The 122,766-nt window shown below is 40.6% G+C and overlaps 1 protein-coding gene across 1 annotated transcript; it reads right to left on the bottom strand.

The window, feature by feature from the left end:
* Nucleotides 1-14,756: 14,756 nt before the first annotated feature.
* On the bottom strand, nt 14,757-111,420 carry LOC126215273 (uncharacterized). The gene is made up of 10 exons (XM_049941960.1): nt 111,359-111,420; nt 111,147-111,214; nt 109,166-109,484; nt 98,028-98,282; nt 89,588-89,732; nt 81,415-81,573; nt 64,652-64,771; nt 49,131-49,315; nt 39,476-39,625; nt 14,757-14,925 (listed from the first exon to the last, which is right to left on the bottom strand). Exons 1-9 carry the CDS (start codon nt 111,379-111,381, stop codon nt 39,478-39,480), a joined length of 1,422 nt encoding a protein of 473 aa, XP_049797917.1. The 5' UTR covers nt 111,382-111,420; the 3' UTR covers nt 14,757-14,925; nt 39,476-39,477.
* Nucleotides 111,421-122,766: the final 11,346 nt, after the last annotated feature.

Below are 122,766 nucleotides of genomic sequence, written 5' to 3'. Positions count from 1 at the left end.
ATGAGGATCACCCTGTGGCTAAACATGCCTTGGTGCACGGCCAGCACATCTTGGCACAGTGTTACACCGTCCGGGTTATCTGGATACTTCCCACTAACACCAACCTATCCGAACTCCGGAGATGGGAACTTGCTCTTCAATATATCCTCTCTTCCCGTTATCCACCAGGCCTCAATCTCCGCTAATTTCAAGTTGCCGCCACTCATAGCTCACCTGTCATTCAACAACATCTTTGCCTCTGCACTCCTGCCTCGACTGACATCTCTGCCCAAACTCTTTGTCTTTAAATATGTCTGCTTGTGAGATGTCTGCTTGTGTCTGTATATGTGTGGATGAACGTACGTACGTACGTGTGTGTGTGTGTGTGTGTGTGTGTGTGTGTGTGTGTGTGTGTGTGTGTGTGTGTGTGTGTGTGTGTGCGTGCGCGCGCGTGCGAGCGATCGAGTGTATACCCGTCCTTTTTTCCCCCTAAGGTAAGTCTTTCCACTCCCGGGATTGGAATGACTCCTTACCTTCTCCCTTAAAACCCACATCCTTTCGTCTTTCCCTCTCCTTCCCTCTTTCCTGATGAGGCAACAGTTTGTTGCGAAAGCTTGAATTTTGTGTGTATGTTTGTGTTCGTTTGTGTGTGTGTCGACCTGCCAGCACTTTCATTTGGTAAGTCACATCATCTTATATATATATATATACACAACAGTACTGTACAGTGTTATAATAATAATAATAATAATAATAATAATAATAATAATAATAATAATTCAACACAAACCAAAAGACATTTTACCAGACAATAGATAACACACACATTAAAATAAACAATCCACCAAACATAACAGACATGGAACACTTCTGGAGCAACATATGGTCAAACCCGGTACAACATAACAGCCATGCACGGTGGATACAACCAGAAACAGGCACATACAAGATGATACCACAAATGCCTGAAGTGATAATTTTGCAACATGAAGTCACCCAAGCAATTAATTCTGCTTATAATTGGAAAGCCCCTGGAAATGATAAAATAGCAAATTTCTGGTTGAAGAAGTTCCCCTCAACACATTCACATCTAACTAAATTATTTGACAGTTACATTGCAGACCCATACACATTCCCTGATACACTTACACGTGGAATAACTTATCTGAAACCTAAAGATCAAGCAGACACAGCGAACCCAGCTAAATATTGCCCCATAACATGCCTACCAACAATATACAAAATATTAACTTCAGTCATTAAACAGAAATTAATGAGACATACAACACAGAACAAAATTATAAATGAAGAACAAAAAGGCTGTTGCAAAGGAGCACGGGGATGTAAAGAGCAACTGATAATAGATGCAGAGGTGACATATCAAGCTATAACTAAACAAAGGTCACTACACTACGCATACACTGATTACCAAAAAGCTTTTGATAGTGTACCCCACTCATGGTTACTACAAATATTGGAAATATACAAAGTAGATCCTAAATTGATACAGTTCCTAAACATAGTAATGAAAAATTGGAAAACCACACTTAATATCCAAACAAATTCAAATAATATCACATCACAGCCAATACAGATTAAGCGTGGAATATACCAAGGAGACTCATTAAGTCCTTTATGGTTCTGCCTTGCTCTGAACCCACTATCCAACATGCTAAATAATACAAATTATGGATACAATATTACTGGAACATACCCACACAAAATCACACATTTGCTATACATGGATGATCTAAAACTACTGGCAGCAACAAAACAACAACTCAACCAATAACTAAAGATAACAGAAGGATTCAGCAATTATATAAATATGGCTTTTGGAACAGACAAATGTAAGAAAAATAGCATAGTCAAGGGAAAACACACTAAACAGGAAGATTACATATTGGATAACCACAGCGACTGCATAGAAGCGGTGGAAAAAATGAATGCCTATAAATATCTAGGATACAGACAAAAAATAGGAATAGATAATACAAATATTAAAGAAGAACTAAAAGAAAAATATAGACAAAGACTAACAAAAATACTGAAAACAGAATTGACAGCAAGAAACAAGACAAAAGCTATAAATACTTATGCCATACCAATATTGACCTACTCATTTGGAGTAGTGAAATGGAGTAACACAGACCTAGAAGCACTCAATACACTTACACGATCACAATGCCACAAATATAGAATACATCACATACATTCAGCAACAGAAAGATTCACATTAAGCAGAAAGGAAGGAGGAAGGGGATTTATCGACATAAAAAACCTACATTATGGACAGGTAGACAATTTAAGAAAATTCTTTCTAGAACGAGCAGAAACTAGCAAAATACACAAGGCAATCACTCATATAAATACATCGGCTACACCACTGCAATTTCATAACCACTTCTACAACCCTTTAGATCACATAACATCAACAGATACGAAGAAAGTAAATTGGAAAAAGAAAACACTTCATGGCAAGCACCCGTATCATCTAACACAGCCACACATCGATCAAGACGCATCCAACACATGGCTAAGAAAAGGCAATATATACAGTGAGACAGAAGGATTCATGATTGCAATACAGGATCAAACAAACACCAGGTATTACAGCAAGCATATTATTAAAGATCCCAATACCACAACAGATAAATGCAGACTTTGTAAACAACAAATAGAAACAGTAGATCACATCACAAGCGGATGTACAATACTAGCAAATACAGAATACCCCAGAAGACATGACAATGTCGCAAAAATAATACATCAACAGCTTGCCTTACAACATAAACTTTTAAAACAACAAGTTCCTACGTACAAGTATGCACCACAAAATGTACTGGAGAATGATGAATACAAATTATACTGGAACAGAACCATTATAACAGATAAAACAACGCCACATAACAAACCTGACATCATACTCACCAATAAAAAGAAGAAATTAACACAACTAATCGAAATATCCATACCCAATACAACAAATATACAAAATAAAACAGGAGAAAAAATTGAAAAATACATCCAACTGGCTGAGGAAGTCAAAGACATGTGGCATCAGGATAAAGTTGACATCATACCAATTATACTATCAACTACAGGAGTCATACCACACAATATCCACCAGTACATCAATGCAATACAGCTACATCCAAACATATGTATACAACTACAGAAATCCGTAATTATTGATACATGTTCAATTACCCGAAAGTTCCTAAATGCAATATAACACATACCATACAGTTAATAGGAAGTGACGCTTGATCAAGGTCCGCGTCACTTTCCATTCTTAACCAGACTTAACGTCTGAGAAAGTAAGGAAATAATAATAATAATAATAATAATAAACACATACAACACATAATTGTTTTTTTTATTTGAGTGTCATGAAGAAAATGTAAATGCTTATATATTACTGTCACGCACGTACATAGGCATACTTCATAATGAAGGCATTAACTGCTTATTGCATATCTCATGTGTGTCACAGTTTAGAAACTAATCAATTAAGTATTATGGCATAAATTTGAATCACACTTTTACGATAAGCTTAAAACTAGTCATTGGTAGATCGCTCACTATTGTTACAGAATTTCAAACATAGGTACTTATGGCTCTTGTGTGTTAATGTCAGTCTTGAGCATGGAAGATGTCTGTTACTATCATTTCGAATATTATGGACATGAACTTGGGATCAAGTTAAAATTTCTTATGTTTTCTTTAGTATATATTAAAGAGATTTAGGTATAAATACTAGGCAGTGTTTTAGGTTCATTAACGGGATTTTTTTCAGGTTTGTCTTGCTACTCAACCTAATGCACAACTAATTGCTTTCTTCTGCCACTTGGAGATGGTACTTGAATCTCATGGGTTACCCCAAAGCAGTACTTCATACTGCAATTGTGACAGAAAATAAAGCGAGGTATGAGGAAATTAATTTAATAATTTTTTATTAATAATGTGTCTCACCTTGTGCAGTGGTAAGAGAGTATGAGTAAATTTGCTGCATAAATAATTTGTATTCTTATCCCGTGTAAGTTTTTGATCTAAATGCAATCCCAGCAATTTGACATTTTTGTTTCTTGTTTGAATGTCTAGGGTGAAGCAAATTTCCTCAATTTTTATTTTATTTGCAGATAAAAGATTGGCCCTGCACCAGTCATTGCTCTGCTTTGTTGTATTCTAAGAAATCCTACAGATTTTCTCATCTGTAATCAGCGTAACGTCATCGGCGTATAGTACACCATCACGAGGCACGCAATTTGAGTAGTCACTGATGTACACAATGAACAAGAAAGGTCCAAATACTGAGCCTTGTGGGATTCCCCCATTTTCATCAGTGTTCACACCTGGCTGTTTGCATTTAGTAACTGTATCCTGTTGCTTAAGTATGACTTAAACAATTGTAATGGCTTATCTACAACACCACAATGTTCTAGCTTTTTAATCATTATATTGTGTGTGACAGAATCAAAGGGTTTGTTTCCATCTAATGGTGACGCACACATGAATTTATTGTTCTCAGATCCTTCACATATATTATTGAAGACACACTACCGTTTTTCTTGTTGATAGTAGAGACTGAAAGCCAACGTGTCTACAATTTGGTAATTAGTTACTTTCAAAATAGTAAATTTGCATACATGTACTGTTTTCTATGACTTGATATAATGGGAACTATTAGTATGGGTCCATAATTGTTTGGCTTTTCTTTCACCTTTCTTTTAAATTGGGAATGTAACCACCATTTTCAGATGGTCTAAACTGCGCAATAGGATTCACGATTTCCTCTCAGAAAGACAACACTGCATATTATCTGACAAAGTCATTGATTAAAACAGAAGTGATATTTAACATCCCCAAGTAAGTGTTCAAAGCCTTCTGCTTTTCTTAATCTATATAAATGATTTAAGAGAATCTGACAAGCAGACTCAGATTTTTTGTACACAATTGTGTCATTTACCACCTACTAAATTCATCACAATATCAAAACTAATGAAAATGGAAAGATACTGTTGTTTTAGGGAGCAAAAACAACTAGTATCATATTCACCCATGTCAGAACTGTAGAACACGGAGACAAAGAGGTGTTCAAAAGAACTACACATGAATCTCAATCGGTGGAAACTAAGACACCTAACAACAGGGATTTGGAGAAAGATCTATAAAACGCGCCATAGAGAAACTGAGGCCCTGAACTAAAAATTAAATGTCCTTCACCATATTGCTATGACAGATAAAAAGTAAAATACAGCCGACAGCCTGTGTGTCGTTCGCTAAAACGGCCAATAATTCACACGGCAAACACAAACGAGAACATAAGTGGCTAAAAATAGGGCATTCCGCCAGGAAATGGTGGACTGTCAAAATTTAAGTGCAATAAGCACAAAGTGATGGGGGAGCACCACTTAACAAATGGTGATGGTTAAGAAGAATGTGCCTGATATGCAACTGCCCATTCAAGTAAAAATAGTAATGTGAATAAATTAATGTAAATTAATAGCATTTTATGTTGTGGAACATGGCTCTTCACTAAAAAGCAGTGAAATATTTCATGTCAGGCTGTGTTGCCACAAGCTGCAGAGTCTCATCAGTGACATCATGAAGCAGGGAGCTACCTGAGTTTTTGTTCTTTCATGGGAGGGAAACACTGTTCACAAATAAATGTTGACATTAACAGAATGTCAGCTGAACTTTGTGTACCTTGGAAATACTTCTACACATAACATTGCAGTAAGTTGTGCTACTGAAATAGCTGCCCTTGAGCAGAATGAAATCTCAAACTGACCACTTACAATTTTACTTCACAATACCAGAGTCACTTCACAATATAGGCTATGGAAGACCTGAAACTTTGCCTCAGAACTGTGGCAAATGTGTAGAATGTTTTGGCAATACACCACAAAATGTGGTCAGAGGTAATTGTGGTGATTTAAGTCCTGTAACACACAAACTGCCATTCAAATAGGAGGAGCCTGTTCGTGAATGCATGTACTGTCACATCTTAGTAATCAGTAGATCCTTTCCTTGTAATGTCATTTAAGCTATTTAAATGTGTCACTATATAAGGGGAAAGGCTGTGGGCACGTAACAGAACAAGGCTCAAATGTAGAGGAACAGGGCCGATCAGCACATAGCATGTGCCGCACAATGCAATCACAACAGCCTTTCTACAGAAAATTTGTGAAATACCAATGAGATAGCTTCACGTAACACGTTTTTAACAAATCACAACACAGGGACACACTGTTGCAATTACTGTCTGTGACTGACAAAATCTTTTGTACATCCATATCTGCTGGCAGATCCAGAATGACATTCTTATGGTATGGGTACTCTCCACGAAATTTCTATTATAAATGAAACATTACACAAAGCACAAATCAAAAATACCATACAATGGAGTGAGAAATAAAATATTCACTAATCCCTGTCACTTTCTTTAAAAAAATATTTCATTATTCCAGAAGATCAATGTACTTTCAAATAAATGGAGATGATTATTTCAGAGATAAAAAAGTGGAAGTGTCCACCCTATGATGGCATCTTTAGGATCAAGTGTATTATATGACCAATTTAAGCCTTTCATCCATGAATAAGAGCACTGCAGCTGAGAGGCAGATACATTGTTGTAATGAACTAAAGCCCATCTCTGTAGTACATGTCTACAGCCATGTCTGTTAATAACTAGTTAAGAACTTCCTCACCATCTCTCTATTGTAGTGCCGACACAGCGTGCAGGTGTATCGAGGGCAATTTGTGATGTTCAATTAGGAGGAGGAATGTGGTTTGAACAATATAAGGTGATTTTTGAGTGACATTATGAAGATTAATTATTGTAAGTGTAATAAGTATCTTGTGTGGTTGTGTGTGCATGAATTTTGGGTAAGTGAGCACACCATAACTGATTAGTATTTGTTTTGTCAAGATGTCTGCAGGGAGTATTTAAAGTATAGGGAGTGTCTAGGCATGTTATTGTAGAAACTGATTAGTCTGCTTTTGGGAAAGCAAGTACTGTAGGGGGGGGGGGGGGGGGGGGAGCCTGCATTGAAATTATGGGTTTACAGGGCTGTTATTTTGGGGACAGGAAGTTCTTAAGTTGTTTTCAGGTTAGTTTATAAACAAACAAGGAAAGTGTTGGTCAAATTCAGGAGCATATTACTAAGAGGTCTATCATTACATTTGATGGGTTTTTATCATATAGGGATTTGGGAGAGGTAGTTTCTTCATTTAGTTGTTATTACTGGTCAGTAATACTACTATCGTGTTCTTCAGTTCACCTATATACCAATGTCTGGTTGGTCACTTTTCCTTCATGAGTAACATTGGTATCCTCTTTGTAAATTGAAGAACAGGATACCAATGTTCTGTTGTCATATTTTTCATGTTGCTTAATACGTTTTCATGATATTTTAGTGAGTTTTTTTTCTTTTGTGGTAATGCTTGTAGCTCCATTTCAGGTTGCAACTGCCAAAAGCCCCATAAGACCAGCATCTGTCTTGTTAATTTTTTTTACAGACTGATAAATCAGATTTTTTTTAAACACATTATTCCTTTACAGTTATAGGTTAATGTACAATCTCTGTTCTCTGAGCTACATTTCTTTATTTCATTACATTATAACAATGTTGCAAGTATGGGTTTACGAGATGTATATCTACAATCTCCAATCATTGTGCTACATTTCTTTGCTTCTAAAGGTTCACTTATGCTTTCAAATGTATGTCACGTATCCTCTGTGGTTTACTTATGATGTAATTGCTTGTTGGCTTTGAGCAATTACATCAAAAGGAAGACACAGAGGATATCTCCCTTAGTGTCTCAGAATGTGTCATATCAACTAATCCCTTCTTTTGGTCAAGTTATCTCAAAATTTTTTGTCACCTCAGTTCTATTCAATACCTCCTCATTAGTTATGTGATCTACTCAATCCGGGTATATAAGCAGACAAGAAAAAATCCTGGATTTCCCCGTTAAAGATACACTTTCTCCCAGACGAACACACACTTTTTCCGTGTTATTAAGTGACGGTATATTTTCCCTTGGAACTGTAAAACTTATCAACCCTTTGAATGGTTATGTTTTTATACACGGGCATAGAATTTCCCGGCACTTTAGAAAACGAAACTCAGGGAAAAAAACTCCTTTTGGAAAGATTTTTGATGTGCAGAAACATGTACGCTGCAAATTTTTGTATTACGAAAGTATAAATTCGAAATCCACCAAACACCGCATGTTACTTTCCGAACCATTGTAATCGAGACTGCATTGCGCTTTTGTAAGCGTTCTAGCTCATGTCACGTGATCCCGTCAGCTGATGACTGCGGATATTCGGACCACAGGACACGTGCTGTAGTCAGAAAATAGCAACATCACTGTTAAGTGTGCGGATACACAAACAGGAAAAGTTAATGAAACTTCCTGGCAGATTAAAACTGTGTGCCCGACCGAGACTCGAACTCAGGACCTTTGCCTTTCGCGGGCAAGTGCTCTACCAACTGAGCTACCGAAGCACGACTCACGCCCGGTACTCACAGCTTTACTTCTGCCAGTATCTCGTCTCCTACCTTCCAAACTTTGGAGAAGTTAATGTTTTAAATTAGTACACATCATCTTGTTACAAGAAAAACAAAGCTTACACATAGAATATTGTTCTCTAAGGTTAATAAGCTGCAAGTTTTCACATATAAACATATAATGTTTATATTTTTTGCACGTGTTACACGAAGATGTATCAAACAAATGTGCCAGTAAAATTTTTAGCTCAGTCCTGTGACTTGTCCTCAAAGTTTTCCACAAATTAGCTACCGCAGAGGAGAGCGAGCTTCCCATAGCACTACATCAATTTGCTCATAATGACATGAATGTCTGATCTTATGGGCTCTAAATACTTCTAAATGGCTCATCATCAAACACTATGTGATTTAAGAAATTCATCGTACATTCTCGCACATAGTTCAACTCGCATAAAAGGAAATTTACTTTGAAAGTAACACTTTTCAAACCACCATTCGCAATATTTTCCCTCTGACTGTTAGAAATAGTTTCGTTTCAGTAGTAGTCAGAGAGCGCCAGATAACAGGCGCCACCGCACTTTGGCAGCTGCTATGACGCAGCCCGTATGTTCGTACGTGTAAAATATTAAAGATCTTACATTATGTCATAAAAGAAAACAGACATCAGAGGATACTCCAAGAGCATCAGAATTCCGTGAACCATACTAAAATGGCACATTTAAAGTGCATACTTAAAGAGCACATTCTTATGTCTAGATTCCCAATGAAGTAGGCATCGACCTGATATAAAGTTTTTCAGTGTGGGTTTCGGAATGTAAGTTTTCTTGGAGTAACAGTACTGTATTAACTCATTTCTGATTCATTATTATGGTATAATGCCATATGTGCTAGAAGATGAAAACGTGCACACGAAATGCAGTGAGCAGTTGAAATTAGCCAATTGTGTGGAAGTAAACACTGCTTCAAACACATTGACTGCCTCAGCGTAAAAGATTAATTAAAGCCAAATTTCTTTAGCAAACTGACAAAAATAACTTAATTGTTCTACAAGGCAACTAATGCATGGCTATCAGAAAAGTGGAAATTAAATAAAATCTGAAACTAATAACGTATATTAGCCTTCCATAATTAAGTTAGTGTATTTTAATTCACTTGGTAGCTCCAGGCCACAGAAACCCATTTTGTTTTCATTTGACGTGAGAGCAGTAAACGAAAAGAAAACAGCAAAATCACTAAATGTAAACACGTGTCACGTGGGGACTACACACTTCGCCACTACAACTCTGACTGCTCTGCGCATCAGCCTCCGATCTATGACTTTTCCAAACCTGGGCAATATTAAGGTACTGGCACCCTCCACCCCCCCTCCCTCGAGCGTTTGAGATACATCAAAAATTAAAAAATCGAATTTTCAAAAAATATATTCATTTTGTAGCGCACATCTCTCTGAAGAGTCTGATACATAAAACATATGTTTGAGGAAATGCAAGACATGTTATTTGGTCTTAAGTGTGCCAGAGTGCAGTGCCACCCTTCTTCACACAGCATTCTTCTATTGCACGTCACTGTATTTCGCTTCGTGGGATTGAAACGTTTTGTACTGGATGCCGTCAAACTATAAACTATATTCAGGACAGTGGAAATTAAAATGTCCTGTAGTGCCTGCTCCCAGTCGCCCGGTTTGACATCCTGATCCTCTTTAAAAACAATCTTGTAATTAATACTGGATGGGATTATTTGCAATTGGGAGAGCAAGAACTCTTCAGAAAATTTGCACTCTTTATTGCCTGTTACCTAATCACTTTCTGTTTTGGGTGACATAAAATTAAATATAGGATACATAAAACCAGTAAAGGCAAGAGACAAGCAATACAGTACACATTTCTTCAATCCTTAGCTCCTAGCATTGTTTTCTCTCTAATCTTGCTACAGCTTTAAAAGGCGTGCTTTCCTTTCTGCGACAGAATGTATTACCTCGTCAAAGTTTGTCAAACGTTTTGCTACATGAAAAATTGAAATATCGTCCTCTAATACTGCATAAGCTGTTAATACAAATAGTACCCAAGACTGGTGTGGTTTCTCGATCTGATTACGTGTATTTTGTCATTGCCTGCTAAATAAAACAAAATAGGCCTTTCTAACACTGTAGAAATTGTAGCATGAGATTCTAGTTCATGAACCATCATAAAATGCCTATTAGGCCTACTACAAGCAAAAAGATTTATGTTAGAAAATAGTTTTTCACATTTCATTCATACGCTCCAGTTTCTCGAGCATGAAATCTAAAAGTAGTAGTACGTGATTTTTATATAAATTTGGAATCGTCATATTCTTCCCTAATTTGTGTGATGTCCCCGTTTCTTTTCCTTCCTCATTCTAACAAACAATTTTGTCATGACTAATTCTGGAACTATTTCCGCCTTTGTCAAAACTCCTTCGCCAGTTAACTTCACTAACTCTGCCAGAATCACCGGTTTAGCTACCCCTGATTATTCTCCGGTTAGGCATTGTTATGGTCGTACAAACCATTTTCCGCGCTACTTACAGAACAGAACTTAAGCGGCTGCTAGACTGGGACTGTACAACTGGCCCTTACTAGTGTAGCAATCTGGCCAAAAATTTTCTGACAAAATTTCATTTTCCTCGACACACCGAGAAATTATAAATAAACATTCTAATCTGCTATTCCTGTTAGTCGTTTATTTCCACTCTGGTAGTCTGAATCTATGGATTTCCCTAGTAATTATAATAATGCTGATCATTCGCAAACCCAATCGACCACATAATCAGACACCGATTGGAGTTCACTCATTTGGCTTTACTCCGCTCAGCTTGTATAGCCCGGTCCCCTTTTGCCTGCAGGAAACTATTTCTAAACGCGACGAGGATTCCCCAGACACACATCACGGACACTATGTACGCATTCAAAAATCAACTTTTTACCTTGTGACCAAACTGCTGCTGTCATCAGTTCTTAGGCTTACACACTGCTTAATCTAACTTACACTAAGGACACCACATACACCCACGTCCGAGGGAGGATTCAAACCTCGGACAGGGGGAGCCGCCCGAACCATGGCAAGTTGCCCTAGACCGCACAGCTACCCCGTGCGGCTTATGATTCATTCAGAAATCAACTTACAGAGTGTGTTCAAAAAACCAACACGGATGCGCATCAAAATCGTACGAGTAATCGATAGACCATCGTGCGCTGGATGCTAGGCGCTTTGTGAAACAAAGTTTTTTTCTCCATAAGAATATCCCGTCTGGTTGCTGTACAAGTTGTAAATAGCCTTTTGATCCGTGTATTTTACTTCTGCTACCGCCCCCCACCCCCATCTCAATATCAAATGAGTTCCAGTCAACATTGTCAAAAGCTTGATGTAAATCTACAAATGTTGTAAACAGAGGTTTGCCTTTCCTTAACTTACCTTCTATGAAAGTACCACATCTCGTGTTCCTACGCTTCTCTGGAATCCAAATTGGCCTTCGCTGAGGTTAGCTTCTACCAGTTTTTCCATTCTTCTGTACAGATTTCGTGTTCGTATTTTGCGACCACAACTTATTAAACTGACAGTGCGGTAATATTCACACCTGTCGGCACAAGCTTTCTTTGTAATTGGAATTATTACAGTCTTCCTGCAGTCTAAGGGTATTCCACCTGGCTCATACATCTTGCACACCAGTTGGAATAGTTTTGTCATGGCTGGCTCTGAGTAGTTCTGACAGAATGTTGTCTACTCACAGGCCCTTGTTTCAACTTAGGTCCCTCAGTGCTCTGTCACAGTATCATATCCCCCATCTCATCTTCACCTGCATCTACATGCTCCTCCCTTTTTATAATATTGCCTTCAAGTTTACCTCCCTTGTATATACAGGATGGAGACAAACTGTCAAAGTTTTAATCCTCAATTGCCGATGCCAGTAGGAACCAAAATTACTAATGTTGTGTAGGTCGACAACACAACTTTTAAACTACGGTAACTCGGTGCCACGCACTCCGATTTGCCGTGGCATTGCCCCGTTTCCATTCGGCGGTTGACGAGCAGCGCTACGGTTGTCAGTTCACGGAGCGTGCGCGCTGCGTTGGCTACATTGCAATCTCTGGCAGGCAAAGCATTCGCACTCACGCGCTGTCCAGAGCATACGGCAACAGGACAATCGGCCAGTCGGAGCGCGTGGTGCCAAGTTTCCACAGTTTAAACATAGTACGTTGAGCTACATAACATTAGTAATTTTGGTTCCTACTGGCATCAGCTATCCAGGGTTAAAATTTCGTGACAATTTTTCTCAACCCTGTATACTCCTTCCACCTTTCCCTTCTTTACTTAGTACTGATGTTCCACCTGAGCTCTTGATATTCATAAAGCTGTGTGTCTTCTCCAAATGCCTCCTCAGTTTTATGTAGGCATATTTTGGTTTGGGAGTTCATAACTGAGTGCTTGAAGTACCAATGTGCTTGTGGTTTATTGGGAATTTTTTCAGAAAAGTAGCTGAAGTATGAAGTAACACATGGTAGTTGGTAGACCACAGGCGAGCAACCAGGTGCCTGGGTCTGGGCCTGGCACTCAGTTGGTTTCAATTTGGCCCACATAAGAAATTTGTGGTGGTGGTGGTGGTGGAGGAGGCACTTGCACTGTATCTTTTTTACCAAAACAAAACATGACCACATGATCAGTCATCGTAAGTGTCTTTTGACAAATACTTAAAAATGCTTGCTAATATTGTTTGTGAATTAACATACTAAATTTCAGACACTCAAATGAGCTGTCTGTAGCCAAAAAGTGTGTAGTTACTTGATTGCTTGTCAACTGGAACTGTCTGTATCTTCACTGTAATTCACTTTTCTATCTTTCTTACATTAACATCAATAAATAATTCTCATTCACTGTGGAAACATTAGAAAAATTCATTTGTTGAAACTGAAGATAATTTATAATGAATTAGCTGCAACCAAGTGCTTTTACGGGTTGCTTTTTCTACGATAGTTCAAGACGCCTGGCATCCTATCTTCATATGATTACATTTATTTGTGTGTCATGAACAACATTTCTTTACTAATAGTTTTGCAGAAGTGTAAAGCATAGCAAGTAAAGAAACAGTGTTCATGACTTCAAAATAAATCACAATGTTTGAAGATAGGGTGGATATGAGCTATATGTACTCTCCAAAAAATAGAGTTTTGAGGCATAATTTGTAAGAGTGGCATGTCGGGAAAAGGGTGCCACTCCCATCGGTGTTACACGATGCACTTTAACATCGTGGACATTGTAGTTCTGATCTTAGCCCCTAGGAGTGGTGATGTCATTTCACATGACAAGGCAGCCCATGAGCAAAAGAAAGTATGTAAATCACCACAGTTTGCCAATGCCTGTGGTAGACAATAAAACTAAAGAGAACCTCTCTCTTTTATAAAAAAAACTCAGGCATTATACTCAATTATGACCAGCTCTTGCATCTACTGATTTCCAAAAATTTTCTTTTTCAAAAATGCATTTGCAAATTTATACACAGTGTCCAAAAAACTAAACTGTAACACATCATGGCACCTGTATTTCATATGGCTGCTGCATAAAATGTGTGCAATATGCAACATAAAACATGAATTTATAAAAAGAATTAATCTATATAGTATCACCACAAGATGACTATATTCACATACATTTCACATTAATTAAAAAAGGGTAGTTTTACATTTGTGACTTGCAAACAATTAAATCTCTTCCAATCACTGTCTGCAACAACAGTTCACAACTCCTTTGCACAGGAACCACAATACATAAAAATTCATCAGAGAACACTGCAGAATGTGTAGAAACCACAAAATACACTATCTTATAATCATAAATAATAATTATACAAAAAGAAAAACAATGTCATAAATCTCTTAACTTTACAAAAGAATGCCACGATAGGTGGATTACACTTAACAGCAAAAGGCAGAAAGAAGTGCCAGTTTAAAGCGTTCAGTTCACACGGTGCTAGTCATTTCACATTCCTGTGAAAGTACTCTCATTTAAATGTACCTATCTATTCCAATACATTATAGCTGTCAGCACAACAACAAACTACAATCCTTCATTCCTGAAACTGGAATGATTTTGTCTACAGTTCACAGATAAAAATATTAAAAATGCCTTAGTGTGTTGTGACCAGAACTCTAGTTCCAAAAACTCAAGTGAACTGTCGTTACTTTACCATTTCGCTGGCTCAGTCTTCGTTACGGCAGTGGACAGCAGGAAGGCTTCCGTCTTATTTGTACATTTTCTTGCGATATATGTATAAAAATGTGTTCTGGCGTGCACATTAGTTCTTTTAAAAGCGGATCACTGTAGCGAATTTTATGCAATAGTGTTACAGTTTTCTGAATAAAATGAAAACAACATTTACAGTTAACTTGAGGACTCAGATGCATCTTCAGTATCTGGAAAGAAATAAAACATTTTTCAAGGATTACAAAAGTCTTACAAGTGCAGTCAATTTAAACTTTACACATGTTAACAACTTTCAAACCAGATTCAAGCAGTCATTCTTCAGTTCTTATAAACTGAATGAATATTGTTAAATTTATGCTTTGGCAACATATATTTTCTTTTGTCGGAGTAACCAGTACCACTGCCTTTTTTGTATGCACAATTCCCTTTATGCAGCACCTGATTTCTCCTTTTTAAGCAAAAATATTAAATCTATGAGTAACAATGACAAACAATAATATGACAGTCTTAAGATAGCCTTTTTTCATAACACTCAAAGCAACAATGGGCTCCCTCCAATTTGTTAAGTGGGGTCATTCCATGCGAAGTGGTCTAGAGGCTCCCACATGACCCTCATGGATTTTGATGAAATTTTGTATGAACATTCACACATGTTCTCAATGAACGCTGGTAAAGTTTCAGAAATTCAATACTTTCAGAGATACAGTCACTTGTTTAAGACCACAGCACAGCTTTCTATAGTGTGTCCTTGAATTTTCAGCAACTTTGAGATGAGATATCTCTGTTTGTATTTGCATGAAAGAAACAAAACTTTGCCATCTTATACAACTTTTAGAGCTCTGTAAAGTAAAATATTAAGAAAAGGATTTCTGAGCAATTTTCATATAGATAATTTGAAGCAAAGTTGGGCAAAAAAATAGCTGTTTAAAAAAAAATGCGAACTTTAGTTTTTTATATCTCCAAAAGTAATTGTGGGATGTACATGAAACTTTACACACCATAACTCACCAACACAAGTTCTTAGAATATAAAATTTCATTCTCCTATTGCTTTCCATTATTTCACAAATCTAGGGTGAAGTTGATTTTTCGAAAAGTGCTAAAAATGGGTATTTTTAGTCAAATTTTTCAAAAGTGTTTTCTCCAAACGCTTCTAAACCATGGTCATTAGAAAGAGCATATTCTAAAATATCTAGAAAAGTGGATTTGGTTTTGCAATGCAAGCATACAAGGCCCTAAAAAGTAGCATCATCAAAGAGGCACACTATAAGTTCGAACACATTTTTTTGGCACTCAAATTATACCTGAAATCTTTTATTTTGCCTTATACATGTTTATTAATGTGCTGGGATAAGTGAAATAAGAAGTCCTGATGAATAGGACCTAGCTTAAGTCCGAATAGCAAAAGAATAAAAATAGAAACAATGTTATTTCTTAATTGTCACCTCACCTCACGTCCCCCCCCCCCCTCCTCTCTCTCTCTCTCTCTCTCTCTCTCTCTCTCTCTCTCTCTCTCTCTCTCTCTCTCTCTCTCACACACACACACACACACACACACACACACACACACACACACACACACACACACACACACACAATTATTATTAAGAATTAATGTAAATCGTAAAATTTATTTGCATAATCATCTAATTATTAGTTGCCTGTTTAATGAATAACACCAGCTTACTGATGGGAAAGAAGTGTATAAATGAGTTGCTATGGTCCATGGTGGCTTAACCACTGCTAGTTTCATTTCACCTGAGAAAACCAGCATTCCCATTTACATAGGGGCCACGCCCAATAGCTTAGCAACAACAGCCACGGGTGGGTTTCTTTACGCAGGTTCCCAAGCCTGATAGTAAAATTATTTAAGTGCCCTGTGTAAAATTAGAAGGCACTCTTGGGTTCCTTAGGTTGTTTCCTCTAACCTATTTCAATTTTTGATATGCTACATTAATTTTCTGATGAATATAAAGAGGAATGGTGTATTGCCGGCCAGACGAATTTACTGATGGAGCTGGAATAACTGCAATAATGTGGTGTTCCGGAACCCAGCACTTGTCACTTCTTGGTGGCCAATAAAATGAATTTGCTGGACCATGTGGGTGCATAAAGTCTAATGCATCCCTTTGCTCTGTGGAGGTCTCTCAGATATTCCCAATCCACCACACGTTTTCATAGATGCATACAACATATTGTCCTGGTTGGAGAGCGGACATTAATATGCCTCCTCTATTACTGTGACCCATTTTAGCTAGAAAAGATGAACAATCATTTGAAACTCTGCTGACCTGAATTGTTGTTTCATCAATAGGTAAAAAGTGATGATTTTCTCTAGTGCCTGCTACAGTTTGTCCAAGTTTAAACCTCTTTCCTTGTGACAATATTTTTTTCAATTTCATCTTTACTGATGAAAACAAATTTAAATCCATTAATGTTTTCAGAGCAGACGTGAAACAGATCTAGGGGAGTAAGAATTTGTCCATTAAGTGGCCGTTGCAAGCTTGCTCTTGCTGCTAACCACTTTGTTGTACCTCCAATCCAATCACAACGTGATTTCCCGTGTCTAGTAGCAAAAAAATTCCATTCGGCTGTCATTCCAAAATCACTATTATGATAGCACAAATTTAGGAAATTCTTGAAATTTTTATATTGAGCACTGGAGCCATCACTGAAATAATGAATGTGGGATATCTGTGCAAACCGTGCTTTTATATATTTGATGAGCTCCTTGATAAAAACGTGAACTGTAATAGTGTCATGCCGCAAACAGTCACTGATAATGCAAAAGCTTAAAGATTCTACTTTCTCATTTTGACGAAAGTAGATAACAAATGGATGAATTGTTGCTTGACTATTGTCCCAGTGGAAGCCTTGCACAGCATCCTGAATGATAAAAATAATTTTCTGCAAAATCCATTAGGACAACAAGCTCTTCGTCTTTCAGATGACATTTAAGGCCTTTAAGATGCAAGCTTTGATGCTTGGCAATGTAATGATGGCATGACGGACTCCATAATTTATTTTTTACATCTTCAATAAATTCATCCACCACCATTTGCTTCGTGTCCAGTGTGGCCCGATCGGTATGTATCCATTGCTTAAACACAATGACTTCCTGTGGCTCACGATCTAGGAAATAGCTGGCAATTTCAGATGCTATAGCTTTGGGCCCAGGACACCTTTCACAGCGATGTAGCATGCACTGTCTAAGAGTTCAAACTGCAAACTGCCTTGCTGAGAATCTCCTTATAATTTTCATGTATACAAGCTCCGCAAAGCATAAGCTTAACATTTTGGTGAATTGCACAGACGCAAACTGCATGCATTCCAGCTGATCCTACTGTTATACCCCATTTGGGTCTAAGTTCTCAAAACTTTGGGAACCCTATTTCTGGACCATTTATATTCTTATAGATAACATACATTTCCCGTAAATTGCAAAGTAACAATCTTTTCTGCATGCATGTCTTTCTATCTAAAAGTCTAACTGAAATACTATCTTTTTTTTCAGAGCACACCCTACTATACTCATCTTCTCCAAAAAAATTTCGCAGTCTACTAGCAACTTCTGCTGGTAATTTCCTGCTTTGCCTATTTTCGGGAAGTGCCAGAATGCCCTTCTCTGCCTTCAGCTGCCGAGCATTCTTCACCATTCTTTCAGACACACTGAACTGAGCTGCTGTTTGTCTTGACTGTCCAACTTACAGGTGCCAAGGTTAAAATTTGCATCTGTTCTTTATGAATTGCATTCTGCATCTTGGCTTTCAGTTCAGTCAGCAAATGTGCATAGTCGGCACAGTTTCCACATTCCTTAATTTCAATTTGTCAGTTTACTCCCATTGCATTTACAATTCTGTTTTTAATCACATTTTGAGCCTTTTGAATTTCCTTCTTCACATATTGGGGCTTATCTCTGTAGGTTACTGTTCTCTTCAGGGGTGAAATACCGATAGAAAATAAGCTACTATTTAATTCTTCTTTTGGTGTAAAGTCCTCATCAGAATGTGATGAGGAGGCTGATAAAGCTTCATCCAAGTGTTTATTTAAGGTAGTCCTGAAAGCCGGACAAATTTTCTGACCTGGCTTTATGTTATTAACAAGCTGCTTCAACATATCAGAAGCCTTATTAGCTGTTTCAGCATGAAGAGTGTGAATTCCTGCCTTAACATTATGGTTCACCTTCCCAAAGGGATTGAAGCATTTTTTTTGTAACCTCTCATATTGTGTCAATAACAGGGCTTCATGGTGTAGGCAAACTTGAGAGGTATTGTCCAGCTTTGCTTCAGAGCGTCAGACCAACAACTCTTTTTCCTCATCACTAAAATCCGCAAACCATTTTAAAGCAGCTTTTTTGACAAAGAAAGTGACATGACACTTTGTTCCACTGTCTCCTTGCCCAATTGAGCAGGAAGGTATGCTGTTCCCTTCTGCATCCATCTCTAATCAGTAACTAAATAATGTATTTGGCCTCTAAGTGCAAATTATAATCTGCTTAAATTTCAGACAAATTGCTACTGAATGAAATTATACACAATGTATAATACTAATGAAAAAATCTAGTAAGAGATATATGCTATAAAAGACACAATCAAAACAATTTTTTGTAAATTACATTATAAACTTTGATGGTCTTGCGAATCACTTAACAAGCCACACTCAGTCAAGAGAACCCACCCACTATGCTGCAAACACACCACTGAAATACTGATTGTTCAAACAAGGCTCACAATAATGAAACAATCTGATTGTTAAGGTAATTGTTGCCATTATATTTTCTATAAACAGTGAATCTTGTGAATATTTTCTGTGAAACTAGTGGTTACATATTTACCAAGGTAGTAGGCTACATTTAGGTGTGATTAAATACAAAATCTTAGGTGTTTAACCAACTAATTTCACATGTTTCCCTAATAACTTTAAGACAAAAATTCACAGGTATTAAAATCTCTGCAATATTGATTGGAAAATTTACATCACTTGCTGCATGATTCAAGCAAACCGATTCCTTTTTGGAAAAATGTTTTATACAATTGAATCCAAAAATTAGGTCTTCATTTTCCACTTGTAAATATTTACAATTTTGAGAAGTACAAAAAATATGAAGCTATTATTCATTGAATTCTTTATGATCTCTCTCTCTCTCTCTCTCTCTCTCTCTCTCTCTCTCTCTCTCTCTCTCTCTTTTTTTTTTTGCAAATGAGAAGAGTTTTATGCAGATGAACACTTACGATAAAAGCAGAAGGGCTATTTCTCATAGTTTTCACGTTTTTCTGACAGTCTCATTGCCTATTTACCAGATCTTTTTATTTAAATTATTCAAGGCACTAATGTACATTTATTAGGCATAATAAAAGGTTTCAGGTATAATTTGAGTGCCAGAAAAATGTGTTCAAACTTCCAGTGCGCCTCTTTGATGATGCTACTTTTTAGGGCCTTATATGCCTGAATTGCAAAACCAAATCCATTTTTTCTAGATATTTTAGAATATGCTCTTTCAAATGACCATGGTTTAGAAGAGTTTAGAGAAAACACTTTTTTGAAAAATTTGACTAAAAATACCCATTTTTAGCACTTTTGAAAAATCGTCAACTTCACCCTAGATTTGTGAAATAATGGAAAGCAATAGGAGAATGAAATTTTATATTCTAAGAACTTGTGTTGGTGAGTTATGATGTGCAAAGTTTCATGTACATCCCACAATTACTTTTGGAGATATAAAAAAACTAAAGTACGCATTTTTTTTTAAACAGCTATTTTTTCTCCCAACTTTGCTTCAAATTATCTATATGAAAATTGCTCAGAAATCCTTTTCTTAATATTTTACTATACAGAGCTCTAAAAGTTGTATAAGATGGCCAAGTTTTGTTTCTTTCGTGCAAATACTTACAGAGAGATCTCATCTCAAAGTTGCTGAAAATTCAAGGATGCTGTATTGGAAGCTGTGCTATGGTTTCAAACAAGTGACTATATCTCTGCAAGTATTTAATTTCTGAAACTGAAGCTTTACCAGCGTTCATTGAGAACATGTGTGAATGTTCATACAAAATTTCATCAAAATCCATGATGGTCATGTGGGAACATTTCTCGATATTAGACCACTTAGCACGGAATGGCCCAGTGTGGAGGACGTCTTTAAACTGATTATTAAATGTTTTAGGTTATTCTACCAACGAACACATGACAGAAGTTTTCATGCACACATCTTGCAGCCACACCCATGATGATTATTATTATTATTATTATTATTATTATTATTATTATTATTTATTTATTTTTTTTTACACTGAATTCCATTTTTTAGACTTACAAAATGAATTGTACCAATTGTGAGCCATTTTTAAGATACATTCTTCAACATTCAGTAGAAACCTACAGTATGCACTCTGGCCAGACAAGAGCAAAGCTATAAAAGAGGTGACTGGTACCCGCGAAAAGCATACTCCCATGTGGATACAATTTTAAATTTTCATGTAAACATGCTATAAATGTGTGCTATTCAGGTGATGTTGATCATATCAACATGGAGATAAATTACCCGTAGTGTTTTGTGTGCCACACACACACACACACACACACACACACACACACAAAACGTTATGACTTTTTATGGGCGAACAAACTGCATTGGCAAATGCAATACAATGTTTTTAAGCTCATATTCACAAAGGATAGTTCAGATGTGCATGAAATGAAGAGTCACTTTCTTCCAACTACTGATTCACTAGGCCCCACTCTAAAAACTGTTACAAATGTTGGGCAACAAGAATATCAGCAGGCTACTACATTCATTCTCCAAACAAACCTAGGATTTCACTCGCAGTGTAACAAACATGTTACCAAATACCCTGACTCACTATTGGTATTTGTACCAGCTAAAAATGATCACGTCGGCAGACATTTGTTAATTAGTGCATAAGGAAGTAGCAGATACAGAGTAGGAGCACGAAGAGGAACTCTGGCTCCAGTTTAAGTGGATAACTGATCATGCACTGGATAGATATGTACCCAGTAGAATGGCTCATAATGGGAGGGACCCTCCATGGTATACAGTCACTGTAAAAAAAAACTTGTAAAGTAACAGAATGGGCGCAGAGGAAGAGGACACGCAAGATCGAAACACCTGGAGAAATATTTTGAGAGTATAGTTTAAGAACGTTTATTGTTTGTATTGTAATTTCCAAGTAAATTATTATGTTGGAGATAAGCCTCTGTAATGAGGAAAAGCTCAAAAATAATAATAAAGTAACAGACTACTGCATAACAGGTATAAAACAAAGGACAGGGCTATATATATAGGAGTCCTGAATGAAATGTGTTTTGCTGTCAAGAGAATAATGCGTAAAGCCTTCAATGACTACCATAGTACAATACTGTCAAATGATTGTTCACAAAACCTAAAGAAATTCTGGTCATTTGGAAAGGCTTTCAGTGGCACCAAAGTTAATGTCCAGTCCCTGGCAAATGAGACATGAAATGAAATTGAGGGTAGCAAAGCAAATGCTGAAATGCGTAACTCCACTTTAAAATGTTCTTTTACCAAGATAAACCCAGGAGGATTGCCACAACTTAATCCTCGTACCACTGAAGTAAGCATTAGTGTCAGTGGCATTGAGAAATAGCTGAAATCATTAAAATTGAACAAAGCTCCAGATTCTATACTAAATTTGCAGCTGAGTTAGTCCCTCTCTTACACATAATCTATCATAGATCCCTCTAACAAAATACCATGCCCAGTTCTTGGAGAAAAGCACAGGTCACACCCACCTACACGAAGGTAGTAGAAGTGATCCACAAAGCTACCATCCAATATCCTTGACATCGATTTGTTGTAGAATCTAAGAACGTCTTCTGATCCCAAACATAATGAGGAATCTACCAGAATGGCCTCCTCCATGCCAACCGGCATGGATTCAAAGCTTTGGATCAAGGCAGGCAGGTAGACAGTGTTTCCTGATTTCTGAAAAGCATTTGACTCAGTACCACACCTACACTTATTATCAAGTACAATCATACGTAGTATCAAGTTAAATTTGTGATCAGATTGAGGTCTTTTTGGTAGGAAGGGCACAGTATGTTATCTTGGATGGTGAGTCATCGTCAGTTGAAGTAACTTCGGGTGTGCTCAAGGGAAGTGTGTTGGGACCCTTGCTGTTCATGTTGTGTATTAATGACCTTGCACACAATATTAATAGTAAAATCGGGATTTTTACAGTTGATGCAGTTATCTATAGTGAAAAACTATCTGAATGAAGCAGCATAAATATTCAGTCAGGTCTTGATAAGATTTCATAGTGGTGCAGAGATTGGCAACTTGCTCTATATGTTCAGAAATGTAAAATTTTGCACTTCGCAAGATGGAAAGACATAGTATCCTATTACTGTAATACCAATGAGTCACTGTTGGAACCAACCAACTCGTACAAATACCTGAGTAACACTTTATAGGGTATGAAATGGAATTATCATGTAGGTTCAGTCGCAGGTAAAGCAGGTGGTAGACTTCGGTTTATTGGTAGAATACTGGGAGAGTGCAGTCAGTCTACAAAGGAGACTGCTTACAAGCCACTTATGAGACCAGTTCTAGAATACCGCTCAAGTGTGTGGGACATGTACCAAATATTATTGTTAAGGGATATTTAACAAATACAGAGAACAGCAACACGAATGGACACTGTTTGACCTGTGAGAAAATGTCACAAAGATCCTTAAGAAATTGAACTGGCAAAGTCTTTAAGATAGACGTAAACTATCCCCAGAAAGTCTGCTAACAAAGTTTCAAGAATCTGCTTTAAATGATAACTCTAGGAATACACAACAACTCCATACATATCACTCACACAGGGATTGTGAGGATAAGATCAGAATTACGGCATGCACAGAGGCATTTAAATAATCTTTCTTTCCATATTCCATACATGAATGAAATAGGAAGAAACCCCAATAACTGGTGCAATGGGACATACGCTCTGTCATGCACTTAATGGTGGTTTGCGGAGTATAGATGTAGATACTATACATCCCGGTCTGTGTTGGTACACAGGGTGTGTGCCATAGCAACAATGACAGCTGCGAGCAGCCGTGTGATTTGTGGTATTTACTTGTTGTGCGAGGCTATATGTACGCTTTGCGACTACAAGTTGGTGGTGTCATGGACAGTTCACAGTAAGAGGGTCGCAGACAATGTGAACAGAGACCCAAAACAAATGCATTACTTTTACTTTTAAGAGAACGTATGTACGGCCTATGGTCAGACGTTGTGTGTCAGTAGGAGTAAACATTTGATGTTTGCTGTAACTACTTTGAGTTCTAATTATTGGGAACTGTCAATGTGGACTTGAAAACTTTAAATACAGATAAGTTCAAATGAGAGTTTGAAGCTTATTTAGCAGCTCCATTTAAAGTAGTAGTCGGGATCTACCATTTCAGTATCAAAGATCGAAGTCCACAAGAAAAGGAAGAAAAGCAGCTGTGGGGCAAAGTAGTTGGACCACCAAAACTATTCCCAAAGGCGGCCATTAATCAGTAAGGTTTATAACAGGTAGCTGACAGATCTGACACAGTGAAAACATTTTCACTGTACACTATGCCATTTCTCCCCAATACCCTTTCTTCCAGAAGTGTAACTACAGCAACATCCTGAGAAAAGCTTTTCTGAACTAAGGAGAGGGGTCCTGGAAGAAGAAGAAGAAGAAGAAGAAGAAGAAGAAGAAGAAGAAAAGTTATGAGAGCAGTAAACCTGAAGCCTGTTTTAAGGCCCATGAAGTTCCTGTAATAATTGTGCGTATTACATACTAATGATGAATGCAAAATCTGAACTACGCTATTTGCCTATTGTGCTGCTAGACACTTTTGCTGTGAAGTGCACATTACCTTAATACACACACATATATTTACAACTGCAGTTACAGTTTTAGTATGATGGTCCTGGTTGGATACAATGAATTGAGATATACCACATCCTAGTAGCCCAACTGATGCTTCGCATACTTTTGAAACACGGATTACACTGGTGGTATTTTGAACAAGTTGTGCAGTATGAAATCATCAACACTTGTAAAACACAGTAGCATATTTAGTGGGGAATAGTCCAGATTGAAAATTATCTTGTAAACAAACACATTTGTAATTACATGACACTGTCAGGAGGACAGCAATCTCTATACCAGAGCAGAAAAGCTTCAAAAATAGAAGTTTTATTGCCCAGATGGCAGTTGATGCATATCCTGATTACTAGTTTCAACAAAGTTCTATTGTCATCTCCAGATCATCAAATACATGGATTATACGGCCCGTATGTGTGGCATATTGTCATCTGGCCATTGAAAACATGGAGGTAAACTCACAGAAAAGACACTCCCATACAACACTGAGAACACTTATAAAAACGTTGACTGTATCAGCTGGTTCTTTAATATTTTCTACTTCTTTTGGAAGATGCTTTTACAGTTTGATTCCCATACATTCAATAGTGTTAAATGTATAGAAATCAAACTGTACAATCATCTTCAAAGATAAATAGAAAATATTAAAAATCTGCAAAATTCAAAAGAACTTTCAGAGCACTCCTAATGAAGCATTGCTTCTACAGCATACAAGACTGTCTTGAATTGATCTATCATAAATTATATTATATATTTTGATTACCTTTCAAAACTAAACTGTTTTATGAGAAATAATCTATTGTCCATTAATGACCACCTGCTGTTCAAGTATGACCAGCATTATTATTCGATCTCACATTATTATGAACACATACATAATGTATCTTCAATGTGATGTACATTATGAGAAACAATGTGTTTATACACGTTCTCTGACTTCTCCCACGTCATGTTGTACACTTCTGTACACTGAATGATAGAGTGGATCAATAAAGCAAGGCACAAAGGGGTCAAATACATCAGGCAGAGCACATCCCCTACTGTCAGATGTGCGTATGTTGATAACCATCTCTGGTGCCAGCTATCAACAAACACATGTCTAGAACTGGTTATCAATATACACACATCTGACAGTAGTGGTTGTGCTCTATGTGATGTATTTGAGACCTTTGTGCCTTGCTGATACTGTTACGGCTTTAATTTTAGTGTACTTAGTGTTGCATGGGAGTGTCTTTTCAGTGAGAACCTCCACACTTGCAGTGGCCAGATAGCAATGTGCCACACACAAGGGCTTTATAAATTCATGTATCCGATGATCTGAAGATGGCAATATAAATTTGCTGGAACTAGTAATCACGATACGTATGAACTGCAATCTGGGCAGTAAAACATGTATTTTGGAATCTTTTTACCTACATTAGTGTTTTTGTTTATTTCATATTGAGCTACAAAGAAATAAAATCAACTACACAGTTTACTTACACTCTGGAGTAGCAAATTTTATAAGGCTTACAAGGGAACCTCCCCATCGCACCCCCGTCAGATTTAGTTATAAGTTGGCACAGTGGATAGGCCTTGATAAACTGAACACAGATCAATCGAGAAAACAGGAAGAAGTTGTGTGGAACTATGAAAAAAAAAGCAAAATATAAAAACTGAGTAGTCCATGTGCAGGATAGGCAACATCAAGTAATGAGTGAGCTCAGGAGAGCTGTGGTCCCGTGGTTAGCGTGAGCACTTGCGGAACGCGAGGTCCTTGGTTCAAGTCTACCCTCGAGGGAAAAGTTTAATTTTTTATTTTCACACAATTATCAAAGTTCAGGCACTCACACATAATCAACTTCACTCTCCAAAATTCCAGGACATGTTCAGATTTGCTTGGACATATGCAGGCTTTGACGGTCTACACACGGAAAAATTTGAAAACGTTAAAAACACATGTTTTGACAGAGCACAGGGAAAACTGAGACTGTGAAACTGTTGCATTCATTTGTTGCAGTTTATGTGACAAACTCTCATGTTTTCATCACTTTTTTGGGAGGGATTATCACATCCACAAGAAAACCTAAATCGGGAAAGGTAGAAGAATCTTTTTACCCATTCGCCAAGTGTACAAGTTAGGTGGGTCGACAACATATTCCTGTCATGTGGAGCACATGCCGTCACCAGTGTCGTATAGAATATATCAGACGTGTTTTCCTGTGGAGGAATAGGTTGACCTATGACCTTGCGATCAAAAGTTTTCGGTTCCCATTGGAGAGGCACGTCCTTTCGTCTACTACTCGCACGGTTTTGCGGTGCGGTCGCAAAACACAGACACTAAACTTATTACAGTGAACAGAGACGTCAATAAATGAACGGACAGATCATAACTTTGCGAAAATAAAAAAAATTAAAATTTTCACTTGAGGGAAGACTTGAACCAAGGACCTCTCGTTCCACAGGTGCTCACGCTAACCACAGGACTAGGGCGCTCCTTAGCTCACAATATCCTTGATGTTGGCTATCCTGCACATGGACTACTCAGTTTGTATATTTTTCTTATTTTTTCATAGTTCCACATAACTTCTTCCTGTTTTCTCGATTGATCTGTGTTCAGTTTATCAAGGCCTATCCACTGTGCCAACTTATAACTAAATCTGACGGGGGTGCGATGGGGAGGTTCCCTTGTTAGTAACAAAATTTTCTCTGGAATTAGCCAAATAATTAACCAACAATTTTATGTATTGTTAAACAACTTGTAAAAATCTGAACTCTCACAAGAAACCTACACTTCACAATTAAAAACAGTACATAAAATATTGCACACGTATCTGCAGACAAATGATATGAATAAAGTATTGAAAAATTATAATTTGTAACTGTAATTTACTTATTCAATGAATCGAACAACAGCTCTTAACTTTTGCAATTTTTGTAAATTATATAGGTGAGAGATGCAGAGTGAGTCTGGCAGTGGTTGCATATACTTCAGAATTTGGTTAGGCTCCGTGCCTGTAAACTGATCGTTTGTTTATTTTCAAAGTTACTCGTATGTGAAATTGCATTGTGTTTTGCGTCAAATGTAATAAATGTCAGAAAAGAAACTGCAAGCCTGGTGTCACATATATTATTTAGAGAACAAAACTCCATTCACAGGATTATTGCAGGCAGTGAACAGCAGATGGGACATCCCAAGCCTCGTGGAAGATGACACCAAAAACCAGATAAGTATTTATGACCTTAGGTCAGAGTTAGAATAGCTGACTTAGCAGAGCGAGTACTTCATCATACTGAGGATAAGAGTGGCAGCTGTACCAAAGAAATAGAACTGACAAAGTGAATCAGGTGACAGGGTGGGAAGTGTTATGAGAGCAACTCCTTTATCCATACTACGTTCAGAGATTGCAAGGTTTTACTGAAACAGATTTTCAGTCCAGGAAAGCTTTATGTACCAGGTTACTGGGGATTTGTGGAAAGGACAAATACTTTGTCTACCATACTATTTACTTACAAAGAACAGTTTACCACAAATGTAGAGAAGTATTTTCATGACACTCTTGTCTGGGCAGACAAGATTCCTCTAGCCATTTTGGACAGATGATAACAGTTTAGAATTAATGTATGGGCTGGCTTAATTAAAGAGAAATCAGAATTTCCCAAACAAATGGACAGGTCATGAGGCAGCAACATCTTGGCCTGCTCAATTTCCTGATCTCTGTCCAGTGGATTTTTATTTTTGGGAGCGTCTACGAGACATAATATACTCAAGACCCATTGTGAATGTTGAGCTTCAGCAGTGTGTTCAAGCAACATTTCAGCAGAGACAGCGTACACCTGGAATACGGGAGCAAGTAAGATTCTCCAATGTGGCATTTACGATCTCATGTCAGAGATAATGGCAGAAATTTTGAGCATTTCATTTAGCCATCGAAAGACAATACTCAAAAAGAAAAAAAGTACCTGCAGAACTAAGCAAATTTGAAAATGTAAAGACAGAAACAAAGCAAACATATAACAACAGTGTCTGTTGCTAAGAAAATAAGAAAAAAATTTACCATATACACATTTTTGTTCCTTTTTAAGATGTCTATGCATACCCCAGATGTTTCTCATTTATCTGTTAAAATGACACAGCCCTCGTCTCGCACTTCCTGATTTCCATTTGTCTGGCCCACCCTGTGGGAAGCAGTACATAAGACGATAGGGATGTTAATTACGCAGAGAGACGTTTGCTCCAATGTCCATGCGGGCATATGAGCCTTCCCAGTAAGGTGGCTTAAGGCCACGGCATCGAACAGAGGTTACCATATTTTACGAATTATGAGATGCTACATACTAGAAGAAGCACCACAAGTTATTTTTTAAACATTTTTATTATTAAATTGTAAAGCTAGATTAAAAAATTCTTAGTTTATAAAGCTGATCTGACCTTTAAAATACCTAAAAAAAATTTCTCCTCCTCCTCCTCCTCCTCCTCCCCCCCCCCCTTCATCATACTTATGCCACACTTACTGAAAGACTCAACAATAATGTCTTCTCTCACTCTAGACCATGACCATTTTATCCATTGACACACTTCGTTGCTTGTAGATCGTTTGAAAGATCCCGTCAGTGTAAATTCATCTTTGGTTTCACGCATCATCCATTCGCTCCATTCCTCTCTCATATATATTTTAAATGGACTATTTATTGACACACCATAGATTGCAATTGTGACCTAAATCATCCCGGAATAACAGCAAGCTGTATTTCCCTGTCTCAATTTTTCTTTCACAGAATTTTTCAAGTGACTACTAAACTGATCTAGCACAGGAAGAAAATTCTTCAGCAAGGCACCTTTCCTTCTCTCCCACTCTGTTAACCCATAATTTCATATCAGCCTCATCTATCCAACCATTGTCATTACATAAACACCAATCAGGTTTTGGCATTGCTTTGCACTTGAAAATCATTAATGGATAAGTTTAATACTATCAGCACAACATGAAAAAACAACAGTGTAGCGCATTTTTTCATGTCCCCACGTTTTTATACAATTGTAGCACCTTTCATGGCAACAGTTCTTTTACTCAGCACATCAAATGTCAGAGGAGTTTCATCCATAGTCATTATTTGGCTTAGTTCCACACTGGTCTTCGTTCAGTGTTTAATAATAAAGCAATGGAAAGATAAAATTTTCTACTCATACTCTTCCTAAGCCTTTAGTACCAACCAACTCGACCCTTACAGTTTGTTAAGTTCCACTGTAGAGCTAGCTTATGAGCATGTATTTGAATCATTTTTGTATTAATCCCAGTGGCATTTTGACAGTGTCCTTGAATACATTATAATGTGCCATTGTCTAGTTTTGGCCATTTTACATTCAGTCCTCTATTTGGACATTCATTCTTCATTTGTTTCAGTTGTTCTTTACTAGCCTGCCAATCAAACATGGTTTTTTCTGTTGGTGGATGGCCTAAATGCTGCTCAGCTGCTCTGTTTCCATGTTGTTCCGCATATGCTGTTACTTTTAATTTACTGTGTAGCCAGCATCATATTAATACCTTTTTTTACATTATAAAACTAACAACTAACAAAAAACTTTACTTTTATTAGCAACACAAATCACTTTCAATTCAGTTCACTGGCACCCTAGACTGACTGCAATGACGGATCATGGGCTAGAAAGTGTTCAGGGTTTGTGAGGGAGGGATGGTAGGGAGACAGTGTTAGCAAGCTGCTCAAAGAGCCAGTACACAGGAGAAATGACTCACCAGGGCATGAGCGGATGTACTCAAGAGCACGAGATATGGCCGCCAAGCTCTACAGTGAAAACACTGCAGCCATCGGGCAAGGAGCGCTGTTCAATATGTTCTCCATCGACGTACGCAAAGCCGACGTGAGCATCGGCCATCGAGCCATCGGTGTAAACCACTTTGTGGCCTCGGTACTTGTCAAGAAGCAAGAGGAAATGGCAGCAGAGAGCCGCGGGGTTAACCGAGTCCTTGGGCCATGTGAAAGGCCCAGGCGAAGCTGTGGCCGAGGTGTACACCATGGAGGTGTACATGAATGGACCTCACATATACATGGTAAAGTCAAGGACTCCAGTTCCGACACGGACTGCAATTGGAAGCCCTGACCTGGGCTGCCTATGCGGGAGATGAACTGCCGTGGGTGGGAAAATGAGACGGTGATTCAGATGCGCAGGAGAACTATGAACGTGTGTTGCGTAACTGGCCAGCAGTTGTGCAGACCTAACCTGCAATGGAGGCACTCCGGCTTCCACAAGGACGCTGGTCACCGGACCCGTCCTAAAAGCTCCTGTCGCTAGGCGAACACCACAGTGGTGCACTGGGTTGAGTAAACACAACACTGAGGGCACCACCCATAGTCAAGATGGGATTGAATAAGGGACCTGTACAGCTGCAGCAGCATAGAACGATCTGCACCCCAGTTGGTGTTGTTCAGGCAGCGGAGCGTATCGAGGTGCTGCCAGCACTTCCGCTTAAGCTGACGAAGGTGAGGACGCCAAGTCAATCGGGCACGAAAAACCAGTCCTAAGAATCAATGTCTCCACTACAGTGAGTGGATGGTCATTAAGGTAAAGTTCTGGTTCCAGATGAACAGTATGACACCAACAGAAACGCATAACACACAACTTTGCGGTGGAAAAATGAAAACTGTGGGCTAGAGCTCATGACCGTGCCTTATGGATAGCTCCCTGAAGGCGCTGCTCAGCAACACCAGTAATGGAGCAGCAGTACAAAATGCAGAAGTTACCTGCATACAGAGAAGTTGAGAGGGCCCTACAGCTGCTGCTAGACCATTAATGGCCACTAAAAATAGAGAGACTCAATACAGAGCCCTGTGGGGCCCCATTCTCCTGGATATTGGGGGGGGGGGGGACTGTGGGAAGCACCAACTTGGACACGGAAAGTATGAAGCAAATGGAAATTCTGAATAAAAATCTGGAGTGGGCCTAGGAAACCCCACTCGTATAATGTGGTAAGGATATGATTTCAACAGGTCAAGACATACGCTTTTCGTAAATCGAAACAGACGGCAACCAGGTGTTGGCGTCTGGAAAAGGCTGTTCGGATGGCAGACTAAGGACACAAGATTATCAGTGGTAGAGTGAACCTGGCAGAAGCTGCCCCGACATGGAGCCAGTAGGCCACAAGACCCCAGGACCCAGACCAACGGCTGATACTCCATACGTTCCAGCAGCTTACAAAGAACTTTGGTGAGACTGATGGGCCGATAGCTATCCCCATCACGTGGGTTTTTTATGTCTGAGCACCAGAATGATGGTGCTCTCCTGTCATTGTGATGGAAAGATACCATCGCACCAGATCCAGTTGAAGATGACGAGGAGATGTCGCTTGTAGTCAGATGAGAGATGTTTAATGATCTGACTGTGGATCCGATCTGGTCCAGGAGCTGTGTCGGGGCAATGTGCAAGGGCACTGAGGAGCTCCCACTCTTTAAATGGGGCGTTATAGGATTCACTGTGGCATTTTGTAAACAAGGGGATTTCTTCCAGCTGCTCTTTGAGAGAGAGCGAAAGGCTGGGGGGTAATTCACTGACACAGGGGCTCGAGCATAGTGCTCAGCAAAGTGCTGGACAATCGCATTTGCGTTGGTAGGTAACACGCCATTTATGTTAACACTAGGAACACCTGTTGGGGTCTGGTACCTGAAAACACGTTTGATCTTTGCCCAGACTTGGGAAGGTGACATATGGCATCCAATGGTCGAGACCTATCTCTCCCAACATTCCTGTTTCCATCGTTTGGTAAGTTGGTGAAGGCAAGCACGGAGGTGCTCCAGGGAAGGGTGCCACTTATGCCACCGTAGAGCTCACCGATGCTCCTCAATTGCTTCAGCGACTTCAGACGACCACCAAGGGACTGCCTTATTCCGGGGCCATCCTAAAGAGCGAGGGATTGTGTTTTCTCCCACAGAAACGATAGTTTTAGTCACCTGCTCAACCATCACATCGATGTTCCCATGCGGGGGAGATTCAATGGTGACACCAGAGGTGAAAGTTTCCCAGTCTGAATTGTTTAAAGTCCATCTGGGCAGGCATCCGTAGGCTTGACATCAGGGCAGTGATGAAGACGGGGAAATGGTCACTACCATACAGGTTCGTCATGTGCTCTCCAGTGGATAGATGGGAGAAGTCCTGGGCTGCAAATTGAGAAATCAATGGCCATGTAACTAGCTTGAGCCACACTGAAATGTGCCCTAGTATTTAAGAGGCAGACATCAAATTGAGACAGTAAAGTTTCAACATCTCTGCCTCGGCCAGCAAGCACGGTGCCACCCTGCAAGGAGTTATGGGCATTTTTATCTCACAAAAGTAGGAAAGGTTTAGGGAGTTGATCATTTAGTGCAGTTAATACATTCAGGGGTATTACACCATCTGGAGGAAGATACACATTGCAGACAGTTATTTCCTGCATCGTCATTCTCACAGCCACAGTTTCAATAGGGGTTTGGAGGGGGCACAGTTTCACTACAGACTGAGTTTAGGACATAAGCACAAACTCCACCTGACACTTTGTTACAGTCACTACGGTTCCTGTAGTATCCCTTATAGCCGTGGAGACCAGGGATCCGCATTGCCCGGAACCAGGTTTCCAGGAGGGTAATGCAGAAAGCAGGTGTAAAGCTTAACAGCTGCTATCTCTCAACCAAGCGGTAGAAAAAACCACAGCAGTTCCACTGGAGATGACATCATCGTGAGACTGGGAAGGCATGGAACATTCAATGAGGCAGTTTACACTTCCACGTCACCTGCTGCCACCGACTTTTTGCCTCAGCAGTCTATATCTATTTCGTCTGAGGGTCCAGCGAGATCTAGGTCCTCAGCGGATGCCAGAATCACTACCTCATCCACAGACGCAGAGCTTGGAAAAAATGGTGGTGTGGGTGCCACCACAATTCCCTTGGTCTTGCAGACCTTGTTTTTGGATTTCTCTCGCTGTTCCTTGGGTTTCCCTGGCAGGGAGGACTTCACTGATTCAGTCTCGGGGACTGAGGATGAGCGTGAAGCCCTGTGACCAGCTGCTTTTGGGCTCTTCAGCCACTGGCGGGTGTCATCTTTCCCACTAGAAGAAACCTGGGAAGGGAGTGACAAGGGACCCCTTCCTAGCGAGAGCAGCCAAAGAAGTTGTATACTTCTCCGGCTTAGAAATGGGTACAGCCGTCCCCGATGAATGGGGAGGGGGGTTGCTACTGAAGTAGGTGGTGCAGGAGTAACAGGGTTGGAAGTGCTGGAAGTGCCCCCCACCATCAAAGGGGCAGGTGCAGTCTTCTGGCTCTGAGAAGTGACTGGGGATGGCAGAGCTGATGGGGCTAGAACTGTTGTAGCAGCAACGTAAGACAATGTCATGCATACAGGATGTAGGTGTTCAAATTTCCTCTTAACCTCAGTGTAGGTCAGTCGGTCCAGGGTCTTGTACTCCGTGATTCTCCTTTCTTTATGGAGAATCCTGCAGTCTGGCGAGCAAGGTGAATGGCGCTCTCCGCAGCTGACAAAGATGGGAGGCGGAGTATTGGGAAGTGATGGGCGTCCACAATCCTGACAGGTGAAGCTGGAACTTCCAACATTTAAAGCACCGCATCGGGGAAGGGATATAGGGTTTAACATCACAGTGGTAGACCATCACCTTGACTTTCTCGGGTAATGTATCACCCTCAAAGGTCAAGATGAAGGCATCGGTGGCAACCTGATTATCCCTTGGACCCCAGTGGACACGCCAAACGAAATGTACACCCCGCCACTCTAAATTGGCATGCAGCTCATCGTTGGACTGCAAAAGAAGGGCCCTGTGAAATATGATACGCTGGACCATATTTAAGCTTTTATGGGGTGTGATGGTTACATAAACATCCCCCAGCTTGTCACAAGTGAGTAATGCCCTTGACTGGCATTTGGTTTGATTTTGATAAAGACTGACTCAGATCTCATTTTGGACAAGCCCTCCACCTCCCCAAACTTGTCCTCTAAATGCTCAACAAAAACTGAGGCTCCATCATCATGAGAGATTCTCCATCAGCTCTCAAACATTCAAACTTCCGCTGCCATCCTTATCCTGACGTTCCTCCCATGGTGTCGCCAGGGAGGGGAACAATTTTGGGTCATACTTCTGTGTGTTGAATTGAGCTCGTGATCACAGAGACTGCTGGTGCTTCACCACCAGCAAGAGATGATGGACTACGCTTCATCACGTGTCGTCTGCACTGATGCCACCCACTCCAACCAGGGGCCCTCCCCACAGGCACCACCCAGATGCAGCGAAGGTCACATGGCAGGATGGCCATTGCCGGGAGTCCCGATACCCCAGAGGGATGGGAATCTACCCCTTGGCATACGGGGGGAGTTAACGGTGCAGGCATCAGCAGAACGATCCCTGTGTGATCGTGGGGCTACAACCAACAAGGTACATGGCGGCCCCACCGCAATGAACTGGCTACCGTACTGGATATCAGGTGCAACCAAGCAAACTAGTCCATTATCATCTGTGTAGAAAACGATACTGCACAGTTGATGGACAAATATGCACCCAGGAGGGTGACCTCGCCCAACAGTTGGTGAGTGAGCAGTAATGCAGATCCACCTCAATGATGGATGCGATAGGTCTCAGCGCATGGACACGATGCACCATGTAAGGCGCCCTTCCCCAATTGGCTCGCTCTTCGGGAAAATTTTGAAAAATGGAGATCAAACCCTACAGGGGACCATCACTTAAAGGCCGAAACGTGTGCGACTCCTTTTAGTCACCTCTTCCGACAGGCAACAATACCTTGGGCCTGTTCTTACCCCTGGACCTGCATTTGGACTACAGTAGAGTATTGCTGTGCAGTATGGGATCTTTACCAGAGTGGATTGACAGAAGACATAAAAAAGGTCCAAAGATGGGCAGCTCATTTTGTATTATCGTGAAATATCGTGAAATAGGTGACAGTGTGTCACAGATACGATATACGAGGTGGGGTAGGAGACATTAATACAAAGCTATTTTTCACTGCTTAAAGGTCTTTTTTTACAAAATATCAATCTCTAATGTTGTTCTCCAAATACAGAAACATTTCACTGACACCCACATACATGGGAACAACCACCACCACCACCACCACCACCACCACGTTCAGTTTCCCCACATGCTGTCCGAGAGTGAAAAGGAACAGACGAAGTGCGAAAGTGGTTCGACGAACCACTCTGCCAGGCACTTTTGTGTGAACTGCAGAGTAGTCACGTAGTTGTAGATGATGCAGAGGGAAGGATCCAGATGGCCTGGGGTTAGCCACTGAAATCAAGCATGTGCTCAGTTGTATGTTGTGGCACGGTGTGCCCAGTTTCAAACTTTGTCACAGTTTGGCTGTGACCATTCATTCCAGAGGACAACTAAATGGTTTTCATACTGATATAAAAAGCTGAGTAATGTTTTCAGGAGAGCTGGTAAATGACACGGCTGCTTTCACATGTGACCCTGTCTCTGGTGGGGTAGGAAGTGCTGTATGCATGGATTGGGCTGGTCTGGTGGTTGGGTCTTCCATGGGGCTGTGATTTCTGCAGCAAGGGGTTGGGAGTGGGATTGGCATTAGGATAAACTAAGATGATGTGTAATTTGGGTGGGTGATGGAACACCACTTTAGGAGGGTGGGAGGATCTTGGGTAGGATGCCCTTATTTCCACACACAATGATAGATAATCACAGCCATGGTGAAGTGTGTGGTTTAGTTGATCCAGTCCATGATAGTTGTATAAATGCAGATAATGCTGATGGTTAGTGGATTTAAAGTGGGTAGAAGTGTGAGTGGAGCCACCGGAGAGGTGGAGGTCAACATCCAGGAAAGTGGCACATTGGGTTGAGGATCAGGTGAAGTGGATGGGAGAGAAGGTGTTGAGTTTGTGGAAGAATGAGGATTGGATGTTATGGACCTGAATCCAGATCTGAAGATACAATTAATCTTCAACCAGCCTAGGGGCTTGGGGTTTTTGGAAGCTAGGACGATTTCCTTTAGATGGGAGTTATAATGTTTGCATTGGAGGGTACCATGTAAGGTGCCCGTGGATGTGCCACAAATTTATCTGTATAGCTTCCCCTTTAAGAGGGAGTAGTTGTCTGCGAGGGTATAGTTGGTAGGGTATATTAGGAACGAGGTAGTGTGTGTGTTGTGTGAAGGACGTTGGTGGAGGTACTGTTCAATAGCAGTGAAGCCACAGTAAGAGGGATGTTTGTGTGCAGGGAAGTGGCATCAACAGTGACAAGTAGGTATCCAGGAGGGAAAAGGGATCGGAGTGATTGATAGGTGGTGAAAGATGTGGTTGGTATTTCTGATATAGGAGGCTAGGTTTCAGGCAATAGGTTGGAGGCATTTGTCAAGAAGAGCAGAAATTCTTTCAGTAGGACACAATAATCAGCAAAAATGGGGCATCCAAGACTACTGTGCACGTGCGCATGCATATGCATGCGCATTTCGGGGAAGATTTGGAATGTGGGTGTGCTGGGCGTTATAGTGAGGAGATAGACGTACTTGAGGGAGAGGTTCTGGTATGAAGATTACATTGCACTTCTGGGGTGGGATCACTATGGCATAGCTCATAGGTTAAGAAGTCAGACAATTGGGGCAAGTCTTGTCAGGTAGTCACTGTGAGCCATTGTGACAGTAGTGGAGCCTTTGTCAAAAAGGCAAGACAATTAACTCAGGATCTGTTTTGATGTTGTGAATTGCTGTCGTTTCTTCTGCTGAGAGGTTGGTGTTCTTAGGAAGAGACCTGGGGAAGAATGGCAAGAGCACGTTGGAGGCAAAGAATTCCTAGAAAGTGACCAGAGAGTGGTTAGGTGGGAGTGGGGACAGATGTTGGTATGAACTGGAAGAGGCAAAGGTCAATGTTAGGATTTGGTTGACTTTGGTTCGAGGGATTGGTAGCAAAGAAGAGTTTCCACTATAGGGATCAGGAGATGGAGAATAGGTCTTTGATAAGTACAGTATTGTTTAACTTGGGTGTGGGGATGAAAACGCATTTGGGTAGGACTGAGGTTCTTGGGGGAAATGTTAACAACAATGTTTTGGGTTCTGGATTTAATGGAGTGCTGGGATGGAGTTAGAAGGATGTGGCAAATTGAGGAGGTCAGCTTGGCAGTGTGTGTGTGTGTGTGTGTGTGTGTGTGTGTGTGCGCTATTAGGAGATTACTGGGGGAAGATCAGGTGTTCCCTGTGGGTAGAATAGGTGTTCTTGGGTAGCGGTACTCCAAGACAGGAGTAGGATATCAAAAATCAACAAGTAGGACAATTTATCGAGGTGGTATCTGGAATGGTGCTGCAGTGCTGGAGGGCAAAGGTTATAAATTTGGAGTACAAGTAGAAGTTTATTGTCTCATAACATACAATTTCGAGCCATTGACTTAAAAGTACAGGAGACTCGTCAAAACACAAACTCTCTTACAATTTTCCTTGTGATACCAGTAATATAATATACAGTACTGAAAAATTACTTAATTAAGCAATTAATAATTTTTCTTCAAAGTAACAAACTTTTAAGATCAACAGTCTTAAGTACTTGCTCTCTCCTGCTCAAATTTTCAGGTTGTCATTTATGAGTTCTTGTACTGAATAGTAACACTTCTGCACTAGTTTCTCATTTAAGGATTTTTCAGTGTTTCTAAATTTATGCTGAACAATTCTCTTCCTTTCACTTTGTTATAAATTTTCATACCCATATAATGTGGAGTTTGAGCATAAAGTTTTAAACGGTGGGTGGGCAGCATAAAATTATTTTGATTTCTGGTGTTGTAATCATGTTGAAAATGATTTGCTACAAATAAATCAGGGTTACTGTGTACAAAGATAATCAACTCATATATGTATAGTGAAGGAACACTTAATATACTCAGATTTTTTAGGAGTGGGCAACATGATTTTCTTCACCCTGCATTGTGCATATTTCTAATGATGTTTCCTGAAGTTTTAAAATTCAACACATACGGTTTGAGTTACCCCAAAATACATGTCCACACCTTATTACTGACTCAAAGTAGCTGTGATATACTACTTTTCTTATGTCCATACAGGTAGCATTGTACAATATTATCATTGCACATGCTAGGCAATTTAATTTATTTTCAAGGTACTGTATGTGTGACCCCCATGATAGATTTTTATGCTTCCCAAATCAATATGGGAGAAAGCTTTTAATGTAGCACCATACACTGCTAACTATTTTCATGGCACTCAGTGTCCCCTGACATGAAACATTTTTAAAGTGATGAAGTGAAGACCCCAGTAAACAACTTGCTTAACGGACTGCTGGTAACCAACTATTATGAGGGGATTCAGAGGCTGAGGAAGATGTAACAAGCCTAAATAATGGCAGTGATTGTGTAAAGAAATAGAAGTAAGCTATTGCAACATGTTTTTGCTAATGAAATATTTTTATGGAATTTATTAAAGGCAAACTGTCATTAATTGCTGGATTACCCTCATTTTGTCCTCTCAGCTTAATTCACATTAAAACACCATATTTACACTATTAACCGAGCAATCCTTACCACGCAAAACTGAGTTTAAGGCAATATGCAACACCTCTGCAAATCCATACCAGAAAGTGCTACAGACATCACACCAGACCCAGCTTCTATAGCAATGCGCTGCAGAAAATGCACCTCAAAGTAGGATTCATTACATGATCAAATCTGATCAATTAAGCATGTTAAATTTAATTTGAACTTCCCATTCAATCTGTTTTCCGTACTTCCGTTATGACACAACCAGAAGTATGTTCAGTAACAACCATAAGTACTTTAAGTGATGTGTTCCAACAACAAGTAACACACATAAAGCACACCACCATCCAGAAAGACAGACGGATGGATAGATAGAGACAGGATTACAGGGAGGAATACCGTTAGAGTCCCACGACTTTGACATCTGGACGGAGATCGGCGAAGCTCTCGAGGGCGTGCCGCGTCACTCCACAGCCCGTCAGGTCCAAATAGCGCAGAGTGTCCACGTGAACCAGGTAGTCCACACTCACGTCTGTCACATCAGAGAACCTGCAAAGAAGGGCCAGGGATAAAGCAACTCCCAGTATCAGTACACCACCGTCTACAGAAAAGATACAATCGTCGCAGATCACTCTGGTACCAGGAGAGTGAGCAAAGGTTTCAACGTAATCTAATACTTTATTTTCTTATACCTCAAAAGTGCTGTGTGTACTTATTTACACTGAGGTGACAAAAGTCGCAGGATACGTTCTAATACAGAGTTGGACCTCCTTTTGCCCAGTGTAGTGCAGCAGTTCGACGTGGCACAGGCTCTGATAGTCATTGGAAAGTCCCCTGCAGAACAGAGGGGTATGCTGCCTCTATAGCTGTCCACAGTTGCAAAAGAGTTGTTGGCACAGGATTTTGTGCACTAGCGGTTCTCTCGATTATGTTCCATAAATGCTCACTGCGATTCGTGTCGAGCGAACTGGTCGGCCATCGATTTGCTCAAATTGTCCGGAGTCTCCTTGAAACCGGTCGTGAACAATTGTGGCCCATTGCTAATTCCATCATTGTTTGGGAACACGAAGTCCACGGAGTCAAACGTAACTGTTTCCAGCCGATGATCAGTCCAGTTGTACGAGAGGACCCGGGCCACCCCGTGTAAACGAAGTCCGCACGATTACGGAGCCACCACTGGCTTGCAAATGGCTTAACAAATGGCTCTGAGAACTATGGGACTTAACATCCGAGGTCATCAGTCCCCTTCTTAACTGTGGTTCACAGCTTTGTGAGGTCTGCGACACACCAGCTCTTACCAACTGTAATCGGGACTCGCCTAACCGGCCCACAGTTTTCCAGTAATCTAGGGTCCGAGTGATACGGTCACGAGCCCAGGAGCGTCTGCACGTGATGTCATGCTGTCAGTCCCACCATTCTTCTGCTGCCACTGCCCATTAACATCAAATTTTGCTGCACTGTCCTAACAGATACATTCGTTGTATGTGGCACACTGATTTCTCGTGTTATTTTGTGCAGTGCTCCTTGTCTGTAAGTACTAACTACTCTGTGCAAATGCTGCTGCCCTGTCATTACATGAGGGCCGTCCGCACTGCATTGTCTGTAGTGAGAGTTAACGCTCGAAATTTGCTACTCTTGGTACACACTTGACACTGGGGATCTCAAAATATTCAATTCCTTAATTTCCAAAATGGAATGTCCCACATTCCTAGCCCCTACCATCATTCCGCGTTCAAAATCTGTTAATTCCCAGGGTGGCAATAATTGTGAGAGAAACCTTTTTGCACGACTCACTTGAGTACGAATGACAGATCTGCAAATGCACTACCCTTTTACACCTCATGTATGTAATACTACCACCACTTGGGTGTATCCATATCACTGTCCCATGGCTTGTCACCTCCGTGTATTTCCTACGGTTCATTACTATGTCACTTTGTTGTTTCAAGTGCTGGAAAATGCTTTTCAATGGGCATCTAACACCAATTTTATTGCTATATTTTGGCAGTATTTTAATGTTTGGCACGTACAATAGCTTATAAGAAATATACTAACGCTATTTTCTCATAATGAGATCCACTTTTAATGCAAGAAAATATCCTTTCTGTGCTGCTAGCTACGTAAGCAAGATGAGACACACACATAATGGCCACTGTGTTGTTCACAAAGTTGTTACAAGAGGGAATTTCTATGACAATTTAAATGAATTTTTGACTAAGGAAAGCATGAAGGAAAAGGTAGACTGCTATTTACCGTAAAGATGACAGGCACAATTAAAAGACACTTACAAGTTTTCGGCCACAGCCTTCATCAGAAAGAGAAAAACATGCCATTCGTTTGTGTAAGTTAGCCAACTCTCGCACACGAGACTGCAAACTCTGGCAGCTCAGGCCAGAATGCAACTGTCACAGAGAATGGAAGCAGCAATCTGAAAGGGAAGGAATGGGGATAGTGTACAGCTGGGAGAGAGAACAGTGTTGTATAGTGGAGTATGCAGGGATTAGACTGCCAACAGGTGCTGTGTTGGATGGTTATGGGCCAGGAAGGCAGGGAAAATTTAGTGAAGGAGGAGAGAAGCAAGGAAAGGAAAGATGGGTGGATGCATTGGCAGAGGGCAATAAAGAGGGTGGGAGACTACAATAGGGAGAAGAGAAGACAGAGGGAGTCGAAGCTGCTGTTTGGAGGGTGTGGGGACAGTATGTTAGCATAGGTTGGGACTGGGATAATTAAGGAAGCAGCAAACGTGTTGTAAGCTGCTGGAATTGGCAGTAATTTTGTGTGAGGTGTGCTTGCCGTGTGTGTGTGTGTGTGTGTGTGTGTGTGTGTGTGTGTGTGTGTGTGTGTGTGTGTGTGATGAAGGGTGCTTATGCATGTCTTAATTGTGCCTGACTGCAACTTAACATGTCATCTTTATGGTGAGTAGAAATCTTTATATTCTAACCTAGATTTTCCAATGTTATATTGGAAATCATAAATGTATTTTCTGTAGGGGTTCTGAGCTCTCTGTTGGAACTGTGTTTAAATATAAATGTGGTCAATGAACTGAAATTTGATTTAAATGACATAGCCACAAACCTGAAGACACCTCACTGATTGAGGAGTGTTATTAATGCAACTGAAAAAACTAATAAATTATGAGATAGAAAGGCCGACCTATACATATATTCTTTTGGAATTAACAGTTCCTTACTTGGGGAGCAAAGAGGTGTAGACTGTAGGGGGTTAAAAAAGGTAGTATAGGTATGTCACTTAGACCCTAAGAGAAGAAAAATGTACCAGTCACCAGGAAAGAGTTTAATAGACTTTATTGTAACTCTATAGAAAACATTACTTAATCTGCACCCATAATTATCTCATTTTAAAGTGAGTTTATTACTAATGTGCTGTTTCTGTCATTGTATTTCTGTTTGACACAAATAGCCACCATTTTTGGAGTTTGGGAAGCTCAGTTATTCTGAACTTAACAAAATCTGTGTGAAGTACCCAAGAACAGACTTCAAACAGATCAATTGTGGAGGAAAATTAGATTAAATTCAGAAGCATTGTACAATAAGCCTCAGACAAGTACACGCGAGAGAAAGACCGATCACGATACAGAAGCCACATTAGAAAGTTACTACAAAAGCAAAGATAGCTTGACCACACATTAAAGGGACACCAAAACCTAACTGACGAAACCTGGAAGCAAAATCAAACCAAGCAATTTGAGTGAGCTCTAGAGTAAAATTTTCCCAACAAATCTGACTAGAATTACAAAGATTATTCAGTCTTGTGTGAAGATAGTAAGTGGATCAAACAAACTAAAATATTTGGTTGCTCAGATAGAATAATTGCACTGAAGAACACACCAGAATTGCAGGAATTAAAATAAATGGTCACACAATAGCAAACTGACTAAACTTGCTAAACAGTTGAAAGGCACCTGGATCAGATTAGATATCTATGAGATTCAACAGATTATGCGAAAGAACTTTCTCTGCTTCTAGCGGTAGTTGTCATAAGTCACTAGAACAATGAACGGTAGAGAGTGAATGGGAAAAGCGCACCTCATTCCCATTTTTGAGAAGTGTCACTGAACTGTTGCATATAGCTGTTTTAGAATTATGGAACCCATTTTACAGTCATGCACTATGATGTTAGTGAAGAATGAAAATATTATCTATTTTAAAAAAAACCTCAGATTCCACAAACAGTTCTTTCAAAACAAAGGTCACTGTCCACGTCCTCTGGACGAAGGTGCCCAAGTCGATGGCGCATTCCTTGACTTGTGGGAGGCATTGATTTGATTTATTTCGTGTTCCATAGGTCCAACTGTGTTGGATACACAAGGACGTGGAACGAGTCAGTTTTTTACAAATACAATCTGATAATCTTATAGCATATACAGAAATTTGAGTACGTCCAAACTCTGTCTTTAAATATGTCTGCTTGTGAGCTGTCTGCTTGTGCGCGCGCGCATTATGTCAACTTGTATTATATTATATTAAAATACTACAATTTTTTAGTTAAAAATTCATCTTTACTCTAAAAAGCTTTTTCTAGTAGAAATATTTTTAGTCCTTTCTTAAACTTACTATTGTTATGAATCTCTGTCTATTACAGGAGGAAGAGCACTGAACAGTTTTGCTCCAGTGTAGCGGACACCCTTTTGCACCAAGCTCAAATTTCTGAGCTCGCTGTGTATGTCATTCTTCCTCCTTGTGTTATGCTCATGATAATTACTGTTTGGTTGAAATATCTATTTTTACAAACTAAACACATGAGAGAAAAAATATATTGGCATGTAGTTGTGTATATTTTAAGTTTACGAAAACTATTTCTACACGAGTCTCTTGGGCGTAATCCACATAATTCTTAAAAGCTCGCTTCTGTGTAATGAACACTTTCCTTGCTAATTGCTGGTTGCCCCAAAAAATATTTCCGTACTCAATGAGAGAATGAAAATAGCCATAGTATGCCACTTTTGCAGTGTTGGGTTCAACACATGTAGTGACAACCTGTAAAGCATAGGTAGCAGAGCTAAGCCTCTTACAGAGATAAATAATATGTGAAGGCCAGTTCATTTTCTTGTCAATGTGCACTCCAAGAAATTTTGTTGTTTCCATTCTAACTATTGGTTGATTACCACATGTCACACTTATCTCTCTCTCTTTTTCTGTTTTTGTACAGAATTGAATAAAGCTGGTCTTACTGGAATTTAATGAGAGACCATTCACCTTGAACCAATTAACCATATCTGAGAGTATGTGATTAATGAGTTCCTCAAGATTGTTGTCTGTTCTACTGCTCATAAAAATTGTGGTATCAGCAAATAATGTAAATTTACACGGCAGGCTTGTACATGATGGTAGATCATTTATAAAAATCAGGAATAATAGTGGCCAAAGAATTGAGCCCTGGGGCACTCCACATGTAATGGAACTCCACTCAGAATCTGAGGAAGTGTCACATACTCCACCCGAGCTATTCAACACAACTTTTTGTTTTCTGTCTTGGAGGTACGACTGTAGCCAATTGCCTGCAACACCACTTATTCCTACTAATTTTGCTTTTTGCAAGAGAATCTGGTGATCAACACAGTCAAACGCTTTGGATAAATCACAGGAGACACCAAGTGCTAGCATTTTTTCATTAAGAGTTTCTAGGACTTCATTTGCAAGTGCGTAGACTGCATCTTCTGTTGAACGGCCCTTTTGAAAGCCAAACTGGTTCTTACTGAGAACTTCATTCTTAATGAGATGATCAGTAATTCTTACATGTATTAGCTTTTCTAGAATTTTGGAGAAAGCTGTCAGCAAAGAGATAGGTTGATAGTTAGTTAGTTCAGCTTTATCACCCTTTTTGTACAGGGACTTCACAATGGCATACTTAAGTCTACTGGGAACACCTTTCTGAAGGGAAGCATTGAAAATATGACAGAATGTCCCTTATCCACACACAAGAATATTTCAATAAACTACTAGATATATTATCAACCTCTGCAGAGTTCATACTTTTTAGAGACATGATGATTTCTTGAATTTCTTCTACAGTGATAGGATTAAGGTGCATTTCTGAAATTGTGTTTGAATATACTGCTTGACAAAGAGTTACTGCTTCATCAACATTGGGCTTGCAACCAATCTGTTGAGTTACTGATAAGAAGTGTTTATTAAAAATCTCAGCCACCATGTTGGGATTATCTACTAGGGTTCCTTCATACCTGATTTTATTTACATCTTCTTTGCTTGTTGTATCTCTTCCTGTTTCTTTTTTTTACAATGCTCCGAATTGTTTTTATTTTATTATTAGAATTATCTATTTTCTTCTCATAATAAAGGGCTTTTGATTTCCATATTACTTTCTTCAAAATTTTACAGTATAATCTATAGTGTTCCCATTTTTCTACATCTTTACAGAATCTTACTGCAGCATAAGTTTCCCCTTTTGGTTTTACATGACTGTTTTATACCTTTTGTAATCCAAAGCTGGCTTACAGAATTGGAAGCACTGTTTCTGACCCATTTCTTGGGAAATATTTCTTCAAAAAGAGCACAGAATTCATTTATAAAACAGTTAAATTTAGTATCAACATCATCATGGCTATATACTGAAAACCAATCCATTTGCTGCAACCTGTGGTTGAAAGTTCCTTTCGCCTCTTCATTAATTACTCTTATGAATTTTCATTGAGGGAATTCTTTTTTGAACAGATTAACGTCATAAAGAGTGAGAATTTGTCCATCATCTGAAATCCCACTTATAACCTGCCTGACAATATAATTCTGATGTCTACTTACATCTAAAAAAATGTTGTCTATCATAGTTTGGCACTCTGATGTAATTCTTGTTGGGAAGTTTATTACTGATGTCAGATTATGTAAGGTCATCACAATCTCAAAGTCAATTTTATTCTTATTTTCTGTCAAAGTTTATATTGAAATCAGTTCCACACTGTTGTTTAGTGACAACAAACGACCTTAAGCAGTTACAGACCAGATATATGACTAGATTCTGTACTTGAGAGGTATAGCACAATATTTATTCTCCAGAGGACAAAACTGCCAGATTCAAAGGTAATTTCTGGCATACCCTAACAGAGTGTGGAAGGATCAGTTCTATTTACAATATTTTCTCAAAGTTAAGCCATTGTAAGAGCATCATAAAACTTCCACTAAACCTCTGAAGGAAAGATCTTCCAAAGCAACGAAGTATAGTTAACACGGGCTCTAAAATAGATACCTTAAGTGATATAAGCTTTTCATCTTCTATACTGTCAAATGAATCTCTTGTATTGCAAGCTCTTTCCTTTTCATATTTTGAGAGATGATAGTATGGACCAAAACAAGAGAAAAAAATGGTCAGCAAACATGGGCTCTTAAGTGCATGCCTAAAGAACTATGAGCACTTATCTTTGCTATGGTGAAACATCTCTCCAACTGAAGAAAGGTGCTCATAGCTCTTAAGCTTCACATTTCAGAGCCCATGTTTACTACACATTTTGCTTCAAATTTCTCCTGAGACATGCTGCACATAAATAATCCCTCACTGACTAGCAGAGGCACTGAGTTGTCAACAGGCACACCCAAAAGAGAAATAAAACTTACATCTAAATCTACATGATTACTCTGCAATTCTCATTTAAGTGCTTGGCAGAGGGTTCATCGAACCTCAATCATAGTATCTCTCTACCATTCCACTCCCGAACAGCACGTGGGAAAAACGAACACCTAAACATTTCTGTTCGAGCTCTGATTTCTATGTAGGTTGGGCTCAACAAAATATTTTCGCATTCGGAAGAGAAAGTTGGTGACTGAAATTTCGTAAATAGATCTCGCCGCGACGAAAAACGTCTTTGCTCTAATGACTTCCATCCCAACTCGCATATCATATCTGCCACACTCTCTCCCCTATTACGTGATAATGCAAAACGAGCTGCCATTTTTTGCACCCTTTCGATGTCCTCCGTCAATCCCACCTGGTAAGGATCCCACACCGCGCAGCAATATTCTAACAGAGGACGAACGAGTGTAGTGTAAGCTGTCTCTTTAGTGGATTGTAGCATCTTCTAAGTGTCCTACCAATGAAACGCAACCTTTGGCTCGCCTTCCCCACAATATTATCTATGTGGTCTTTCCAACTGAAGTTGTTCGTAATTTTAACACCCAGGTACTTAGTTGAATTGACAGTCTTGAGAATTGTACTATTTATTGAGTAATCGAATTCCAATGGATTTCTTTTGGAACTCATGTTTACTTTCAAAATAAATCCTTTGTCACAAGCTAGGGCCAACCTATTGTGGAATGACAAAACAAATTGTAGAGAAAGAAGATGTCACACTGATAGTCAATGGAAGAATCTTATGGAAACTTAATTCATCCATGAAAGAAGTGACTTGCAAAACACTCGTTCAAGGGATTCGCGACTATTCATCAGCCTAGGACCCTTACAACATCGCATTAACAGAAGAAATAGAAAGATTCGCTTAACAATGGGACATTTCCTCACAGGATTGTTTATTCAGGTTGGGTGAGTTACTCAACAGATTCCAGTGGCAGACACTGCAAGGAGCAGCTGTGCACTACAGAAAGGGTTACTGTTAAAATACTGAGAGTGCACATTCAAAGATGACTCAGGGGACATTAATTACTCTGGTGTTTCTTGTAAAATGACCACAACCAGAAATATCTAAGAAATTACAATTCATATTGGAGTTTATTTATTTATTTATTTATTTATTTATTCATTCCATGTGATCTGATGGTACACAGTGTGTTGCAGATGTCAGAAAATATCAGTTAACATTGTTAACATATATTAACATAGGTCTATAGTATCCTAATGTATTATATTGCTCAATGTTTTCAATTTAACACAAATAACAAGCTTACTGTTCTAAGTATTCATTTACATAGTAAAAACAGTGACAACAAATATGACTTCACGGCTTTGCTAAATTTTATGTTGTCTTCGGTGGTCTTAATACTAGTGGGAAGATTGTTGAACAGTTGGAGACCCTATGTAGAAAGCTCCCTTTTTACACAGTTGAGTGTTTGTACGTATAACACGCAGATTTGTGTTTTTCCTGGTGTTGTGTTCATGTATTTCATTATTTTTTACGACTCTGAGGTCAGTTGGTACTATGTGGTCTCGAGAATGTAGAGGCAAGGCAGTGCAAGGATTTCCAACTTTCTGAAGATGGGTTTGCAGGAGTCTCTGGGTTTGCTCCCAGTAATAATCCTCATTGCTCTCTTCTGGATTCTGAATGTTCTCAGAGCAGTTTGAGAATTTCCCCAGAATATTACACCATATTTTAGGTGGGCTTGTATGTAAGTGTAGTACGCGCTGGTTAATGTTTTCAGGCTAGCACATGTTTTCAGTACACTCAATGCATAACAGCCAGTGCAAATCCTGGCATTTACCTATCCTGTATGTGTATTCCATTTCAGGTTATCTCGAACCCACAGACCCAGGAATTTAAAAACAGTGTCGATATATATTGGCTGGTTATTCACAGTGACAAATGGCTAAGAGGAATTTGCATTTTGTGTTGTGTGAAAGTTCATGCAAGCTGTCTTTTTGGTGTTGATAGTTAATCTGTTGATTTTAGCCCAGTTGCTGAGTTTTTCAGTGGCCAAGTTCACAGCTTTTTGCACAGCCTCTGTATTCTCCCCTTTGAGGAGTACAGTTGTGTCATCAGCAAATATTATTTTGTGTGCATCAACATTCAGGCTCAAGTCATTAATAATATACAGGAGGAAAAGTAGGGGTCCCAATACTGAGCCCTGTGGAACACCTTGCTTTACAGTTTTATTACTTGATAGTATTTCGGTTACCGAGTTGCTTTGTCTATTAGTGTATTTCATGCCGACACTCTGCATCCGATCGGTTATCGACAGTCATTCAGACTTGTTATAAACAACGCATTCAGTGTTCAGTAAAAAGGAGGAAAGGCTGGTTTTCATTTAAATGACATAAAAGCAACTACGTTAAATTTGCTGCCACACGGTTTCAATAACCGAGAATGGCCTGCACTCCACAGCAAAGGTGACAACACTTTGAACAGTGTACTGACCCACGGGCGACGAGCTTCCGGAGCAGTGGGTTGTGCTCATTCTGGCCACAGCCCATCCTGCGGAGGATGGATACGCCCCACGGGGAGTGGGGGCCCTTCCCCAGTAAGCAGATCCCCGTGTCCGACACTGAGGACACCATTAGAGTCCGGAACCACTGCATGAACTCCAGTCCCAGGTGCTGACCCTGCAACAAATTAACACCTGCAGTGGCAAATGGAGGGTGGGAGAGGGAGGTGGGAGAAGGAGGAGGAAGTGGGGGTGGGAGGGAGAGGGGGGGGGAGAGAGAGAGAGATACACACACACACAGAGAGAGAGAGAGAAAGAGAGAGAGAGAGAGAGAGAGAGAGAGAGAGAGAACGCGCAGACAACAAGTTATCTACAATTTATAGAAACCAAAGCCTAAGGCTGTCAAAAGAAAGTAATTAGTGAAAAGGCAGTGTGTTTTAGCCTATTCCCAATATTATTCAATATGTACATAGGGCCAGCACTAAAATAAACCAGAGAGGAATTTCAAAATGGGGAATCACTAAAAAATTTCAGGTTTGCTGAGCATCCAAGCACTTGGGAAAACAGTTGATCGGAATGGATAGTGTCTTGAAAAATAGTTATAAACAAACACCTACAAAAGTAAAACACGGATAACATAATGTAGCCTAATTAAACTAGGCAATGCTGAGGGAAACAGATTAGGAACTTAGACATGACAGACAAATTTTACTATATGGGCAGCAAAGTAACTGAGTTGCAGAACTGTTTTTATAACAGATGTCTTGGACTTTACATGGATCATTTTTACTGTTTGCTTACCTCATGGCTACGCCACAGCATTTATATAGGTCATTTTACTGTTGACTAATCCTCATCACTGTTTCTTTTTTCACACAATATGTTGTTGTTGTCTTCAGTCCTGAGACTGGTTTGATGCAGCTCTTCATGCTACTCTATCCTGAGCAAGATTCTTCAACACCCGGTCCCTACTGCAGCCTACATCCTTCTGAATCTACTTAGTGTATTCATCTCTTGGTCTCCCTCTACAATTTTTAACCTCCACGCTCGCCTCCAATATTAAATTGGTGGTCCCTCGATGTCTCAGAACATGTCCTACCAACCGATCCCTTCTTCTAGTCAAGTTTTGCCACAAACACCTCTTCTCCCCAATTTTATTCAATACCTCCTCATTAGTTATGTGATCTACCCATCTAATCTTCAGCATTCTTCTGTAGCACCACATTTCGAAAGCTTCTATTCTCTTCTTGTCTAAATTATTTATCATCCATGTTTCACTTCCATACATGGCTACACTCCATACAAATACTTTCAGAAACGACTTCCTGACACTTAAATCTATACTCGATGTTAACAAATTTCTCTTCCTCAGAAACGCTTTCCTTGCCATTGACAGCCTACGTTTTATATCCTCTCTACTTCAACCATCATCAGTTATTTTGCTCCCCAAATAGCAAAACTCCTTTACTACTTTAAGTGTCTCATTTCCTAATCTAATTCCCTCAGCATCACCCGATTTAATTCGACTACATTCCATTACCCTTGTTTTGCTTTTGTTGATGTTCATCTTATATCCTCCTTTCAAGACACTGTCCATTCCATTCAACTGCTCTTCCAAGTCCTTTGCTGTCTCTGACAGAATTACAATGTCATCGGCAAACCTCAAAGTTTTTATTTCTTCTCCATGGATTTTAATACCTATGCCAAATTTTTCTTTTGTTTCCTTTACTGCTTGCTCAATATACAGATTGAATAACATTGGGGATAGGCTACAACACTGTCTCACTCCCTTCCCAACCACTGCTTCCCTTTCATGTCGACTCTACTTTTATAACTGCCATCTGGTTTCTGTACAAACTGTAAACAGCCTTTCGCTCTCTGTATTTTACACCTGCCACCTTCAGAATTTGAAAGACAGTATTCCAATCAACATTGTCAAAAGCTTTCTCTAAGTCTACAAATGCTAGAAACGTAGGTTTGCCTTTCCTTAATCTTTCTTCTAAGATAAGTCGTAGGGTCAGTATTGCCTCACGTGTTCCAACATTTCTAAGGAATCCAAACTCATCTTCCCCGAGGTTGGCTTCTATCAGTATTTCCCTTCATCTGTAAAGAATTCGCGTTAGTATTTTGCAGCTGTGACTTATTAAACTGATAATTCGGTAATTTTCACATCTGTCAATACCTGCTTTCTTTGGGACTGGAATTATTATATTCTTCTTGAAGTCTTAGGGAATTTCGCCTGTCTCATACATCTTGCTCACCAGATGGTAGAGTTTTGTCAGGACTGGCTCTCCCAAGGTTGTCAGTAGTTCCAATGGAACGTTGTCTACTCCCGGGGCCTTGTTTCGACTCAGGTCTTTCAGTGCTCTGTCAAACTCTTCACACACTATCATATCTCCCATTTCATCTTCATCTACCTCCTCTTCCATTTCCCTTATATTGTTCTCAAGTACATCGCCCTTGTATAGACCCTCTATATACTCCTTCCACCTTTCTGCTTTCCCTTCTTTGCTTAGAACTGGGTTTCCATCAAAGCTTTTGATATTCACACAAGTGGGTCTCCTTTCTCCAAAGGTCTCTTTAATTTTCCTGTAGGCAGTATCTATCGTACCCCTAGTGAGATAAGCCTCTACATCCTTACATTTGTCCTCTAGCCATCCCTGCTTAGCCATTTTGCACTTCCTGTTGATATCATTTTTGAGACGTTTGTATTCCTTTTTGTCTGCTTCATTTACTGCATTTTTATATTTTATTCTTTCATCAATTAAATTCAATATTTCTTGTGTTACCCAAGGATTTCTACTAGCCCTCGTCTTTTTACCTACTTGATCCTCTGCCGCCTCCACTACTTCATCCCTCAAAGCTACCCATTCTTCTTCTACTGTATTTCTTTCCCCCATTCCTGTCAATTGTTCCCTTATGCTCTCCCTGAAACTCTGTACAACCTCTGGTTCTTTCAGTTTATCCAGGTCCCATCTCCGTAAGTTCCCACCTTTTTGCAGTTTCTTCAGTTTTAATCTACAGGTCATAACCAATAGATTGTGGTCAGAGTTCACATCTGCTCCTGGAAATGTCTTACAATTTAAAACCTGGTTCCTAAATCTCTGTCTTACCATTATGTAATCTATCTGATACCTTTTAGTATCTCCAGGCTTCTTCCATGTATACAACCGTCTTTTATGATTCTTGAATCAAGTGCTAGCTATGATTAAGTTGTGCTCTGTGCAAAATTCTACCAGGCGGCTTCCTCTTTCATTTCTTAGCCCCAATCCATATTCACCTACTACGTTTCCTTCTCTCCCTTTTCCTACTACCGAATTCCAGTCACCCATGACTACTAAATTTTTGTCACCCTTCACTATCTGAATAATTTCTTTTATTTCATAATACATTTCTTCAATTTCTTCATCATCTGCAGAGCTAGTCGGCATATAAACTTGTACTACTGTAGTAGGTGTGGGCTTCGTATCTATCTTGGCCACAATAATGCGTTCACTATGCTGTTTGTAGTAGCTTACCCGCATTCCTATTTTCCTATTCATTATTAAACCTACTCCTGCATTACCCCTAATTGATTTTGTGTTTATAACCCTGTAGTCACCTTACCAGAAGTCTTGTTCCTCCTGCCACCGAACTTCACTAATTCCCACTATATCTAACTTTAACCTATCCATTTCCCTTTTTAAATTTTCTAACCTACCTGCCCGATTAAGTGATCTGACATTCCACGCTCCAATCTGTAGAATGGCAGTTTTCTTTCTCCTGATAATGACATCCTCTTGAGTAGTCCCCACCCGGAGATCCGAATGGGGGACTATTTTACCTCCGGAATATTTTACCCAAGAGGACGCCATCATCATTTAATCATACAGTAAAGCTGCATGCCCTCGGGAAAAATTACGGCCGTAGTTTCCCCTTGCTTTCAGCCGTTCGCAGTTCCAGAACAGCAAGGCCATTTTGAATAGTGTTACAAGGCTAGATCAGTCAATCATCCAGACTGTTGCCCTTGCAACTACTGAAAAGGCTGCTGCCCCTCTTCAGGAACCACACGTTTGTCTGGCCTCTCAACAGATACCCCTCCGTTGTGGTTGCACCTACGGTACGGTTATCTGTATCGTTGAGGCACGCAAGCCTCCCCACAAACGGCAAGGTACATGGTTCATGGGGGCAGGACACAATATGTTGCTACACTATATGTAGCAAGTTTATTTTATATTTCCATTGTATGTAATTTTTTGTGTTTCTTTTGCTGTGCATTTGACTTTCATGTACTGGCTGTAATATATCCTGGGAAAAACAAATATGTGGTGAGTGAAGAAGGACTATATAACTTTGATATGATATAGAAACTTATTGAGATAACTTACAGAATTTGTAGATGTGTCATTTTGTAGCAAACCACCTCAAGTTTGATTTACGTAGTGCACCACTACCCTATTCCACCACTAGTTCGAGGTTTCCATGACAATTGCTACCCAGTAGATTGGCCACGAAGGGCCAGTTGCATTGCCACCTCGCTCCCCTGACTCGACACCACTTTATTTCTTTCTCTGGTGTTTCATTGAAGACCAGACGTATGTTCCTCCCCTACCAAACAATTTAGCTGACATGACAAATCAGATCTAAGCAACCACTGCCAATTTTCTCCTATGTGTGTGGGAAGAAATTGGTTACCAATGGGACGTCTGGTGCATGAGAAATGATAATCGCATTGAACCAAAATGACAGTTGACACTTCTATGTGAAATTTGAGGTTGCTTGCTACAAAACAGCATCTACCAATTCTTTAAGTTCTCAATAAATTTCTGTATCTTTCCAAAGGTGTAAAGTCCTTTTTGACTTACCCTGTATTTTAACTTGTAATATAAACGCGGGCATCAGGTGGTCTTTTCTGAAAATATTTGACAGGAGTAGTTTTGTACGGAAACAAAACATTGACGACAGGCAGTTGTGATATCCCTGGCTGTTGCCGCCAGTATTTTACCTTGCTAAAAGCTCACCTTGATGCACTTGATACACGTGAAGTAGTTAACATGTGGTGCAAAAGTGGAGTGAGGTACAAGCAGCAGATGGTACAGTACGTACCATTCCCTTGGCAGAGTCCACCAATTTACTGAACTTGCTTCTGACTGGTCGGCACATTCGAGTGTTAGGCATCAAAATGCTTAACTCCTCTTATTAATTATTTATATACTTTTCATTGTATTTAACCCAGTTTTCAGTATGACACTCTCTCAGGGTTACCTTACAAGCCCACTGTTTTTTTTTTATTAAATTTCACAAACTCTGAGAAACATAATAGTAACAATATTGCAACCGAAGTGCTTCGGACAGCTTCGGGTCGTTTTGGCGTGCCTGGGAGGTGAAGTACTTCGGCTGCGCTAGTCAGACTGCTTTGGGCGTTATGAAGATCTAGTCATGCAAAACTATTTCGGGTGTTCATTAGAGCCAGACGTGTATCTCTGTTTCAGAAGGACATGTCATACTCTGTATCTGAAGTTGTCAGAAAAATTACCGTACTATTAAGAAAGCTATGGTGAGCATTGTAGAAGATAGTGTAAAAAGTGATATTTTAAAATATAAACAAACAAGACACATTAATGAGAGCTGTCACCTACCACCATTGTCCCTACTACAGATCTTGCCCTCTGTAGCTACAGAGACTAACCTGGGCAAGTGGCATCCACCAAAAAGGCGCGCGCACACACACAGGTTCAAGTTCGAGACAATAGCATAGCAGCCTCCACTGAAGAAGATACCATGACCAACGAGCTGTCTTCTGCACTGAAGACACAACTTCAGAATACGATAGGTTGGTGGAAAGAATGGTTAGGGACTCTTATTCAAACTCTACAGATCTCTCTAGCTTCAAGATCTGACTTCCAACACGTCAATGTGTATTTTATACAATTCAGACGAGGAGAATAGAAGCTTTAGAAACGTTGCGCTATAGAAGAAGGCTGAGGATTAGATGGACAGGCTACACAATTAACAAACGGGCTACACAATTAACAAACGGGCTACACAATTAACAAACGGGCTACACAATTAACAAACGGGCTACACAATTAACAAACGGGCTACACAATTAACAAACGGGCTACACAATTAACAAACGGGCTACACAATTAACAAACGGGCTACACAATTAACAAACAGGCTACACAATTAACAAACAGGCTACACAATTAACAAACAGGCTACACAATTAACAAACAGGCTACACAATTAACAAACAGGCTACACAATTAACAAACAGGCTACACAATTAACAAACAGGCTACACAATTAACAAACAGGCTACACAATTAACAAACAGGCTACACAATTAACAAACAGGCTACACAATTAACAAACAGGCTACACAATTAACAAACAGGCTACACAATTAACAAACAGGCTACACAATTAACAAACAGGCTACACAATTAACAAACAGGCTACACAATTAACAAACAGGCTACACAATTAACAAACAGGCTACACAATTAACAAACAGGCTACACAATTAACAAACAGGCTACACAATTAACAAACAGGCTACATTTATGAGGGCATCAGGAAGCTTGTACAATGATGAACCTAATGCATCAAACACAAGGAGATTATGTCAAAAAATGATGTTCTTAAAGTTTTCTATTTTATTACAATGAAAGTTTATAACTACTTTGTGGATAATAATTGACTTATCCTCAAACTTTTGTTGCTCTCTTCCAAAGGAGATGATTTATTTCACTAACTGATTAAGAGAGTAGGGAATGTAACCCCCCCCCGTAAAACCTGTCCCATGTACCCTCCCACCACCACCTACTCAAGTCCTGTAACCCGGAAGGTGTATTCGATCAAAGGCAGAGCCACGTGTGAAAGCACCCACGTGATTTACCAACTGACCTGCCTACACTGTGAAGCTTTCTATGTGGGAATGACCAGCAACAAACTGTCCATTCGCATGAATGGACACAGGCAGACAGTGTTTATTGGTAATGAGGATCACCCTGTGGCTAAACATGCCTTGGTGCACGGCCAGCACATCTTGGCACAGTGTTACACCGTCCGGGTTATCTGGATACTTTCCACTGACACCAACCTATTCGAACTCCGGAGATGGGAACTTGCCCCTCAATATATCCTCTCTTCCCGTTACCCACCAGGCCTCAACCTCCACTAATTTCAAGTTGCCGCCGCTCATACCTCACCTGTCATTCAATAACATCTTTGCCTCTGCACTTCCGCCTTGACTGACATCTCTGCCAAACTCTTTGCCTTTACACATCTGCTTGTGTCTGCATATGTGCAGATGTTTGTGTGCGTGTGCGCTCGCTCTTTCCCCCCAAGGTAAGTCTTTCCACTCCCGGGATTGGAATGACAGATTATCCTCTCCCTTAAAACCCACATCATTTCGTCTTTCCCTCTCCTTCCCTCTTTCCTGATGAAGCAACCGTGGGTTGGGAAAGCTTGAAATTTTTATGTGTATGTGTGTTATTGTCTCTATCAACTTACCAATGCTTTCGTTTGGTAAGTTACAGAATCTTTGTTTTTAGATATGTTTTTCCCACATGGAATGTTTCCCTTTATTATATTCACATATTATTTAGTTATATCAAAAAAATTTTACACCTAAATCCAAGAAAACTTGTTGGTTTGTTTTAGGGCACAAAAACGAGTAGGGTCATATGCGTCCATGTCAAAACTGTAAAACACGAAGACAAAGAGGAGTTAAAAATGACTAGAAGTCAATCACAATCGACTGAAGATAAAACAGCAAGAAAGAGGGATGTGGAGAAAGGTCTATAAAATATGCCATAGAGAAACAGAGGTCCAGAACTAAAATTTAAATGGCCTTCACCATACTGCTATGACGAATAAAAAGTAAAACACAGTTGACAGCCTGCGCCTCGTTCGCTAAAACGATCAATAACACAGACAGCAAACACAAACGAGAACCTAAGCGGTTAAAAAATGGGCATTCCATCAGGAAATGGTGGACTGTCAAAAGTTGGGTGCAATGTGCACAAAGTGGTGGCGGAGCACCACTTAAATGGCGATAGCTAAAGACAGTGCCGAATATGCAACCCAGTTAAAATAACGATCTCACAGCAAGAGGGCTGAGAGGAGGTTGTCCAAGCCACCAGGAGAGGCTTGGTAATCTGGAGCTCGTTCCCACGAAGGGACGATCAGTAGTGATGCCAAAGTGACACCACCCGCTGACAGATGCCAAGACAGATGATCAGAGTAAATGTACGAACTAGCAGGCTGAGGCAGCAGTGTCAGCAGTCTTGTTTTCAGTCAGATCTATGTGACCAGGAAACCATATAAACACAACAGTGGCTCCACCAAGAGTGAGCAAGCGACAGCTTCCTTGGACCCATTGCACTAAGGGATGGGCAGTGTACAGCACACAGAGGCTTTGAAGGGCACCAAGTGTCTGAGCAGACGACTCAGTTGAGAAGCCTGTGTTTTTGGATGTACTGCGTGGCCCGATACAGGGCGAAGAACTCTGCTGTAAATACTGAGCAGTGTTTCGGAAGCCAATACCAAAAAATATTTGTGCCAATGATGAAGGCACACCGACACCACGCCCAGTCTGTGAGACATCAGTGTACACAAAGGTACTGTAACAAGGTTCCGTGCGAAGGTCGTGAAACTGAAGGCAATAGGGCGAGGCTGGAGTAGTGTCCGGAGGAAGGAAATGAAGGGAAGGTGAACACAGGTTGCCGCACGAAGCCAAGGTGGTGAAGGGTTCACACCCACGAGGAAAGTTGCATGATGTGTGAAGTTAAGCTGTTGGAACAAGAGCCAAAAGCGAACTCCACAAGGTAACGGAAGAAGAACACGCCCCATACTGGCGATCGAAAGAGTCAACGAAGGAGGAGGCATAGGATGGACAGTCACGCATGCCAGACAACATGCATATGCGCTGAGGAGAAAGTCACGGCAGTAGGACAGCAGTAGTTCGCCAGCTTCTGCATACAGACTCAACGGGGCTAGTGTAAAATGAACCTGTGGCCAAATGGATGGTGGATAGCACTGAAAAGGTAAGAGGGATGGATGTGCATACGCACAAACGAACACCCATAGTGTAGTTTCGAGAGGACAAGAAACAGTACAAACGGAGGAGGGTGGTTCTATCTGCTCCCCAGGAAGTACCATTGAGGACACGCAGGACATTCGTGGACCACAAACAGCAGGCTGCCAGGTAAGATACGTGTGAGGACCGAGGAAATTTTCTATCGTGAAGGAGCCCCAGGAATTTCATAGTTTCAACGAACGGAAGAGCAACAGGCCCAACATGTAAATATGGTGAAAGAAACCAACTGCACCATTAGAAATTCATACATTTTTGTCAGTGCAACACCTGAAATTCATTGTCTATGCTCCACGAGTAAAGATGTTGGAGACATTGCTGAAGACACCGCTCAATGAGACAGGTCCGTAGAGAATTGCAATAGATGGCAATATCATGAACGGAAAGGGAGCTGGAAACAACGCTCAGGGCAAGCACAACATTTTCCTGGATAAAGGTGTCCCACAAGGCAGAATCCACACATAACTGGAAAACTCACTTTCTTAAAAATTTCTGAAGGAAATGTGGCATGCAGCCTCTGAAGCCCCAGGGGTAGAGTGTACGAAGGATACAGTCCTCCGGCAGGTGTTGCAGCCTTTCTCTAAATCTAAAAACGTGGCCACAGTCTGGGATTTCCACAGAAAACCATTCATGATGTGTGTGGACAAAGTGACGAGACGGTCAACTGCAGAACGGCACATTCAAAATCTATAATGTGCAGTGGTTGGTAAATTGTGAGTCTCTAGCCACCATACCAGCTGGGCATGAATCATACTTTCAGTCACCTTGCAAACACAGCTAGTGAGAGAAATGGGGCTGTAGCTGGAATTAAGGTGTTCGTCCTTACCGGTCTTAGGTATAGGTATGACAGTAGCTTCACACCAGCATCAAGGAAACGTACCATTTGACTAGATGCGGTTGTAAATGTGAAGCAGAAAGTGCTTTCCCACTACACAAAGGTGCTGCAAAATGGACCAGGAGAAAATTTGAGAGCTTAAAGTGGTTGTGAGGATGCAATTTTGATTCCCGAAGGTACGGAACAGATGGACGCTGCGATTCTAAGAGCAGCCACAAATCCCCTTTGTCAGATCGAAGACTGACAATGCTCCGTCAGAGGAGAGTCTCGACGAGGAAAAAATGAAGGGTGTCACCTCAGCGGCTGCCGAGTGCCCGCCTTTGAAGACTCGCTGCTACAGGGCACAGAGGCAGGAGGATCCTGCTCCACGAGGTCTACAGAAGTGTCGTCATACTACTCCTGTCGGCCTGCAGAGTCCAGGGCAGAAAAATGGTCAGTGGTGGGCGGCAGTGACACGGAGTCAGCCAGGCAAGGGTATCACGTGGTGACACTGTCGAAGATTATTTCCGACTCGGCGAAGGAGAAGAATGTTTGCCTTTTTTGACTTCTTGGAGCCTTTCTGGTTGGCAGAGGAAGACCTAGATGTTTGGTGGCTGGAGGGACATAGGAAGTCTTCACAGGAATATTTCTTCTGTCCTTTCCAGCCTTCTGGTTGTGTAGCAAGTGACTTCACCCCAAGAGGCGAAACTTTGGTGGTATGTTGCACAGTTTTAGGAGGAGACGGGGCACTACCATGATGCTGGGCAACTTCACAACTGCAGTGCTAAATTTGAGGTCGCACATCCGTGTGACCGTGTGCTTCGTGGAGTGAGATATAGCAAGAACAGTACTGTAGGTACTTGCAAGGGACCAGGGAAATCAATTTGTCCTTCACCTGCATCTCCTGGACAGCCCATTCATTAAGATACGTGGAACAATCACGGGAGTAGGTGGCACGGTCAACATGGAAGTTGATACAGAATGGGGGAGGAGGCGGCAGACACTCGGCCACACGATCATCCCTACGACATGTTACGCATGTGGCCGAGTGTCAACAGGACTAGTGTGATTGTAACGAAGACACTGGTAGCAGAGCATCTGGTTTGGAATGTATGGTCCGACTGTGATAACTTCGTAACCTGCTTTGATCTTGCACGAAAGGACCACTCTGTCCGAAGTGAGAAAGAATGTGGGGGCACTAAGGAGGCATCTATGTACTTTTTGTATCACTTGTGAACTGCTACGACATCCTGATCAAAGAGATACTTTTGGATTTCTGCCTCAGTCAGACCATCGAGCAGCCTACTGTAAATACCATTACGGGAAGAGAGTGGCATTCGACAGGCCTCGACACGAACGGGATAGCCGTGGAGGGGAGAAGCTGCGAGCAGCTGTCTCGCTTGAGAATCAGTAGTAGTCTCCAAAAGCAGAGTGCTTCAGTGTAAACATGAGGAACCGTGGTGCAGCTCATTTCGTTTACATTTTGTAGCTGTTGCCTCGAAGACGATTGGCTCCTCGTGAGACAATCCCCACGATTGCCGGCATCTCAGACAGTGCGCTCCTTCCAACTGGGGGCCCCCCTTCAGAAGGGGGTGCACCGACCTTAGGTGATTGTTCACACCTCCCAAACACCTGACACAGGGACCGATCAACAATTTGAAAAGGTAGCAGCTCAGAGGATCACCTCTCCCTGGGACTGGCCTGTACTGGGGGTACACGTGAACCCTACCTGTCGACTCGGGGCTGGGAATTACGCGTTACCCAGTCATCTGTTACATGTCAGATGCAAGTGCCAGCCTTCAGGAGCACACTCTGAGGAAGAAAGAGAGAAACCTTGAACACTGAAGTGGAGGAAGAATAGGAGAAGGTGAATGAAGAAAGGAAAAAAGAATGAAAAACACTGGAGAGTATTCTGATACTGCCTACCAAAAATGCAGAATACATTTCCGAAAACAGCCCAGACGTGTTCACCAAGAGAGGGAAAAAAGAACAGCAAAAGGATAGACATGCAGCACGGAAGAGAAAAGATGCTGCAAAGAGTGGGTCACCACGGTAGCCATGCACAAACCTACTGAAGATCGGCCAGCACCCTAGGGGGTAAATTGGTATTTTACTTGTCATATATAAAGACGTGTGTTATGGGATAAAAGTTTCTATGGAGATATCACAACAAGAATGCAAAAAGCATTATTAACAAAAACCTTTAACTCCAGCTACCAGAATCACTTTTTGGCAAGAAATACATCCAAGAAGCACCACAATTCTATGGCCTTAGTGTGAGTAGCATAGAAGGTGTTGCAATTTTGAACACTAGGAATCTTTTTTATTTCAGTTAAGGTGTTTGTGTTGATCACAAAAAATTGCCCTAGAAGTTGGGCAATTATAGAATACACTGAGCACCTCACAAACGGTTCACCTCGTACTTAAAGAATAGACGCAAAAGGTCATTCTCCACAGTAATGAGAATGGCTATGATGTGGGGCCCAAGTGGGGCCTAGTTAAATGTGGGGTGCCACAGTGATCAGTGCTGGGGTCACTCTTGTTCCTTACTTTATAGTATTAGAGGGGATTCTAAAATATTTGTATCTGCTGATGTCACTAGCTTGGTAGCAAAGTACTGTATGCTGTGTGCAACACTGCCACTATTTCAAGAAGTAAGTTCGTGGCTGGTAAAAAATAAACTAATGCTAAATCACAGTGAGACTCATTTTTTACAGCTTGTAGCACAGAATTCAACAAAACCTAATGTTTTAATCACACAGAATGGGCAGACGAGTAGAGAGACCAAACAGTTTACATTTCTAGGCGTTCAGATACAACCTCTGACAAACTTCGGTAAAGTCAGAATAGTCAATCAAGCAACACTGGCAAATAACAATGCTACACTCGCATCGTGGCCGGTGTCGACAAACTGTCCCCGTCGTAGTTCAGTTGAGCATCACGTTTGTTCCACGTTAGACCTGTTCGACAAAGTGCTCGTTTAGTGTGTCGGTTCTGAACTGAGAACAGGACAGTGAACGAGCGAAGGATCGATTCAAATTTTTGTTTTAAGCTTGGCAAGACAGTGAAAGACGGGCTCGTACGTGAGGAGTGTGTACGAGCGGTTCGCCCATTTTCGAGGACACCAGGAAAGTGTTTCTGACAATCCCCGTAGTGGACAACCGCCGACCGCCGTCAGTGACAAAAACGTAGACAGTGAGGACAATCACAAATGATTGTCAATTAACTGTGCGCAAAATAGCAGATGAACTGCACACGAACCACGAATCTGTGTGACAAATCATTATTCGTGAGTTACGGAAGAGGAAAACATTTTGTTTTGTGCCACATCACTTGACTGATGATCAGAAGCAGGCACGTTTAGAGGCTTCACAGGATTTTGTCGAAGCGGTGTACGTGACACTAAATTTTTTGAACTCTGTTGTCACTGAGGATGAAACTTTGTGTCTCCAGTATGACCCTGAAACAAAACAGCAAAGCTAGGAGTGGCATTCTCCAGTGTCACCTCGTCACAAAAAGGTCAGAGACAAAAAATCGTGCACCAAAATGATGTTCATTAACTTTTTTGAAAGTCAAGGCATTATCCACAAGGAATTTCTACCTGAAGGAACGACGAACGCTGTGCGGTATGTTGAAACTTTGACCTGCATCGTTCAACATCTGTGCACGTTGCAACCCCAGTATGCACAACAAGGCTCCTGTTTTTTGTTCACGACAATGCTCGCCCACACACAGCCAATATTGTCAAACAGTTCCTGGCAAAAAATGGAGTGGTGTAACTTGAACATTCACCGTACTCGCCGGCTCTCAATTCTGCAGCCTTCTTCCTATTCCCTCAACTCAAACCTGCTTTGAAATGAAAAAGATTTGACAATACTCTGACATCCAACGAAATGTGACGTGGCTTTTGAACACCATCCCAAAGGAAGACTCTGTGCAAAGTTTTCAGGACATGTACCGCAGAGCTCAGCGTTGCATAGTTATGGGAGGTGACTATTTCAAAGAACAGTAAGGTATCTTTAGTTCACAGTTCATCTACGTCAATGTTACAGAACTATTCACCGAACTTTATTGTCAGAGGTTGTATATAGTAGTAAACTGTTTTAGACAGCCCATGTCCAGGATCTTGTCCAAAGACTTAATTTTTTTCTATTAGAACAGTATCTGTAGTGAGTGATAATTCAACATGAAAGTAGTCTACTTTATTTTAATTCGCTTATGACATGTGGTGTTATATTTTGGGTAACTCATCCCACTCTCAAAGGGTATTTTTGGCTCAGAAACAGGCAGTTCGGGCAAAGAGTGATGTAAGTTCTTTAACCTCTTGTCGACCCCTCTTCATTAGTCTGGATGTTCTGACATTGGCCTCCCCCTTCCTTCTATAATGTTTCCTGTTAACGATATTAGCCTACTCTCATGAATTAGCAGCTTTCACTGAGTTAATACTAGGCAGAAATCCAATCTGCATTTGGATCGAACTTCCTCGACTCTTGTGCAGAAAGGTGTGCAGTATTCTGCTGCATGCATTTTCAATAAGCTATCACAAGTATTCAGAAAGCTCAGCAGTAATCCATGCACATTCAGATCCAAACTAAAGTTTCCTTATGGGTCACCCCTATTTTGTTAAGGAGTTCCTTGAAAAATTACAGTAATTCCTATGTTACGTTGTTGGTTGTATTTATACGAACTTATAGCTTGTCATCTTTTTAGGATTCATACACATTTTATCTATTATTATTTTGTCTTATTATAACACATACTGGTGTGTTCCACAGCCATGGAGATTTCTGCCTCAGTTTGGTCCTACAGAAATTTATGTGTAAGATTAAAAAAAATCAAATTTGTGAATAATGTAAAAATTCAAATAAAAAAATCTGTGCAGATCTTACAGTCTTGCGTCATGCATTTTCGGAAATGATTCCAACTTTTAAGTGTTTTTCTCTCTTTGTACAGTGGCGTTTTTAGCAAACGTTTTCGACGTGTGGGTTTCTGTTTGTTTTGTTGACTTCAGTGTAATATATAAAAAAACACACACAACTTAGTTATCAATTGTTAGATGTAGTCAGTGGCGAAATTTGGGAGAACTTGTATTTACAGTTCTTTTACGGTACATTTGTCTAGACTTTGCGTAGACTACACAAATGGATCAAAGAAAACTAAATACAAGTTTTTTCCAAATTTCACCACTAATAACAAATAAAAATCGATAACTAACTATAAATTGTGCTTTTTTATATATTGCAGGGAAGTCAACAAAACAAAGCAATCCTCACACATCGAAAGCATTACGTAAAATGGGAATCATTTCATGAAATTCATAATGTGAAATAGGAATAAAAGAAAATCTTGACTAGTAACAGGTAAGTTTCTTATAAACAAATCCATTGTTTTTACAGTCCCAGGCTTTCACAAAACTATTTATAATGCACAAAAACAGGTTAAGCTGCCCAAATACTGAGAGGCTGGGATGGTTCATGCCCCCACACAGCTCTTCACCCTTTGGTGCTCTGTATGAGTGCCAGGTCACTTCCTCCTCCTACCCCCTCCCCAATCTGACAATTTGATGTTAACACTCTCTACAGGAATACTGTGCAAGGGCCCTCCTGGAGACTTACCGGTAGCACGTCATCATTATCATCGTCCACGTCATCGTTGGCTGGCCGATCCAGCAGTAGCTGTTCCAGCCACGTCACTTGGCTGTAGAAAATCATCTCCGGGGACATCAGTGGCAGTAACTGTGGAAGAAGAGCTTTTTAACGTGTGGTAGTACAGTGGGCTCCCAACTCTCCAGGTCAATGCAAACCCGAGATTTTGAAGATAACCAAAAAAACAGACAATCCGAAACATTTTTTACCAGAAATTGCTATTTACTGTGTTAAAAAGTGCTTCACTTCACATTTCAAAATCTACTGCATCATGGGCACAGTAATTGCCCAAAGCCAACAATTTATTTATAAAACTACACTTTAATCTGACTATTTTGTATCTATTTCTTTCAGTTAACTTTCAGGTCCTACGAAGTGTGATCAAAAAGTGACGGGAATTTTTGTTTTTCTTAAAACTTTTTATTTATCCATCAAAATCAACTCTGCCCCCTTCAAACTTACTTACACCCCACCCCCCTCCCCCAGATATAACACTTGTGCCAGCACTTTTCCCAATCTTGGAAGCACTTCTGGAACTTACTTTTCATTATGGTGTTCAGGACCTTCAGTGATTCTGTTTTTATCATCAATGGTGGCAAACGATGTCATTCCATGGTTCTGTTCAGCCCTGGGAATAGAAAGAAGTCAAAAGAGCTGTGTCTGCTGAATACAGTGGCTGAGGCAATGTAACATTTTTGTTTTTTGCCAAAAAATCAAACAAGCATTGAGGTGTGAGCAGGAGCATTATTGTGATCAATTTTCCAACTGGTTTTGGTATAATCCTGGTCTTTTTCTGCAAATTGCTTCAAGCAAATGGCACATAACTTCCAGTCAGTATTCCCTACTGACCGTATGATAAGTCAGGAACTCAGGATGCACTATCCCAGTGTAATTTCCAAAAACAGTGAGAAAGACCTTCCAATGTGACCACATTTGCCACATTTTTTTCAGCCTAGGCTCTTCATGCAGTTTCCACTGGGACAACTGGGCCTCTGTTTCGACATCAAACCCATAAACTCATGTTTCATCACCTGTTATAACATCCTTCAGAAGTTCTGGATCATTGTCTACTGCATTCAGCGACTCCTGGGGGATGTCTATACGACATCGATTTGGTCAAAATTCAACAATTTTGGAACAAACTTTGTAGCTACAACTTTGTAGCTACATGTTTAATGCTCAAAACACCCAGGGGGGAAAAAAATAAAAAAAAATAAAAAAAATATGCTTGGCATGTGCCAAAGGATACACCATCATCAGCCACACCTCTGATAATAATTTAGTGGTTTTCCAGAACCATTTTCTTTACTGCTCCCACATTGGCATCAGTAACTGACATGCCAGGGCATCCAGAGCAGTCATCGTCCAACTTCTCAACCCTCTGTGAAATTTTTATACCACTTGTAAACTCTTCAGTTACTCACAGCAGATCCGCCAAAAGCAGTCTTTGATCAGTCTTTTTCAAATGTAAAAATTCACTTAGCTCCATAAAACACACACAACTTTTTCAACTGTCAACAATAAACTAAATATTCAAAACAGCTGAAAATGCAAACATACATCAGGGACACATGTACGAACAAGATAAAGTTTTCAAAATCAGATTACAAAGCACACTTTACTTTTTGATCACACCTCGTACATGTTCAATTTTTTGTTTCTCTTTTTCACTTACGCTCTTCCTGCCTTCTGAACAGCCTCATTTTTACAGAAAATCAAAACATCGGTATAGGCCCCTTAAACAATAGGCTGACGAATTTCAGAGCCTCGGTGTCCACGATATTGGGTTCTACGATTGCCTTGCCTTTGCTATCTTCTATCGACTATCTGATATTTTTACCACTAGTGTTCACCCATAAGAGGCCCAAATGTAAAAGCAGAATGGTATTTAGGTTTACCAATACTTTGACAAGGAAAAGCCTACAATGAGCACGGATAAAAATATACTATTGAAAATGCACTATGGGACAACATAGATATGAATCAAGAGACTGCTACTAGTCACATAAAGGTAGTGTTGAGAGGCAGAGAGGCACTTTAAAACTGGACCAAATCTACAGGAGGAATTTTTCCCACTAGCTTAGTCTATTTTTAAATGTTCTTTTCAGTCCTCTATGCAGTGACACGTCACTGTGGTGAGTAGTAACCTATCCTAGTTGATATTATTGTTAAATAAAAACATAAATAAGTGAAAAGTTTTTTAATGAAATCAGATTCAGCAGTGAGAAAAAATCTGATCTACCAAAGGCAATAAATTATATTTAAAAACAAAGATGATGTGACTTACCATATCAAAGGCAATAAATTGTTTTAAATGTTAGGGACCTACAACAAAAACAAGATATAAAGGATAAAGTAATGGACTCTATTGTTGCATTCTATTCGTTGTTTAATGTGTTCGCATGTAAATCAAATATGAACAGGATTTCCGCTCATGAGCATATACTGATGGTAGGACTGTGCCCACACTTCTGGTATGCTTAAAGGGGGAGACAGTCTGATAGAGGGGTAAGAGCCAGCCATTCCACACTCCCTAACCAATTCATTGGTAGCACTCACTCACACTGTCTGAACAATAGATGCACCAGTCCATTATACAATGCATAATTACATCATTTCTTCCTCATGAAGAAGCTCTAGTGACAAAAATTTTTCTAAGATTGACTGCACTGTTTGGAGGCCAAACTTGTCAAGGACTCGTCTTTGCCTGGCAAGAATCGTTCAAGGGGTAAAAAATGAGCAGAAAAACAGGAACACAATCAACATCCTCGGACTGACATTACAATTGAAAACATTAACAAAATTCTACACATCTTCAAAGGTGACCAACTTTAAACAGTATAATAAATTGCAGAACAAGCTGGAATAAGTTGTGGGAGCTGTCAATTATCAAAAATGACCTGAAGTTTCATTAAGTGTGTGTCAGATGTGTCTCTCACCTTTCAATCACAGATTGAAAGATGATACACTTTGATGTCTTTCAGAGGCTTACAGCAAGTTTTAAGAAAGAATGTAATGTATTTTTGAATTGTGACGTTCATCTGGGACAAAACATGGGTTCACCACAACAGTCCCAAGTCAAAACAAGGCAGTACAGAGTAGCAGAGAAAAAGGGAGACAGCCTCAGCGAACACCAAGAGTCGACTGACAGCTGGCGAGGTCATTCAGGCTATCTTCTCTGACCAATGAGGTATTTTGCTGACAGATTTATTGCACGAGTGACACACACTCAATGCTGCTTACTGCTGCAAGCTGTTGAATGAGGTGAGGGCTGCATATCATCACAAAAGATTGGACTGACTGATTCCAGATGCCATTCTCCTCCACAACTATGTAGGCCCCTCCTGACGCTCTAATAGTCTAAAAACTTGGAATGCACTGGCTTTAACTTAACCATCCTCCCAACAGTATGGACTATAATTTTCTTGTGTTTCTGCTGCTAAAAGCAGCTCCACAAGAGCAACAAATTGGAAATGATGAAGGCACAGGGGGATTTAGGTGTAATTGACTTGATGCAACCAGCTTCATCCTACGATGCTCGGATAAAAAATCTTTCTTCTTGTTGGAAATTATAAGTCAGGGAACTACACTGAGGTGACTAAAGTCACGGGATAGCTATATTCATGTACACAGGTCGTGGTAATACGAGTACATGTGGTATAAAATGACAGTGCATTGGCAGAACTGTCATTTGCACTCAGGCGATGCGCTTGAAAAGGTTTCAGACACGATTATGGGCGGACAACGAGAATTAACAGACTTTGAACACGAATGGTCGCTGGGACTAGACAGATGGAACATTCCATTTCAGACGTCGTTAAGGAATTTAATATTCCGAGATCTGCAGTGTCAGAGTGTGCCAATATACCAAATTTATTTCAGGCATTATCTCTGCCACAGATAATGCAGCGACCAAAGGCCTTCACTTAACACTTTCGCTGCGACTGATGCTTATAAGCGTCCGCGCTCACTGTCGGATTACTCAGTCTAGTTGCAGCGTCTAAGGTAGCATCAAAACGTGTAAACTTTTGTTTTGTGTGGTCAGTTATCAAACGTATATTGTTCGTAATGGCAGTTAATGGACCTTCCAATGTGAAAAGGAGCAGGAAAAGTGTTTCGCTTACTAATTTCTACACATCCGGGCGTCCCCTGGGTGTCTATGATAAAATATAGATGGCTAATTCTCTCACACCAGGAGCAAACATGCTACTAAATTGACGACCTCTACCATAGTCAATCTTAAAAATGCGCATTTAAAGTAAATACGATTTCAAATGAATCCAGTTTCTTTTTTCCTTTTTTTTCCTTCTTAAGAATATGCGTTTTGGAATCCTAATTGTATTTTTTGTTACATTATCAACAAATCACGAACATCTGAATGACGCCTGTGACCCCTACAGGTGTCACATAGAAAACAGACTTTAAAACATGACCAAATACTGTCGAAGCTTATTTGAAGTAATGCTCCTAAGGTGTCATCATTAGGTCAGTATAGAACACGATCCTACAGGTCTTACAAGGTCTTGACGTCAGCCTGTAGCTCAGGTGTGCTTAGGAGCGTCGGCTCCGAGCGGTACCTGCCGTTTCAGAGTGTTACTGACCCGCACTCTAGCGTTACCAGCCCGCACTCGCACTTGGCGGACCGCACTGGAGAGGTGCACGCCTGCACCGATGCCGCAGTGAAAGTGTTAAACGAGAGCAGCAGCTTTTGCTTAGAGTTGTCAGTGCTAAGAGACAAACAATACTGCACGAAATGACCTCAGAAATCAATGTGGGATGTATGATGAACTTATCCATTAGGATAGTACAGTGAAGTTTGGCATTAATGGACTGTGGCAGCAGACCACCACAACTGACTTTGTGAACAGGCTAAACTGGCATTGAAGAAAACTGATAAGTTGCAAATATGCACAATAAAAAGTCAGAAAGTGAGCTTTCAGTGAACTAGGCCTTTGTCAGAAATACACGCGCACACACACACACACACACACACACACACACACGCACACACGCACGCACGCACGCACACACAGTCTCAAGTGACATACCTACAGTGCCTCTCCTGGACCTTTAACCATATCGGCTGGACCTTAGATAACTGGAAAACCATCGCACGATCAGATGAGTCCAGATTTGAGTTGGTAAGAGCTGCTGGTAGGGCTTGAGTGTGGAGCAGACCAAATGAAACCACGGACCCAAGCTGTCAACAAGGCACTGTACAAGCTAGTGGGGGCTCCCTTACCGTGCAGTCTGCGTTTACACGGAATGGACTGGGCCCAGCTGAACCAATCATTGACTGGAAATGGTTATGTTCAGCTACTTTGAGACCATTTTCAGCCATTCGTGAACATTTTCTCAAACAATGACATTTTTATGGATGACTGTGAGCCACATCAGAACATTCTGGACAATATGAGCGAATTATTTGGCCACCCAGATCACCTGACATGAACCCCATCAAACATTTTATAGGACATAATGGAGGTCAGTTCATGCACAAAACCCTGCACCGGCATCACTTTCACAGTTAAGGTTGGCTACAGAGGCAGCACAGCTTTACACCTCTGCACGGTTCTTCCGACGACTTGTTGAGTCTGTGCCACATCAAACTGCCAGGCGAAATGAGATGCGACACAATATAAAGCGGTAGCTAGTGACTTGTCACCTCATAGTATGTAGAAAAATAAATTACATTTGCCTTTTATTTTTCAATACATAATTTTTTCCAAATAAAATCCCATTAATATTTGTTTTACCCACATAGCTGTTCTTTCAAGAAATTAAGTGTTTAAGTTTCGACATCTATGGATAACTGCAGTTCCGAGCAGTGTGGAGAACTTACTGTATAACATCTGTGAATAAAATCCACAACGATTTTATCTTCAGTCACTCCTCCACTATTGTTATGGTTAGTTGCTTTAATTTTGCTGCTGCAGTTGGACTTTTTGTAAGAAGGTGGCCAAGAGTGTACCCAGCATGTTAAACTGATTAGTGTCACAGCAAATGGTAAAATGTTTTTGACGTATCATGAGGAACAGTTCTGGGTACAGTTGCTATTAATCTGACTCCATTACACGTTTTGAAAAACTAATATTGAATCAATACTTCTGTGTGGAGGGGATGGATTGGAGTTTGGTGCAATGAATGAATGAATGAATGAATGAATGAATGAATGAATGAATTTTTGAGGAGGTTGAAAGGGACCACACGTGAAGGTCATCAGTCCCTCTTTTCCTTGAATAACCAAAGTCTCTATTTCCGGAAGGTAAAAGGATGGACTGGCAATTTGATCATAATCTGCAGCATCACCTTAGGCCGAGAATCCGGAAAAAAGCAGAGGGAACAAAGCAAAATGTCGGAAGGTACGGAACTGCATTGTGATAGGAGAGGCAGGCAAGGTCTGAAGCAGTTTGGGTTGCCCCTATGGATGGCAGTTACTGCTGATAAAACCATTTGGAAAATTCAGGACAGTATGTAACAATATTATGAGAAGGATAGTTGCCACTCACCAAATAGTGGAGATGCTGCGTCGCAGATATGCATAACAGGAAGACAATCAGAAAGTGAGCTTTCGGTCAAAGCCAGTAGCTTGAGACTGTGCGTGTGTGCGTGCGTGCGTGTGCGTGCGCGTGCGTGTATTTCTGACAAAGTCCTAGTTCACTGAAAGCTCACTTTCTGACTTTGTTGTGCATATTTGCAACTTATCAGTTTTTTTCCATGCCAGTTTAGCCTGAAGGTAAAAACCACGGAAAATAACCAGTTTCTGAAATAACCAATTTTGCTATTATTTCCTGTAATAAACATACAAATCAAAGACTGAAAAATTTTGACTTGCTCAGTTTTGAGATACATAGAATTGGAATATTAAAGTAAACATGCAAATAAAAGGAAACAGTCCATCCACCATTAGTTTCTTTTCTTGAAATGAAAAGTGGTTGATTACCACAAAAAAATCAGTGTTCCCATCGATCCTGATTTTTTTACTCTGCTTAAAAGCCATGTTGTAATCTGGGATCATTGTGGCATCTTTTTAGGCCATGTGTTTGTTGCCAGTTTCTGCTACATTGTTTTTAAAATAACACTAATCGCTTTCCCCATTTTCTATAACAATGCAAAATTTCAAATTTCTGCAAAATTTCAAATTTCTACAAAATTTCAAATTTCTACAAAATTTATGAATAAAAATTAATCTTTTTTTAAAAGAGGAGTAAAAATGAAAATTTTTAGCACTGCTGTTATGACTAATTGATATTTCTGTTTTTTACTTGGTTATTAGTAAAAAATAAAAAAAACTGTTATAACTGTGCCCAAACAAATATGGAAAAATATTGGTTATTAAGAACTAAAGTACCAGTTTCAGTTTTCACTGGACAGTTTTTCTCATCTCTCAAAGCCCCTCACCTTCTGAGATATAGTTTATGGTGGGAGGTCAACTTCTGCACTTGACGGGCTGACTACAGGAAAAAGGACTAATGTGCGAGTTGTACATGGTCGAAAAGGTGAAAGTACGAAAGCCACAGATTGGGCGGATTTATTAGTCAGTGGCAGCTAAACACTTCCAGTTCACTCTTCAGCAGTTTTATTTGATGCATAAACATCAGGGAAGAAGTGAAGAAAAAGGAAGTTTAGAAATGTTTGGCATGGGAAGACTGTTTTGTTAGGAGCACAGTAGGCTCAGAACCCTCGACCCCTCCTCCACTCCCGATGGATATGCCCACAAGGATGGTCCCTTGTAGCCTCACCATCATCAGTACAGTATAAAACTACATAATTGACAGCTCTCTCAAAACACAAAATTATGGTGTTGATAGTCACTAGGATTGCCATAATTTCTGTCTGACAAACTGGGACATTTTTCTTAAAATGACAAAGTGGATGTAATTTGGAAAGCACAAACCAGGGCAAATCAGAACACTTCTCTTAAGCTTAAAAAAAGAATTAACTAAAATATTTTATCAGTTTTGTGATTACTACCATCGGTAGCTATACCAAAATAAGCGACCTTTGAAAGACTCGTTTATTTGACACTGCTGTGTGCAAACATTTATTTCACAATTGCTCTTGATTTTGTTCTGCGCAATGCCATATTTTTTGCTGCTTTGGAATTACTAAAAAGTTTGGAGCTTAGCCTAGAAGTACACTCCACCGATTTCAGAGACATTTGTCATGTAACGGTACAAAACTAAATTTCGAATGCCATTGCTGTTACTAATTTACCCTGTTTAACGCTTCACTGCGTTGCTTTGCAGATGTGCAAAGCAAAGTTTCAACTCTCTTTTCACTGTTGTTCTTGAAGTTTAACGCTTGAAACTGCTTTGCTGATGTGCTATGTTGTATTATGACAGCAACAGATAAGGTTCTGCCACTAGAATGCGCTACTGAGTGTATGACGTGACAATGTGTGTTGCTGTGAGTAGCATTGTAAGTCAGGCTGACATTGCTCTCTTTCAGCGGTGATTGTTAGTAGTTTAACGTTAATTTGACATGAAAACAAAATAATAACCTTTTTATGTGAACAACTTCACACGGTTCTGCATATGTGCAAAGTGTCACTTATGAGTGTATATGATAAGTTTCCCACAGTTTTGCATAAATGCAAACTGAATAAAAATATTTTTTTTTTCAGAATTAAAAACGTCTTATTATTTTCAACATTTTCCTGACAACCTTGAACAAATTTAAATATAAACAAATATTTTAACTCCTAAAAAAATTGTGTAATGAAGGGTTAAACGAATTTGAAACACGATAACTGTCTCTTTTCCAGGGTACATGTTTCATTTATGCTTTACGTTAGCTAAATGATCCCTCTCAGCTGCTCATCCCCCTTACCTGTCCCCGTCCCCCCTCTCCCGCCCCTCACTGTCATCCCGTATCGTCTCAGCCACTGTCGCCGGTGGGTCCAGCCCCGTCTCCTCTGCACCGGAACCTGCCTGCTGACAGCACCCTCCGCCCCAGCGCTGTCATCGGGCACCACGCCGGTCCACCACCCTCGGGCGTGGCCGTGCGTGCACATTCCTGCTCCGCACTCCGGTCCCAGCCCGGCACGTCGTCCCGCACTCACTGTCGGCACCAGCTGCCGCCACTCCGTGTCCGACGGATGTGTGTCCCGTCAGGCTGCCTGCGTCTCCCATCGTCTGGGCACCCTCTTCACACGAGGGAGAGCTGTGCTGTATCCTGCGACTAGTGCACGTGTGTGAGTGCACCGAGTAGTGTCACCGCGCACGTGTACTTAAATCAACTGTAGATATACCGGTGCAGGCCGGCCACCGGAGGCCAACTGAAGGAGGTGTGCACGCGTCACGGTCTGCACTGTGCCGTCTACCGGTGATTCCCACCTATATATTAGGTTCATTCGAATTAAACCTGGTCAGTGCGCCTACCTTTGCCTTACACGTAGTGTGGCACCACGAAACTGTGGGTACGGTGGTGCCGTCTATCGGTAGAGACATTGATGAGTGTGCGCCATTCGATACTGCATAGCGCCAAGGTGGCTTTGTGCCAAAGAGAAGGTGGTCTCACAAGTTATCGTCCACTACTGAACGTGCAGGCGAGTAAGCAGGAACGACGAGGAGCGATTCAATTTTTGGCGGGTGGAGGTGGTCTGAGGCCGTGAAATGTATCGACGGATGAAAGCTGTGCACGGTGAGCACAGTCTGAGTCATTCAAGTGTTTTGGAATGGTGTAAACAATTACTCAAGGGGGCGTGAGTCACTGGAAGACTGCTCGTCCTGGACAGGCTCATCGTGTAATCCCACCAGAAATGGTTGCGGAAATGAATGCTTTAGTTTTCAACAACTGCAGAATCACCATGGACGAGATTCATCAGTTACTGGGCATTAGTGCGCGCGCCACCCACACTATAATGCATCGACACTTGAAACTATAGAGAACATTTAAATAACGTTAACTTGAGGGTGACTGTAGAACAATTCTACTGTTGCCAACATACATTTCACATTGTTGTTGTTGTTGTTGTTGTTGTTGTTGTTGTGGTGGACTTCAGTCCTGAGACTGGTTTGATGCAGCTCTCAATGCTACTCTATCCTGTGCAAGCTTCTTCATCTCCCAATACCTACTGCAACCTACATCCTTCTGAATTTGCTTAGTGTATTCGTCTCTTGGTCTCCCTCTACGATTTTTACCCTCCACGCTGCCCTCCAATACTAAATTGGTGATCCCTTGATGCCTCAGAACATGTCCTACCAACAGATCCCTACTTCTGGTCAAGTTGTACCACAAACTTCTCTTCTCCCCAACCCTATTCAATACTTCCTCATTAATTACATGATCTACCCATCTAATCTTCAGCATTCTTCTGTAGCACCACATTTCGAAAGCTTCTATTCTCTTCTTGTCCAAACTATTTATTGTCCATGTTTCACTTCCATACATGGCTACACTCCATACAAATACTTTCAGAAACGACTTCCTGACAAATCTATACTCGATGTAAAATTTCTCTTCTTCAGAAACGCTTTTCTTGCCATTGCCAGTCTACATTTTATATCCTCTCTACTTCGACCATCATCAGTTACTTTGCTCCCCAAATAGCAAAACTGCTTTACTACGTTAAGTGTCTCATTTCCTAATCTAATTCCCTCATCATCACCTGACTTAATTCGACTACATTCCATTATCCTCGTTTTGCTTTTGTTGATGTTGATCTTATATCCTCCTTTCAAGACACTGTCCATTCCGTTGAACTGCTCTTCCAAGTCCTTTGCTGTCTCTGATAGAATTACAATGTCATCGGCGAACCTCAAAGTTTTTATTTCTTCTCCATGGATTTTAATACCTACTCCAAATTTTTCTATTGTTTCCTTCACTGCTTGCTCAATATACAGATCGAATAACATCGGAGAGAGGCTACAACCCTGTCTCACTCCCTTCCCAACCACTGCTTCCCTTTCATGCCCCTCGACTTTTATAACTGCCATCTGGTTTCTGTACAAATTGTAAATAGCCTTTCGCTCCCTGTATTTTACCCCTGCCACCTTTAGAATTTGAAAGAGAGTATTCCAGTCAACATCATCAAAAGCTTTCTCTAAGTCTACGAATGCTAGAAATGCAGCTTTGCCTTTCCTTAATCTTTCTTTTAAGATAAGTTGTAAGGTCAGTATTGCCTCACGTGTTCCAACATTTCTACGGAATCCAAACTGATCTTCCCCGAGGTTGGCTTCTACTAGTTTTCCATTCGTCTGTAAAGAATTCATGTTAGTATTTTGCAGCTGTGGCTTATTAAACTGACTGATTGGTAATTTTCACATCTGTCAACACCTGCTTTCTTTGGGATTGGAATTAATATATTCTTCTTGAAGTCTGAGGGTATTTCGCCTGTCGCATACATCTTGCTCACTAAATGGGAGAGTATTGTTAGGCCTGGCTTCCTCAAGGCTATCAGTAGCTCTAATTGAATGTTGTCTGCTCCCGTGGCCTTGTTTCGACTCAGGTCTTTCAGTGCTCTGTCAAACTCTTCACGCAGTATCTTATCTCCGATTTCATCTTCATCTACATCCTCTTCCATTTCCATAATATTGTCCTCAAGTACATCGCCCTTGTATAGACCCTCTATATACTCCTTCCACCTTTCTGCTTTCCCTTCTTTGCTTAGAACTGGGTTTCTATCAAAGCTTTTGATATTCATACAAGTGATTCTCTTTTCTCCTAAGGTCTCTTTAATTTTCCTGTAGACAGCATCTATCTTACCCGTAGTGAGATAAGCCTCTACAGCCTTACATTTGTCCTCTAGCCATGCCTGCTTAGCCATTTTGCACTTCCTGTTGATATCATTTTTGAGACCTTTGTATTCCTTTTTGTCTGCTTCATTTACTGCATTTTTATATTTTCTCCTTTCGTCAATTAAATTCAATATTTCTTCTGTTACCCAATGATTTCTACTAGCCCTCGTCTTTTTACCTATTTGATTCTCTGCTGCCTTCAGTATTTCATCCCTCAGAGCTACCCATTCTTCTTCTACTGTATTTCTTTCCCCCATTCCTGTCAATTGTTCCCTTATGCTCTCCCTGAAACTCTGTACAACCTCTGGTTCTTTCAGTTTATCCAGGTCCCATCTCCTTAAGTTCCCACCTTTTTGCAGTTTCTTCAGTTTTAACCAATAGATTGTGGTCAGAGTCCACATCTGCCCCTGGAAAAGTCTTACAATTTAAAACCTTGTTCCTAAATCTCTGTCTTACCATTATATAATCTATCTGATACCTTTTAGTATCTCCAGGGTTCTTCCATGTATACAACCTTCTTTCATGATTCATAAACCAAGTTTAGCTATGATTAAGTTGTGCTCTGTGCAAAATTCTACCAGGCGGCTTCCTCTTTCATTTCTTAGCCCCAATCCATATTCACCTACTACGTTTCCTTCTCTCCCCTTTCCTACTACGGAATTCCAGTCACCCATGACTACTAAATTTTCGTCACCCTTCACTATCTGAATAATTTCTTTTATTTCATAATACATTTCTTCAATTTCTTCGTCATCTGCAGAGCTAGTCGGCATATAAACTTGTACTACTGCAGTAGGTGTGGGCTTCTTATCTATCTTGGCCACAATAATGTGTTCACTATGCTGTTTGTAGTAGCTTACCCGCACTCCTATCTTTTTATTCATTATTAAACCTACTCCTGCATTACCCCTATTTGATTTTGTATTTATAACCCTGTAATCACCTGACCAAAAGTCTTGTTCCTCCTGCCACCGAACTTCACTAATTCCCACTATATCTAACTTTAACCTATCCATTTCCCTTTTTAAATTATCTAACCTACCTGGCCAATTAAGTGATTGGACATTCCAAGCTCCGATCCGTAGAACGCCAGTTTTCTTTCTCCTGATAATGACATCCTCTTGAGTAGTCGCCGCCCAGAGATCCGAATGGGGGACTATTTTACCTCCAGAATATTTTACCCAAGAGGACGCCTTCATCATTTAATCATACAGTAAAGCTGCATGCCGTTGGGGAAAAATTACGGCTGTAGTTTCCCCTTGCTTTCAGCCGTTCGCAGCACCAGCACAGCAAGGCCGTTTTGGTTATTGTTACAAGGCCAGATTAGTCCATCATCCAGACTGTTGCCCTTACAACTACTGAAAAGGCTTCTGCCCCTCTTCAGGAACCACACGTTTGTCCTCTCAACAGATACCCCTCCGTTGTGGTTGCACCTACGGTATGGCTATCTGTATCGCTGAGGCACGCAAGCCTCCCCACCAACGGCAAGGTACATGGTTCATGGGGGGAGGACATTTCACGTAAGGACCATGAATATAAGATTACGGAGATTAGGGCTCATAGGAAGGCATACAGACAATAGCTCTGCCCATGATCTATTTGTGAGTGGAACAGGAAAGGAAATGATTAGTAGTGGTACAAGGTACCCTTCATCATGCACCATATGGTGGACTGCAGAGTACAGATGTAGATGTTGGTAAGTGTATGTACTTCTTGCAGTTACAACCTCTATTAGATGTGTCACTACCCAATTAAATTTCAGTTTCAATTACGAACAACATTTAAATGATTTGTACCTCTGTGTGTGCCTGTTTCGCTGAAGTGTTCAGCACTGGTTAAGGTATCTGCAGTATGGGAGACGTGTGGCTCATCCCTTCCCTATGGATGGGAAAATTGACCAGTTAAAACAGATTCTGGTATTTTAGTTTTGAACAAACAATATTTTTCAATACTTGTTCGGCCTCCGTTATAGCATGTGTTTATTTTTTGCTAATCACCAAACAAAAAATCGAAATATCAATCAGCCATAGTAGCTGGTTTGAAATATTGCATTATTACAGAAAATTAGGAAAGCGATCCGTTATTTTAACAACACTTGATAGGAATGAGCAACAAACATGTCTTAAGACGCAGTGCAGCACAGCTGAGACAATAATGTCTCTGTTGCTGTGTGTCGTGGCTTAAGGTACATCTGTGCATGTGCAGTGTGCACGACTTGCCCCCACCTGGTCTATACGATAGTTTCTCACTGTCTTCACCAGACATCCAGTGTACTGCAGAATGGACCAACCCTAGTCTCGAAATATTTTTACAAAGTGATGTAATAACGAAATACAATGCTTCATTTGCTTTAAATGATTTAAGATCTGTCATTTCTATGTACGAGGGTTGACTGAAAAGTAATGCCTCCACTTTCGTAACTCTTCAACAGTTGGCAGCATCGGTATGCGGTAGGTACTGGCTTGATCTGTAGCCTCTTCTCTACAGCTCCAGTTGGCGGGAAGCCTTGGCATTGAACAGGTTGTTGTTACAGTGTAAAGTATGGAACTCTGCACAGACGGTCGGGCAATGCAATTTAAGCAACGTGCAGTCATTGAATTCTTGACAGCAGAAGATGTCACCCCAAAGGAGATTCATCAGAAAATGAAAGCATTTTATGGTGATTGTGTTGATGTGAGTACTGTGTGTAGTTGGGTGAGTATGTTTAAAGATGTTGAAGGAACATTTGACCTGCATGACAGAGTTGGACATCCTGTGACAGCAACCACCGAGTTTCACAAGCAAAATGTTGACCGATTCAGGACGATCTCCGTATCATTCAGAGACAAATTCCAAGCACAATTGGCATTTCACAAGCATGTGTGGGTCACATTATTGCTTTCCTTTGCTATCTGAAGATCTGTGCACTCCCAGATGCCACCACAGGAGAATTTCATAGACAATCTCACCACCTTACGGCATCCTCAATACAGTCCAGATTTAGCACCCTCTGACTTCCATCTGTTCCCGACAATGAAAGACGATCTGCGGGGACATCACTATGCTTCTGATGATGTTGAGAGAACGGTGAGACTGTGGTTGTGGAAACAGAGTGCCAACTACTTCTGTGATGCCTTCAGAAAACTTTTTCATCGTTGGCAGAAATTTATCAAACTGGCTGGTGATTATGTGGAAAAGCGAACATTGGCAATTAAAGATCACATTGTAAGGATTTCTATATTTGATTTATTACAATGTTTCCATCCAAACCCAATTAACAAAGGTAGAGGCATTACTTTTCATTCAACCCTCGTAATAATAAATAAGGAAGGAAATTACGGTAACAGCAATAAATTAAAAACTTAACAAAAATTCATTCATAGTATACAATAAAAATAGAAAGTACATGAACCACTGCCCATATGTACGTAAAATGCCTGTATCTGCTTTTAGCCACTGAAAATGAAAAAATTAACAAAAAACATTTCTTCCCTCTCAGTTGCCACCCTTTAGCAGCAGTCAAACAGTCTGGTGATCCCTGATTATAAAATGATTTTTGAGCAGAGATTCAAATGAAATAGAGTCAATACACTAATGCTGGCAACTTTATAGTATTCAGCAACTTATCACTTTTCAAGAAAAGTAGCAAATAGTGGGCAGACTAAGTTTTCTTTCATTTGCTTATTAACCATTGAGCAGGTGTGGCTTTTTCGTAAGACAAGTGAGCACATAGTGCATGTTGTACACATGTCAAAAATATCTTTATGTTACGAAGATAAACATGTACAGACAAAATTACACTTTAATCTTAGTGTAATGAAACAATAAAATGAACTAACATTATATGGGCCAAATCACTGTTTAATTAAACGATAGTAAAAGTCTTTCACTGTCTCACTCTGTTGTCGCACCCAAGTGTCACCCCATAGTAATAACACGCTCGAAGCATTGAACATCACAGTTGCAGCACATCCCTGCCAACTGATTACTTCATTACTAATTCTCTCTTCGATAACTGCCTCATTGTGGGATTGTGCTACTAGCTCAGAATATGTCATTTCCATGCACAGATCTTAAAGTTCTCACCTAGCTTGCTGTTTATTTTATATTACAGCCGCTCACTTGGACATACAGTTGGTCAGTCAATTTTTGCGAGGGGACCAAACAGTGAGATAGTCTGTCCCATCGAGTTAGGGAAGGATGGGGAAGAAAGCCAGCTCTGCCCTTGTCAAATGAACTGTCCCAGCATTTGCCTGAAGCGATTTAGGGAAATCGTAGAAAACCTAAAGCAGGATGGCCAGATATTGGTTTGAACTGTCATCCTCCCGAATGAGAGTCCAGTGTGCTAACCACTGCTCCACCTCGCTCAGTTTGGACATATGCCAATAACTTATTACTGTGTTATTGGAAGCACTAATGATGGAGGAAGTACAGTCTTACAATTGTAAAACAATGGAATGGTACAAAACAATGTTGGCTCTGAGTACTATGGGACTTAACATCTGAGGTCATCAGCCCCTAGAACATAGAACGACTTAAACCTAGCTAACCTAAGGACATCACACACAGCCGTGCCCGAGGCAGGATTCGAACCTGTGACCGTAGCAGTCACGCGGTTCGAGACTCTAGCACGGAGAACCGTTCGGCCACACTGGCCGGCCAAAACAATGTTATTTGTGACCGTCACTTTAGACACAGGCACACCTGCTCGAAGCTTAATTTAATATTTTGAATTTACACACACCTTGAAACTGAGTCAAAATTTTTCCATCTTTATTCAATTTCTACAATTATTACAACTGGCATGAAAAAAATCTATGTAACCGAAAACCAGTTGTTTTGATCCCCCACTCCCACTCCCACCCCTTCCCCTCCTCCCTCCTGTGTGGCGGCTCCTCACCCCACAGAGGCTCAGTCACTCCTCTCACTCCCCACAACACCTCTGGCAGTCTGACTACTTAAGGTTAACTCACTGCACCGGAATAACAAGCGAGGGCACTCCCGGAGACTCACTTTTCTCGTGGTGTCGGTGTCATCCGACGAGTCCGAGGCGTCCGAGCTGTACAGCACTACCGGGGGCCGCTGCTCCAGCAGCAGCTCCTCGAGCTGCTCCAGCTGGCTGAAGAACATCAGCTCCTGGTCCCCCACCTGCGTGCGGCGCAGGTCCAGCACCTGCGGCACATGTTCACTCGTCGAGCACTTCCCACACTAAAATTGAAATACGGGGTGTGGTATCACGAGTCTTAGGCCTGTCCCACCCCTCATTAAATCAACCGAGACTTATACGAATAATTGTAAGAATAGTTATTATTATTATTATTATTATGTTCTTTAAGTTTGTTTTTGGGTTTTCAGAAATACTGTGGGAAGAAAGTTTATTTATGTTGCAGATAACGTGGAAGACGTTGCCCAACGATCACCACGAAAGTTCGACATAGCGGCAAGTGGGCAAGGAATAAAACGAATGCTGCAAACTACCGCGAGCCATGGAAGAGCCCGGGCCGCGAGGGCGTCGAGCTTCCTAGGTCGTTGTTGGACAACGTCAAAGGAAGAGATATTCTCCTTTCTCTTTGTAAACAGATCGATCGAGTCTTGAAAGGTTCGTGTAAAACGTATAGGTGGGTGACACATTAGGTGGGACCTGATGCCTGTAATATTTCCACAATTATTAAAAAGTTGTTAAACAGCAAAACAAATCTTTTATCATTTATATAGATAAAAAGTAGTAAAGATATAGGAAAGGAAGAGTTGCAGCATCAGAACGAAAAGTGATACACCGCTCAGCAACTAAGGACGTAAACAGTGGGCGTTACGTGGTGCAAACAAATCAACTGATAAAATAGTAAGTCTGTAATTAAGCATAAAGCCACGTAACACTGCAGGGGTGACCTGAGGAGAAACACTTTTAAATGAACAGTAGTACATAGAAGTATGGACTAACTGGGTTAATTAATGAAACACCATTCCAGTTGCTTTTCTTTAGGACTATTATGTTTACGTGACAAGTTTTGATTTATATGAGGGAATGTCAGAAAGTAACAATTTTACTACCAAAAAATTTAATAGGTAAAAAAAACGAACTTGCATCTTTTACCTACTTTTCTACATAGTAATGAATGTTCCTTATCCATATAAATGATTTAGGAGGCAATCCGAGCAGCTGTCTTAGGTTGTTTGCAGATTGGTTGGTCGATGTGGCCGAGAGGCCCAAACAGTTTCGGTCCCATCAAATTAGGAAAAGATGGGGAAGAAAGTGGCTGTGCCCTTTCAAAGGAACCATCACAGCATTTGCCCAAAGGGATTTAGGGATATCACTGAAAAACCTAAATCAGAATGGCGGGACATGGGTTTAAACTGTCATCCTCCTGAATGCGAGTCCAGTGTGCTAACCACTGTGCCTGTCACTCAGCCTTTGCAGACGATGCTGTCGTTTATAGTCTGTTAACATTGTAAGATCAAAACAACTGCAAATTGATTTTGAAAAGTTATCTGTACAATGCAAAAATTGGTAACTGACACTAAATAATGAAAAGTGTGATATCATCCATATCAGTGCTAAAAGGAATCCGTTAAATTCTGGATACAGAAATCAGTCAAGGCCATAAATTCAACTAAATTTCTAGGAACTACAATAACGAAAATTTAAATTGGAAAGAACACACCGAAAATGGAGTGGGGAAGGCAAACCAAAGACTGTTTTATTGGCAGAACACTGGGAAGATGCAACACATCTACTAAAGTCTTCATAAATCCATAGTTTAAATGGAGGACAGTGGGATGCCAGCTGGTATAAATTTGTATTAAAAATGAAGAAATTCCTCCAGCTGTATTTAAGGTGTTGATTTTATTTGGCAACTAGTTTCAACATTGTAACACTGTTACCTTCAGGCCCATACACTTGTTGACGTCAACTGCGTGCGGCTGATACTAGAAGGCAGTGGTGAGATATGAACGTTGCGCAGGTGACGTCAACAAGTGTATGGGCATGAAGATGACATTGTAACAACGCTGAAACTAGTTGCCAAAATAAAATTTATGTTCATTTACTTTTTATTTTATCTGTGATTTCTTATTTCTTTGGTACTATGGTGAAGATTGTGCTTATATTATCACTCTGACAATGGTAACTATCAATAAAATAATTTCTCAAATTAATAATATACCTGCTTGTGTCTGTACATGTGTGGATGGATATGTGTGTGTGTGTGTGTGCGCACGAGTGTATACCCGTCCTTTTTTCCCCCCCTAAGTTAAGCCTTTCCGCTCCTGGGATTGGAATGACTCCTTACCCTCTCCCTTAAAACCCACATCCTTTCGTCTTTCCCTCTCCTTCCCTCTTTCCTGACGAAGCAACCGTTGGTTGCGAAAACTAGAATTTTGTGTGTATGTTTGTGTTTGTTTGTGTGTCTATCGACCTGCCAGCGCTTTCGTTTGGTAAGTCACATCTTTGTTTTTAGATATAATAATTTAACTTGATACAAATGTTTGACTCCCACAAACACTAGGGGCTAGTAGAGTAGTAATTGTCACGATTAAAAAATACTGACCTACTTTTTTGCTTTTTATATTGATTAGAGCCTAAAACTTCAAAAACTTATGTACTGCAATTGCATTTTTTCGGCAGACAAACCAGACTGACATAGGAATTTTTAAAATTCATTTGAATGTCGAGGCATATTGTTCCTGAAAAACATGGCATAAAAATAACTATTTGATCAAAACTATCAAGAACTTTGTGTTTGGTGCATTGTATTAACACAGAAAATACTGAATTTTCATTTCTCCATAGCTCAATTCATAATGTGGGAAGAAAGGGTTAAAAAGAAAAAGTAAGAAGTACAACAAGAACAAGTTGTTCATTTTAAGTAAACAATGTCAGCTGACAGGAGCCGCTGCAGCTTGTACTGGCAGATTTCTAGGCATAGTCAACTTAGTCGACTTCAGCTAGCAGTCGACTGGTGTTCATTGTGTCTACATAAACAAAAGCACATAAACAGCATTACAAATTGCAGAAATGGTATACATAGTTGAGTGTGAAATGATTTAAATTTATTGATACGTTCAATGAAGATACTCTGAACACTAAGCTAAGGTCAGTAGCACCACCAGAAAAAAGTGAATGTCGGCCCAAGTCTTCTGGAAGTGAAAGATTAATAGAGAGCTACTCCATATGATTAATTCAGTTTCAAAGTTCTGTATTTTGTAAAGTATAAGCGATAACATGAATTCTTTACAGAAGAATGGAAAACTGGTAGAAGCCGACCTCGGGGAAAATCAGTTTGGATTCCGTAGAAATGGTGAAACATGTGAGGCAACACTGACCCTACGACTTATCTTAGGAAATCAATTAAGGAAAGGCAAACCCACATTTCTAGCACTTGACTTGGAAAAAGCTTTTGACAATGTTGACTGGCATACTCTCTTTCAAATTCTGAAGGTGACAGGGGTAAAATACAGGGAGCAAAGGACTATTTACAATTTGTACAAAAACCAGATGGCAGTTACAAGAGTCGAGGGGCAGGAAAGGGAAGCAGTGGTTGGGAAGGGAGTGAGACAGGGTTGTAGCCTATCCCTGATGTTATTCAATCTGTACATTGAGCAAGCAGTATACGAAACAAAAGAAAAATTTGGAGTAGGGATTGAAATCCATGGAGAACAAACTGACGTTCGCCGATGACATTGTAATTCTGTCAGAGACGGCAAAGGACTTGGAAGAGCAGTTGAACGGAATGGACACTGTCTTGAAAGGAGCATATAAGATGAACATCAACAAAAGCAAAATGAGGATAATGGAAAGTAGTCTAATTATATTGGGTGATGCTGAGGGAATTAGATTAGGAAATGAGACACTTAAAGAATCCCCAAACCACCTTCCCTACCCTCTGGCTCCTATCCTTGTAACCGCCCCCGGTGTAAAACCTGTCCCATGCACCCTCCCACCACCACTTACTCCAGTCCTGTAACCCAGAAGGTGTACACGATCAAAGGCAGAGCCACGTGTGAAAGCACCCACGTGATTTACCAACTGACCTGCCTACACAGTGATGCATTCTATGTGGGAATGACCAGCAACAAACTGTCCATTCGCATGAATGGTCACAGGCAGACAGTGTTTGTTGGTAATGAGGATCACCCTGTGGCTAAACATGCCTTGATGCACAGCCAGCACATCTTAGCACAGTGTTACACCATCCGGGTTATCTGGATACTTCCCACCAACACCAACCTATCCGAACTCCGGAGATGGGAACTTGCTCTTCAATATATCCTCTCTTCCCGTTACTCACCAGGCCTCAATCACCGCTAATTTCAAGTTGCCGCCACTCATACCTCACCTGTCATTCAACATCATCTTTGCCTCTTCACTTCCGCCTCGACTGACATCTCTGCCAAACTCTTTGCCTTTACAAATGTCTGCTTGTGTCTGTATATGTGTGGATGGATATGTGTGTGTGTGCGAGTGTATACCCGTCCTTTTTTCCCCCTAAGGTAAGTCTTTCCGCTCCCGGGATTGGAATGACTCCTTACCCTCTCCCTTAAAACCCACATCCTTTCGTCTTTCCCTCTCCTTCCCTCTTTCCTGATGAGGCAACAGTTTGTTGCGAAAGCTTGAATTTTGTGTGTATGTTTGTGTGTCTATCGACCTGCCAGCGCTTTCGTTTTGCAAGTCACATCATCTTTGTTTATATAATAGAGGGAAACATTCCACGTGGGAAAAATATATCTAAAAACAAAGATGATGTGACTTACCAAACGAAAGCGCTGGCACGTCAATAGACACACAAACAAACAAACATACACACAAAATTCAAGCTTTCGCAACAAACTGTTGCCTCATCAGGAAAGAGGGAAGGAGAGGGAAGGACGAAAGGATGTGGGTTTTAAGGGAGAGGGTAAGGAGTCATTCCAATCCCCGGAGCGGAAAGACTTACCTTAGGGGGATAAACGGACGGGTATACACTCGCACACACACACATATCCATCCACACATATGTCTGCTTGTGTGTGCATGTCACAATCAGGCATGTCACAATCAGGCATGTCACAATCAGGCATGTCACAATCAGGCATGTCACAATCAGGCATGTCACAATCAGGCATGTCACAAGCAGGCATGTCACAAGCAGGCATGTCACAAGCAGGCATGTCACAAGCAGGCATGTCACAAGCAGGCATGTCACAAGCAGGCATGTCACAAGCAGGCATGTCACAAGCAGGCATGTCACAAGCAGGCATGTCACAAGCAGGCATGTCACAAGCAGGCATGTCACAAGCAGGCATGTCACAAGCAGGCATGTCACAAGCAGGCATGTCACAAGCAGGCATGTCACAAGCAGGCATGTCACAAGCAGGCATGTCACAAGCAGGCATGTCACAAGCAGGCATGTCACAAGCAGGCATGTCACAAGCAGGCATGTCACAAGCAGGCATGTCACAAGCAGGCATGTCACAAGCAGGCATGTCACAAGCAGGCATGTCACAAGCAGGCATGTCACAAGCAGGCATGTCACAAGCAGGCATGTCACAAGCAGACATGTCACAAGCAGACATGTCACAAGCAGACATGTCACAAGCAGACATGTCACAAGCAGACATGTCACAAGCAGACATGTCACAAGCAGACATGTCACAAGCAGACATGTCACAAGCAGACATGTCACAAGCAGACATGTCACAAGCAGACATGTTTAAAGACAAAGAGTTTGGGCAGAGATGTCAGTCGAGGCAGAAGTGCAGAGGCAACGATGATTTTGAATGACAGGTGAGGTATGAGTGGCGGCAACTTGAAATTAGCGGAGATTGAGGCCTGGTGGGTAACGGGAAGAGAGGATATATTGAAGAGCAAGTTCCCATCTCCGGAGTTCGGATAGGTTGGTGTTGGTGGGAAGTATCCAGATTACCCGGACGGTGTAACACCTTGCCAAAATGCGCTGGCTGTGCACCAAGGCATGTTTACCCACAGGGTGATCCTCATTACCAACAAACACTGTCTGCCTGTGTTCATTCATGCGAATAGACAGTTTGTTGCTGGTCATTCCCACATAGAATGCATCACAGTGTAGGCAGGTCAGTTGGTAAATCACGTGGGTGCTTTCACGTGTGGCTCTGCCATTGATCGTCTACACCTTCCGGGTTACAGGACTGGAGTAGGTGGTGGTGGGAGGGTGCATGGGACAGGTTTTACACTGGGGGCGGTTACAAGGATAGGAGCCAGAGGGTAGGGAAGGTGGTTTGGGGATTTCATAGGAATGAATTAACAGGTTACGAAGGTTAGGTGGACGGCGGAAAGTCACTCTTGGTGGAGTGGGGAGGATTTCATGAAGGATGGATCTCATTTCAGGGCAGGATTTGAGGAAGTCGTATCCCTGCTGGAGAGCCACATTCAGAGTCTGGTCCAGTCCCGGAAAGTATCCTGTCACAAGTGGGGCACTTTTGTGGTTCTTCTGTGGGGGATTCTGGGTTCGAGGGGATGAGGAAGTGGCTCTGGTTATTTGCTTCTGTACCAGGTCGGGAGGGTAGCTGCGAGATGCGAAAGCTGTTGTCAGGTTGTTGGTGTAATGGTTCAGGGATTCCGGACTGGAGCAGATTCGTTTGCCACGAAGACCTAGGCTGTAGGGAAGGGACCGTTTGATGTGGAATGGGTGGCAGCTGTCATAATGGAGGTACTGTTGCTTGTTAGTAGGTTTGATGTGGATGGACGTGTGAAGCTGGCCATTGGACAGGTGGAGGTCAACATAAAGGAAAGTTGCATGGGATTTGGAGTAGGACCAGGTGAATCTGATGGAACCAAAGGAGTTGAGGTTGGAGAGGAAATTCTGGAGTTCTTCTTCACTGTGAGTCCAGATCATGAAGATGTCATCAATAAATCTGTACCAAACTTTGGGTTGGCGGGCCTGGGTAACCAAGAAGGCTTCCTCTATGCGACCCATGAATAGGTTGGCGTACGAGGGGGCCATCCTAGTACCCATGGCTGTTCCCTTTAATTGTTGGTATGTCTGGCCTTCAAAAGTGAAGAAGTTGTGGGTCAGGATGAAGCTGGCTAAGGTGATGAGGAAAGAGGTTTTAGGTAGGGTGGCAGGTGATCGTCGTGAAAGGAAATGCTCCATCGCAGCGAGGCCCTGGACGTGCGGAATATTTGTGTATAAGGAAGTGGCATCAATGGTTACAAGGATGGTTTCCGGGGGGTAACAGATTGGGTAAGGATTCCAGGCGTTCGAGAAAGTGGTTGGTGTCTTTGATGAAGGATGGAAGACTGCATGTAATGGGTTGAAAGTGTTGATCTACGTAGGCAGAGATACGTTCTGTGGGGGCTTGGTAACCAGCTACAATGGGGCGGCCGGGATGATTGGGTTTGTGGATTTTAGGAAGAAGGTAGGGGTGCGGGGTGTCGGTGGGGTCAGGAGGTTGATGGAGTTAGGTGAAAGGTTTTGCAGGGGGCCTAAGGTTCTGAGGATTCCTTGAAGCTCCGCCCGGACATCGGGAATGGGGTTACCTTGGCAAACTTTGTATGTGGTGTTGTCTGAAAGCTGACGCTGTCCCTCAGCCACATACTCCCAACGATCAAGTACCACGGTCGTGGAACCCTTGTCCGCCGGAAGAATGACGATGGATCGGTCAGCCTTCAGATCACGGATAGCCTGGGCTTCAGCAGTGGTGATGTTGGGAGTAGGATTAAGGTGTTTTAAGAAGGATTGAGATGCAAGGGTGGAAGTCAGAAATTCCTGGAAGGTTTGGAGAGGGTGATTTTGAGGAAGAGGAGGTGGGTCCCGCTGCGACGGAGGACGGAACTGTTCCAGGCAGGGTTCAATTTGAATGGTGTCTTGGGGAGTTGGATCATTAGGAGTAGGCCTCAATCTCCGTTAATTTGAAGTTGCCGCCACTCATACCTCACCTGTCATTCAACATCATCTTTGCCTCTTCACTTCCGCCTCGACTGACATCTCTGCCCAAACTCTGTCTTTAAATATGTCTGCTTGTGTGTGTGTGTGTGTGTGTGTGTGTGTGTGTGTGTGTGTGTGTGTGTGTGTGTGTGTGTGTGTGTGTGTGTTGAGCCCATGCTACATCTAGTTGATTCACTACACCAGGCAGATGGTCTGACAACATACAGAGGCATCCCGTGATTTTTGTCACCTCAGTGTAGACGGGACACTAATTTCAACTAGACACACAGTGAGGCTACACGAACCTTCAGTTTCTCGAAGCCAGACATGCAGGCCAGGCTGGTCGTCCGCAGCGAGTAGTGAATGCCGGGGCAATGTGTGATGCGGAGGACCTCCAGGTGGGCACACTTGCTCAGCGACAGCAGCGAGCTCGGGGAGAACCACGGGCACCTGCACCAGGCAAAAGCAGAAACAACTGTCACACGCCAGTACCACTGAGCGACACAAATTTTCCGTACAAACTACATTGTGTCACCACATGTAAACACACACATCCATCACAATTTATGTAAAGCATTCTTGAGAAATAATACAGGGTGTCTCAAAAGAAAGTTTATATCTGAAGACCACTCAACACATGCAACAAATCTGAAGAATGAGGGGTACAGTCATCACTTGCTTGGCCTTTAAGAATTCAGTCGATGTGGAGCACTTCTCAGGCACAGACTGCGCAGTCTTTGTGCAAGAAGTTTACAAAAACAGTCATTCGATGTTTGTAGTGTGGGGGAAATTTTGCAGTGATTATGGATTGGATAAACTAAATGATACTTCAAATGTTCCCCTTATCCAGAAATGGATCAAAACATTGACGGGTTCAACACTGGCTAAACCAAAATCCAGGCGACCACAGTCATAAATAATGGAAGACTCTGGAGAATGAAAATTGGTCTACTCGTGAAGATTCTAATCTCTTCATTCGTAGGTGTGAAAGTTCTTTAAATATGCATGTATAGTTGCTGCCCTGAATTCTGCAAAAAGACAAACTGCACCCTTACAAAACACATTTGATGCAAGAATTAAAGCCTCAGGATTCCAGACGCGGTGTGCAGTCTATTAATGATGTGACAGTGCCCTTCATTTAATAATATCTTTGTTTCTGACGAGGGTCATTTTCACCTGAACGGTCGTGTCAATAACCAAAATTGCCATTACTGGAGTGCAAAAAATTCTAAACAGAAGCACAATAAACCCCTCCATTTGCCAAAAGTTAATCTACGGGCTGCAATGCCAGCTCAAGGAAACACTGACATACTTATTCGAGGTCAAGAGCAGTCGTGATTTTACAGTTAATTTGGAATGCGATGTGACGATAATTTTTTTTTGTGCCTGAATCGCAAAACTTTCCTGGTTACAATCAAAGAATGTCGTTTCAGCAGGACAGAGCCACAGAACACGTGTCCAACGCACCTATACTGCGAGTTCGTCAAATTTTCCCTGACAAATTGATTTTCAGAAAGTGAGAAATTGGCACCCACACACTCCAGACTTTAGCTCTAAAGTGTATGTCAATAATCCGACTTCTCTGGAGCAACTGAAAGAAAATATCCATAGTTAAGTGGCAGCCATTCCAGTATCTACATACTGAGTCGTCATGCAAAATTTCGATCATTGTTTATATGAGAACTGTAGGCATGCTGGATTGCATTTACATTACCTTTTTAAGACACAAATTCCTAAACTGTATATTTCAATGATAAAGATTTTGTCAATAGCCTATAACCTCTATTTTATTTTCACTCATCAAATATAAACTTTCTTTTGAAACACCCTGTACTGTATTTGGCAGATTTATTATATATCTCCATTTAAAACAATCCTCTGAGTGCACAATCAGGGCATACATATAGCTCATACAAGGGCTTTTTTCTTAACCTCCAGTAGGACAGGAGGACAAATGAGATCACAAAATTGTTTAATTATCAGCAGTCAACCACAGTTGCAGTTAGTTTTCCACATAGTCACCATTGTAAAGTAACAATAGGCTGTCTCAATGAAAAACTCCAATTCCTTGCCAACTGAACCATACACTACCACTCTGGAATGAATTTTGCAGGATTTATACGCCAAGTTTTCAATATTTTATCTTGTTGCTATCCATTTCCCACATTTTTCAGCTGTTAAAGCTCTAAAAGGTTGTACATGTTTTCAAATGAGCAGTGAATTTCGCCTTTCCAAAAATATGGATCAAATAATCTCTATTAAATTGAAAAGGAAAAAGTGCTGCACCACATTTGAAATGTTGACTGTGGTTTTTTGTGAATCCATTATGAAAAAGAAGAGTTTATAATTGGTAAAAAAAAAACTTTTCAAAGGGGATCAAGAATACATTGAAGATAGGGCTAGCAGATCAATTACTGACTACAGTGTACAAGTACCAAAAAGAATGGTTCTGAAACCATCAGAGAGGTTGCTTACGATGTCAGCAGATCCTTTGGCTTATGCCAAGCAATTTTTGGCAGATTTTTTGGGAAACGAAATGTTTAGCAGGAAAGTTTGTTCTGAAATAGTTGAATTTAGAGCAAAAAAACAATGTCAACATCACTCAGGAATTTCTGAATTACGTCTACAGTGATCAAGAACTTCCAGAAGGTTAATAAGCACATGTCACTATGTCATTCACTGACTAAATTTGTTTAAATAATTGTACTTGGAGCTCACTTATGATGAATTATCGCAAAGTTGTCATGAAATATAGTTTATATTCAGAAGTATGGTCAGTGCCTATACACATGCCAAAACTCTCACTTATACAAACTGATGACAATATTATGAAAAGGATAGACTGCTACGCACCATGTAGAGAAGATGCCGAGTTGCGAACAGGCACAGTAGAAAGTGCACGAACATAGATTGACCTAAGCACTGCTCTCATACATGACCACTGTCACTTGCCACTGAGTTTTCTACTTTAAATGAAGGCCTGTTGACCCAGAGCTCAAATGTATAGCAGTCTTTCTGTCATACCTAACAGTGACAACATCTATGGTGAGTAGCAATCTATCCTTTCCTTGTACTTTCTTTCCTCCATATTGGTTTTTCCATTGTGTGACTTATAAAAATTGTACCAAGAAATATAATCGTTATTACTGTTTGACTTAAGGAAACAAACCAGGAAGAATGTCAGCAGCGATATCCAATCTGTAATTAAGAAGTTAATGCATTTTATAAATTATGAATTATTGTAGAAAGGTATCTTAACTGTTTTGGCTGTCACAACTGTTCTATTTTGGCATCTTTATTACTCTGAAGTAATTGTCATGATTTATAAATGCAAGCACTACCTTTTTCTGAAAAGCTATTCAACTTTTAGTTGTACACTTTGAGATGAAATTTCAAAAAATCCCTTCTAACCTTCCCCAAATTTCAAGTGTCTGTCCTTAGCAGTTCGGGCTGGGCACCGATGAGTCAGTCAGGACATTGCCTTTTATATAAAGGTATATGCACCAAATTCAAAGTTATTGCAACCCCTATTTTTCATTGCATTTTCGAATTTTATAAATTGTCTTCCTTAAATTCAAAGATCACAATAACTATGATCATTAACTAAATATTGGTCATGTCAACACGATGCTGACACACAAAGCTGTAGGTACCACAAAAATGATATTTTTTTACTGAATAGTTTTCTGTAAAATCATTTGAGAAAGACCGCAGGTAGTGTGCCTCGATTCCATCATCGCAGCGCAATGCCGACCAGCTGAAAGAGGGTATATAATGTCTGTATCCCCTTCCAAACAAACGAACCCACCCAGTGCATCGGCCAACGTATCCGGCGTGGACTCTACTTACGGGACACATTGTATGAATGGGGTTGACACATGGACAGTACCCTCTTAAGGTCCCTACCCACACAACTAACCAACACATTTTATATGTTTAGGTGTTCTGAATGACTAACTGACAAACAATCTTTGTTGGGATGTTGAGCAGATAGAAAAGCCGAACAGCTGAGTTCCCACCACTCCACCCAACAAATTCTGCCACGTGTAGCATTGTTGTGCCAACCCCTACAGACTTTCAATGGACCTTAATTTTACTGCCACCAACTTATATTCTGCGGAAAGACCACAAAGATAAGATAAGAAATTAGGGCTTGTAGGGAGGCATATAGGCAGTCATTTTTCCCCTCGTTCTGTTTGGGAGTGGAACAGGGAGAGAAGATGCTAGTTGTGGTACGAGGTACCCTCTGCCACACACCGTATGGTGGATTGCGGAGTATGTATGTAGATGTAAATAAAATAAATGGTACTTGCTTCACTGTTTTAAGTGAAAGCCTTCTGCTACGAAGAGTAAAGTGTGGAATTTTTTTCATAGCTCTGATTGCTGCTAAATACTTCATTTCTTAGGTGATGTGTGCCACCACTATGTGAAGTCTTCCTTGTTCGAATTTGAAATGAACCTGACAACCGTGATCCACCCCCACTGCCCCCAAATCATCCTGTTAACTTTCCACACTTTTCTTAACCTCACCATCATTCAACAAATCCCTTAACATGCAAACTAGCCTTACATCTGCAGAAAGAACCACAGTCCACCATCTAAAAATGATCCTGATCTTATAATCCCATCTGCGGTCAAAGGCTCCACTGGTGTTTTGAATCTCAAAGATTACCTGGTGGAAGGACTCCAGCTATCAGATACATCCACCTACAAATCTTGCCACAGTGACCCCATTCCAGAAATCCAGCAGGATCTCTAGTCACTCCTCAAATCCTTAGGCCCATCCCAGAAATTCTCCCTGAAGTCTTCTTCTCACCCCTACCACTCCCTGCACTCCTATCTTCTAGGTGCTTCCTGAAGTCCATAAATCCACCCACACAGGACACCCCATTGTGGCTGGTTACTGTGCCCCCACAGAGAATCTACTTCTATTACCCCTAACCTACCCTCCTATCTAAAAGATACCAACCATTTCCTCCACTTACTCTCCACAGTTCCTGTCCCTTTACCACATGGCGCCCTATTCATCACTAGTAATGCCACCTCCATTTACACTAACAACCCACAATTACTTCTCCTTTGAAGGCATTACCTACAGACAAATCTGGGGTATGGCTACAGGCACCGGCATGTCACCATTCTATGCCAACCTATTCATGGGCCATCTAGAGGAATCCTTCCAAAAAACCCAGAATCCCAAACCCCTCACCTGGTTCACATTCATTCATTGATGACAACTTTGCAATCTGGATCGAGGGTCGGGACACCCACATTCCGCCAGAACCTTGACAGCTTCTCCCCCATTTGCTTCACCTGGTCCTACTCAACCTAACTAGCCACCACCTTCCTGGGTGTTTACCTCCACCTCAAAGAAGTACTTTAGTACCACTGTCCATACGAAACATACTAACCACAAGCAAAACCTCCACTTCGACAGTCGGCACCCGTTCCATACCGAGAAGTCCCTTCCATACACACTAGCCACCAAATCTGCAGTGATGTGCGGCCCCTCAAAATATATCGAGGGTCTCCCTGAAACCTTCACAGAGCGTAATTATGCTCCCAACCCTGTACAAAAACAAATCTCCCATACCTTATCTTTCCAGTCCCCCACCACTTCCAAAAGTATCACCATCTGACCAAAGAGCCCATTGTAACTCATTACCACCCAGGACTGGAGCAACTGAATTACATTCCCTGCCAGGGTTTTGACTAGATCCTGTGCCCTCAAATGAGAAATGACCTGCCCACTATCCTTCCCGCCCCTCCCACAGTGGTATTCAGCCGTCCACCGAACCTACAGAACATACTTGTCCATCCCTACACAACCCCTGCTGCCAACCCATTACCTCGTGACTCTTGTCTCTGTAATAGACCCAGATGCAAGACCTGTCCCATACATCCTCCCAGCACCACCTACTCCATTCCGGTCAGAATCACTTATGCGATCAAAGGCAGGGCCTACCTGTGAAACCAGTCATGAGATCTACAAGCCAAGTTGCAATCACTGTGCTGCATTCTATACAGGCACGACAACCGACAAGCTGACTGTCCGCATATATGGCCACCGCCAAACTGTGGCCGAGAAATAAGTGGACCACCCTGTTGCTGAGAACACTACCTAACACCATGTCCTTCATTTCAATGACTGCTTCACAGCCTGTGCCATTTGGATCCTTCCCAACAACACCAGCTTTTCTGCTTTGCCCAAGTGGGAACTCTCCCTGCAATATATCCTATGCTCTCATAACCTTCCTGGCCTCAACCTTCATTAGCCATTGTCCTCATCCATCCGATATCTTCCCTGTGCCCGTTCCAGAACTACACATTCTGCCAACACACCAAGTCTCAGTCTCTTTACTTCTCTCCTTTTCCACTCCACTCCTCCCCCAAACACTCCCCTGCCCTCTATCTACCTCCCAGCTACCCTCTCCACCTTGTCCCTACATGCTCCCAGCAACACACCCTACTATCCCTCCCCCTCTCCACCTCAGCCTCCCCTTACCCCCACCCAGTTTCCACTCCCATCGTGCACTGCTGCTGCTGCTTGCAGTGTGGCGTCATCTGCCAGAGACTGCAGTCTCTGGTGTGTGAGTTGCGTCTGCACACGAGTGGACACGTGTGCGTTGTCCATTTTTGACAGAGGCCTCATTGGCCGAAAGCTTATTTGTGACAATCTTTTTGTTGTGCCTATCTGCGACTCAACATCTCTGCTATATGGTGAGTAGCAACTTTCCTTTTCATAATGATGTTACACTCCAACCTGGATTTTCCAGTTTTTAAATACACTTACACTTACAGGTCATCTTTTATGCTACATACATGTATAAACTAACATTTACACAAACGTCTTTTGTTTTGTTTAATTTGTGTTACCAGTGAACTATAAATCATGTTGCAGGGTTCAGGCATTATTTTAATTGATGATTGTGGGGATACAACGGTACCAAATTTGAGCTCCACTTAGCTCCTGCCAGTTGTTAGAAATTTTAATTTAGCTAACAGCCTCTTTGCAGCTTACAGCCTTACGACTGTATTCCTTTTTGTAAAGAATGGTTTATTCTGATCCGCAGCTCCGAAATACACGATTCATCCATTCTCAGATAATTATGAAAATCAGCTGATCCCAGCTGTGTAAGTACCAGAACGTGGGTGAATTTCTTTCCTTGTGTTAGCACTTCTTGCCCCATTACTTTCTCTCAGCTTTTTATGGCATTATTAACTCTAAAACAGTCAAGGCAAAACACCGATTTTGTTTGTGTAAAGCAAAGTGGGATCTCTTACAAGATAAACACAATGAACTTTAGATGAACAAATCACAACAGGGCAGTTGAGGCGTGTGTAGGCTGCCACGAAATCAGTAGGCCAGCTGACAAATTAGTTTGTGAGTAGGAGCCTTTCATAGGGGCAATGCATCAATTCATTATTCAGCTATTACTTAAAGGTAGACTGTGCCAAAATCGCAACTGCAGCTAATAAATAGATCTAACAACAGGAATGTAAACGCGGATGAGAAAAAAAACATTCCTGAATTTATCACGGATTTCACAGTTAGAAATACACCTTATGGGTGGAACTGCATTTCTATCCAGGTGAAAATACATTATAACATGGGTGAAAGTAGCGAACTTCGAATTCCAGAAAATATGGTACGATAATTTGTGTTCTTGCTTTGTGAAATACTACTAGACGATATTTCTAATAAAGAAAAGCTAAGCTTTCACATATAATACTGGTCATCAATTATTTGCTGTTCTTTTTGTCAGTGTGTGGTTGGGTAGGATCCTAAATTGCAGCAGCACAAGCACGATTGTAAATTTCTCTGCTGTGCATTGAATATTTTGTAGGTTACCTGGCTGAACAGGGGCTTCATCAATCACTTCCACTTTTCCATAGAAAAGTCCATTACATGTGAAATTGCTCAAGAACTCAACTCTCACTTTTTTGAAGGGTAGTTATACTTTTGGCCCTCATTAGTGTATAATTTGTAATCTCCGAAATAACTAAAATAAGTACGGAAAACTAATCTTCAAGCTGGGTCTTTTTTAGCACGTATTTCCCTGTAAGTTATATTAGACACGAATATGCAAGCAAAATTCTAAATAATTGCACAAATGGCTGATCTTTTGGGACCAAAATTTTTGTAAGAAGTTCGTCTTCGAATATGTTTTGAATGAAGGTTAAACATTCCACGACTTCAGAACATCATTGCACTGACTCACACGCAATATTTTAACACGACCAGTGAAAAATGTAAACAGTTGTGACTTCACACTCAGCAAAAGCAGTTTGTTATGACTAAGTATTGCAAAATCTTTGTCCTAAGGCCTTTGACATTTCGCTATCAGCAGACAGTTGTGTGTACACTATTCTTTGTTTTTATAAGATGTGCATTTTATTTGCACCTGCAGTTTTATTTTGGTGTTATTCTCTTGTGTATGTTTTATTGCTGCAGCGGCGACCTAAAGTAATATTCTTTGTAAGAGTATAAATTCTTACAAGACAAAATTACAAAAATTTAGCTGAAAACAATGAAAAATTACAAGAAATCAAAAACATTACTAGGTTTTTCCCAGATTTCCCATTTGTCCTGGAACATATTACACCCTGTATTACATAAAGGTGGACTAGGTCAAAATCACAGTCATGGCGAATAACCACATTTGATGTAGTAAAGGCAGAAAACTTTGCCCTTTCTGCCTCACCACTTACTGCTGATCCCCTCTGCAGAAACATGTGCCTCACCTGTGTAGCTCCAGCTCCCGCAGGTGGGAGAGTGTGGTGTGGCAGCCCATGAAGTACGTGTCCGCCAGCCGCGGGTTCGAAAGCCAGCAGCGGCGGAACGCCAAGAACTCGAGGCTGCTCGGTAGCGTCCCTGGCCGTACCTCCTTCTCGTCAATGTGCTGGTCCCACAGCACCAACGACTTGAGGTTCGGGCAGCGTGCATTCAGCTCTCTGATGAACTCCCCAGACACGTAATCACCAAGATTCGGGTACATTCTGTGCAAAGAGAGGTTGTTTTAAAAGAGGGGGAAGGGACCAAACTACGAGGTCATCAGTCACTTGTTCATAATAAAATAATGCCACAAGAGTGAGAATAAAATAGACGAGAGAAAACAAAACGGAAAGATAGGAAAAACCACAGGGACGATGGAAATGCAACGAACACTAAAAGGAACAAAAGAGGACAAGAAAACAACAGAGATGCAAGAAACAGAAGAGAGTAAAACAAGGAAGCAGATCACAGTGGCTGGCCAACCACAAAAAAGGAAAGGAAAAGCTAGCCGCCCTGCAACACATTAAAACCTCCACCGTAAAACCACTAGGGTGGAGAACACAGAAGGACAAAGGACAGGCACTAAAACTCAGATCGAATGATAAAACCCACCCTCACAGATGAAACGTAAAACGCGATGACGCGTTGTCTGCTAAAATCAATGATAACGAGTCCGGCAACTGAAGATGAAGTCACAGGGCAGCCAAAGGAGGACAGAGCAGAATAATATGGGCCACTGTCAACTGGGCACCGCACCGCACCGACAGTGACGTGCGCAGCTCATCGTTGGACTAGGAAAAGAGGGCCCTGTGAAATATGATACCCTGGACCACCTGCAGGTGACTGGGGTTGCTGGAGCTGATGGTTACAGAAACATCCCCAGCTTTTCACAAGTGAGTACTGCCTGTGACTCGGCAGAGGATGCTGTTTTGATCGAGACTGATCCAGATCTCATTTTGGACAAGCCCTCCACCTCCCCAAACTTGTCCTCTAAATGCTCAACAAAAAAATGAGGCTTCATCGTCATGAAAGATTCCCGATCAGCTCTCTAACATATAAGGTACCTGTGGTGTCTGGCGGTGACACCACAGTACCACGGCGAATTTGCCATCCTTAGCCTGGTGTTCCTCCCATAGTGTGGCCAGGGAGGGGAACGATCTGGGGTCATATTTTTGTGCGTTGAATTGAGCACGTGAACTCAGAGACTGCTGGTGTTTCACCACCAGCAAAGGATGATGGACTACGCTTCATCGCGTGTCATCCGCCCCGATGCCACAAGGCCACCTGGCAGGATGAACACTGCCGGGAGTCCCGATGCTCCAGGGGAATGTGCATCTATCTCTTGGCATACGTGGGGAGTTAACAGCACAGTCATCAGCAGAGCGATCCCTGTGTGGTCAAGGGGGTACAACCAACAGGTACATGGCGGCCCCACCACAACTGTGCAGAGAAGTCCACAGTCATCGTCAATGCAGAAAGAGACACTGCATAGTGCATGGTGGGAAACACACCCAGAAAGGTGTCCAATTTATAGTTTTAAGTTCAATGTAATATATGATACAAAGTGGTAAAACCCCTATATTCATTTTGAAACACCGTGTATTTCATTGCAAAGATGTAGAAACTAGCTATTAAGAATGTTTGAGTTCATCACAGTAAGTGTAATAGATTGTATCAGTGCATCAAAGTTATAACTCAGATTATGCAGTACCCCATTAATAGAGTTGATCAGAGCACTGACTACATACAGTGCATGTTCTGTTTCATTTGACCCACAATTTTCTGTAAAGTTCAATACCCACAATATCGAAACACTATTTCTCGAACCGTTCCCATACTCTGTAATTCCCGATGTGTTGACAGTTCTCGTTTCAGAGATCTCTTACTTTGATATAACTGGTAGTTAACTGCTCAGCACACAGTAGTGACAGGTGTGTCTAACGAAGCATATTTCTTCGTAAGACAGTAAATGGTACTTCCTTGTTCTCTTGTATATTGTGGTAATTTCTAAGCAGTGTCTCAGTTTTGCGAATCTGTGGTGGGTAGCACAGGAAGCCAGTAGACATTCGGTCTAATTGTACTGGTCATCACGCACACATGTTAAGCTGTACACTGATGAGGCCAGTGTGACAACTATTAAAGCACACTGAAGCACAATACTATGCAGCAGAAAATACCAATGCAGGAGCCGATGTACACGAAGTCCCCTAGGTTGTGCCACACAGCCTCTAAATGATGATTTGAGTTTTTATCTTAGCTGACATGTTTTCCAGATGTTTTTTAATAAGATGGAGAGCAGTCGCGTGTGATAAGGTACTTGGGGTACTTGTGACAGAGAAAATTGCCATCAAATTGCACATTGAGCTCAGTGCTAGCGTCTTTGTTGTTGAAGTGAGATGCACAAACATCACTTACAGGTGCTGGGCTTCAATCTCCATTTTTTTAAATACGAGTTGAATATAGCCAAGTCCTCTGTCAGTTTTCCTTTGACCCACCGAGCTCTTTTCAGTGACAAGCTGGAGTGATATCGTCTGCAAAGCAGAATTTATTTTAAGATGTTTTTGGAAGATCAGATAAATACAGGCCAAACAGGAGAGGTGTGATAGTCTTGTGGCAGGTCATTATTTAGTTGCCTTATTAAGTTTATTTTCACAAAAGCAAATCTGGAAGTATTGCTTGCTTGTGTGCCTAGCTGTAGGAGGGGCCGGGCAGTAAGCCCAGTGCCCTCGCCGCTTTTCACCCCTGGGAAAGATTCCCAGTACTCATTTGATAGCAGGCCAAGTGGACCTCTGACCGTCCTGGAGGGACTGGAATGAAGAAACTCTCCATGTCGTGCTATCGCCAGATCCTTGTAAACTTTATTTCGTACGTATATGGTTGAATTGAAAATACAGAAGCAGTTATTTTGTTAAAAACCTCTTTCATATTTTATGTAAGCTTGTGCAATGCAATAGTGTGTGTCCATAAATGATATAACAATGACTTGATGAAGATAGCTGGACAATAAATGAAGGTTCTTCCCTGAATTAAAAGATACAATATTGGGTTGAGCTAATTGAGCTTGAGTACAAGACACATTAGAAAGCAATGTATTAAAGAGATTGATATATAAACCTGCACTGTTGTAGAAAGCTATTGTGCAAGAAAATGTAAAGTAAAGAAATACACATCCAAGGTGGCCAAGTGCACTGTAATGATTGTGAAGGACACTGAGATTGTCAACTTATGTTTTAAGAGATATTTTAAATTCCGTTTTTGCAACGTATAGCTTGTCAGCCCAAACAAATACCACACGTCAAGTCTTCCATGTGAAGCCCGGCATCAGCAGAATGCATTGGTTTGTTTCCAGTTTCAAACAAAATGATTTTTTAATGAATTTCATGTGTCCATTCAACAGAGAGGTCCCAAAATAGTCTAGTGCAGTAATTGTTTTAGTGAAATCTATTAACATGGAGAGTAAATCACAGGGAATAACTGGCACTCCAGCAATGACTGAGCAGCTGCTTCTGCAAGGCAGTAGCAGTCAGTGAGATCCAGGGTGGTGCTGGAATACTGGTTATTCCACGTGTTTTACTGACCCCGTCTATACAAATTGACAAAACCACACCAGTGACAGGCTCCCACTGTCACAGAGAAGAAGTTCGTTTGCATTTTTGTGGCGATTAACACGCTGCAATCGTTTCGTCAATTTCCTGAGAGTAGCCAAGTACACTTCATCTTTGCACTGTGAGGGAGGACATCAAACAATAACACTATGCGGTTCCAGAAGACCATTACCACAATTTTTACCAACTGAGGAAGCAGGTTGCAACTTTTTCTTCAGAAGAGGCAGTGTGGCGTCACTCCACAGATTGCAGTTTTTTTGTTTGCTCTCAAATGTGACGAACCCACACTTTATCGCCTGTGACAATGTTCGACAAAAAATTGGCAGGGCCAGCCTCTTAACGCGCAAGCAATTCCACACAGATGGTCCTCTGTTGCTCTTTACAGTCTTCTGTTAATCGATGAGGAACAGTGGGCATATACCTCCCAGTACACCATTATTACAGTTGTTGTTGTTGTTGTCTTCAGTCCTGAGACTGGTATGATGCAGCTCTCCATGCTACTCTATCCTGTGCAAGCTTCATCTCCCAGTACCTACTGCAACCTACATCCTTCTGAATCTGCTTAGTGTATTCATCTCTTGGTCTCCCTCTACGATTTTTACCCTCCACACTGCCCTCCAATACTAAATTGTTGACCCTTGATGCCTCAGAACATGTCCTACCAAACGGTCCCTTCTTCTTGTCAAGTTGTGCCACAAACTCCTCTTCTCCCCAATTCTATTCAATATACTCTTCTCCCCAATTCTATTCAATACCTCCTCATTAGTTATGTGATCTACCCATATAATCTTCAGCATTCTTCTGTAGCACCACATTTCAAAGGCTTCTATTCTCTTCTTGTCCAAACTAGTTATCGTCCATGTTTCACTTACATACATGGCTACACTCCATACAAATACTTTCAGAAACGACTTCCTCACATTTGAATCTATACTCGATGTTAACAAATTTCTCTTCTTCAGAAATGCTTTTCTTGCCATTGCCACTCTACATTTTATATCCTCTCTCCTTCAACCATCATCAGTTATTTTGCTCCCCAAATAGCAAAACTCCTTTACTACTTTAAGTGTCTCATTTCCTAATCTAATACCCTCAGCATCACCCGATTTAATTTGACTACATTCCATTATCCTCATTTTGCTTTTGTTGATGTTCATCTTATATCCTCCTTTCAAGACACTGTCCATTCCGTTCAACTGCTCTTCCAAGTCATTTGCTGTCTCTGACAGAATTACAATGTCATCGGCGAACCTCAAAGTTTTTATTTCTTCTCCATGGATTTTAATACCTACTCCGAATTTTTCTATTGTTTCCTTCACTGCTTGCCAATATACAGATTGAATAACATCGGGGAGAGGCTACAACCCTGTCTTACTCCCTTCCCAACAACTGCTTCCCTTTCGTGTCCCTCGACTCTTGTAACTGCCATCGGGTTTCTGTATTTTACCCCTGCCACCTTAAGAATTTGAAAGAGTATACCAGTCAACATTGTCAAAAGCTTTCTCTAAGTCTACAAATGCTAGAAACGTAGGTTTGCCTTTCCTTAATCTTTCTTGTAAGATAAGTCGTAAGGTCAGTATTGCCTCACATATTCCAGTATTTCTACGGAATCCAAACTGATCTTCCCCAAGGTTGGCTTCTACTACTTTTTCCATTCGACTAAAGAATTCGCGTTAGTATTTTGCAGCTGTGGCTTATTAAACTGATAGTTCGGTAATTTTCACATCTGTCAACACCTGCTTTCTTTGGGATTGGAATTATTATATTCTTCTTGAAGTCTGAGGGCATTTCGCCTGTCTCATACATCTTGCTCACCAGATGGTAGAGTTTTGTCAGGACTGGCTCTCCCAAGGCCGTCAGTAGTTCTAATGGAATGTTGTCTACTCCCGGGGCCTTGTTTCGACTCAGGTCTTTCAGTGCTCTGTCAAACTCTTCACGCAGTATTGTATCTCCCATTTCATCTTCATCTACATTCTCTTCCATTTCCAGAATATTGTCCTCAAGAATGTCGCCCTTGTATAGACCCTCTATATACTCCTTCCACCTTTCTGCTTTCCCTTCTTTGCTTAGAACTGGGTTTCCATCTGAGCTCTTGATATTCATACAAGTGGTTGGTTCTCCTTTCTCCAAAGGTCTCTCTAATTTTCCTGTATGCAGTAGCTATCTTACCCCTAGTGAGATAAGCCTCTACATCCTTACATTTGTCTTCTAGCCATCCCTGCTTAGCCATATTGCACTTCCTGTCAATCTCATTTGAGATGTTTGTATTCCTTTTTGCCTGCTTCATTTACTGCATTTTTATATTTTCTCCTTTCATCAAATAAATTCAATATTTCTTCTGTTACCCAAGGATTTCTACTAGCCCTCGTCTTTTTACCTACTTGATCCTCTGCTGCCTTCACTACTTCATCCCTCAGAGCTACCCACTCTTTTTCTACTGTACTACTTTCCCCCACTGCTATCAATTGTTCCCTTATGCTCTCCATGAAACTCTGTAGAGCCTCTGGTTCTTTCAGTTTATCCAGGTCCCATCTCCTTAAACTCCCACCTTTTTGCAGTTTCTTCAGTTTTAACTAATAGATTGTGGTCAGAGTTCACATCTGCCCCTGGAAATGTCTTACAATTTTATACCTGGTTCCTAAATCTCTGTCTTACCATTATATAATCTATCTGATACCTTCTAGTATTTCCAGAATTCTTCCATGTGTACAACCTTCTTTTATGATTCTTGAACCAAGTGTTAGCTATGATTAAGTTATGCTCTGTGCAAAATTCTACCAGACGGCTTCCTCTTTCATTTCTTCCCCCCAATCCATATTCACCTACTATGTTTCCTTCTATCCCATTTCCTACTCTCAAATTCCAGTCACCCATGACTATTAAATTTTTGTCTCCCTTCACTACCTGAATAATTTCTTTTATTTCATCATACATTTCATCAATTTCTTCATCATCTGCAGAGCTAGTTGGCATATAAACTTTTACTACTGTGGTAGGCGTGGGCTTCGTATCTATCTTGGCCACCATGATGCGTTCAGTATGCTGTTTTAGTAGCTTACCCGCATTCGCATTTTCCTATTCATTATTAAACCTACTCCTGTGTTACCCCTACTTGATTTTGTATTTATAACCCTGTATTCACCTGACCGGAAGTCTTGTTCCTCCTGCCACCGAACTTCACTAATTCCCACTATAACTTTAACCTATTCATTTCCCTTTTTAAATTTTCTAACCTACCTGCCCGATTAAGGGACTTGACATTGCACGCACCGATCCGCAGAACACCAGTTTTCCTTCTCCTGATGACATCCTCTTGAGTAGTCCCCACCTGGAGATCCAAATGGGGGACTATTTTACCTCCGGAATATTTTACCCAAGAGGACACCATCATCATTTAACCATACAGTAAAACTGCATGCCCTCGGGAAAAATTACGGTTGTTATTTCCCCTTGCTTTCAGCCGTTTGCAGTACCAGCACAGCATGGCCATTTTGGTTAGTGTTACAAGGCCAGATCAGTCAATCATCCAGACTGTTGCCCCTGCAACTACTGAAAAGGCTGTTGCCCCTCTTCAGGAACCACGCATTTGTCTGGCCTCTCAACAGATACCCCTCCGTTGTGGTTGCACCTACGGTACGGCCATCTGTATCGCTGAGGCACGCAAGCCTCCCCACCAATGGCAAGGTCCATGGTTCATGGGGGGGGGCGGGGGGGGGGGGGAGAGTTTAAAATTTCATCTGTCACTGCTCCATTAAAACACACTTAAGCTCAAAGAAGTGAATAATACTGCTACAACAAGTGAAATTTACAGCTCGTGAGTAAGGTAAATTTTGAAGTAAACCAAAAACATTATTTCTAGCCATTTCAACCCACTGAACACTTACGTGTATTCCATTAAAATTTTTGGGTCAACAGAAGTGTCCAATTCCAACCATCTACTTTGACCCGTGACATAATAGTCTTGTGGTGTGCAGCATCACTATGGCAAGGAGTCTTTGAGCTGATTATATTTGTAGATGTCATATTGCTGTATTTGATGGTGCCCTACTTTGGTGGTGGAAGACCTGTTGATTTTAACATGTGGTATTGGTCTCATTTGTGTTTCCATTTTCATTGTGCTAACATGGTTTTGAGTTTAGTTAGCTGGTCTGATTATGTGGCTTGTGGAAGTGTTTTCAGTGCATTATTAAAGTTTTCTGTTTATGTGTTTGGTGTTTGTGTTAGGTCTGATTAGTTTAGTGTTTGTTGCGCGAAAGAAGTGTAATTTTTCTATTGTTTTTGTTAGATATGTGTATGACAGTGAAGTTCATGAGTATCACTACATTTTCAGATGGGTGAAGATATGAAGTCTGTCACAGTTTCTGCAGATTTTTGGTCTTATTGTAGACTAAGTCAGTTGCCATGTTTGTGGCAACAACATGTAATTGATGAAAGTTCCACAGATCGGACCATGGACATGCATATGTGGTGTGTGGAAGGGGGGGGGGGGGGGGGGGTTTGCAGGGAGCGGAGCACGATAGCCAACTTAGGAGGTATTGCCAGAGGCAATTGTTAGCAAGTAACTTATTTTGATTTTATTCTATAGCAATTGCTAATGTTTTGTGTGTTGTACATTTATGGTAGCTCGGTTGTGTTTTACTTGATGTAGTGAATCTGGGATATTTGGGTTTTTGAGTTTTTTTGTCCCACTTTTCGGAGATGTAGCTGTTTTTTTTTTGGCATCGATAGTTGCATTTGAGTTATATAGGTCAAAGAAAATGTCAGATTCCCCTTTGTGAGGTAGTAGGTGTTCGTTTTTTTGGTATCTGTATCTGCGGTTGAGCTATGTAGGTCAAGGGAAATATCTAACTCCTGTTTTTTGCTGTAGGAATATTCTGTAATTTAGATTTTTTTGGATACTATTTGTTTTTTAATGCTGCAGTGTTTTTATGGTCATATATTTAGCTTCTCTCTCCCCAAATCCACAATTTTGTATGGTTGTCCCATTAGCTTTCTTTTTTGGGGGCTGAGGCATTGTTTTATGATTTTAACTTTTGTTCGCATTTGTTGGCTTGTATATGTAGTGACGTCGTCGTCATTTTGTATACACTGTCATAGTGATGATATGGGTCAAAGCAGGCGGGTGGATTCTGACTCCTCTGTAATGCCGGATCTTCTCATGCCATACACACACTCCCCAAAATGCTTTACAAAATATCTTCCAACAAAATTTCATGGGTTGACCAAGCGTCCGATCCCACCCGTCAGCTTTGACCCGTAACATAAGGCTGTTGCGGTGTGTGAAGTCATGATGGTGCGGAATTTAGTTTGTGAGAGTGGCATGTTTGTAGGTGTCGTTTTGATGTGATCGGTGGTGCTCTCTGGTGGTGTGTTAGGTGCTGTTTTTGGTTTAGTTTGCGAGTGTGGCATCGTGTGTGAAATTTAGTAAATTGCTTTTTTTACGTCTTTAGTAGGTATGGATATGACTGACAGGGTCAACAGTTTTCGGTTGTTGGCTATGACGGGGGAAAGTGCGTTGTCTCCAATAAAATTTCTTCAACTATTAGGATTTTTGGATGAAATCGTGAAGTGCTCAGTGTGTTGTGAAGAAATGAGGCTGGCTTAAAGTTCCGGGGTCTCTGAACAGCGTCTGCTGTATGTGGAGATGTCTTAAGGATAACAGGTCAAGGGAAGTGCTCGATCCCAATGTGTGGCTGTTAATGCTGGTACTGGTATCAGGAGATGTCTTTGAGCTATACAGGGTGTTACAAAAAGGTACTGCCAAACTTCCAGGAAACATTCCTCACACACAAAGAACGAAAAGATGTTATGTGGACATGTGTCCGGAAACACTCAATTTCCATGTTAGAGCTCATTTTAGTTTCGTCAGTACTACCTCGATTTACTGCCAGTTGGCCCAATCGAAGGAAGGTAATGTTGCTTGTGTTGACATGCGACTCATTGCTCTACAGTACTAGGATCAAGCACATCAGTACGTAGCATCAACAGGTTAGTGTTCATCACAATCGTGGTTTTGCAGTCAGTGCAATGTTTACAAATGCGGAGTTGGCAGATGCCCATTTGATGTATGGATTAGCACGGGGCAGTAGCCGTGGCGCGGTACGTTTGTATCGAGACAGATTTCCAGAACGAAGGTCTCCCGACAGGAAAACATTTGAAGCAATTGATCGGTGTCTTAGGGAGCACGGAACCTCCCAGCCTATGACTCGCGACTGGGGAAGACCTAGAACGACGAGGACACCTGCAATGGACGAGGCTATTCTTCGTGCAGTTGACGATAACCCTAATGTCAGCGTCAGAGAAGTTGCTGCTGTACAAGGTAACGTTGACCACGTCACTGTATGGAGAGTGCTACGGGAGAACCAGTTGTTTCCGTACCATGTACAGCGTGTGCAGGCACTATCAGCAGATGATTAGCCTCCATGGGTACACTTCTGCGAATGGTTCATCCAACAATGTGTCAATCCTCATTTCAGTGCAAATGTTCTCTTTACGGATGAGGCTTCATTCCAACGTGATCAAATTATAAATTTTCACAATCAACATGTGTGGGCTGACGAGAATCCGCACGCAATTGTGCAATCACGTCATCAACACAGATTTTCTGTGAACGTTTGGGCAGGCATTGTTGGTGATGTCTTGATTGGGCCCCATGTTCTTCCACCTACACTCAGTGGAGCACGTTATCATGATTTCATATGGGATTCTCTACCTGTGCTGCTAGAACATGTGCCTTTACAAGTACGACACAACATGTGGTTCATGCACGATGGAGCTCCTGCACATTTCAGTGTAAGTGTTCGTATGCTTCTCAACAACAGAGTCGGTGACCGATGGATTGGTAGAGGCGGACCAATTCCATGGCCTCCACGCTCTCCTGACCTCAACCCTCTTTACTTTCATTTATGGGGGCATTCGAAAGCTCTTATCTACGCAACCCCGGTACCAAGTGTAGAGACTCTTCGTGCTTGTATTGTGGACAGCTGTGATACAATACCCCATTCTCCAGGGCTGCATCAACGCATCAGGGATTCCATGCGACAGAGGGTGGACGCATGTATCCTCGCTAACGGAGATCATTTTGAACATTTCCTGTAACGAAGTGTTTGAAGTCATGCTGGTACGTTCTGTTGCCGTGTGTTTCCATTCCATGAGTAATGTGATTTGAAGAGAAGTAATAAAATGAGCTCTAACATGGAAAGTAAGAATTTCCAGACACATGTCCGCATAACATTTTCTTTCTTTGTGTGTGAGGAATGTTTCCTGAAAGTTTGGCCATACCTTTTTTAACACCCTGTATAGGTCAAGGGAATGTCCGATTCCAGATAATAACCTTTGAAATTAACAAGTCACTTTCATCCAGAATGTCAACTGCAGTGTATGCTTACGAAATTAGTTGGTATTACATGTACTAAAGCTTTTTGCACAGAATGCTGCTATTTTTAAATTTGCTCACCATGTTTGTCGAAATGAACCCTGCTTGCAGTGTTTGTGTAGCTTACCTGTCTAATGCCTCATCATTTAAGTACCTCGCTACTCCAATGAACAGGAGAGGACCTCGAGTAGTCAGCGATGTTGTCCACGGACCCAAGAATGGCATGTACCATTCACAGAACTGTCTGCAAGTCATTCCTCTCACATGACTGAAGTCTGGAGATACCCACAATGAAGGGTCAGCAGCAACATTAGCAAATCTTGACGACACTAGCCCGAGTGAACGCACGTCGCGAGGTGGCAGTAGTCGCAGCACCATCAGTAGCAACTCATCTGATAAGTCTGTCAGATTTGGTCTGTGTGAAAGACAGCTTCTTCCTGCACCTTCTGAAAATGTGGTTGAAACAGTGTAGAACGTTTTCAAATATGCACTTTCATATTTCCTACCATACACAATATCTTTACAAAGTAGGCTCACATTTACAATGCACAAAGAAGAAATTCATGTAATTCTTACAAAAGGGCATAAGTTAACAGATTTTTCACAATATATTAAAGAGCATAAAGTGATTACACAGATAACAGGCAATCCCGAACTTCAACGTTTTTCACTGTCAATACTGGTAAAAGAGACCAGTAAATTCTGAATTTGCCTATGCTTATATTTTTTTTACCAGATCACAGAAGTTATCAATTTAGAGGTAATAAATTTAAAACTGTTTTGTCAGAACTCTTTTACTCTAGCGTTTAAAGGTGTTTACCTCAACAGTACATTTTAGCATGACTCCCCTGTGCTGTTAATTGTTATTGGTTGATCGACTGACATTTTTTCATCTGTAGAAAAGTAAAAATCATAATGTTGTCAATTGTTGCTACAATGTTTATGAAATAAACTGATTCTTTCAGTGCTTACAGTTCTTATAATTAGTATGCCTTATTGTTGCTTAATACATTGGGTATTCAACAACATGAAGTGGCTAGCTATAGTCATTTTAAATACTTAGGCCTACAGTGTAACAGCTTTCACACAATAAGTAGGGCTATGTTTTTAGCCTTTAGGTAACAGCAGACAGCTCATTTACCTGTATAATGTCCCATAGCAGCCTGTCACAGTCTTAGTCCATTATGTAGCACACTATTCTGTGTTTACTTGATTTTCCTGTTTAGGTTTTAGTAGTGACGATCTAGTTTCACGGTCATGTGCTGGACTTTTGGTAGTACACAGATATCTTTTTTTTAGTACATTATAGTCCGGATGGTATCTCCACTGTAGGTGACAGTCAGTTTCAAGCTTTTTGAATAAATCAGTACAAAAGGCCCTACTACTACTACTTACTACAATCCGTATGGTCCTTTTCTGTACCTTTAAGAAAGTATGTACATTCCCAACACTTTTCCCCAAAAACGTGACCCAAAACTGAAGATTGAATGTGGGGGTCACTTGGTTTTGTAATTATGAGCGCCAATGAGAAGACATGCGACGAAAGCCACACGAAGCCAACATATGTCCCTTATAATGCACTAAGTCAAATCTGTTGATTGTTCCGGCAGTAAATGCAACTTCTCTCTGTGTTTCGAATGAAACTAATAACACAAAGCAAATTACGTTTTCGTGTCCAGCGCCACATTAGTCACGCATCAATAAGCTAAACCTCCAACTTTGCTACCTATCGGCGTACATTAAGCCCACGCGACACAAAGAATTCCTTTAAGTCCAGACTATAAAACCTTTGTAAGATTTACGATTACAGTTTATATTAATTCGGGGTTCTCGACAGTACTGAAAGTGTAGGAGGTAAAACAGGGCATAATTGGGGAGCTTATAACTTCAATTATCTAGTGCCTAAATTGTGCATAATGCATTCCTTTGAATAAAACATGGAGTAGTAAAACTTACGATGGTTTAGTAACAATGTAACATTTCTGCCGCACGCCACCCTTTTAGTGTTATGGGGTTATGTTAGAATACACGAATAATGTAATAAGTACTGTACTTCAGAACAGCTCCGCCACTAATATCAGATAATACAACAGTCCAAACATACTCACCGCTTTCCACAATTTTGTCTTTTGTTCCGTCACCGCCTACCGCTTCTGGTTCGGGTTTATTTTCCATGCTGCAAGAAATTAAATACTTTAGCGCAAAAGTTTCTCCTTCCTCACAGTTTACAACAGCCAAATGTCAAATCACGCAAATAACATGAGAGATAGTACATCGAAATTCTGAAAATCAGTTAACTATAGCAACAGTACTTACACACCTTGACACTGCCTCCGACGGCATCAGTTCCGAACACGACAACCACACGTCACCGTCCACAGTTTCCTGACAGAACTTTGTGTCACTCGAATCTGGCGCAGAAGTGACGTCAAAATGATGTGCTAATCGGTGCGACCACGAAAATCGATAGTAGTCGAACCCGAACTAGTTATTTGCGGTTAATGAGACACCTTGTCGAAAATTTCTTGGGATCCTGGACGATAACAAGGTAAAATGGAGTCAACACATAGATAAAATAACCAAGATGCCTAGTACAGTACGTTTTGCCGTTAGGATCACTCTATCCGACAACTGAGAAAGAGGTCGCACAAGTTATAAATAAATTAAAACATAAAAAATCAACTGGTCTAGATGAAATTCCAGCCTGTGTTCTTAAAAAATGTGCAAATTCCATAAAAGCTCCGTCAACAAAAATAATCAAGGAATCATTCAAATTTGGATGTTTTTCCGAGCACCTAAAATATGCGAAAATAATACTCGTACTTAAAGATGGTGATGCAGAAAATGTAAAAAACTACATGCCTATCTCTCTACTGTCCACCATTTCCAAAATTATCGAGAAAGTAATGAAAAATAGGTTAATGTAGTATCCAAATAACTATAACCTTCTTTGCAAAGAACAACATGATATCAGGCCCAAAAGATGTACAGAATCGGCTATCGCACAGACTGCAAAGGTCATTCTTAAGGCACTGGACGAAGGCGACCACGTGAATGGAATTTTCTTTGACTTATCAAAGGCATTTCATACAGTGGACCACATTTATTACATAAATTAGAGTTACTAGGAATAATAGGAGTGGTTAAGAAGTGGTTTAAGTCCTACCTAGAAAACCGGATGTAGCATGCTGAGATTTCACATACTGCAGAAAGAGTTTCTACTGAAACAGTTGTCAGATCCAAAACATATTAATAGAGGCGTCCCACAAGGTAGTATATTAGGTCCAATCCTTTTTTCTTATTTACATTAATGATTTTCTGCAGAATATCAGATGTGAGGAAAGAATACTATTCGCTGATGACAGCAACATAGTGATCATAGCCAATACTCCAACACCGTTGACAGAAGGGGCAACTCAAAGAAGTTCACAAGTGGTCACTAAAAGATAAAGTAACTTTAAACATAAAGAAAACTTATTATATATACTTCCAGTTGAATAAAATAAACAGTGATGGTAAATTATAATTAATGATGATGTAATAGAATGTGTAACGGATACCAGATTTTTGGGGTTGAAGGCAGGTTGTCGTCTGAAATGGACATTAACAAAGAAATTATCCACAGCATGTTATGCTGTACAAATACTTACACCAGTGCACAATATTTCATACCTCAGAATGATATATTTTGGATACGTACACTCAAACCTCAGTTATGGAGTCATGTTTTGGGGAACAAGTGATGGGAATATTCAGTCTGTCTTCAAGGTACAGAAAAGAGCTGTACGGATAATAACAAATAACAGCAATAGAGCTCATGGTACTGATTTATTAAAAAAAAACTAGAAATTGTGATTGTCCCACGTGAATACATTTTCCAGATTATAATGTATGTAAGGAAAAATTTTCATCTGTATGCTACAAACAGTTCAATACATGACCATGAAAAAAGATCCAGTCACTACTTATATCTAAACAGGAAAAACAACTCCAAAACACAGATTTGTGCAACAGCCTGCCACATGAAATGGAACATGATATATTCAGCTAAAAGCATATTTATTAAGTAAAAGTTGAAAAAAGGTAAATAAGTATTTAGAATAATTGTAGATAGTTATTTCGTGCACACATAGGCCTATATAAAGCGACAGTATATGGCATAATTATAAATATTGTAAGAACTGACCTGTAAAAATTCTGAGAATTGAATTGTAAACATTGTAAGAACCCACGTATATTTTAGTTCATAAGACACAATTGACAACATCCACACAAATTATATTGTTATATGGATGAATAAACATACCAATCAATCAAATCAATCACTGTGTTGACATGAAGACAAGTGTGGCTGCTTATTCTGTATATTTTTGTTCAATGCTGGCAAACATTTATCTTCTGGGGTTGTCACCTGAAATGAATGAAATGTTGATTTGACAGAAAGGACTGATAAAACTGTGCAAACTAGATAACCATAAAAATGCCTTTAATGATCTTGACTAGTATGAAAATTCGGAATGTGACTCCGAGAAAAAACGTAAATTTTAATGTTAAAAAGAAATAGTGTGCTACTTGTAAAGACAAAATTGCAAAGATGAACGAACATATGTCCTGTTTACAGTTTATTACCAGCACGCTGAAGATGGATGTCATGTAACTTCAAGAGGAACATAGTGAACTGAGTACGTCAAAGTCGTGCCATGATAATTCGACACTGTGTGATAAGGAACACCACTCAATCCATGATAAGAAGATTGCAGCACTGCGTTGATACCAATGGTCATCAGTTTGAACACATTCTCTAAATAGACGGTCATGCCACCTTTGTGACCTTCATTGACCTTCAAAGACCTTACTGTTACACATCATTGAATTCGTCTCGATAGCCGCTATCAGAAGATAAGTACCAAACTATGGCATCCCATTTAAGAAAACAAATTTGACCTTCATATCTCTGACATGACCCCAACAAGCAACAAAAACCCAACGTCATATTATGGCCGCCGTTGTCCCATGCTACTTCAGTCTCACAAACTTTTCAGCTCCTATCATTCCTGGGGAATTCAATAAGGAAATGGGAAACGAGAATGAGTAAGTCACTAAGTCGTTTTTCAACCCCTGCTAAATGTTCAAAATATATTGTAGTGATATAAATGCCACATGTGATGGAGTATGTATAGGTGACATCACTATTAAGTTTGAAAGGTATTTGCACACTATCAACATTGTTGATAGGGGGTTTTACAGACTCTGATGCAGCAGTCCTTAGGCTTAACCAAATCAAAACTGAAGGATTCTTTTCTAATGCAGGTGCCAATCCCAAGGAAAAGGTGACATAGAAGAAAAAAGTAGTAAACCAATTCATTCATAAAATTAGAAATGAGAAGTGGGACTATATGTACCAGTGTCGAAAGGCAATAAATCAAATTGAAATTGCTTTAGAGAATTCTGTTAAATTTATTTAGATACTATACATGTTGTCCTCATGTAAAAATCAGTCATAAAAAAGAACCTATAAAGAAGGGCATTAAGTGGTAGAAATATGAACTTACCAGTATTAGGCAAAATATATTATCTTTGTAATGAATATACAAAACTTCTCCTAAATATGGAACTGAACAGAAAGACAAATTATAAAAAGCTTATAGTGAATGTAAGAGAACCTACAAACCTAAGACTAGAATGGCAACAAAAACGGCATATGAAAGGTACAGTGAAGGTTTTCCTAATAAGTACAAATCTGCATGGAAGTTGCACAAAAGCATCGCACATATCATGAACATAACATAGCTCCTGACCTGTATAAAGTTAATCATTTTTCATGGATTCTGTAAGCGATATTAGGGACAAAATTAAAACTACAACTACTAATGCAACTAATCTGGTTAAGTGACACCAATGTTGGAACTATAGCTTTAAACAGAGGACAATCACACCTAATGAGATTACAAAAGTGGTGGCAAAATTCTCAAACTGCAAGAGCATAGAAAACTTTTCTTTATCCAATTAGAAAAAAAGAGCATATAATTAGTGAACCACTGGCCTCTCTTTTTTTAAAAGTCTAGAGTTTTGAATGTTTACTAAAAGACTAAAAGTAACGAAAATTATTCGAGTGTACAAAAAAGGAGACAAAAATTATCTCAAAAAATACTATCAGCTCTCTTATTTGTAACCAACTAAACAACTAGTTTAATTCGGTTAATACACTTTCTAATAGCCAATTTGGCTTCTGCAAGGGAAGAAATACTATCATTATTCTTCTCTCAATTGTGAATGAAGTAATAACAGCATTTAACAGTAAAAATATTCACTTTTTTGTGTGATTTAAGCAAGGCATTTGACTGTATTTTTCATGATATCTTATTTGCTAAACTCAAATTATATGGTGTACAAGACTCTGCACTGGAAGTAATTGCATCATACCCAAAAACAGGAAACAGTTTGTCCCTGTCAGAAACATCCAAAGGAGTTGAAAGGGTTCTGTCTTTGGACCCTTCTTTTTTTATTATTCCAGTCAATGATTTACCCCACTGTATTCTCAGTTCTGTTATTTGGTACACCAATGACACAAATTTCCTAGCACAGCATGAGAACACATTAGTTCTCCAAGATATGATACAATATGACATGGAAGCAGCGCTAAATTGCATCTCATCAATTGCTTTGCAACGCTGATAAAAACCAGCAGATTTTACTGGGATTGCCAAAGGAGATACAGGTGAACGCAGTTAAAATTCTAGGAATTCGTGTAGACTTGTTAACTTCTAAAACACACATCTGCATACCTGAACAAAAATGTCTCATGTTATCAATTTAATGAGGAAACTGAGAGGCTTAGTAACGAAAGAATATTTAAGAGTTATTTATTTTGGACTCTTTCAGTCACATATAGCGAATACACTGCTGATATGGGGACTTTCTCCTCACCTCAGCTAAATTCTAAAAATTTAAAAGAAGGTGGGACTGGCAATGAGCAATGCTGGTAGATTAGAGCACTGTTGGCCACTTTTCGTACATCTCAAAATATTAACAGCCATTAAGCATTATATATTATGAAAGTAATTGTACAGTGTGTGCACTGCTAAAACTCAGAAACGTGTCCTGGTATGATCAAGGGAGCTGTATGGTTTGGTAGCACTCTGTCCCCCATCCATGAAGAAGGTTCTCGTTTTTACCCGAAGGACGAGCTTCTGAAGATATATGGGGGTGGGACATTTTGCCCTCTAGAAATTTCTAGAACGTTCCAGAACTTTCGAGAGTACTCGAGAACATTCCAGAACATTCGAGAGTGTTCGAGACACATTCCACAATATCTCAGAACGTTTCACAATGATCCGCGATGTTCAATAGTGTTTGAGAATAGACTGGAACATTCGGGAACATTCCAGAATGTTTGGGAACATCCCAGATCATTGTGGTTCATTCAAGAACCCTCTCGGATAATGTGGACCATTTGAAACCCTTTTGGTATGTTCTGCAATTGACCACTGTTGGCACATCGTTTCGAATAAAAACAAACAGTGAAATGTGAGTAATTAGAGTAATACAGTGACTGAATTTAAATCTAAAATGAAGTGTGGAAAGTATGTAAAGTGTACTTAGTGTATTTGTTAATAAAAAGTTGATTTGATTTATATTTCAAACAATGCCCAAACTTGTCAGTTCTGAAGCCAAAGAGCGAAAACAAAAGAACAGCGAAAAAACGAAACACTCGAAGAGTGTGAAGCACGTTTAAGTTCCCAACGAACAACAATGAGCATCGTGAGAAGCAGAGAAACTGATGAACAACGAAATGAATGGATTGAATAATCAGGAACTGCGACACAATCTCATAACAAAAGATAGTGAACTCAAGGCAGTCATGAAAATATCACCCTACGAGAAGCATGGACGAGGACAAATAACCAGTACAATGTAACAAATAAAGCATCCCACTATGACCCAACGAAAGAATATAACAAACAAACATGTCGTAATCTGAAAAATAGATAACACCTGCCAATTCTGCAACGCGAAAAAATTCGGCAGAGAAACACCAGGAGTCTGGCGCACGAATGGAAAAATTCGATCACATTCACTGGTAGCACCCCTGATAAATTTTTACGTTACATGAGTGGGGAAACTCCACAATCAAAAAACTTTATTCAAAATATAAAAGCGTATAACTCCTGCTTCCTAATGACTTCTTCTGATGTCACTTTAATCAACACTAACAGAGATGAAATCCTTTTGTTTTTTCCATCCAAGGACAGCTTTATCACAACATGGGATCATCACTGCCACCACCCAACAAAGGCCACAACTTTCTGCAAGCATATTTCATTGGAAATGACTGTAAAGCTATAACTCGAATCGACAAAAGACCACATAGAAAACACAAACATCCATCGTAATTGTGGACAGTGAAAACACAAGCTGTAATTGTACAATCAAGAAGAGAAGAATTACAATGCACTGCTGAGACACATCATTCATATGATGCCCTCCAATATCCATTAAGATTTCTGCACAATGAGGACATGTACCAGTATCATTTTAGTGTGGAACACGTCCCACCTCAAACAGGCGTAGAAACCAACAAAAAGTCACTTCAAAGGAGTTCTATGCTTACCGTTTCATGATCACACCCGCAGTTTATTCCAGCAGTTCCTAGTAGATATCTACCTAAAACCAGAAGCAGAAGGGATGCTTTTCATTAGACCGAATCAGAAGAAACTATGCATAGAAGAATACATCCACTTTCGAGGCGCTGCCATAAACGACAGAAACATTGATGACATTGAAACAATGGTAATCTTACCCTCGTCATACATAGGATGTCCGTGACAGTTGTATGAATACACTCAAGAAGCCATTATCTACATAAGAAACTGTGTACGACCTGTTCATAACATTCACACACTAACTCAGCCTGGCCAGAGATCAAAGAACAACTAAGATACGGGTATGCCCCCATGCCTCGGCACGACGTTATAGCTCGAGTTTTTTGACAAAAACAAATGAGATTTAATAAAGTCATCGTAAAATACTATGTCTTTGGAACCGTTAGATACTGGATGTGAGTCACACAATCTCATTTCTACTTCTACATCTACATCCATATTCCGTAAGCCACCTGACGGTGTGTGGCGGAGGGTACCTTGAGTACCTCTATCGGTTCTCCCTTCTATTCCAGTCTCATCTTGTTCATGGAAAGAAAGATTGTCGGTATGCCTGTGTGTGGGCTCTAATCTCTCTGATTGTATCCTCATGGTCTCTTCGCAAGATATACATAGGAGGGAGCAATATACTGCTCGACTCCTTGGTGAAGGTATGTTCTCGAAACTTCAACAAAAGCCCGTACCAAGTTACTGAGCATGTCTCTTGCAGAGTCATCCAGAGTCTCCGGAACGCTTTCGCGATTACTAAATGATCCTTTAACGAAGCGCTCTGCTCCCCATTGGATCTTCTCTATCTCTTCTATCAACCCTACCTGGTATAGATCCCACACCGGTGAGCAGTATTCAAGCAGTGGACGAACAAGTGTACTGTAACCCACTCCCTTTGTTTTCGGACTGCATTTCCTTAGGATTCTTCCAATGAATCTCAGTCTGGCATCTGCTTTACCGACGATTAATTTTATATCGTCATTCGATTTTAAATCACTCCTAATGCCTATTCCCAGATAATTTATGGAATTAACTGCTTCCATTTGCTGAACTGCTATATTGTAGCTAAATGACAAAGGATCTTTCTTTGTATGTATTCGTAGTACATTACACTTGTCTACATGGAGATTCAATTGCCATCCCCTGCACCATGCGTCAATTCGTTGCAGATCCTCCTGCATTTCAGTACAATTTTCCATCGTTACAACCTCTTGATATACTACAGCATCATCTGCAAAAAGCCTCAGTGAACTTCCAATGTTATCCACAAGGTCATTTATATATATATATATTGTGAATAGCTACACAACAGTATTCATCCCACGTATATCGATTAAATCATCCAACCTGAATTCCACAATCCACAAGGAGACCTGGAACTTTACAACATGGTAGGGAAAAACGTGATTCCATGACCATGCGGCCCATTAAATCCTACTGAACGAGCATATGTCATCTTCAGCCTACAATCATCACTGGATGCAGATATGGATGGATGTGAGGTCAGAATTAGAAGCGTGCACAGAGCCTGCATGGCCCGCCTGAAACCATAGCCTTGACTGCTAGGTAAGCCTCGACTTGTGCTGCCCTGTCAGCTGGTCGAGCTGCGCCAGGCCCCTCTGGGCTGTGCAGCCTTCCACCACACCTGAGTCTGTCCAAGCTTCTGCTTTTTCAGTTGCTTGACAAGTCATGTGACTGCCATGCAATACGCTATTGTGTATGCCAAACGAAATATCTGAGGCCTGTTTGTTTGCAGTTCTTTACTTCACACAGTATATACCAACAAAAATATTTCACCTCTGGTCTTACATGAAAATTACTGGTGGCTTTAACATCAAGAACGAGATGGTTACTTAAACATCCTCCATTGCTTGTAACTGTTAAAAATGATTCAAATGGCTCTGAGGTCATCAGTCCCCTAGGCCTAGAACTACTTAAACCTAACTAACCTAAGAACATCACACATATGCATACCCGAGGCAGGATTCGAACCTGCGACTGTAACAGCAGCATGGTGTCGGACTGAAGCGCCTAGAACCGCTCGGCCACAACAGCCGACTGTAACTGTTAAATGAACTTATTGTTATGTCCATGTGAAAAACCTCTGTACCTTATGATACAGTAAAAATACGTAAGACCAACCTAAATATTTAAAAGTTTTTATTGATTCACATGGTTGTAAGATGGTTATATTGGAGCAGAACTGTTCTCATATTGCATTATGTTTATATTTTTCTCAACAGATATTCCTTTCCCAGTGCAAAGTCTGGATTCTGGCTGTGGCTTATTTGACAAACATTTCATTTATAACCAACAGGTGAAATTTATTATTTGATGGACCAAACACAAACCTGTGTAATGTGCAAGATCATATCGAATCGTTCATTAAAAGGCTTGCAGTTTGTGAAATCTGTCTAAATTCCAATCAAATTGAGCTGTTAGACACCTTTCATAACTTCCTGGTAGAAATTCAACTTACTTCGTACACAAATGTCACAAACAAAATTAAGGAACGTTTGAAGGGATTTGGAAAAACAATTCGAAGACTGTATCCCTACTCTGTCTAGTAATAAGAAATGGATTCGCAATTGATTGGGAAGTAGAATGATTTTGAAATCACAAGAAATGTAAAATTAAACGAGCAGCTACTCAAAACTTCCAGTGACCAAGTTACAGGAAATAAATCTTTGTCACTGATAAGTTTCTGGTTAAGCTTAAAGATGGGGTTTCCATTTATATCAAATAAAACAGTAGCAAGTCTTGTTCATATATCTGTACAAAAAGGCTTCCCTTTCTTACACACATATAAAAACTAAATCTAGAAACAGACTTCAGAGCGAAAGTAATTTGAGACTGTCTTTACCCTTGGTGATTCCTGATTTCAAAAGTTATGTCACATGCAAAGCAGGCAGAGCCTCCTCAACGAATTCCAAGGATGGGTTGTACCAGTTAATTTCATAATGAAAACTTGTAGATCAACAGAAATGCGTAAAATGCTTTAATACTGTATATTAGTCCTACCCATTGTGCAAAAGCTGCCCAGCCCTTTTGATATGGTACAGGTGAAATGCAAAGCATCTTAAAAGCATTACTGATACTAAAAGAGTTATCTTCTCAAAGCCAGACACTTATTGACATCATTATTACGAATATTATAGGTGTAGCTATGAGATAGCTGAACAAAAATATCTCATATAATGGGCAGTTCATCTGCTTCTGTAGAAGTAATGACATAGTTTCAGAATCAAAACAAACAATGGAAGAAATTAGGATCATCAGTTAGCAAAATATTAAAATATTTAGAATGCTATTAAGTGGGGAGACCTGGAATGAAACCCTACAGGTGCAGAATTAAAATGAAAAGTATGATGCACTTATTACAACAATTACCATAAACATCATTTTAATGTAGCAGCTGCAGGCTCTGAGATTGGTGGTTGACACTGAAAACTATAAAGCATTACAAAAGTCCAGAAACATTAAGAGAGGTAGAGCAAAGTCTAATTAGCTCCTCCATAATAACCTCAAAAAAAAAAAAAAGACAGAGGCAGCTTGGAATGTAATTAATGCAGAAAGAAAGAAATAGATTAATCACAGAAAGAAACGGAGAATATATCAATGAAAAAAACACAGTGTGGTGTAATTTATGAGAATTTAAATTGGAAAAACCACGTTTTGGAACTGCGAAAACAATGTAGTTTAGGCACATTTGATCTTACATCATTGGAAATCTTAGGGAGAGACAACTCAGTAAGTTGACATTCTTTGTTCATTTCTATTGAAAACTGTTGCAACTGAAATTAAAAACCAGAAAGGGAACATCATGGTGCCCAACATTCGAATGTTGTAACTGAAATCGGAATAACACATGGAACTTCAGAAATTTTAGTATTTGTACCACCTATTTCTTCTAGTGAGCCATGCTTGCAATTATAGTACAAACTGCTCCTTGATGTGCAGAACAATGAATCCCGTCTTTTGACCCTTGTAATTTTTTGCTATTTCATTGACATCTAAAAGTTTAAATTCTTTCATCATGCTACTACAATGTCGTTTCATAACGAAAGCAGAGTGCATCACTTATGCGAATTGAGAATTCTCATCCCTCTCTTCTGTCATTCCCATTCATTTTAAGGCTTGTGATGACAAATCGCCATACTGCATCTTTTTGTGCAGACAACCACTGGACCTCTGAATGTCCTTCATACTACGAACAAACAGCGAATTGTAAACAGCGCTGACTCCACGATTCTGCCAACCTGAGAGAGTTGTATCAACCACAGTATGCTGCACAGCAACGCTAAATGAAATGTTGTGCTGTTTCAGGTACTTCAGGGAAAGATTGATCAAAGTCGACTGAGAAGCCAGACCTTTGCAGCATGCTCCCCACACACGCTGCATGCTTCAAATCTGGCATGCCATGGCCCACCCTGCTTTACAGAAACTGAAGTTCAAGAAATCAGGTGTGGTAATGAAATATTGAATCACATACTAAAGCCAGTAAGTATGTAAGTAATCACTTCATTGATGGACATGGCAAACAGCTCTTCCAGAGGTGGTATACTTCCAGAAAACCTACGGATAAGCAGGGTCATGCTTGTGTACAAAAAAGTGGATAAGGATAACCCCCTACAACAACAGGCCAGTGTCACTGATGCCAGATTTCTCAAAAACACTGAAAATGCTTACACAGAATAGATGAGTTGATTAATTGGACAAACATAACATACTTTTACCATCACAGGGTGCAAATACAAAATTAGCCATTGCCAGTCTCACAGTATGTTATATAGTTTTTAGATAAAAAAAGAGCTGTACCTGCAATGTTTCAGATCTCTCCAAAGCATTCGATACCACTGACCACAAAATACTAGTACGATAATTGGAAAACTATGATATTCAAGGGCAAACAAGGAATGGATACAATCGTACTTATGCAGCAGGATGCAGTATTACTTTTATTACCAGTTCTCTGTAATTCACCAGCAATGACTGGACGGACAGTGTCAATAGGAAACGAACAGCAGACAGAAACTGAAGCCATCAAATATGGAGTGCCACAATGACTGCTAATGGAGGC

The sequence above is a fragment of the Schistocerca nitens genome, chromosome 12 (assembly GCF_023898315.1).
Source record: "Schistocerca nitens isolate TAMUIC-IGC-003100 chromosome 12, iqSchNite1.1, whole genome shotgun sequence".
Lineage (NCBI taxonomy): Eukaryota > Metazoa > Arthropoda > Insecta > Orthoptera > Acrididae > Schistocerca > Schistocerca nitens.
This window is presented reverse-complemented; position numbering and strand designations above follow the sequence as displayed.

Coding starts and splice junctions, on each gene's coding strand:
- LOC126215273 (XM_049941960.1), bottom strand. CDS start 111,381: ATGCCGTCGGAGGCAGTGTCAAG. Junction 89,733..98,027: donor CGGGAGCTGGAGCTACACAG/GTGAGGCACATG, acceptor TGCCTGGTGCAG/GTGCCCGTGGTTCTCCCCGA. Junction 49,316..64,651: donor ATAATGATGACGTGCTACCG/GTAAGTCTCCAG, acceptor AATTTGTTGCAG/GGTCAGCACCTGGGACTGGA.